Source organism: Lobosporangium transversale (genome assembly GCF_002105155.1).
Source record: "Lobosporangium transversale strain NRRL 3116 chromosome Unknown BCR41scaffold_14, whole genome shotgun sequence".
In the NCBI taxonomy this organism is placed as follows: Eukaryota; Fungi; Mortierellomycota; class Mortierellomycetes; order Mortierellales; family Mortierellaceae; genus Lobosporangium; species Lobosporangium transversale.
The window spans coordinates 1-115,950 of NW_019028992.1; the positions used below are offsets into that span (position 1 = coordinate 1).

General features: G+C 41.8%; 32 protein-coding genes across 32 annotated transcripts; 14 read left to right on the forward strand and 18 right to left on the reverse strand.

Annotated features, from left to right (window-relative positions):
• Positions 1–11,812: 11,812 nt before the first annotated feature.
• BCR41DRAFT_369833 (hypothetical protein) lies at positions 11,813–13,262 on the forward strand (the record flags this gene model as incomplete). Its single annotated transcript, XM_022026488.1, has 4 exons — positions 11,813–12,137; positions 12,248–12,268; positions 12,643–12,754; positions 12,839–13,262. The coding sequence occupies 4 exons, from the start codon at positions 11,813–11,815 to the stop codon at positions 13,260–13,262; spliced, it is 882 nt and encodes a 293-aa protein (XP_021882228.1).
• Positions 13,263–13,622: 360 nt separating this feature from the next.
• On the forward strand, positions 13,623–14,451 carry BCR41DRAFT_351423 (hypothetical protein). Its single transcript, XM_022023800.1, has 2 exons — positions 13,623–13,745; positions 13,793–14,451. The coding sequence occupies exons 1-2, from the start codon at positions 13,644–13,646 to the stop codon at positions 14,402–14,404; spliced, it is 714 nt and encodes a 237-aa protein (XP_021882229.1). The 5' UTR covers positions 13,623–13,643; the 3' UTR covers positions 14,405–14,451.
• Positions 14,452–19,226: 4,775 nt separating this feature from the next.
• BCR41DRAFT_37364 (hypothetical protein) lies at positions 19,227–19,515 on the forward strand. Its single transcript, XM_022026801.1, has one exon. The coding sequence runs from the start codon at positions 19,283–19,285 to the stop codon at positions 19,466–19,468; it is 186 nt and encodes a 61-aa protein (XP_021882230.1). The 5' UTR covers positions 19,227–19,282; the 3' UTR covers positions 19,469–19,515.
• Positions 19,516–31,181: 11,666 nt separating this feature from the next.
• Positions 31,182–31,889, reverse strand: BCR41DRAFT_351452 (hypothetical protein). The gene is made up of 2 exons (XM_022023801.1): positions 31,638–31,889; positions 31,182–31,540 (listed from the first exon to the last, which is right to left on the reverse strand). Exons 1-2 carry the CDS (start codon positions 31,843–31,845, stop codon positions 31,263–31,265), a joined length of 486 nt encoding a protein of 161 aa, XP_021882231.1. The 5' UTR covers positions 31,846–31,889; the 3' UTR covers positions 31,182–31,262.
• On the reverse strand, positions 31,824–33,909 carry BCR41DRAFT_37476 (hypothetical protein). The gene is made up of 7 exons (XM_022026898.1): positions 33,365–33,909; positions 33,112–33,192; positions 32,923–32,967; positions 32,790–32,849; positions 32,456–32,660; positions 31,970–32,341; positions 31,824–31,875 (listed from the first exon to the last, which is right to left on the reverse strand). Coding segments are annotated over exons 1-7 (897 nt in total). The 5' UTR covers positions 33,498–33,909; the 3' UTR covers positions 31,824–31,874.
• A 2,102-nt stretch (positions 33,910–36,011) lies between these two features.
• BCR41DRAFT_351460 (hypothetical protein) lies at positions 36,012–36,389 on the forward strand. The gene is made up of 2 exons (XM_022023802.1): positions 36,012–36,138; positions 36,229–36,389. The coding sequence occupies exons 1-2, from the start codon at positions 36,020–36,022 to the stop codon at positions 36,338–36,340; spliced, it is 231 nt and encodes a 76-aa protein (XP_021882233.1). The 5' UTR covers positions 36,012–36,019; the 3' UTR covers positions 36,341–36,389.
• Positions 36,390–37,018: 629 nt separating this feature from the next.
• Positions 37,019–38,241, forward strand: BCR41DRAFT_395206 (hypothetical protein; the record flags this gene model as incomplete). The annotated part of the gene is made up of 4 exons (XM_022028708.1): positions 37,019–37,247; positions 37,449–37,535; positions 37,699–37,826; positions 38,149–38,241. The coding sequence occupies 4 exons, from the start codon at positions 37,019–37,021 to the stop codon at positions 38,239–38,241; spliced, it is 537 nt and encodes a 178-aa protein (XP_021882234.1).
• Positions 38,242–39,538: 1,297 nt separating this feature from the next.
• BCR41DRAFT_385719 (hypothetical protein) lies at positions 39,539–41,909 on the forward strand. The gene is made up of 3 exons (XM_022027705.1): positions 39,539–39,784; positions 40,000–40,147; positions 40,262–41,909. Exons 1-3 carry the CDS (start codon positions 39,690–39,692, stop codon positions 41,774–41,776), a joined length of 1,758 nt encoding a protein of 585 aa, XP_021882235.1. The 5' UTR covers positions 39,539–39,689; the 3' UTR covers positions 41,777–41,909.
• Positions 41,910–42,114: 205 nt separating this feature from the next.
• Positions 42,115–43,631, forward strand: BCR41DRAFT_385720 (hypothetical protein; the record flags this gene model as incomplete). The annotated part of the gene is made up of 1 exon (XM_022027706.1): positions 42,115–43,631. Exon 1 carries the CDS (start codon positions 42,222–42,224, stop codon positions 43,629–43,631), a length of 1,410 nt encoding a protein of 469 aa, XP_021882236.1. The 5' UTR covers positions 42,115–42,221.
• An 82-nt stretch (positions 43,632–43,713) lies between these two features.
• On the reverse strand, positions 43,714–44,488 carry BCR41DRAFT_351468 (SGNH hydrolase-type esterase domain-containing protein). Its single transcript, XM_022023803.1, has one exon. It carries the CDS (start codon positions 44,413–44,415, stop codon positions 43,774–43,776), a length of 642 nt encoding a protein of 213 aa, XP_021882237.1. The 5' UTR covers positions 44,416–44,488; the 3' UTR covers positions 43,714–43,773.
• A 668-nt stretch (positions 44,489–45,156) lies between these two features.
• On the forward strand, positions 45,157–48,054 carry BCR41DRAFT_377446 (acyltransferase ChoActase/COT/CPT; the record flags this gene model as incomplete). Its single annotated transcript, XM_022027106.1, has 3 exons — positions 45,157–45,542; positions 46,113–47,505; positions 47,977–48,054. The coding sequence occupies 3 exons, from the start codon at positions 45,157–45,159 to the stop codon at positions 48,052–48,054; spliced, it is 1,857 nt and encodes a 618-aa protein (XP_021882238.1).
• A 322-nt stretch (positions 48,055–48,376) lies between these two features.
• BCR41DRAFT_385723 (alpha/beta hydrolase fold protein) lies at positions 48,377–49,595 on the reverse strand (the record flags this gene model as incomplete). The annotated part of the gene is made up of 3 exons (XM_022027707.1): positions 48,377–48,821; positions 48,915–49,185; positions 49,344–49,595. 3 exons carry the CDS (start codon positions 49,593–49,595, stop codon positions 48,397–48,399), a joined length of 948 nt encoding a protein of 315 aa, XP_021882239.1. The 3' UTR covers positions 48,377–48,396.
• A 2,747-nt stretch (positions 49,596–52,342) lies between these two features.
• BCR41DRAFT_351471 (Mo25-like protein) lies at positions 52,343–55,029 on the reverse strand. Its single transcript, XM_022023804.1, has 6 exons — positions 54,717–55,029; positions 54,360–54,420; positions 53,997–54,219; positions 53,062–53,230; positions 52,830–52,955; positions 52,343–52,714 (listed from the first exon to the last, which is right to left on the reverse strand). Exons 1-6 carry the CDS (start codon positions 54,810–54,812, stop codon positions 52,403–52,405), a joined length of 987 nt encoding a protein of 328 aa, XP_021882240.1. The 5' UTR covers positions 54,813–55,029; the 3' UTR covers positions 52,343–52,402.
• A 1,027-nt stretch (positions 55,030–56,056) lies between these two features.
• BCR41DRAFT_351475 (vesicle transport protein) lies at positions 56,057–57,358 on the reverse strand. The gene is made up of 5 exons (XM_022023805.1): positions 57,338–57,358; positions 57,072–57,163; positions 56,617–56,795; positions 56,431–56,512; positions 56,057–56,136 (listed from the first exon to the last, which is right to left on the reverse strand). The coding sequence occupies exons 2-5, from the start codon at positions 57,123–57,125 to the stop codon at positions 56,098–56,100; spliced, it is 354 nt and encodes a 117-aa protein (XP_021882241.1). The 5' UTR covers positions 57,126–57,163; positions 57,338–57,358; the 3' UTR covers positions 56,057–56,097.
• Positions 57,359–57,706: 348 nt separating this feature from the next.
• On the reverse strand, positions 57,707–58,889 carry BCR41DRAFT_351478 (histone-fold-containing protein). Its single transcript, XM_022023806.1, has 3 exons — positions 58,531–58,889; positions 58,323–58,405; positions 57,707–58,221 (listed from the first exon to the last, which is right to left on the reverse strand). Exons 1-3 carry the CDS (start codon positions 58,861–58,863, stop codon positions 57,870–57,872), a joined length of 768 nt encoding a protein of 255 aa, XP_021882242.1. The 5' UTR covers positions 58,864–58,889; the 3' UTR covers positions 57,707–57,869.
• Positions 58,890–59,200: 311 nt separating this feature from the next.
• Positions 59,201–60,873, reverse strand: BCR41DRAFT_304100 (hypothetical protein; the record flags this gene model as incomplete). The annotated part of the gene is made up of 5 exons (XM_022020747.1): positions 59,201–59,590; positions 59,743–59,968; positions 60,072–60,283; positions 60,460–60,588; positions 60,703–60,873. The coding sequence occupies 5 exons, from the start codon at positions 60,871–60,873 to the stop codon at positions 59,201–59,203; spliced, it is 1,128 nt and encodes a 375-aa protein (XP_021882243.1).
• A 931-nt stretch (positions 60,874–61,804) lies between these two features.
• BCR41DRAFT_395217 (hypothetical protein) lies at positions 61,805–64,270 on the reverse strand (the record flags this gene model as incomplete). Its single annotated transcript, XM_022028709.1, has 1 exon — positions 61,805–64,270. The coding sequence occupies one exon, from the start codon at positions 64,268–64,270 to the stop codon at positions 61,805–61,807; it is 2,466 nt and encodes an 821-aa protein (XP_021882244.1).
• Positions 64,271–65,587: 1,317 nt separating this feature from the next.
• Positions 65,588–69,189, reverse strand: BCR41DRAFT_395218 (hypothetical protein; the record flags this gene model as incomplete). Its single annotated transcript, XM_022028710.1, has 9 exons — positions 65,588–65,665; positions 65,763–66,196; positions 66,294–66,572; positions 66,675–66,879; positions 67,000–67,393; positions 67,508–67,675; positions 68,450–68,556; positions 68,654–69,084; positions 69,174–69,189. The coding sequence occupies 9 exons, from the start codon at positions 69,187–69,189 to the stop codon at positions 65,588–65,590; spliced, it is 2,112 nt and encodes a 703-aa protein (XP_021882245.1).
• Positions 69,190–69,715: 526 nt separating this feature from the next.
• On the forward strand, positions 69,716–71,065 carry BCR41DRAFT_351491 (hypothetical protein; the record flags this gene model as incomplete). Its single annotated transcript, XM_022023807.1, has 6 exons — positions 69,716–69,789; positions 69,867–69,908; positions 70,011–70,024; positions 70,138–70,278; positions 70,417–70,507; positions 70,668–71,065. Coding segments are annotated over 6 exons (533 nt in total), but the record flags the coding sequence as incomplete, so codon positions are not given.
• A 190-nt stretch (positions 71,066–71,255) lies between these two features.
• On the reverse strand, positions 71,256–71,917 carry BCR41DRAFT_395220 (Snapin/Pallidin-domain-containing protein; the record flags this gene model as incomplete). The annotated part of the gene is made up of 2 exons (XM_022028711.1): positions 71,256–71,419; positions 71,491–71,917. 2 exons carry the CDS (start codon positions 71,915–71,917, stop codon positions 71,256–71,258), a joined length of 591 nt encoding a protein of 196 aa, XP_021882247.1.
• A 178-nt stretch (positions 71,918–72,095) lies between these two features.
• BCR41DRAFT_421285 (hypothetical protein) lies at positions 72,096–76,146 on the forward strand (the record flags this gene model as incomplete). The annotated part of the gene is made up of 4 exons (XM_022030005.1): positions 72,096–72,117; positions 72,215–72,310; positions 72,429–73,925; positions 74,045–76,146. The coding sequence occupies 4 exons, from the start codon at positions 72,096–72,098 to the stop codon at positions 76,144–76,146; spliced, it is 3,717 nt and encodes a 1,238-aa protein (XP_021882248.1).
• A 150-nt stretch (positions 76,147–76,296) lies between these two features.
• BCR41DRAFT_351501 (phosphatidylserine decarboxylase-domain-containing protein) lies at positions 76,297–80,082 on the forward strand. Its single transcript, XM_022023808.1, has 6 exons — positions 76,297–76,467; positions 76,622–76,891; positions 77,261–77,318; positions 77,408–78,840; positions 78,989–79,509; positions 79,644–80,082. Exons 1-6 carry the CDS (start codon positions 76,357–76,359, stop codon positions 80,035–80,037), a joined length of 2,787 nt encoding a protein of 928 aa, XP_021882249.1. The 5' UTR covers positions 76,297–76,356; the 3' UTR covers positions 80,038–80,082.
• Positions 80,072–82,190, reverse strand: BCR41DRAFT_421287 (Reticulon-domain-containing protein). The gene is made up of 4 exons (XM_022030006.1): positions 81,861–82,190; positions 80,917–81,154; positions 80,645–80,792; positions 80,072–80,553 (listed from the first exon to the last, which is right to left on the reverse strand). Exons 1-4 carry the CDS (start codon positions 82,045–82,047, stop codon positions 80,272–80,274), a joined length of 855 nt encoding a protein of 284 aa, XP_021882250.1. The 5' UTR covers positions 82,048–82,190; the 3' UTR covers positions 80,072–80,271.
• A 2,912-nt stretch (positions 82,191–85,102) lies between these two features.
• Positions 85,103–87,545, forward strand: BCR41DRAFT_321281 (Metallo-dependent phosphatase-like protein). Its single transcript, XM_022021432.1, has 2 exons — positions 85,103–85,692; positions 85,846–87,545. The coding sequence occupies exons 1-2, from the start codon at positions 85,142–85,144 to the stop codon at positions 87,266–87,268; spliced, it is 1,974 nt and encodes a 657-aa protein (XP_021882251.1). The 5' UTR covers positions 85,103–85,141; the 3' UTR covers positions 87,269–87,545.
• Positions 87,546–87,911: 366 nt separating this feature from the next.
• On the reverse strand, positions 87,912–89,400 carry BCR41DRAFT_351509 (hypothetical protein). Its single transcript, XM_022023809.1, has 3 exons — positions 88,976–89,400; positions 88,421–88,625; positions 87,912–88,324 (listed from the first exon to the last, which is right to left on the reverse strand). Exons 1-3 carry the CDS (start codon positions 89,261–89,263, stop codon positions 87,990–87,992), a joined length of 828 nt encoding a protein of 275 aa, XP_021882252.1. The 5' UTR covers positions 89,264–89,400; the 3' UTR covers positions 87,912–87,989.
• Positions 89,401–90,022: 622 nt separating this feature from the next.
• On the reverse strand, positions 90,023–91,610 carry BCR41DRAFT_304042 (major facilitator superfamily domain-containing protein; the record flags this gene model as incomplete). Its single annotated transcript, XM_022020744.1, has 2 exons — positions 90,023–91,349; positions 91,447–91,610. 2 exons carry the CDS (start codon positions 91,608–91,610, stop codon positions 90,023–90,025), a joined length of 1,491 nt encoding a protein of 496 aa, XP_021882253.1.
• A 1,742-nt stretch (positions 91,611–93,352) lies between these two features.
• BCR41DRAFT_38293 (hypothetical protein) lies at positions 93,353–93,936 on the forward strand. The gene has a single exon (XM_022027396.1). The coding sequence runs from the start codon at positions 93,522–93,524 to the stop codon at positions 93,834–93,836; it is 315 nt and encodes a 104-aa protein (XP_021882254.1). The 5' UTR covers positions 93,353–93,521; the 3' UTR covers positions 93,837–93,936.
• Positions 93,937–95,203: 1,267 nt separating this feature from the next.
• BCR41DRAFT_351514 (hypothetical protein) lies at positions 95,204–98,080 on the forward strand. The gene has a single exon (XM_022023810.1). The coding sequence runs from the start codon at positions 95,495–95,497 to the stop codon at positions 97,958–97,960; it is 2,466 nt and encodes an 821-aa protein (XP_021882255.1). The 5' UTR covers positions 95,204–95,494; the 3' UTR covers positions 97,961–98,080.
• Positions 98,081–99,328: 1,248 nt separating this feature from the next.
• BCR41DRAFT_351515 (hypothetical protein) lies at positions 99,329–101,364 on the reverse strand. The gene is made up of 4 exons (XM_022023811.1): positions 100,638–101,364; positions 100,477–100,516; positions 100,245–100,314; positions 99,329–100,163 (listed from the first exon to the last, which is right to left on the reverse strand). Exons 1-4 carry the CDS (start codon positions 101,351–101,353, stop codon positions 99,355–99,357), a joined length of 1,635 nt encoding a protein of 544 aa, XP_021882256.1. The 5' UTR covers positions 101,354–101,364; the 3' UTR covers positions 99,329–99,354.
• A 7,283-nt stretch (positions 101,365–108,647) lies between these two features.
• On the reverse strand, positions 108,648–109,700 carry BCR41DRAFT_385739 (hypothetical protein; the record flags this gene model as incomplete). Its single annotated transcript, XM_022027708.1, has 1 exon — positions 108,648–109,700. One exon carries the CDS (start codon positions 109,698–109,700, stop codon positions 108,669–108,671), a length of 1,032 nt encoding a protein of 343 aa, XP_021882257.1. The 3' UTR covers positions 108,648–108,668.
• A 2,049-nt stretch (positions 109,701–111,749) lies between these two features.
• BCR41DRAFT_369856 (chromatin remodelling complex Rsc7/Swp82 subunit-domain-containing protein) lies at positions 111,750–113,591 on the reverse strand (the record flags this gene model as incomplete). The annotated part of the gene is made up of 2 exons (XM_022026489.1): positions 111,750–113,053; positions 113,153–113,591. The coding sequence occupies 2 exons, from the start codon at positions 113,589–113,591 to the stop codon at positions 111,750–111,752; spliced, it is 1,743 nt and encodes a 580-aa protein (XP_021882258.1).
• A 472-nt stretch (positions 113,592–114,063) lies between these two features.
• Positions 114,064–115,468, reverse strand: BCR41DRAFT_369857 (gamma-actin; the record flags this gene model as incomplete). Its single annotated transcript, XM_022026490.1, has 3 exons — positions 114,064–115,092; positions 115,267–115,362; positions 115,466–115,468. The coding sequence occupies 3 exons, from the start codon at positions 115,466–115,468 to the stop codon at positions 114,064–114,066; spliced, it is 1,128 nt and encodes a 375-aa protein (XP_021882259.1).
• Between the last annotated feature and the right edge of the window lie 482 nt (positions 115,469–115,950).

Below are 115,950 nucleotides of genomic sequence, written 5' to 3' on the forward strand. Positions count from 1 at the left end.
CAAGAAATAACCATTCAAACGGGACACGTGCAAGCTTTCGTTGATGCCATAAGAATTGGAAAGTGTAATGTTAATACTCTCCTTGTGATAGTCGTCATTGTGTCTCTTTAGATGTATTCTTTTTTCGAAGACCTTTGGGCAAATTGAACAGTTCCAGGAACGTGAGTGGGTTTCGCGTTGATCCATGTTTCATGTAGCGGTTACTCTTTCGAACTAAAACAAAGGAAGAATGGGTTAGTGGAAGCAAAGCAGCGGCAAATAAAAAAAAAATAGGGCGCCATAGTGAAAATTAAACAGCACAAAAAAAAAAAAAATAGGGCGGATAGTGAAAATTGAACAGCACAAAAAAAAAAAAATAAGGCGGATAGTGGAAATTAAACAGCACAAAAAAAAAAAATAAGGCGGATAGTGGAATCAGCACAAAAAAAAAAAATAGGGCGGATAGTGGAAATTAAACAGCACAAAAAAAAAAAATAGGGCGGATAGTGGAAATTGAACAGCACAAAAAAAAAAAATAAGGCGGATAGTGGAATCAGCACAAAAAAAAAATAGGGCGGATAGTGGAAATTAAACAGCACAAAAAAAAAAATAGGGCGGATAGTGAAATTTAAACAGCACAAAGAAGAGCTGCTAATGTCAAGGTGCTCGAGGGGAATCTAAGGGTACTAAAAAGGTGTCTTTATTCAAGCGAATTGTGCTGCTGAACTAGATGGAAAAGTGGGCCTATTTATTGCAGCTAATTTCCTGCTGCAAGGAATGCTCCAGAAAATTAGAGGAAATACTGTTGCACAAATTTGTGATGTAATTTCGCTTGCAAGGAACTTTTTTTGCAACTTCGAAAAAGGGGTGTTAAAATAATACTGTGTCTGGTGGGAAAAGTGTTTTTTTGGTGATTATGAAACTGTTCAGGTCAAACAAGTTGCTGGAGAGCAAAGGGAAAAACAGAAGTTGAACGAGAGGACGTCCAATGATGTAAGGGAAAAAGCGGTGGAGCAATAAAGAAAAGCGTTGAAAAAAAGAAAAAAGAAGGGTGTACCAGAAGAATAAAACGATGCTGTCAAGACTGACAATGAAAACAATGAAGAGACAAAGACGTAATATTTTGGAAAGAGGGAAAGAAAGATGCGGAGAAGGAAAAGAAGAAAGAGGGTGGAAGGCATTGAGAACAAAGAAAAACAAAACATCGTGTGAAACAAAAAATAAAAAAAAAAAAAAAAAAAAAAAAAAAAAAGAAAAGAAAATGCCCCTGAAAATGGTCTGAGCTGCAGTGAAGTTAATCGAGTGCAAAAAATGAAGAAAAGAGCGGGTTCGAGATTAAAATAAATAACAGCAAAGGACAGGGCAAAAAATACAGCAATGGACGGGGCAAAAATTTGAAGAGGATGTGGCAAGGAGCTTTGCAACATGGAATTCACATGCAAAAAAATAAAAAAGAAATCGAAATAAATGAAAGGGTGAAGTTGAACAGAAATGGAAAAAGTAACAAACGGTGGGTAATTTGTTCAAATTAAAAAAATTTTGGTGCTTATCCCCATCCCGTCCACGGCAACGCACAGTGTCAACTCTTTTACATACCCAGGGAGATTCAAAGCTTCTCTCGGTGTTAATTAGGCAAGAAGGACAAGAAAACTTACAGAAAATGAGCCGCAGCAGCACTGGAAAGCAGGGAGGGAAAATAAGATGAAAGAGTAAGAAGAGAATAAGCTGATGAAAGAAGGCGACGAATGAGAATATGAATGTGAATGTGAGTGCGAATGTGAATGTAAATGCGAATGTGAATGTCAATGGTCAATGTCAATGTGAATGTGTGTGGAAGAGCAGAGGAAGACAAAGGCAGAAAATGAAAAATGATGGAGGACAAGGAAGAATAAAATATCGTGAGAAAAAAAGAAAAAAAAGGCCCCTGAAAAATGGTCTCTGCGGGATGACGTAGAGGGCATGTTTCCTTATTTTAGTGTGACTATATGGGTACGTAAGCGTGGACTGACAGCGCCAGGCTCTGAATAGGTGCATGTAGGGGACGTAGGATGGTTGCACTTGGAAGAAGCTCTGCTACCATAAAAAAATATATTTTTCTTTCGACCGGTCAAGTTGAAGGACTATAAATCCTCAAATACTGGCTCCTAGGACCTGGTTCCTACATCAATCGATAGGGAATGCTCGGCTATATCAGCATACTAAATTTGAAAAATTTGGCAAAATCCCCATTGCACCCACCCTAAATGCAGATTCTGAACATTGCACTTACCACAGCACGTGGTGTAAATAGTAACAATCAAAGGTGATCTTAGGTGGAATCGAAGGTCAAAGGATACTTTATTTGGCTATAACGTAGTGGACTATTTATACTGATAATTGATAGGGTTGGGGCTTGGTGTCTTGGCACTTGGGCTTGGCGTCTTGGCGCCTGGGGTGCGTGTGATAGTTGAGCCCTCCTCAAAGGTTTGAGTCAGTATTGTATAACACGTTTGCATCCTTCCCGTCAAAAATGAAGGAGATCATAAATCGAAGAAGAAAAGAGAAAAAAAAATTGATGGAAATAAAGAAAACGAAGAGAAGAGAGGAGAAATAAATAAAATATTAAATAAAAAAAAAAATAAAAAAAAATTGATGTGGTGATGTCTGATTGGTTAAAATTACTGGTCATGCGGTTCATGCAGATCATGTGGATGAGGATGGGTGAATGAGTGGCGATGGAGTTGGTGAGTTCGTGTTGCATTCTTTCCTCATTCCTCTTTGCTTATTTCAAAAAAAAGGAAAAAAGTCTCCATGATGTCTTCACGCAAGGCTTCTCATCCAATGCCACCGCGTAAAGGTCGTGCTCCTTCTGGTGGCGTGTTTTCTGAAGTTGTATTGACACAGCGGTCGGCGGTACCAAGCTCCCAGGGTTCTTCAGATGACCCTGACGCCACACAGCCTTATTCTGTGCCTCAGGAGGAAGAGCTAGATACGAGGTTGGAATTGTCTCCACGTCTTTCACCTGTAATCTTGGGGTGGATGCTACCGAAGGAGGAGTATCCTGAGGTGGGCAATTCGCCAACTGTGAGGGAAGCCAGAGATCATGTGGAGTCGAGTACTTCAGCGGCGTCGGGAGTGGAGGGGGCTGGGGTCCGTTTGGCTTCTGTAAGTTCGACGAGTGACAATGCACAGTGGGAAGCTGTTGATGGAGAGGATGGTCCTGAGGAGCCGGAGAGGCGACGGAAGAGGAGTCGTCATGAGGGACCGAGGCTGTCGATGATAAGAGAGTGTTCTTCGCTGATAGCGTTTGAGTTTCGTGCATTGCAGACCCAGGATGTGAGTGTAGAAGAGCGAGCACGGGAACGTCGTCGATTGATGGAGGAAATGGCGGTTGTTACCATGCTGGAGTGGGCAGAGAAGGGAGGTAAAAGGAAGAGAGGAAGAGAGGAAAGGAGATAGTAAAAGAAGAAAGGAAGAGAGAAGAGAAAAAAAAAGAAGAAAAATAAAGAACAAGAAAAAAAAAGAAACAGAGAAAAATAATTTTGGTGTTACTGTTGCATTTTTTGAAATTCCTCCAGTGCTTCTTTTGCATTAACTAGTGAGGATCTCCGTTCCCATGTTGCTTCTTCGTCAGGATATCCCTTCCATTTCACGAGCCACTTGGGGGTTCTGCCAAATAGTTTGTAATCCAGAATCTTTTCCACTTCATATTCTTCTTCGCCATCGACTAAATCTGGTGGGAGTCTGGCAGGTGCTCGTTCGCCGAAATTCTCCGGGGATTCGTGATAATGTCGTAATAAATCTGTATTGAAGACAGGGTGTTGTTTCATGTTCGGAGGTAGCTCGAGCTTGTACGCGTTGTCGTTGATCTTCTCTATGATTTTGAATGGTCCAATGAATTTTGGTTCTAACTTTTTGGAGGGTCGGTTTGCGTGAGCTGCGACAGTGATATGCTCCGTACTCAGTAAGACACTATCGCCTACAGTGAACCTGGCGGGTGATCGTGCTTTATCTGCTTGGCGTTTTTGGATGTCCTGAGCTGTCGCTATTGCGTCTTGTGCTTGCGCCAACGCAGAGGCTTGAGTGGAAATGAAGGTAGAGATAGCCGGTACATCTGTTGTTGGTGGTTTCAAGAGGGATGATGGGACAATGGGATGATGACCGTGGTTTAGGAAAAAGGGGGAAAACCCTGTGGAGGGGTTGACGGAGTTGTTGTATGCAAATTCCATCATTGGTAAGAGCAAGTCCCAGTCATTCTGTTTGTACGAGACATAAGATCGTAGCATTTCCTCCAGGGTCCTGTTGGCTCGCTCCGTCTGTCCGTCTGTCTGAGGATGGAATGCTGTAGACATATGGAGTTTAGTTCCCATGAGCTTCATCAATGTGGTCCAGAAGTGTCCCGTGAATCTTGAGTCTCTGTCCGATACAATAGCTCGTGGCATGCCATGGAGTCGGAAGACATTATTGAAGAAGAGTCGCGCGATATCTGAAGCAGTGTCCGTTGTATGGCTAGGGCAGAAGTGGACTTGTTTGGATAACTTGTCTACGAATACAGTTATGGCATTGAACCCTCGGTTCGTCTTGGGTAAAGGGCCAATGAAGTCCATGGTGACAGTTTCCCATCGTTCAAGAGGTATATCGAGAGGTTTGAATAATCCGGCAGGATGATGAAGCAGTGGTTTATTTCGCTGGCACTGTTCGCATGATGCAATGTAAGTCTTGGTGTCTCGGGCCATTCGTGGCCAAAAGAAAGTCCTTCGCATGGTTTCATATGTTTTCTCGAAGCCGAGGTGGCCAGCAATGGGAGAATCATGTGCATCATGAAGTAGGAGAGCGCGAATGTTAGGATCATTCGGGATACATAAACGTGTCTGTCCAGCGATGTTAATCCACAATAGGTCATCAGCAACAAAATAACGATCAGAGGGACTTGCCTCGCGGCAGCTTTCGTAAAGTGATCCTAACTTAAGGTCATATGGGTAACACTTTATCAGGCGCTGCCGTAAGCCTGGGTCCAAACTTATTTCTATGGAGTTAATCTGCTCACTGGCGGGATCCTGCGCCTTGTGGTCAGGCCTCCTTGAGAGAGCGTCGGGGACGATGTTGTCTTTGCCTGGTTTGTACTTGAAGTTGAAGTCGTATTCTTGTAGGAGTTCCATCCATCTGGCCTGTCTCCGAGTCAGGTTTGGCTGGGTTGGAAAATGCTGCAATGTGGCATGGTCAGTATAGACAATAAAATGAGATCCATCCAAATAGTATCGCCATGTTCTTAAGGCGTGGACGACAGCTAGTAATTCTTGCTCATGGGTTGGGTAGTTTCGTTCTGCAGAGCTCAACTTTCGTGATGTAAAGGCAACAGGGCGCGATTCGCCCTTGTGATCTGTTTGGAACAAGACTGCACCAATGGCGAAACCTGATGCATCAGTTTCGACGGAAGTTGCTAGGGCAGGGTCAAAAATTCTGAGTACGGGTGCCATGGTGACTGCCTGCTTCAGTCTTTCAAAGGCCTCTTGGTGAGGCTTGCTCCAGTAGAATGTTGTAGTTGAGCCTAACAGATCAGTAAGGGGAAGCGCGATATCAGCATAGTGGTCGATGTATTGATGATAGAAGTTTGTTAATCCAAGGAACTGCATGACGTGGCGCTGTGTTGTGGGTGTTGGCCATTCTCTAACTGCCTTAACCAGTGCTCCGTTTGTTTTGAGTCCATCTTTGGATATAACATGGCCTAGGAACTCTGTCTCCTCTTGCATAAATGAACACTTGGAAAGCTTGCAAAAGAGGCCTGCCTTGCGTAGGAGCCTAAGAACGTTTCTGATGTCTTGTAGATGTTGCTCTTTGTTATCAGAATAAATCAGTATATCATCTAGGTAAACTACGGTGCATTTATCCAGCACGGGATCCAACACGTTGCGCATCATGGCTGAAAAGGCGGCAGGTGCGTTGGTGAGTCCGAAAGGGACGACGTTAAACTCATAGTGACCGTAGCGTGTTCGAAATGCCGTTTTATGTCGGTCGTCTGGATGAACGCGCATTTGATGATATCCGGATAGTAAGTCGAGCTTTGTAAAAAATCGTGCTGTCCTGAAACGATCTATTAGCTCGTCGATTCTTGGTAGTGGATGGCGATTCTTACGGGTTATTTTGTTTAATCCTCTGTAGTCTACACACATCCTCAGTCCGCCATCCTTCTTTTTAACGAATAAAACTGGTGCTCCGTAGGGTGATGTACTTGGAGAGATGAAGCCTTTGCGCAGTAGTTCTGTGAGTTGTGTTTTTAGTTCGTCTAATTCAGCAATTGATAAGCGAATGACTGGTCTTACAGGTGGATCGGTATTATTTTCAGTCTCGATTCGCATGCTATCGCCACGATCCTGAGGGAGTCCGTCCGGTAGTGTGTCAGGAAAGAGGTCTGGAAATTCTACTTGGACAATTTGTTGAATCGATTCGGGTAGTGTTGAGTCTAGGTTTGTTGGTGGTGAAGTGGTTCTTACTTGGGCCAAGAATGTTGTCGTTTCGGGTTCTAATGCTAATGCAGCAAAGTTTATGGCAGAAAGGCAATTTTGACGAGCGGAGGAGGAGGTATGCCCTCGACATTCCCATAGTATGTGTTTACCATCGTGTTCAAAGTGTAAATCGTTAGTGCGCCAGTTGATTTGGGGATTGACTGCGGTTAGCCAAGGTTTCCCTAGGATGAGATCATATTTTTTCGAGGGGTAGATGATACTTTGAATCTTTTCACCATAGGAACCACGTTCAAGGGTAACAGATGCGGTTCCTGGGGACATGACTGCTGTGCCATTCGGATGAATGATAGGGATAGGGTTCGCGTTGTCTATGATAATGTTATGTTTTCTGCAAAATTTTGAACTCAATACATTTCCTTCTGCTCCACCATCAATGAGGATTCGCGCAGGGTGTCCGTTGACGGCCCCAATGAAGGTTAGTAGTCGTCTCACATTGGTGTAGACAGCGGACAGGGATTGGAGGTGTGTGGCATGACGACGACGACGACGGGGTGGTTTACTAGCAAGGTGTTCGTGGGAAGTAGAGGGGGTAGGTGAATTTTCATTTGTGTCTTGGTTTGAAGATGATTTGATTTCAGTGACAGATGACGCGGGATGGGAATCGGGGGAGAGGTGATTTAGGGAATCCGGAGGAATGGAAGTGGTGTGGTGCAAGGTGCTTTTAGAGGGTAGTGATAAGAGAGAGGATAGAGAAAATATGGGAGAGGAGCGAGAAGGCATAATCATGGATTTAGGAGAACTAGAGTTTTTATTACTGTTGTTACTACTTAAATCCATATGACTACGCCCTCTAGAGCCCAGGACTCGAGGGTTGGTGGTGAGAGCGAGGCTGGCCTGGTCTACAGCTCGCTCTCCTCTTTTCCCGAGTCGTCGTAGTCGTCTTGTTGTTCCAGGTTGTTCAAGTTCCTAGTCACGCGGCAGTTCTTGGCCATGTGTCCCTTCTTTCTGCAGCGAAAGCAAGCGCCTGCGCGGCGCAGTTTTGTTCTGTCATTTTCGGTGAGCTTGGAGAGTGGTCTGTTGTTAGTCGAGGGGGGGCGATGGAAGTTCGCTAAGCCTGTGGAGTTTGTACTCTGTAGTAGGAAGTTATTGAACATCATCTGCATTGCGTCTAGGTCCATCGGGGTCGGTGTGGGTTGGCTTGTTTGGTTTGTCATGATGGGGGGTCTAGAGGAATGTAAAATGCTGTGGATCATCGTAGCCTGCTTGATGGCCTGGTTGAGAGTCTGAGGCTGGCGAAGGAGGACTTCCTTGCTTGTGTCTTCTACAAGGCCGTAGGTATAATGGAGGACAAGCCATGATTCCTCCAGTTTGGGTGTGAGGCGTTGGAGGCGGCGGAATTTGGCAGTGTATTCCGCTACTGAGGATTTACCTTGTTTTAATTGAACCAGTGCTTTCTGGGCTGAAGAAGCCGTGTCAGGGGGTGTGAAGTTTTCGATGAATTTACTTCGGAAAGTGTCCCATGGTGTATCAATTGTCATTTCCGAGTCTCGCCACCATGCCTTGGCGTCTCCTTTCAGGTTGACAACGGTATATCGGACCCAACGGGAGTGGTTAAGCTCCATGATCTCGAAGTACTCTTCTTGGTTCTCCAAGAAGTTGAGGACCGCGACAGCGTCGACATTTCCCTCGTATGGTTCTGGTTTGGTAGGTTTTATCACAGCAGCCACCGTGCGGACATGGTCATTAAAGGCGGCAGCGCTAGAAGCACTATCCTGTCGGGATTCGAGGAAGGTTTGCACAGCGTTCTGCACGGATAGGCTGGTACTGGCATCAAGGTTAAGAGCTTTCAAGGAAGTGGTGAGGTTGTCCATGGCAAAAAAAAAAAAAAAAAAAAATCAAATGCAGGGGTAAATTTTTAAATTTTATCTAGGAAAATATCAGAGGGATCTAGGGAAAATTATCAGAGGGAAATATAAGCGGTTTCTGGCGGGGTCGGTGGTTCGATGAACCTTTGCTACCATGTAAATAGTAACAATCAAAGGTGATCTTAGGTGGAATCGAAGGTCAAAGGATACTTTATTTGGCTATAACGTAGTGGACTATTTATACTGATAATTGATAGGGTTGGGGCTTGGTGTCTTGGCACTTGGGCTTGGCGTCTTGGCGCCTGGGGTGCGCGTGATAGTTGAGCCCTCCTCAAAGGTTTGAGTTCAGTATTGTATAACACGTTTGCATCATCAAAAGTCATTCAATGATTTTGAATTTTTAACATTCTCATTCCTTTTCTTCATTCTCATCTAGCATGTGGCTAGTATATTTGGGGTAGTGCATTTGTTCCCCACACCTCATGATTACTTTCATGTCTCATTCCTAATTATGACTTCATTGTGAAATAAAACCAATTTCAATTTGACCTGCCTATTGAATGACTTCTGCTGAATTTCAATGTTGATTGCAAAAAAAACTTTTTCACTTCTCTTTTTTCTACCAAGATTACCTTCAGCTATATCTTCATACACCTCTACTTACAATTAACATTCCACATCGTTTAGTATTTATTATGAGGACGCTTTCTAGGGAAAAGGTACAAAATGCTCAGGCCTTACTTCGACAAGGGAAGTCTACAAGCGAAGTGGCAAGGCAACTTGGTATCTCTATTTCATCGGCAATAAGGATCAGGAGGGACGTCAAGGACAATATTCCTAAACCCAGAATGGGCAGACCCTCATTGGTTTCCCCTGCTACCAAGAGGGTTATTGCACGCGAGTTTGATACGGGGAAACTTAGATCCATTCTGGCAGTTCAAGAATACATCAGATCGAGCCATGGAGTGCATGTCAGTGTAGAGACTGCCCGACGCTATGTAAAATCAGAGGGTTTGAAAAACTATGGCCGCCCATTCAAGCCTAGGCTGACAAAAATGCAGATTGCGAAAAGGAAGAATTTTGCCCTCAACCACCTTGACTGGACTGTTGATGACTGGAAGCGAGTGATGTTCTCGGACGAAAAGCTTTTTGGAAGGCTAGGGTCCTTAGGAGGAAGAACACAATATAGGCGACCCGGCCACAGGACTTTAGAAGATCAAGATGTTAGAGAGAGATCAAGGAGAGCACATAACAAACTTATGTGGTGGGGCTGTATCACTTATCATGGTGTAGGCGATGGTTGCAGGATCCCTGTCACAGTTGATTCCTCTTTATATGTTGATGTTCTACAAGATTATGTCCTCGGCTCATGGAAGTGGTATGGCCAGGACCCTGAAAAGTTAATTTTTCAGCAGGACAATGCAAGTGTTCATACGAGTAGGATGGTTAAAGAGTTCTTAATTAAGTCACACATTACCACTTTGGAGTGGCCTCCAGATTCTCCTGACCTCAACCCTATCGAGAATGTATGGGCCTACATGGATCATCGGCTCAAGGGATATGAGAAGGTACCAAAGGATCTGGATGAACTATGGGAAAGACTACAGGATATCTGGACATCTATTCCACCTGACTTCCTTGATGAGCTATATGAAAGTATGCCACGAAGGGTAGAGGAGCTACATCGCAAGAAAGGAGGTCGTACACATTACTGAAGAACAGAAAAAAAAAACAAATAAAGCAAAGCTCCCGATTTTCTTCAAATGGCATTCAATGAGATGCCAATAATTGGCATTCATCTAAATTTTCAATTAGCAACAGGAGCTCATTGACATTGTAGTAGGAGAGACGTTGTCGATGGCCAAACTCGCTACGTAAGTTTCATTAGCGACAAGCAAGATCAAATTGGAGAAAGGAATGAGAATGTCGAAATTCCTAATTCAGAATGACTTTTGATGACCACTGTAGTAATGAGTTATCTCTAACGCTTCTCTTAAAAAAAATAAAAATAAATAAAAATAAAAAACATTAGGCCGCTCAAGGATGGCTTATACCATGTGCCATGCCTTGGACACATCATTAATCTGGCAGTTCAGGCGATTTTGGGCCCAAGTGGTTTGAATGACTTGGCTCCTGAAAATGACAGTCTCTACGTGAACAACAATGAGTGTGAGGATGCGGTTGGGTTAACACTTGTAACGCTGAGTACATTACAGAAACTCAGAAAAGGCATTGTTAAGATCAGGTCAGTATTACTCTATAATCTTTGCACCATATAGACCCATATAGCGTATACGATGATTTAATTTACCACTCACGTGGGGCAGACGATATCTTATAGTATATAAGATGTCGTCTGTCCAGAAATAAAGACCCCTCTCTTTGTCCTATTGAACTTTGGTTCCATATACATAGTAAGCTATATCAATTAGGCTAAAACATTGCATTCTTGTAGCTGCGCAGACACATTTGTAGAAGCCAGACTGATTGCACGAGCCTCCTTATCTTGACTCAATCTCGATATATCCTCTACTTCTTCTACGTTATTTTCAGATGGCGCGAGAGCATTCCCATAGGTGCTGTCTTCACCGGATGGTTCAACTGGCCCCCACACTATTTCTGGCTCGGAATCTGACACATCCGAAGAATAGTCTCCACCATCATCACAGTCGTGCTCTTCAGGATCCGTATCAACGTCGCTAGCTTCATCATGATTGTAGAATTCGGAGCCTAGCTCAAGGTCTTCAGCTGCATCCTCACCGTTACTCGAAATTAAGGTATCAGTGGTGAGGACCTATAATTTGCATCAAGAAAAATAATTAATTATAAGCTAATCGAAATAGCTAGCATGTTCGTGATACTTATAAATACCATTGTGGACGGCTAATATTATCTATCTCAGAGAGGAGGAAGACAGAGAGTTAGAAATGAAGTAGGCTAATTTGAATTTACGCGTTTTTTTTTTTTTTTCTTTTTTTTAAAAAAAATAAAAAGGTTACCTGGGACAGGAGATGGACTACAGAAACACGAAAAGGGCCTGAATGGAGTCTGCAGGAGAGCGATCCTGACATAAATAAAATAGTAATGAGCGATGGAATAGGATTAGATGGCGATTGTGATTCGGAAGAAGCAACTGGCAGAAAAGGGTGGATTTAGCAAATAGCCTACTACGTCACCTCATTATAAATTCTAACAAAAAAATACCACTACGCAACTTGAGTATTTAAGGGAATTCGTATGATGGATGAGGAATAAAAACAAACGGAGTGGCTTAAGTTTGCCCCCATACGTGTGTACGTAATTTTATTTTTAGTGAGCACATCCTATTGCCACTCTTTTTTTTTTTTTCTCACGCATCCATCTTTTTTTTCTTTCATCCCTCTTCCTCTAAGCATTTCTCTTTCAATCTTCACATTAACGCCAACATTCTTGCTCAGTTCACTTTAATCAAACTAGCTCTCTGCTGGTTTACTGCCAATTACTTTTTTTTTTTTTTTTTTTTTTTCAGTGCGCAATTAAACCAAGATGACTCAAAAAATTATGCTCTTTTGCATTCTCGATGGCGACTCTTCCGCATTTAAAGTCCAATTGGATGCTGATGACTCAATTGCTGCTCTCAAAAAAGCAATCAAGAAGGAAAAAGAAAACGACTTCCGAGAGATTGTTGCCGACAAATTGAATCTCTGGCATGTCTCCATCGTAATCGGAGACGATGAGGACGAAAAAACCATTACACTTTCAGAACACCCAAATGCAAAAAAGCTTTGTGCAACAAGCAAGATCTCTGAGATTTTCGGCACTACACCAGAAAAGAAAACCATACACGTCGTTGTCCAGAGGCCGTCGGCAGGTAAGAAGCTGTTAAATTCTAATTGTGCCTGTTACTGCGGCATGCCATGTGGTGACGCTTGTTGTAATCATTGATTATGTCTAATGATCCTTCGCATTATTGCGGTATAGATCCGTCTACTTCCACTTCGAGTAAGACTCATTTGTTTAATTGGCTCTCTCTTTTTTTCATAAGGTTAATCATCGCACATGTGCTTGACGACTTCCTCTGATGCTTATTTTCTTTTTTTCTTGCAAATTTCTATCATTGCTTCCTTTACCAACAGACTCGGAAAAAAAGAGGAGGGCCGAAGACTTATGTAAGCTAATTCTCCCTTAAGGATTGGAACCGATTCCTTATTTTCTCTTCTGACAGGTCTTGCTGTTTTTTTTTCTAATTTTTTTCAGTACCGCGACTTTTGAAAAAAAAGAGGTGGACCGTCAATGAACCGATCAGATTCGACGAAGTTAATCAGGTCTACTATGTGGATCCTGCGGACCATGACAACAATGAGGAAATACTACAGGCGTTTTTGACCGCGAGATAGTGATGCTCATAGGCGCACGTGCCTCTGGAAAAACAACACGGTTGTATCGACTTATCACCCAATTAGCTGACTTTGGATATCGCTGCCTCCCGTAAGCCAACTTCTGTGAAAATGGATAAAGTGGATGCAATGTATGCGCTAATATACCAGTACTGACCCTCTATTTTTTATTTAGACTATCATTTGAGGGAGTTGCCGTTGGCAATAATGAGCCTGATTTCTGGAAAACTTTTGGAAATGCTCTTCGCCGCAACTATAAAGTCGATGATATTACAACCAAACGAGATTTTCTCGATGCTTTCGGTCGAACTAAATTCAAGGACGAGAAGATTGTCATCTTGGTTGACGAGTTTGATTTACTGTTTAACGCAAGCGACGAGATCCGCAACCAATGCTTACAGGCGTTTCGAGCAATCCGACAGAACAACCATTTATACGCCATTGACAGTATTGTCTTATGTGGAACCTTTAGTCTTCAGCACCTTAGCACAACAGGTCAACACATAGCCCCGTTCAATGTCAACATACTATCAGGAACCCGTATTTCACTCTTGATCAAACGCGGCAGCTCTTTAATGACTATGCGAATGATGAGATGATTAAAATAGATGATGAGATTATTCGAGACATACACTGGAAGTCAAATGGGTATGTTTTTTAAGCTTAGTTAACTCTCCACGAGATGATGTGCCATTCTAATACAATGAATTGTGCTCAATGTCAATAGTCATCCAGGAATGATTTGTCTTTGTGGACGTTCCATTCATGAGAATCTTCGCTCCAAAGTCAACGACTCGACGAATTGTCTCGATTACGATACATGGCTGGACTTCTCCACAGACAATCAGAGTGAGATGATGCTTTCACATCATACCTTCAGAAGGATGGTCGATTCACTTTTGAGTGAATCAGCTACAGATGCTGTTAATCTTCTCCGAACAGATTTTATTGGGTATCTCGGCGATATATCTATCACAGACATGGAAAAACAGAGATTGGCAGACTTCCTAACTGCAGAAGGGGTGCTGATAAGACTTGATGGCAGTAACTACCGTATGGCCTCAGCATTCATTGACTCGTTTGTGAGGAGATATATTATCCATCAAAATATCCCCACGCTCCTTCGGAGTCACCCCCAAAGGAAAGTCAAGGAGGATTATTGGATATTCTGGAGACTATGAAGATTGCTCTTCGATTTTTCGATAAAAACTTGATTATACAGTCGGAATATCGATCATACAAAAGATCGGGGAGAACAGTTAAGGTTATGGGTGGATACAATGCCAAAGTCCTCCGGGAGAGCGTCTATGACACGGAATTGATGAGGATTCTCACCAACTGGCTAAACAAAATAGAAGGATATGGGATCATTAGCCAGTGGCACCTCCATGAGCTTGAGGACCACAAATATAGTGATATTGTCATCAAGAAAGCAGGAGAGCCGACGGTTGTTATCGAGCTTTTGGCTACAGGAAGTCAATCTTCTATTAAGGACTGTATCAGCAAGACGCCAACTTATAAACGCTTACTCTCAGCAGAAGAAGCTTGGGTTGTTCATTTTACTCGGGAGGACGACTATCTTGAGCACCCATACTGGCAAACCGACGCGGAACTGGACCAAGGGGTGAATTTGGTGCATTTCTGGCACGATAGGAGTTTTGATACAGTGAAGATGAGTGCTCACTGGAAGGACAAGAGTGGCAATAGTCAAAGAATTGACAATGAGCTGTTGACTGTCTAACAGCAATTCTATTTTTTTTACCAACATTGTACGGGCGTCCCATTTTGTTGACATAGGCTTTATAATTTTGCAGATCTGTTTGAATAGCTGTTACTTTGTATATTGGGGACTTTGAGCACTTAGTACATTACATTTAAATGTAGCTTGAAATGGTCAGCTTTATTACAGCCTTTTGTGATAAATGTGTAATGAAAATAAATGCACTTTCAAAGTTAATTAGATATTTATAGTGCGTGCCAAAACTGATGCAATAAATTGCATTTTTCAACATTCATTCCTCATTCTCCTTCTTCTTCTTTATGATCCTCCCTGCCACCACCGTTTCTCATTCTCATTTGTCTCACCTCCATGGAGTCTCATCGTCATCGCCATCAGTGGCCTAATTAGCATTTAATTGCAATTTGCTTTCAGCATCTCATTGCATCTATTATGGCAATTAACAACTTCTTGTTTTTATTTATACCTGTTACTTCTCCTTTCCCCTAACGATGTTCCCTCCTTTAGCCTTATATAACTCCCTCATCCTCTTCGGCATACCGCAGTATAGTTTGTGTAAGAATTCAGGAGGGATATGTGTCCATACGTCTTGGACTCTCTCCCAGAGATCCTCCATATTCTTTGCCTTGTCTGGATAATGATCCAACTGCACCTTCATGTATGCCCATATGTTTTCTATTGGGTTGCTATCAGGAGAGTTTGCTGGCCTGTTCATGAGAGGTATCATAGACTTTTGGATATACAGTGGCCATCAAAGGTCATTCAATGAATCAGTGCTCCTAATCGGTACATTCGATTCAATACACCTTCGAACCGAAATCGAATTGACCAAGGTAAGGTTCATATCGAATCGAAACCGAATGAATATATATTGTCGAAACCGAATCGAATGTATCGAATATCCGATGCATTCGGTAAACCGAAACATTCGGTGCCTCTATTGTACCGATTCAATCCATTTGATATACCGAATCATTCGGTACATTGATAAACCGATTAAAATCTTTATAAATTTTTTCTCACGGCACTCTTAATCAAAATGTGGATTTAAATCGTGGATTAAGAAAAATATTACCATGAAGATAAGGTTAAAACACATGTTTATAGAAAATAAAGCCTAACAACGAGTGCGAGATATCTGGTGCGTTATACTTAAATACTCAACTGCGGCATCAGGACAACAAATGTGTTTGCATTCGCTTCAGTTCGCCTCATTTCCTTTCCTTTTCCTTTTTTTTTTTTTTTTTTTTCTCTCTTTTCCTTTTCATGCATTATCTCAATTAAGCCCAAAACATCTCTTAAAATGAGTAAACGAAGTCGTCGAATTATCGAGGAGGAAGAAGAAGAAGTATATATTGATTACATTTGCCATATTACTTTGTATTAATGTCAAGGGCTGACAGGACGATTGCAAGAGAAGGTAAGTGATTTAGGAACAAGAATGAACTTAGGAGATTCAAGAATAGTTTTATGGCAGACTGAGGTTTACTATGTTACAAATCTATCATATTTATACTTGTTTGACTGAAGCGGAGACGCGCTTCAAGAACTCTAAATAAAGCTTACTCAAATATTTCCTAAGGACTTTTACCATATGCGGAACTCCAAGTGTTGAGTTAACTTAATACACAGGATCCGAGGAAGATATCTGGTGCAATCTTATTTCAAGGTTCCTTGGCACTATAAGCCTTGGTTATTGGTTTATAGCTCTTCTAGAATCCTTGGAGCTATTCACGGAGCTAGAAAACTAGGAGACGCGACTTGGCTTGACAGGCAAACTATGCATGGAGGAATGAGTGAAGGAAATGAGCGGAACAAATTAATCAAGCACACGTGATCTTTTTCAGATTCGAATCAGACAAAAGTCATTCATCAATTCATGAGCTAGACATTGCTTGCTGTTCGTGACACCATCCTTTTTCTTCACAAAGAGGACTGGAGCACCGTATGGTGAGGTGCTCGGTGAGATTAATCCTTTTTGTAAAAGATCAGTTAGCTGCTTCTTCAGTTCATCAAGCTCAGCGATCGACAATCTGATGACAGGTCGGACAGGTGGGTCAGCATAAGGGTCAGTCTCTATACGCATGCTATCACCTCTGTCAGGGGGAAGGCCATCGGGAAGTGTTGTAGGAAAGACATCAGGGAATTCGACTTGAACGATTTGCTTGATAGAGTCCGGTAGTTCAGAACTACTGCTAGAGACAGGTACTGGAACTCGAACTTGGGCGAGGAATACAGAGGCATCAGGTTCCGAGGCAACGGTAAGGAAGTTAAGAGCAGATATGACGGAAGATCGCTGTCTAGGCTTCCTGTCGATGCCAGTGCCAGCCCACAAGACCGGGGTACCTTGGTATTCAAAATGCAGATCATTTGTTCGCCAATTGATGCGAGGGTTGATATCCGTCAGCCATGGTTTACCCAAAATTAGGTCGTATTTGGATAGAGGATAAACAATGGCGTTGATTTTATCCTGATACGCGTTGCGGGCGAGGGTGAACGTGGCTGTGTGCTGAGCAATTGTCTCGGTACCGTTGGGAAGAATGACAGGAATGGGTCTACCCTCAATTAGCGGAACATGTGTGTTCTCGCAGAAAGAGGAACTTATGACATTGCCTTCGGCCCCTCCATCTACAAGAATGCGCGCAGGTCGACCATTCACTGCTCCAATGAAAGTAAGGAGTCGGCGAGAGTTTATATGTTTGTCATAGGTAAGGCTGAAGGATTGAAGGCGAATTTCGTTACGACAATGGGAGTGGCGATTGGATGAACTAGGGGTAGATGAATGAGTGGAAGTGAGTGAAGTGGAAACAGTGAAAGGATCAGTGGAGCGGAAAATAGGGTCGGAGAGGGGATTGTTTTTTAGCAATGAGGAATGAGTAGGGGAATGGGGATCAGGATGAGGTGAATACTTAGAGAGTAGATGTAAGGAAGTAGATGCAGTGGGAGCAATAGAGTGATCAGAAAGGGGCATGGATGTTATATTTGTGCACAAAGGATTTTTATTTGTAGTCATCAACTGTAACTGACCATGCCCTCTATTATCCAGGGCTTGAAGGCTGGGGCTAGAGGGGGCGAGGCAGGCCTGGTTTACTGCTCGCCCTCCTCTTTTCCCGACTCAGAAAGTGTATGGTCATTGTTTTCTATATTAAAGACAGAGGTGCGTTGGCATTGTTCGGCTCTATGACCTCGGTTCCGGCATCTGAAACAACGCCCCTCACGAACGCAACGTTCTCGTTCAGCTGCTGTGAGCTTGGGTAGCGAGCTTGGCTTGGAGTGGTTTCTGTTTGGTCGTTGCTGATGGAGAGAGGTGTACAGGTTGGCAACCAACATTCTCATGTTATCGAGATCCATTGGTGTAGGGCCAGAATTATTCTCATGATGGGGTGATAAGGCGTTCGGGGTAGCGGATACAGGGGTGGCATCGATGGGATGTAGAATACTGTGGACAATGGTCGCCTGCTCAATGGCATCGTCCAACGTCTCTGGCTGTCTAAGTCTTACCTGCTTGCTTGTTTCGGGCTCAAGGCCTAGCATGTATTTTTGCAAAGCAGAGTCTTTGTCGAGATTTGTAGCCAGACGTAGGTGGCTTCTAAACTTGCTCGTATATTCTGCCACACTCATCCTTCCCTGACGAAGTTTATCCAACGCTCGGCGAGCTGCATTCGCAGAATCTGGAGGGGTGAACTGACGGAGGAATGCTTTACGGAAGTCAGCCCAAGGTGTATCGAGATTCAACCCGGAATCTCTCCACCATGCCTTGGCTTCGCCATTGAGACTGAGGACAGCGTATCGAACCCATTTGGATGGCGTGAGTGTGACAATAGTGTAATACTCCTCCAGGCTGTCGACAAAGTTTAAGGCTGCAACAGCGTTAATAGCTCCTTCGTAAGGCGTAGGCTTCTGTGGCTTTAGGACCGTGGCGAGGGTTCTGGCTAGGTCATTCTCAGCGGCTTCGTTGGCTTTGGCAGTAGAGAGGGCCTGATTAAAAGCAGTAGCTATGGCTTCGCGAATGTTCAGAGGAAGATCGATGGACGAAAGGGCGTTATTCAAGTGTTCCATGGCGAGGGGTGAAATTCAATGGTAATTGTAGTTCTCTGGGTGTGGTCGTGGTTTCCTTTGCTACCAATGCAAAAGTCAAGGTAGTGTTCTAGGGGGATCTAAGGGTGCAATAAAGGTATCTTTATTCAGGGGGAAATATGCTACAGAACTAGATAGAAAAGTAGACCTATTTATACTAATATCCTGTTGCAAGGAATGCTCTAGAAATATGGGCGAAATACTATGTTGCACAAAATTATTATAGTGATTTCGCTTGCATTGTGGACTAGAAGCTTTGCTCTACATCCAACTTTTTGGCTCTTCTTAAAGACGCGCCTCCTTGTTCCTGCCCAGGGTCTTGAGGGGAATCTTGAGAGGAGTCTTGAGGGGAGTCTTGTTGAGCGGTTTGAACGCGATTTTGGCCTCGCGAGTCATGGTTACGGTGGCATTCGTGGGTTTGAAAATAAAAGTATTTGCTTCTGCCATCTGCCTTATTATCTCGATGTACACGGCGCATCCAAACAAAATAATGATCGAGACTATCCTGTTCAAGCCAAGCGCTGAAGTCCTCCTCGTTCACGTAAAAAATACGGGGCAGGTAGTCATACGGTTCTGTACGGGAGTCGTTTACAATGTCTTTGATCGTTTCATCATCGAGAGTCGACTTAATCCATTGGTAATCATGCACCTCCGAGCACAAAATCTCAGTTGCTATTTCATTGGCGTTCGCAATGACACTCTCGTCTAGTTCTGGACTCTCTGAGCCACCCGGCATGAGTGAGCTTTCCCCGGTACCAAAATCCGCAGAAGGATGGATGCTAATGGCTTCAACAGGAGCTGCAGATGATTCAGGCTCTATTTCTGGGTCGGAATCCGAAGCCCCACTCGAATAGTCATTGTAGTCAACGTTCCACGAGTCCCGGTCAGAGTCTGATTCCTCGCTCCCATGCTCACAGTCAGAATCGAATTCTTCTAGATCATCAGCGCGATCTATTTCATCTACATCATCCAACAGACTATCCTCAATAACTTCTGAACTCTACACAGAAAGCAAGGTCAAGGAGAACCGAGAGGTGATTAATATATGTGCAAATATTTATTATTGATAAGGTAACATAGCCTCCGCACCATAATGCTTGTTCGATGAAATGATCTAAAATAATACACATGTTGATTTACATTCAGAGTTCATTCAACATTCGACGCGTAATGGCAACAGTTTGCGAGCTGAATATTATCAACGATTTTTACCTGGAGAGACAGAGGTGTATAAGAAGAATTGATATCAAGATCGCATTTCTGCAAACGCGTGAAAAAAAAAAAAAAAAAAAAAAAAAAAAAAATATGACGTATTAGAATCGCCTTTATTATCACCCTTAATGGTACCACATCTAAGGGAATTCGAGTTTTCGCAACCCCGCTTTTACATCAAAATTCACATCGGGGAGTGAAAAAAAACCTTAAAAAGCATCTCTATTTTTGAAATCCAGCCTTGTCATAAATTTGCTTTGTAAAATACAACAAGATTCGCTTTTCTCGTAGAGTCCTCGCCAATAAGTCATAAACTGGATATATTTTTCAGGCTTTTAAATTGAATAGAATACTTCCACTTTTAGACGCGGGAAAAATACGTACAAACTCAAAATTCGAGAGCGTTTTCGATTGATAAGAGGCTCGTCCTCAGACTCGCTATCCTCTATCACATTAAACATGCTTCCAGCATCTAGCGTAAGATCCACTATCTCAGGGCCTAGGGTAACAGCTTCAGCTCGCTCTTGATTTAGTACTCTAATGAGTTCTGCATCCCACTCACTATTGTCGACTTTGAAAGTGTCACTAAGGTCCACAATAGGCTCGTTTTCATCAAAAACCTCTTGATAAACCTCTTCGACTATTTCTTCCTGTGCATGACTCCTCTCGTTATAGTATCTCATGCCAATTTTCACAGACTTCTTCCATACAGAGTAAAAGACTTTACACGGAATCTGGGAAAACAAGCTTAGTAGCCTTTTTTTCAGCAAGATGGATGTCATTTTCACCATTGCTCTCGAGGCAATTATGTTTTTCACAACTGCCCAGATCTTCTCAATAGGTTGTAGCTCGCAATGGTAGGGTGGAGTCTTGAGGATTTCATGTCCACCATTCTCCTGGGCTATTTTACTGATAGAGAAATACGACTCATCAGGAAGAGCGTTAACCAATTCCATAAGCTCGTTTTTGTTCAGTGCTTTTCCATTTTCCCTTGTTGGAATAACAATCTCCTTGCCCGTGAGCCACTCTTTGATAGTTTTCACAGTGTCGCTCTTGGTTGGTTTCCTGTTTTTCTTGTGAAAGTGATATGAAGCGCCATCAAGATGGATTTTACAAGGGCCAAGTCCCATCTTATTGAGATTCTCACAAAGTCGCTTAAAGATACTATCGAACAAACTAGCGTTGAAGTTTCCATGATAATCGTGATCTGTTGCCACGACCCCTGCATTCCTGATCTCCTCAGGTACGTCATCCCACAGTTCAGCCTCCTGCTCTTGGCCTTTTTTTGATTGAGGCTTTGGTCCCTTTGATGGCCAAACATACACGCTATCATTAACGAATTTGCCTTCAACCTTTTTAGCAGCTTCATCATAATATACAATGAAGGCTGCAAATATAACCATGATTGGTTTCCTTCCTGCATCGTTAATGACACCACCGCCACTTTGCACCCAACGTCTTGCTGCAGCATGGTCAATGTGGCAGTAAGACTCGTCCAAGAAGACCTCTGGAGTCCTAGGCACCCAACTGCCGTCTACTAGTTTTAAATTCTTAAGACGGCGCTTCAGGTAAGTAGCTCGGAAGGCAATATTCTCCTTGGAGTCGTGCAAAAAGTTCTGTCGGATCCCTTTGCCCCAATACAGTCCCATTTTACGGAGGTCGCGAGTGATTGATCTTGCTGATCTGTCGATTTCAAAGTCTTCTTTCAGTTGGTTTGCAATTAAACCCGCAGAATTAGGAGTCCCGCTCTTGTTTGAGTCAACTATGATATTCAGCACCTTCGAGTTTAAATCCTTGTCCGCTTCTTTTTTAGGGCGTCCAGTTCTTCCTCGCCCTGTCATTTCGACGATGCCTGTTTGTGCATATTTAATTGCTGCCACACAGGTGTTTCTCCCTACACCCATCAGAATCGAAAGGTCCATTGCTCTGTTGTCTGTCTTCTTAAACCAGTCTTGGACTGCTGGTGGCGCATTCATTATAGCATTATATGTATGAGCTATTATCGCGTATTCGTCTTTAGTAACGGACGCTTTACTGCGTGTAAATGCCTTTTTTCTCTCTCCAGTTTGTTTGTCTGACAAGAATGGATTTAAATCGAGGGTATTGGGACGCTCACCGAATTGCTCTAATGAGGTAGAACTCCTTGGCTCGTTTCTGGGAGGAGTAATCCATTGATATTCGGTAGGAGACCTAATAGGGGAGAGATCGGCTTCAGTGGGCAGTTGTGGCGATCTTCGAGGCGGAGTGAAGGGTGTGCCTGAAATCATTTGGTCGATATTTCCTTCGCTATACCAACCACCAAGATCGTTGTATGAGAGTAGGTTATTGATATCAAAAGGGAAAGACATTTTACTATCTGAAGATTGCGAATAAAGTAGGTTGACAATGAGGATGAGATCGAGAATGAGATTGAGAATGATGTTGCCCATTTCTCGCAAATTCTAATATTTCTAATTAAAAACGAAGATTGAATTGGTTTGGTGGCCATGCATCTAATTCATTCCTTCTATTCAAAAAATATATGCATTTTTGTCTTCGTACGTAAATTTTTATTTTTCAAATTTTTAATTCAAATTGAGTATTGTAAAATATATCCAGTTTATGACTTTTTGGCGAGGACTCTATTTCTACGTCTAGCCAGAATTGCTTAAATTTAGCCAAAAAAAATATAAAAAATTGCCAATTTTATATTTTTATCATTTTTTACCATAAAAGACCCGACTTTTTAGACTATAGAGGTTATCAACATTAGAAATCTCTATTCTATTAGTCATCTATGCTCTAGCCTAGAGTCCTTTAAAACCGTAGTGACTACAGTGGCTTCCAAAATTGTCCACATGTTCCACGCCCATGTTTTCCATCTTGATTAGAATAATAGCGATGTTTGCTTGCACTTTTATCTTTATCAGAATAAACAAGTATGCCAATGATAAGTGTACTGGTCCAGTTTAAAATATCTCTAGTCTCATTCATCATGGTTTTTCATTGACAACAGTATTTAATGTCATTTGGACAATTATACACTATCATGCAAAACTGAAAGTATAATTCATTCCCATGTCCATTTCTTTTTCTCATTCCTAGAAACCGTATATGCATACACCACTCACACTTTGGTTTAATAAAGCTCCCGTCTTCTTCTACGTCATAGTTATGCGCTGTGGCATTAGCTTGTCTCATTTAGAAAGTTAATGACTTTTTCGTTCATGCACGTCTCTCTTTCAGTTTTGCATGTGCTCTCAAATGTTGCCCATGACAACATCTGGTCGTCATTAAATGCGAATAAAAGAAGGACTTTCTCTCTTTCCTTTATGAACACTTGCTTAACTCTCTCTTAACTACACCTTCACAGAATATGAGACCCACTCCACAAAGGAAAGTCAACGAAGCCAGGAGGTGAATGATGGCAGGCATGTCTACTAGAGAAGCTGCTGCTAGTGTCGGTATATCACAATGGACGGCCAACAAGATCTATGCAAAGAATAAAGAGTACATGCCAGTTAATAAAGGTGGTCGACCAAGGAAATAACCTATAGATATCACGCAGTATCTTAAGGTGAACATGAAACGAGGTACACTCAAGTCTGCAGTTGAGGCCACCGTCAGGGCCAACCAGCTCATACCAGCGGCTGTTTCTGAGACCACCGTTAGACGACGGCTCAGGAGTCGGGATTAACAGCAAAGAGGCGTGTACGTAGGCCAGCTCTGCGGCGAAGACATATTAAAGCCCGTTTGCATTTTCTCAACAAGTATAAGGAATGGACTCTGGAAGATTGGAAAAAGGTTATTTGGTCAGATGAATCGAAAACAAGCGGAATCTGCTCTGATGGCGTGCAGTGGATCTGGGACGCACTCCGAGACGCCTCACTCGCAGGTCGGTGTAAGGCACTGTCAAGTTTGGAGGTGGTAACGTTAAAGTGTGGTCATGCTTCTCATGGTACGGACCTGGATACATTGCAAAGATTGACAATAATATGGACGCACAACTTTACATCAAACTACGGCAGGAGGATCTACAGATGTCCCTTAATGACTGGGGGCTAAGTAAAAGTGATATCGTCTTTCAGCACGACAATGACTCGAAGCACACGGCGAGGATTGTTAGGAAGTATTTAGAGTCAGTACATCTGACAGAAGAGGAAGGTACACTTCTAGAGTGGCCAGCACAATCCCCTGACCTCAACCCTATTGAACACATGTGGGCAGAATTGGATAGGCGGCTCTCTAGATATCCGGAGCGAGCTAAGAGTTATGATGAACTATGGGAGCGAATATCGGTTGAATGGTACAGGATCCCAGTGGACTTCTGCCGCAAACTCATCATAGGTATTCATAAGAGACTCCAAGTTGTTAGTGACGCCCATGGTTGGAATACTATCTATTGATGTAAGGATATGGCTTACAAAAGAATAAAGATCTTCGGCCATCGAATGAGCACATGCAAAACTGAAAGAGAGACGTGCATGAACAAAAAAGTCATTAACTTTCTAAATGAGACAAGCTAATGCCACAGCGCATAACTATGACGTAGAAGAAGACGGGAGCTTTATTAAACCAAAGTGTGAGTGGTGTATGCATATACGGTTTCTAGGAATGAGAAAAAGAAATGGACATGGGAATGAATTATACTTTCAGTTTTGCATGATAGTGTATAATTGTCCAAATGACATTAAATACTGTTGTCAATGAAAAACCATGATGAATGAGACTAGAGATATTTTAAACTGGACCAGTACACTTATCATTGGCATACTTGTTTATTCTGATAAAGATAAAAGTGCAAGCAAACATCGCTATTATTCTAATCAAGATGGAAAACATGGGCGTGGAACATGTGGACAATTTTGGAAGCCACTGTAGTCACTACGGTTTTAAAGGACTCTAGGCTAGAGCATAGATGACTAATAGAATAGAGATTTCTAATGTTGATAACCTCTATAGTCTAAAAAGTCGGGTCTTTTATGGTAAAAAATGATAAAAATATAAAATTGGCAATTTTTTATATTTTTTTTGGCTAAATTTAAGCAATTCTGGCTAGACGTAGAAATAGAGTCCTCGCCAAAAAGTCATAAACTGGGTATATTTTACAATACTCAATTTGAATTAAAAATTTGAAAAATAAAAATTTACGTACGAAGACAAAAATGCATATATTTTTTGAATAGAAGGAATGAATTAGATGCATGGCCACCAAACCAATTCAATCTTCGTTTTTAATTAGAAATATTAGAATTTGCGAGAAATGGGCAACATCATTCTCAATCTCATTCTCGATCTCATCCTCATTGTCAACCTACTTTATTCGCAATCTTCAGATAGTAAAATGTCTTTCCCTTTTGATATCAATAACCTACTCTCATACAACGATCTTGGTGGTTGGTATAGCGAAGGAAATATCGACCAAATGATTTCAGGCACACCCTTCACTCCGCCTCGAAGATCGCCACAACTGCCCACTGAAGCCGATCTCTCCCCTATTAGGTCTCCTACCGAATATCAATGGATTACTCCTCCCAGAAACGAGCCAAGGAGTTCTACCTCATTAGAGCAATTCGGTGAGCGTCCCAATACCCTCGATTTAAATCCATTCTTGTCAGACAAACAAACTGGAGAGAGAAAAAAGGCATTTACACGCAGTAAAGCGTCCGTTACTAAAGACGAATACGCGATAATAGCTCATACATATAATGCTATAATGAATGCGCCACCAGCAGTCCAAGACTGGTTTAAGAAGACAGACAACAGAGCAATGGACCTTTCGATTCTGATGGGTGTAGGGAGAAACACCTGTGTGGCAGCAATTAAATATGCACAAACAGGCATCGTCGAAATGACAGGGCGAGGAAGAACTGGACGCCCTAAAAAAGAAGCGGACAAGGATTTAAACTCGAAGGTGCTGAATATCATAGTTGACTCAAACAAGAGCGGGACTCCTAATTCTGCGGGTTTAATTGCAAACCAACTGAAAGAAGACTTTGAAATCGACAGATCAGCAAGATCAATCACTCGCGACCTCCGTAAAATGGGACTGTATTGGGGCAAAGGGATCCGACAGAACTTTTTGCACGACTCCAAGGAGAATATTGCCTTCCGAGCTACTTACCTGAAGCGCCGTCTTAAGAATTTAAAACTAGTAGACGGCAGTTGGGTGCCTAGGACTCCAGAGGTCTTCTTGGACGAGTCTTACTGCCACATTGACCATGCTGCAGCAAGACGTTGGGTGCAAAGTGGCGGTGGTGTCATTAACGATGCAGGAAGGAAACCAATCATGGTTATATTTGCAGCCTTCATTGTATATTATGATGAAGCTGCTAAAAAGGTTGAAGGCAAATTCGTTAATGATAGCGTGTATGTTTGGCCATCAAAGGGACCAAAGCCTCAATCAAAAAAAGGCCAAGAGCAGGAGGCTGAACTGTGGGATGACGTACCTGAGGAGATCAGGAATGCAGGGGTCGTGGCAACAGATCACGATTATCATGGAAACTTCAACGCTAGTTTGTTCGATAGTATCTTTAAGCGACTTTGTGAGAATCTCAATAAGATGGGACTTGGCCCTTGTAAAATCCATCTTGATGGCGCTTCATATCACTTTCACAAGAAAAACAGGAAACCAACCAAGAGCGACACTGTGAAAACTATCAAAGAGTGGCTCACGGGCAAGGAGATTGTTATTCCAACAAGGGAAAATGGAAAAGCACTGAACAAAAACGAGCTTATGGAATTGGTTAACGCTCTTCCTGATGAGTCGTATTTCTCTATCAGTAAAATAGCCCAGGAGAATGGTGGACATGAAATCCTCAAGACTCCACCCTACCATTGCGAGCTACAACCTATTGAGAAGATCTGGGCAGTTGTGAAAAACATAATTGCCTCGAGAGCAATGGTGAAAATGACATCCATCTTGCTGAAAAAAAGGCTACTAAGCTTGTTTTCCCAGATTCCGTGTAAAGTCTTTTACTCTGTATGGAAGAAGTCTGTGAAAATTGGCATGAGATACTATAACGAGAGGAGTCATGCACAGGAAGAAATAGTCGAAGAGGTTTATCAAGAGGTTTTTGATGAAAACGAGCCTATTGTGGACCTTAGTGACACTTTCAAAGTCGACAATAGTGAGTGGGATGCAGAACTCATTAGAGTACTAAATCAAGAGCGAGCTGAAGCTGTTACCCTAGGCCCTGAGATAGTGGATCTTACGCTAGATGCTGGAAGCATGTTTAATGTGATAGAGGATAGCGAGTCTGAGGACGAGCCTCTTATCAATCGAAAACGCTCTCGAATTTTGAGTTTGTACGTATTTTTCCCGCGTCTAAAAGTGGAAGTATTCTATTCAATTTAAAAGCCTGAAAAATATATCCAGTTTATGACTTATTGGCGAGGACTCTAAAAGCGGGGTTGCGAAAACTCTCTATTAGCGAGTTTTCGCAACTGCGTTTTTACATCAAAATTTACATCGGGAAGTGAAAAAAAAACCTTAAAACACAACTCTATTTTTTAAAAATTAGCTTGTCGTAAATTTGTAATGTAAACCACATCAAGATCCGTATTTCCTGTACTTTTACATCAAGCCCATAATTGCTTAATTTATATAGAAGCGCATGGGAAGCGATGGCACAGGATCATAAAAAATATTTAAGAGAAAAAGCTGCGGCGACTGGTATTATTGGAGAAGAGGACGAGCGCCGTCATTTAATCAACCTGGCATATGAGCTGGAGCAGGAAGCTCACCAACAAAGAACAAACAATCTAGAGAATCGTAAGCGTGTTCATGAAGCATATCTGCAGAACAACAGAGATGGTGAGGCTTTGCGAGAAGCTGCTATGTCGCGAGCCGTACGAAAACGTTCTTCAGATTCTTCCGAAACCTCATCTTCGACGGACATAAGTCGACACCGGAAAATGAGACGCACAAGGGATAATAGTGAGCTGAGCAAGCTATGGTGCGTGCCAAAACTGATGCAATAATTTGCATTTTTTAACATTCATTCCTCATTCTCCTTTTCCTTTCTAATGATCTTCCCTACCATCACCGCTTCTCATTCTCATTTGTCTCACCTTCGTAGACTGTCATCGCTGTTCTCATCAATGACGCAATTAGCGAATAATCGCCATTTGTATAGTCATGTCTCATTGCATCAGTTTTGGTAAAAAGTACATGTCAGGTTTGTCCATCCCTTACTTCTTTCTTATTCTTTATTCTTTCTTTATAGCACCATCACCACTGATACACCAAGCGACACTCTACATATCTGCCATATCTTTATCATAACATGAAATCATTATCCAAATCAACTATCCAAAATGCAACTGCTCTACTTCATCAGGGAAAGTCTTCCAGAGAAGTGTCAAAGAGTTTAGGGATATCTGTTACCTCAGCTCAAAGGATTAGGAAAAGAGGCAAAGAAAGTATTCCAGTGCTGAGAGGGGGCCGACCCTGCAAAGTTACTAAGAAAACGAAACAGCTTTTATCAAGATTTTTTGACATGGGTGTATTGGAGACCCTAAAAGATGGCCAACAACTTGTTCAATTGAGGGAAGGAGTGCAGGTTAGTAAATCGAGCATCAGGAGGTTCCTTATGCAGGATGATATGGGGGCATATGTAAAACAGAAGCAGCCTGATCTGACGAAGAAGCAAATCTATGCTCGATATAATTTTGCAAAGGATCACTTGGACTGGACTCTAGAAGACTGGAAGAACGTCATGTTCTCAGATGAGACCATCTTTAGCAGAGTTGGGTCCTGCGGAAGAAAGTACTACTACAAGCATCGATGGGATAAAACTCTACGAGCACATCATATCAAAAAGACAAGGCAAGGCGGTGGAGGCAAAATGATGTTCTGGGGTTGTATAACTTACTACGGACCAGGCGATGGCTGCTGGCTCCAAGAGAAGGTGGATTCGGTAACATACGTCGACGTTCTCAAGGATTATGTCTTTAAGTCCAGGGATTACTACTTGATGGATAAGGACAAATTTATATTTCAGCAGGACAATGCTAGGATTCATACCGGAAGAATAGCAATGACCTATATCCAAAAGTCTAAGATACCTCTCATGGAATGGCCAGCAAACTCTCCTGACATCAACCCAATAGAAAACATACATGAAGGTGCAGTTGGATCATTATCCAGACAAGGCAAAGAATATGGAGGATCTCTGGGAGAGAGTCCAAGACGTATGGACACATATCCCTCCTGAATTCTTACACAAACTATACTGCGGTATGCCGAAGAGGATGAGGGAGTTATATAAGGCTAAAGGAGGGAACATCGTTAGGGGAAAGGAGAAGTAACAGGTATAAATAAAAACAAGAAGTTGTTAATTGCCATAATAGATGCAATGAGATGCTGAAAGCAAATTGCAATTAAATGCTAATTAGGCCACTGATGGCGATGACGATGAGACTCCATGGAGGTGAGACAAATGAGAATGAGAAACGGTGGTGGCAGGGAAGATCATAAAGTGGAAGAAGGAGAATGAGGAATGAATGTTGAAAAATGCAATTTATTGCATCAGTTTTGGCACGCACTATAGTTATTGAAACAAAAGAATATTTGGAGTATTCAAAAGCCGCTGAAGCAGAACATCGTGCCGACATCAAAGAGATATTGAGGGCTGTGCAGAGTAGTTGTGCAGCACTCCATGAACTATTAGCAAAGAAATAAAAAAAAAATTTATTCGTGATAAGGAACCTCATCGTATAGATCAGGCCGAATATATTCATCAATTGCAGGGGGATCTACTTCAAAATGGGATGATGTGTTTGATCCATAGTAGCATGTATGGATATTTGTGAAGATCACTGCACATTGATAGTATCGGGCAACAGGGGAAAGCAACACTTTGAGGTTTTTTTTGAAATCAATAAAGGCGAATAATCCCGCAACTTTACCAAATCCCCATTCGACAGCTATTCGATGTTTGGACATGGAGCTATTGAAAGCCTGTTGCAGTGGAGTTAATGGAACAGGAGCTGTTCTATATGGTATCAGTACGTGTTGTGTAAGCATATAAGCTGGGTCTCCATAAATAGCGAGAGGTTCCCTGTCTTCTGTCCAAGCATGTTCCTCTAAAACCTCCTGTAAACCAGATGTCCGCATTATGGTCAGATCATGAGTCCTTCCATCAAAAGGGCCTCGCAAGTCAACGATTATTCCGTCGGGAGTCAGGACGGATTGATACTTGAAACCATGGCTGTGATAGTGGCCATTGTAAATTGAACGCTGGCCAAAACTTGGGCGAGCAGAGGCGCGTAATGTACCATCAACGAAAGCAAAACAACAATCTAATGGAGCGCCAGCACTAAATATTTTACTTGCAAACCCGGAAAGCACAGCGGGGGTGAGTCGGATAGGGTCGAAGGTAAGGAGTCTTGCCCATCGGATGGTTACAAACCGAACAACAAGATTAAATATTCTACTAAGGGCCGGAATAGAGCGACCGAAGACTTGCATTGCGGTGTAGAGTCGACAAGGATATGCAAGTCGATACAGCAAGATAGCTAACCCTTCAAAAGCATCAACAATGTCGCGTTGAATAGTTTGAAAGTACTCAGGAAACCGAAGGTGAGTAATTATTTCTCGCATTTGTCCTTTGGAAAATCTGAATATCATACGAAAATCTGCATCAGAAAGAGCATCCAAATCGATACGATTATTATGGAGCCGAGGTACCTGAAAGTCGACAATGCCCTCGTAATTGTCATTCTCGTCTTCGTCAAGGAACTGCTGGAGGTTGGCGAGGTTTGAAAGAATGGTTGCAAAGTGGACGTTTGACATGTTGGCGATTTTTTTATTTTACAGGGCGAAGTATTTATTTAAAAATCAGTCACAGTGTTAGAAATACATGGAAAAATCGTTCTGTGTATTATTAATGGCGAAAATGAAAATGGCCATTTTTTCGAAAACACATCAAGCCCATTTAAGTTCATTCTCAGCTGATGTAAATCCTTGATGTAAATTTGGTTGCGAAAACTCGCTATTAAGTCCATTGTTCCATTGATTTGTTCGAAAAAACAACGTCTCTCTTTATTTTTTCTTTCCAAGTGAAACTTAAGGGGTGTATTAATATATAGATAAATCGAATTAATTTATTTTATTTTATATTGTACCACTCTCCACCACAGCCGCTCCATCTTACTGACCACTCCATCTTACTGGGTTGCTGAATTTTATTTAAGTGACCGGATCACTGGATTTGAGGTTAGTTTCCTTGGTCACTGAAACATTTTTGTAGCGGTTTCTTTTATTGATAGCCATTTTTTTTTTTTATTTTTTGAGAGGTGAGCTCTATGCCATGCGATTCTTTTATTTTTTTTTATTTATTTTTTTTTTTTAGATCCTTTGGTCGACTCCAGACTCCAGTAAAAGAATTGTGTTAGTAAATACATGGACTTTTAATTAACTAATAAACTGTGATACTTGGTCTATGCCATACCTTTTTTATTTTTTATTTATTTATTTTTTTTTTTTTTTTTTTTTTTTTTGGAAAAAGTTGCAGATGTAATGACAGTGTTCATCCATTGAACGTAGACAGGGTATCGGAGCCATCTTGAGAGGCTTGAGAAAGTACTTTTATTGGCCGTCCAGAATCCTTTGAAGCTTTGGCTTGTTAAAGGATGGTCGTAGCCATGAGAGTGGTACTTTGGGATCCGGGCTTGCATGAATCTTCACTTGACGAAGTTGTTCAACAGTCTGTTGAACTTTTACTCTGACATGCTCAAAGATCTCCATTAAATGAACAAGTGGAAAAGTGTTCATTGCCTCTGTTGGAATATAACTGGTTGCAAATTTACGCATGACATAAGTAGCCTCTGCATGAATCTTGAGTGTATAAAAATCTGCAACTGGCTCTAATAAAACAATGTATTAAAAATATATAAACTTAAATGTTTAATGTAATAAGTTAATTAAATACATGTGTATACGACACGCCATGATATGACATACCATGTATATGTATTCCAATGACGCAAACATCACTCTTTGGCTGGAGTTTCAAAATGGCATCAAGTGCCAACTTCATTTCTTGGCCAAGTTTGCTAAGGTCGTCCCAAATCTGATTGTACCCTCGATTCTTGGCTAATTTTCCTTCAAGTAACAGGACTGAAACTTCCTGACTTCCGATCTGTGTTGTAACAGAAAAGTCAGGGACCATTAGGTTTGATTTCGAGTCTCTAGTTTCATTCTGGATTGGTGTCCTAAATTTTAAATTAATTACAACGTTAAATGAATAGAACCATATCAAAAAGAAGCTGAATGGTAAGTTGGTATAGTTTTACCAGACACTCATCGTATGCTTTAAATTTCCCAAATATATGTCCAAGAAGGGTCCCAATTGGCATTTGAGATACGTGTCTTCGTTCCTACCCTTTGTGGTCCAGAGTTGTCTCCCATCGACCATCTTCATCAGTATAGTCTTAAGTACTGAATTTTGAGGTGCAGAGTCCGCCAGTAATTGCTCAAGTTCCTCATATGTACTGTTTGCCAGTCGATGGGTCCATTGATGCGCCTCAAATAGAGCTTCACCTGAGAGGGACTGAATAGGATCCTTGAGGGCTTTACAGATGATATCCCAAGTTTGATCTTCAACTTCTCCTTGTAATCCTCCCACCTGATACTCAGCTTCTATTAAAAAGATGAAGTTGATGGCCCTGTTCAAAAAAAAAAAAAAAAAAAAAAAAACACACATGGAAGTAAGGATTAATATTGGTTATTTATTCAGTTTAGCCTGGGAGAATTCAACACAAAATGCATGTAAGACTTACAACTTCTCATATGAGCCCGTGAGTCCACCGTTGTTTTCAACGATGCGATCTCTACACGCCATCAGTTCACCACCGACATCAACTCCATCACACATCCAAAGCTCACTAACATTCGACTCGAGTCTTCCAGGTCCGTCTAAAAAGTCCCAACTGTACAATACAGATGTTGAGACGACCGACTCTCCATTTTCTGAAAATGAAAGATCTGCAGAATCGCTTGAGGAAACATGCGATCCAAATGATACTTAAAAAAAAATAAGTGCTTTTCGTTATTCAAGTGCTTCATGTATGTCAGTATCCATTATACTCAAAGTTATATTATCAATGCACTCACCTCTTCTAGACTCTTTGCAAACATGTTTCATTATAGGGGTTTCAACTGAATTCTCGTTATCTAGGAACACAACCAAAGAAATGTCAGAGGATATTTGTACTAAATGAGCATTATAACAGTCATTTTCGATTACCTCTCGTTCGTTTTGAACTCTGTTGTTGTTTCTCCTTGTTCATATCTAAAGGGAGCAACAAATGATAGTGAAATTAGAAAGTATTTATTGCAACAACAACAACAACAACGACAACGACAACAACAACAACAACAACAATAATAATAATAATAATAATAACAATAATAATAATAATAACAGTAATAATACCTGAATTAGTGACATCGTAGGGTGTGGATGATACAGCGGATGTCGTAAAGGATGGCGCAGTTGACACAGATGAGCATGAATCTAATCAAGAGAAAAGAGAGTTATCAATATCCACTGTCTTGAGTAGGGCAGAAACATGTGTGTGTGTGTGTGTGTGTGTGTGTGTGTTGGAGGGAGATAATGCTATCATTCAGCGTTGAAGTCATTGGGTAATCAACATTTGCAGGATCAGTTAAGATCTGCTGAACGATACCTGTGGTATTAAAGATTTCCAAAGTGTCTCTGGTAACGGCCTGGACAGATGCTAATGATTGAGCTCGGCCTTCATCTTTCACAGCAGATGCATGTGATATCTTCACAATTTGACCATTAATTAGTAATGTCATCTATAATGTCCAACATTATTAATAGTAAAGGGCTATAAATACCTGCTTTTCCCGTTCCTTGGTATCATTCCAGTACTGCGCTATATTCTGCTTCTGGGATCTAAACCTCGATAGTAAAACGTCCCCTTTACTAGTGTCCTGCTGCATAGTCAGTGCAATCAATCTGCGATATTCCTGGCCAGCAAAATCCTTCTGTTTGTAGGAGAATTTATGAAATTGAAAGAAGCTGATTGGCGAAATATTGTCGATATCTTGCTTCTCCAAGTATTCTTGATATAGTTGATTAGGGGGGATGGATTGCGAGCTCATCCTATATAACGTGTAAGTCAATAAAATTTGTCCATCAAGAAAGGTCAGTACCCATCTTCTGTTGTTGATGCTACTTCCGATGAATAATACATATATAAGTTGCTGATTTGCTATTAAAAATATAAAGGCACCTCTACTGCCACAGATGGTTGAAGTCAAAACGATATGCACTATTTGCTCATGCACCTACTCTCTAGACCCATGGTCAACTGGGATTCAAAAGTAGATGGTAATGACAGGCACCAGGAGCATCGAGAGCTCAAGATGGCGTCACGGCGAAATAGAGCACACCCCACAACGAGCTCGCCGTGTGGTTGTTTCAACGGCCACACACCAATAAGTGCTGACCAACGTGCACTACTAAATGTGTCTCGTCACAATGCATCTGTGCTCAATGAATGCTGAAGTCAGAACGATATGCACTATTTGCTCATGCACCTACTCTCTAGACCCATGGTCAACTGAGGTTCAAAAGTAGATGGTAATGACAGGCACCAAGAGCATCGAGAGCTCAAGATGGCGTCACGGCGAAATAGAGCACACCCCACAACGAGCTCGCCGTGTGGTTGTTTCAACGGCCACACACCAATAAGTGCTGACCAACGTGCACTACTAAATGTGTCTCGTCACAGCACTTTACACAACATCAAACTAAAATTATCGACAGAGAGGTATAAAGGTGACGGGAAGGGAGGGAGTAAAAAAAACAAAAATGAAAAGAGAGTAGTTCGGATTGGAAATAAGATGGCGATCAAATGAACAATGAGTCAAAGTAAAAAAAATATGAGAAAGATTATGATGAAATAATGAATGAAGGTGTGGCAAAGGAAGTGATGATAAAAACTAGAGGCTCATACCGATCTCTCTTTTAGAGAGGTCTTTGTCAACTATAAGCCTACTACTTAATAAACCTTTTGTAATTGGTAACGGACTAACCAAAAGTGGTTCGGTATGAGTCTCTGATTAAAACAATGTAGGCGGAGCCTAAATGAACTCCCGTGTATCTGCTGGAGTTAGGGAAATGGGCTACTGATGGTATGAAATAAAGCACATTACATTACCTTCGCACGCAGACGTGATAATGCAGACACCAAATTAATGCAGAGATTACCAGGGACGAAATGATAAAGACTTATGAATGTCGATTGATAATAGTGTCAATGAAAGATTGGCACAGATGTGAGGCCTTCACGTTCTAACGGGAGAGAGAGAGAGAGAGAGAGAGAGAGAGAGAGAGAGAGAGAGAGAGAGAGAGAGAGAGAGAGAGAGAGAGAGAGAGAGAGAGAGAGAGAGAGAGAGAGAGAGAGAGAGAGAGAGAGAGGAGAGAGAGAGAGAGAGAGAGAATAGATGCGCAGAGAGGGAAGGGGAAAAAAGAATACGAAGTGTGAATGGAGGTGTAAATAAACAAGTCATCATGCACTACTTAATCATTCAATTAAATAAATTGAACAAAATTACCTTGGATTAAACGCGTAATCGATCCGTAGCAGAGAGAGTGGGAAAACGTAGAGGGGTAAATGAGAGGAAGCGATTGAAAGAAGGAGCGATATTGATTGCACGAGTGAAGAGAGTGGAAGAACGATGACGATTGAACTGGTGAATCAAGATCAAGAGTGGAAGATGATAAAAAAAAAATATTAAGTGCCGTGCGTGCAAATAAGAGACAGCAATGAGTGATGTGTGAGGAAAACAAGAGAAAGAATGATATTATATACAAGTGATTATGATTGATTAAGTGTTGAGCGGTAATTCAGTTACTGTGAGGGGGTAGATTGAGTAGATGGGCAGATGGATGGAAAAGGTGGGAGCGAAAGAAAACCCATACAGATATAAAAAGTGTCCAGTATGGCAGTTTAAAGATTATTTTCTGTGCGCAGCACTTTCTGTCCACACCACACTGACTGCCACTATTTTTGCACAATCATATTGCATACACTCACTCCCCATCTCTCTCTTTCATCAGTTGTATTGTGATAATAAATCAGACTTGGTCTTGACAATAATGCAGTCGGCTTTCTTCTCCTCCACGTTCGCACCAAGCCAATTATGCCTTTTGTTGCTATTGGAAGCTTCTTACTTTGTTTGACATATTCGTTGACATGTACTGAAAAGAGAGAAAGTGAGAAAGTGAGAAAGATGAGAAGGAAAGTAATGATTAAAAATCAACGTACAAAGATGACGAAGACTATTTTGCACAGTAGAAATAACAAGACATGCTTTACTTTACTTTCTGTCATCCTCCTTTCATTGTATTCCTCTACTTTTTCTCACCAGCATATTCTGAGCTTCGTTTCTTTTTATCAAGGCATTTCTTTTTTTATAATTACGCAAGGTAATCAATGTATCATTGAATTGATTAATTGAATTGGATAAAGACGCGACATTCATAATCAGCCATGACTCATCACCATTAATCATTTAGCATTCTTAATCATTGCATATATATATCTCTCTCTCACTTGTCTTCTTACAAGCTTTTTGACTTTTTAATTTCTTTTATCCCAGTCATTTGTTCAAAACGCTCAGAGGATTGATACGTATTTCAAGATATTAACCATTAGTTATACCAATAACGGTTCGATTTATTGAAGGTAATGAACTCCTTCCACTTCAACCGATGCAAAAACGTCCTATTAATGCGACCACTCCTTTAGGTCCAGTATGAGTACGGGTTAACACTCTTCATACCGATCGGGGAGATGGCTGCGACAGGATAGGCTGTTCAGTGGGGCCGTTCGACCTAACCCGATGGGTGGTAGTTCCTCTCTGCTAGCAGGTCATAGGCATCCTTGGTGGAGGAAATCAGAGCGCATTGTCAAATAAAGCGGCTTGGCCCCCTTAGGTCTAGCATGGCTATGGGTTCACCTCCATGCCGACCGGGGGGGGGTAGTCGTGACAATGTTGTTTGGCGTGGCCACCTGACCTTACCCGAGTTGGTGGCTGGGACCTCTGTGCTGAAGTTACCTCTGCTCTTTCTTTCACCACAAGGCTAGGTGATATGATATGTGATACAGTTAAGAGAACATTGTTAGACTAACAGCCTTGTGTTGTTGTCATTTGCTCTATACTCTTGTTTAGCTATATGGATACATTCATTGCATGGGCTAAAGAGATAAGGAAGACCATTGAGGGTCGAAGAGTCGAGCATGTCAGTTTCCCGTCATTCGTTAAAATCTTTGGGTTTACAGACCAGAGTGGCTCAAATGGCTTGAATGGTCCGAACCATTCGAAAACGAGTCGAATTCGAACTTACCTTATCCGAATCGAATTCGATATCAGTGAAATTCGATTCGAATAGTTCGAATAGGAGCACTGGTGAAGCGACAGCGAAGAAGACTGCAACACTTGCACAAGAAGCATCTCTCTACGAGTCGGCGACGAGTTTCGGAGTTTTGAAAATGAAAAATACCTTAATGGCTGCTACTATGCCGATAGACAATGGTATAGATCTATCCTATTTCTAGTATTATTATTATTATTATTATTATTATTATTATTATTATTATTATTATTATTATTATTATTATTATTATTATTATTATTATTATTATTACTATTATTGTCTTGTTTTCACTTATGATATCTATTTATTTTCTCCCTATCTAACACTGTTTAAGAATTTTTTCCTTGTCCACTTTTTAGATGATAAGCGCAAGAATTTCCATGAGGAAGAGGAGCCAAGAGGAAGAAAGAAGACGCGAGGGCTGGACCCACGACATTCGTTGACTGGTAAGCCATTTATAATACGCGTTAGACTTTGGGCTATCGCGTGGCTGATAGACTGCCTGGCATATCAGCAAGTACGATGTAGTATGTTGGAGTTAACTATTTTTATTTGTTACTCCTGCAAAATCGTCATCATCACAACTTTTACGATCTCCTGTCATTCCAGGGGAAGACCATGTTTCTCCTAGTGTTCGCACGCTCAATGGTATCAACGAACAGCGAAAAAGGCAACAAAAGGACCAAGTCAGTGGTATATCGTTTTCATTGCTTCCGAAGTCCACAATGACACCAAAGGTAGAGCATTGTATCAAAAGCTTGTCCTTTATTGCGCCTGTTCATCTAACTGACCTCTTTAACAACTCCATCTTTATTTGTTCTCGCACTTGCTGCTTTTGGTTTCATGATTGTGACATACAGCTAGCTTTTGATCACACAGCTTCCTCTTGATCACACAGCCTCCTCTTGATCACACAGCTACCTTTTGACCATGGACAAAGCTATATGAGAGATAGAATTAGAATAAGCATGACATATGAGGATCGATACAATATAAACACGATATTGAAGGCAATATGTCTGAGAATCCTAAAGATGAATGTTCCTAATTCTTCATTAGATCGAGGATAAGATGGACATGGACATGGACATGATCGTCTGGTGGTTGCTCGTTTACGAGGGGCTGGTGCTAAACAATATCAAATTAAATTAACCGTTATACAAATAGATAAAAGAACTCCCTCCCCCCCCCCCCCCCCAAGTTGCTATAACATAAATCTTAGTTCAAATCGGTTACCATTTCTCCCCCAAGCACAGAAGGTATTGAGCTTGAATAATCCCGCTCTGGCAAATGCTTGTCGCCGAGCTTTATTACCCATTTCTGCCATTCTTCAACAATGTCTTTATTTCTTGTGCGAGAGAAATCTGTGCGATGGTATTCAGTGTAACCTTTTGGAGACAGATCCTCAGGATTAAGAGATAACCTTCGTTGGCTCGGACAACTGATTGATTTTTCTCTTTGACATTCTAGTATTAAAAAATCCATGTAGTGGTTAACAATCCAAATGACTACAAGTATTAAGCTCCCCAATCGCAGATGCGGGGAGAGACATTGAGCTATGACTTCAACAACTGTCTCTTTATCCCCGGTACAGAAAGGGATTGAGCACTCGGTACTGATCACCATAACAGCAGAAAGATAGCAATTGGTACCGATCAACAATGTTTCTAGTGCCCGGTAAGGCTGGGAGCAGCTGCAGAGGCTCATCGGGTCAAAGCGGGGGCTAGAATACACTTCCCTCAATCATGACTGGGCAAAAAATGATAGTATTAGCTTACCTCCATTGCCTGTCTGTTCAACGAGTGTAGTAGGAAACGGTGCACGATGGGACAAGAGATGATTGCCCCCCTATAAAGAATGTCGACAGATAGCATAGGCGGTGATGTGTATATGAGAAAAAGAGAGAGAGAGTCGCTGATTAATAAAATGTTTGGCCTGAGAATAGATATGATACCAAGGAGTGAGGGAAAAAGTGCAAGGAAAAGCACCCTAAACCATGAAGCATTGGACAGACTGGTAACTGGTAAAAGTGATGAGATTTGTGGGGCAGTAAAAAAGAAGGTAAGAGAGAAAAATGCGCGCGGTATAAAAGTTCACATTGTAAATTACGGGTGATGGACTATCGTGTAGAAGGAAGAGGCCAATACTAATATGAAGGACAAAGCATCTTATACCTTTGACAGTATGGCTCTTCACTTCCCCAGTGGATTGACTCGATCCCAATTTAAGCGCGAAGAGACTGGCTGTTGAGCTATTGATCACCTGAGCAGACTGCAGATCGCCGATGTATGCTTGTGCTAAAACAGACAATACTTTGAACAAGATCACCTTCGGTCAAAGGCAAAGGGTTGGGAATGATGTGTACAAAGTGACTAAATTTGTGTAAAAGGAGGGTGACTGGGTGTTGAGTCAAACATTCTCTCTACTTCGTGCACACATCCAGTGTTCACTCTGAGATGGATCGATAAAAATATATAAAATTGGAGGCTTTGTTGTTTTATCCAACTTTTTGATATTTTTTAAAACAAATCTGTCTTGTCTTGTCAGCTCCTCTTTTCTTTTCTTTTCTTTTCACTTCTGTGTCTCTCTCACTTTCTGAAATGTCAACCCCCGTCGATTCTACCACTGCTGCTGCTCCTGCTGATGATGTTAAACTTTACAAGGATGAGGTTACTGGCGAGATGATCTCCAAGACGTACGTTCTTTCCTGATCATTGAATCCAAAAAAAAAAAAAAAAAAAAAAAATACTATAATCATAACCATAATCATGGAGCAGCCACAGTCACTGCGTTGACAATTCCTCTCTCAATTATAATCGCATTCTTTTTTATTCTGGCGCCTCTTTTAACGCTTAATGCTTTTTTTTTTTTTTTTTTTTTTTTTTTTTTTTTCTCTCTTGACCTCTATAGAGAATTAAAGAAGCGTATCAAGAGCAGAGAGAAGGAGGCTAAAAAGGCAGAGAAGGCCGCCAATGCCCCTGCCCCTGCAACCTTAGAAAAGGCCGATGCCAAGAAGACTCTTTCAGCTGCTGAAGAAGAAGAGAACCTCAACCCTAACGTAAGCCAAGTGGATCATTTGCCTATGTCATGAAAAGACTGGACTATAACGACTACAACCTGATCTTTTTGAATATCTTTCTTACATCCATATGTGAACTGTTTTGTCCCACAGCAATACTTTGAGATCCGTTCCAAGAGAGTCGGCGCTCTTCGTGCCAATAAGGAGACCTATCCCTATCCTCACAAGTTCCACGTCTCGACTTCATTGCCTGCATTCATTGAGAAGTATAACGGACTCAAGGCTGGAGAGGTTGTAGATGAAGTCATCACCGTGGCTGGACGTCTTCACAACATGCGCACCATGGGCAAGCTTCGCTTCTATGATCTTCATGGAGATGGTGTCAAGATTCAGATCACTGCTCAGGCCCAGGACTCTGAGCGTGACTTTAATGAGGTCCATGACAACCTTCGACGTGGCGATATCGTCGGTGTTCGTGGTGTTGCTGGTCGTACCAAGCCTAAGAAGGGAGGCGATGGTGAATTATCCATCTTCCCCCGCGACATTGTCTTGCTTTCACCCTGTCTCCGAATGTTGCCCACTACCCATTTCGGATTCAAGGACCAGGAGTCACGTTACAGACAGCGCTATCTCGACTTGATCATGAACAACCACGTCCGCGACATTTTCAAGACTCGCGCCAAGATCATCAACTATCTTCGCAAGTTTTTAGACGATCAGGATTTCTTGGAGGTCGAGACCCCAATGATGAATATGATTGCTGGAGGCGCTACCGCTAAACCATTTGTGACCCATCATAATGACCTCAACATGGATTTACATATGCGTATTGCTCCCGAATTGTATTTGAAAATGTTGGTCGTTGGAGGTTTGGACCGTGTTTATGAGATTGGTCGCCAATTCAGGAACGAATCTATGGATTTGACTCACAACCCCGAGTTCACCACTGCAGAGTTCTATATGGCTTACGCTGATATGTTTGACGTGATGGAGATGACTGAGGTTCTTCTAGCTGGCATGGTCAAGTGCATTACTGGAGGCACCAAGATCACTTATCACCCACAAGGCAAGGATGGCCCAGCTTTGGAGATTGACTTTACACCCCCCTTCCGCCGTATCAACATGATTGAGTATTTGGAGGAGAAGCTCAAGGTCAAGTTCCCCCCTGCTGATACTTTGCATACAACAGAAGCGACAAAGTTTTTAGACGATCTCTGCATCAAGCACGAGGTCGAGTGTGGTGCTCCTCGTACCAGTGCCCGTCTTTTGGACAAGCTCGTCGGAGACTTTATTGAGGTCGAATGTATCAATCCAACGTTCATCATGGGTCATCCCCAAATGATGTCACCTCTTGCCAAGGGCCATCGCTCCGTCCCTGGTCTCTGCGAGCGTTTTGAGTGCTTTGTCGCTACCAAAGAGATTTGCAATGCCTACACCGAGTTGAACGACCCCTTTGACCAGCGCGAGCGTTTCGAACAACAAGCCAAGGATAAGGCTGCTGGAGACGATGAAGCCCAGCTGATTGATGAGAATTTCTGTCAATCACTAGAGTTTGGACTTCCTCCCACAGGAGGCTGGGGAATGGGTATTGATCGTCTGACCATGTTCTTGACAGATTCGCACCGTATCCAAGAGGTCTTAGCCTTCCCTCACATGCGCCCTGTTTAAATCACTTTTCTTTATCCTTTCTTTATCTTTTTCACTCGTCAATAAACATTCAGGTACATGAATAGTTTGCCTTGCAATTTCCATCCAATCTTTTACTTTTAGAATAAATAATGTGTTTGGTGTTGTCTCAGCGGGTGTGCTGTGCGTTTGATAAAGCAGAGAGGTGTGGACATGTCTTTTTCCTTATTTGCTATTTGCTATTTGTTAAACATTTACTGTTCCCTTTTTGCTTGGCCAGGAACAATCCACCGACCAGCCAGTCATGTCCAGCCTCGCCTTCCATTGAGCGCAACAACATTCAAACACTTTTTTTTTTTTTTTTTTTTTTTTTGCAGACCCTCATCTTGCTCTCATCTTTTTCCTCTGTTTATGATTCCTCTCTTTTTCTGTCTTCTCTTACTCATTCTTTTGTATCAGACGTCTGCATCACTCAACCATCTGCATCATGGCTCTTGAAGATAATCTAGATTTGGAACGCTCCATCGACTGCATCGCGTCGTCGAAATTACATCCGTATCAATATTCTCATCCTTATGGCCTCGTGAGTGGTAGCATTAGCCATAACAACTCAGCAGTGGATCTTCATCAGGACAAGGACAAAGAACACGAAAAGGACCAGGATCAGACACGTCCTATTGGAATTCATTCACTCAAGCCCTCACTTTTACGATATATTTTCTCATTCCTAGCGATTCAACACTACGACTATCTTAATCACCGCACACACACTGTCTATAGTCATCTGGGACCTGTTACTCTGGTCTGTAAGACTTGGAACAGTATTGCCTCACCTCTTCTATGGCAGGAACGAACCTTTCATGGGTGGAAGGCTGGTGAAGAACTCAATGTCTTTTTACAACTCACTGAGAACGCCGATTTTTCTTCCACACACGAATATGGAGAGTTTGTCAAACGGATTGAGATTATTGACTCACACGACGTAGTTGATAAGCAGAATGGTCAATTTGTCATCAACTGGATCACACCCGACGTTATCCTCGCACTATCAGAACACTGCTGCAAACGTCTTCGAGACTTGACTCTTGTCTTTGCTACAGGACGCCAGGTTTCGACAGAGAATGAGGAAGGACTCATCCCATGGGGTGCGATCGCCGAGTCTTGTCGCCGACTCTTTGTGCTTTCACTTGCCAACTATATTTGTCCTGTGCTACCTGTGGGCCCGGGCCACCCTTTTCATATGTTTGCTACACATACTAACCCCTTGACAGAATTGGTACTCAAGAGATGCAAGAGTATCCCTTCAGAGACTTTTCAACAGCTCGCTCGCACTTGTAGCAAGGCCCTGACCAAGTTGGTATTGCTCGATTCGGATGAGTTTCTGGGCACTTCAGAGATGATCGAATTTGCACGACACTGTCCAGACCTGCGCCATCTGAATGTGTCCTGGATTGAAACCGTCGAACCAAAGATCAATGATGAATTCATGCTTGAGCTCACTTCCAACTGTCCACGACTCGAATATGTCTCACTATTGGACGCAAACCAAATCTCGGACGCGTCCTTTTCAACGCTTCCCAAGCTCCGGTATTTACGGAACCTCATCCTTCCTCGAGCAGGCACAACTGCAAGTGGGATGGCCTACCGTCAAGAGTCGCTCGTTGCTTTGGCCAAGAGTTGCAAGCGATTGGAACAGTTACATCTGGTAGCGCCTGGAGCGACGACCAGTCGATTCTTTGAAGGACTGTTGTACTGTCCAAATCTTCAAGTTCTAGTGATTGTCGAGTTGTGCAAAGGTCTGCTGATCGACCAGCGCTTCAAAACATTGGGTCTTGCCAAGTACGTAGACCCTGAGTCATTAGAATCATACAAACTTGTCTGGCATAAGAAGACTTGAGAGTTGAAAAAAAAAAAAAAAAAAAAAAAAAGTAGAGTATGGACAAGACAAAAGAAAAAACAAACACATTGAACGCCTATTAATCGTATTGTAGAGTCTATGTACTTTAAGATAATATAAACAACGACTCGTATATATTTATTTATTTCTGTAGAACTTTAACAAGTTCATTAAAGATGCATTGAGCCATGTGTTCGTAGCCTTCTGGAGTGTAGTGCAAGCCATCGCTCCAGAATCTTGCCTGCTCATCCTCTGACAGATGCAAATAATTGAAGCCTAAAGTTGAGTCATTGAGATCGAGAACTTTTAATTTTTCGCAAGAATTGTTTAAGATGCGGTTATTCAAAGCGGCCTTGCAGCTTCTGTAATGTAGGTGATGTACATCGTAGGCGCTAATGGGAACGGTGAGCTGTAGAATACTCTTGAGATGGGGCTGTGCTAACAGTAGTCTGAACATTGGTTCAAAGTCGATATGAGCCACTGCGTCTTCAGGAGTAGACTCTGCGGAGACGTCAGCCAGGTCATTAGTTCCACCCAAGAGAATGACGTGCTGATAATTGTCCTTTTTTAATAAAGTTGCGAGACGTTCTTGGATGCACTTCACAGTGTCTCCATTGACTCCAGCATTGATAAATTCAATATCGTTCCTTCCTTGAGCTTTGAAAAGAGTTGTGAGATAGTCAGAATATGGCGTATATGTACTGGATGTATACCAGTTGGCAAAACCTGCCGTCAATGAGTCTCCAAGGCAAAGAACCTTGATGTTTTGAGCCTCAGGCTGCATGATGTTGTTTGTCTGTAAATTGTGAATTGTGAATTGTGAATTGTGAATTGGATTTGTGATGAAAATGTTATTGATTACACAGGCCATACAACGCAACAACTCATGTGGCGTGTAAACATGCACAAACTCCAGGGTTGGTGGCGCTTCCAAGTAGCACAGGACACTGTGTCCGAATAAGGCAATGCGAGTATCCAAAGAGCGTGTATTTCATTGAGTTCAATAAGGATCTGTTGTTTCGGATGCAAGACTATGAGATCACCACTGACATATTTAAAAGAGGGTCCTGATGCACCTCTGGTCAACAGCCCCTCTCTCTCTCTTTCTCTTCTTCCAATTCTTTTACTCTCCACTCTCCACTCTCCACTCTCCACTCTCCACTCTCCACTCTCCACTCTCCACTCTCCACTCTCCACTCTCCACTCTCCACTCTTCACTCTCCACTCTCCACGCCTAACCTTTTACTGTTTACTCTTTACTCTCCTCATTGTCATTATCCAAGCCCATTGTTTTTTTTACCATCTCATTAGTGAATTGTCACTCTTTGCATGCTGCGCTTCCTTACCTCCTTATTTTAACTCTAATACCAACGCCGGACTATTCTCAATACTCTTTTACTGAATGTCTCCTCATATTAAACCACAAGAAACCATGTTAGCCACCACTCCTGCCTCCGATGCAACCCTTGCTGAATCAAAGGCTCTGTCGTCAGGAAAAATCTTTCCCACCGAGAATGTCGGTATCATGGATAAGGGTCAAGATGAGCTACCCTCATTACCCATTCCGCCTTTAGATCAGACTTTAAACAGATACATGGAATCGATTAGGCCCTTGACTACGGACGAAGAATATGATCGTATGGCTAAAGCTGTCAAAGAATTCCGCGAGTCCGACCAGGGCCCAAGCTTAGATCAACGTCTTCGCGAGCGTGCACTGGAATGTGAGAAGCGTGGGACGAGCTGGCTGGCGCAATGGTGGGATGACTGGGCCTATTTTTCCCATCGTGACTCGTCCACGTTTTTTGTGAATTATTACTTTGGTTTCCAGGACGATCCACGCATGCCAACGCAGACTGCTCGTGCAGCCTTGTTAGTGAGTTTGGCCCTCGAATTCAGACAATTGATTGCGACGTAAGTTCTCAGTCCGGTCACATTCATTTTTTTATTTCGTTATCTCTCTCCGATCTCCACAATGTTTGACTCTGTGATTGTGTACAAGATGTAAAACAGAAAACAAGGTTTTGGCAAATGCAGTGCGATGTGAGATAAAAAAAAATATAATAGTTGTGATGAATTGGGCTCTTGGTCTCCTCCACTTTAATATTTATCATTGACTGAAGGAAAAAAAAACAAAAAAACAAAAAAAAAAACTCAGATCCCCGGAGGGTGCGGGGAGGAGGGGAGCCAGAGACTTTATATTAAGCGCAGGACATGGCCGGATATAGGTTGATTCATACAATTTATAGTAATCTTTACTTTGCTATGACAACTTTTTAATGCAATGATGCCATTGACAAGTACTATAAAAGCCGTTCTGAAAAAACCTTTAATCCTATCACGTTTGAATACTTTCCATATTGGGATAACCGGGAATAAGGAGGCCTTTTTCTTTTCTTTTCTTTTCTTTTCTTTTATAAAAATAAGAAAGATATACTAACATTCGCTCTATTCGTCATCTTTTATTTTTTCCTTCTCATGTAGACGAACATTGACTCCAGATATGGCCAGAAATGCGCCCTTCTGCATGAACATGTATCAATATCTGTTTAATTATTCCCGCATTGCTGGCTCCCCTGCCGATACTGCCGTAGGCTTTCCATTCGAAAATAATAACCATATCTGCGTGGTACGCAATGGCAAGTTTTACATTTTTGAAACCCTACATATCCCATCCAAGCCCTCGTCTGTTCTGAGCCCACGCGAGATCATGATCCAATTGGAACGAATCAAAAAAATGGCGGATGATGACAAGTCTTCGGTTCCTGCTATCGGAATTTTATCCACCGGACAACGTGATCAAGTTGCCAAGGACCGGGTGACGCTCTTTGAAGCTCACACATCCAATAAGGCTCACATGGCCAAGATTGAGACATCCATGTTTGTTCTCTGCCTCGACTCTAGTTCTCCATCCAGCTCGGAGGAATTCTCCCGTGCCTGTTGGCATGGAGATGGCGCCAGTCGCTGGTTCGACAAGTGCTTCCAATTGATCGTCTTTGCCAACGGTCGTGCTGGTATGAACGGAGAGCATTCCAAGATGGATGCGACGCCTACCTCTCGTCTTTGCCGCTATTTGATCGACGAGGCTCAAGCTCGTGCACTGCCTGATTTCCGAAACCTGAATGCAGAGGATCTGTATGAGTGCGCCTCCATTCTTGACAAACCTAAACCCCTCAACTTTGTTAACAGTCCTGCTTTAGAAAAGGCCATCTCCAATGCTTTCGCTTACTTTCACGCCACAGTGAACGCTCATGAGATGATCCCCACAGAGTTTAAGGGGTATGGTAAGGGTCTGATCAAGTCATTCAAAATGTCGCCCGATGCTTATGTTCAAATGGCATTGCAGCTTGCCTACTACCGCAAACATGGGGAATATGTCGCAACGTACGAATCTGCAGCTACTCGTAAATACCGTCATGGCCGTACAGAAACTGTCCGATCTTGCTCGAATGAAAGCAAAGCTTTTTGTGAGGCCATGGACAATCCGGACGCTAGCCTCAAAGTACGTGCCACTGCTTGTCGCGCCGCCGTTGCTAGGCATGCTCAGTATACTGCATGGGCAGTAGATGGACAAGCAGTCGATCGCCATTTATTGGGATTGCGACTGATCCGCAAACCTGATGAAGAAATGCCCGCTCTCTTTGCAGACCCCGTCTTTGCGCGCACATGTCGCTGGCGACTTTCCACGTCGCAAATCTCGGATGACTGCTTCATCGCATATGGATGGGGTGAGGTTGTGCCCGATGGATATGGATGTGCCTACATGGTCAAGGAAGCAGAACTATATTTTTGCATTACAAGCTTGAAGTTGGGATCCAAGGACTTTGGCCAGCACATTGTGGATGCACTAGAGGACATGCGCTTCACATTTGAGGAAGTACGCAAGATCGAAAAGGCAGAGGCTGCACAGGCTGCTATAGTGGCTGCTGCTGCGGAAGCACTTTCCCTTGCGGAGCGAACAAGCGAGTTGGCCATGGCAAGCAATGGCATGAATGCATCTTCCCCCACCGGTACACGCTTCCGTGATGATCGCATAGCAAGAAGCCCATCCCCCGCACGGCCCTCAGTCCCGGCGCCGAGAACAAGCCTGTTCTTCCAGAAACATGACCCTGTTCTTCGGACAGCATTAGCAAGAAATGCGATGGCCATGGCTCAAGAAAAATACTGGTCAGGTATCGATGAAATCGCATTCGATTCTCTTGCAGGATCACCACAACTCCAAAACAAGACTCTTCCACCATCATCCGACCAATCAACATCGGATCAATCAAAGACAGACGCCCCCGGCCGTCCCCGTAGTGACTCTGGATCTCAGGTCAGGACATTCATGGCCATTCTTATGGGAGAGGATGGTATTCTCAGCCGCCTGCGCTCTCGAGCTGCCTCGAGGTTGGCCAACAAGGCTTCCCCTCCCTCCAATCCTTAAAAGATATCCGAATACCGTATGATTTAGTGCTATAGAAATCAATTAGAAGAAATATTGCACAACACAAACATTTATATTTTAGGTTGTCAACATGCTCGTTTTATTAAAATAATAAATGGTATGAATATATGGATATTATGAAGTTAAAACAAGCAAGATGAAAGTAAGAAAAAAATACAGTTGGAGGAGAGGTGAGGTGAGGAGAGAGGACTAAATTCTTAATTGTTGTAAGGGGAGGAAAAAAAGGATGAATGAGTGCCTTTAACTGATTTTTTTTAAAATCACAATGCTTGCTTCCCAACCATTGTTAGAGGGAGAGCATGGGAGAGTGTTATAATCGGTTTATTCGAAAGCCGACAAGCAGTTAACATTTTGATTCGCACGAGAATCGAAAAAGGCGTTCACGGAATGGAATACGATGGGATCGAGCATTTGAGCGACATGTTCTGAAAAGTCGACGGAACAAAGATCCTGAAGAACAACGTTTTGGACCAGAGGATTCTTGTCTCTGAGGATACCGTTGGTATAGGGGGTCACCACCTGATCATACTTGGAAACAATGAACTTGTATTGCACACCCGGCACTGTGTCACCACCCTCATTGAGGTCCTTGAGGAACTGTGAGCCTTGGAGGAACTGGAAACAGGATTTGCAGACAGGGTCGATGACAGCCTTGATTGGATCATACAGACCAAGCGATGTCAAGAAGGGGGCAATGCCAAGGAGTGTTGTTCCATAAGCGATTGTACCGAAGGCGGCATACTTTTCTATTTTTTTTTTTTTTAAAAAAAAAAAAAAAAAAAAAAAAGTCAGATGTCATTGTAGAGAAACTGGATAGCAAACTGAGGATAAACACTTACCAACTTTTGGACCGAGTCCGAGATGCTTCAGCGCATATCTAGGAGCCAAACTGCCCTGGCTATGACCCAAAAGGTTCACCTTGGAGGAATTGGTCGCAGCAATAACCTTGTCCACAAAAGCATTGATTTGCACCGCACTGTTCTCAATCTTGTCAAGGCCAGCAAGGATGGGGATACCCGGTAATTCTCCATAGGTCACGCTGAACACACAGTAACCACTGGCAACAAATCGAGGGGCCATGTACAACCAATTGTCCCATCCATTTCCGATCTATAGAACAATAAATAAAAGAAAAAAAAAATCATAGAAATTAGGGGACGTGCTCTGTATACATTTGAATAAATTGGGCTACTGGCTTTTTCCATGGTTCCTGGAATTTTTTTTTTTTTTTTTTAAAAAAAAAAAAAAAAAAAAAAAAGAAAACATACCAAACCATGGACCAAGACAATGGGACGTGGGTGCGCAGCTGAAGGCTTGCAAGACCAATCATTAAACCCGGCAGAGGAACGCTTCAAGATTTTCTCATGATGATCAATCTCTGCGGCTGTATAGACGCGCTTGCTGACAGGTATGTAAGGTTCGACGGCCTCAGGAACCGGAATGGGCGAGGCTTCGACCAGAGAGGGTATAATCGAGGCCAAAGCGATGGCAGCTACAGTTAAAGCGTTGAAAAACATCATTGCAATGTACTTGCGCGTGGCTTTTTTTTTTTTCTTCGGCAAGGATGGAGGCAAGGGTGAAAAACCTTGGAGGAATAAGGCGGGGGATGTGGAAGGAAGGTACAGCGACAAGGAGAAAAAAAAAAAAAAAAGACAAAAGTCAGGGCGGAAAGCCAACTTTATATAGGCGAATTGGGTTTTTCAGTTTTCTCGCTGAACAAAAAGAAAATAGAATGATTTTGAATAGCATCAGATACTCAATTTCTTTGACCGAATGCTCCCAAAGTCCTGGGTTGGTTTGCACATGAAGGACGTACCTGATACTGTACCTTGTTTATGTGTGTTCATGAATATTAGAACTGCACCTGACGTTGTGGTGCAAACAATTCAAGCAATAGAAGGCCATGGCGCGTTGTCTCGTTTTTTTTTTTATTTTTTTTTATTTTCGGGTATATTTCATCCATGTACTTAAAAAAAAATGCATTTGTTGCGATGCCAGGTCTACATTTTTGGATCGGTGAATTGCTCGTAATAATGTATATGTATAAGATGCTTCAAAGAAATCCTTTCTAATGATGAATGAGCATCTGTTTAGAAAAATAAAGTGTATAAAAACGAGCCGAAATTGAGCATGGGATGTTCGGAACTAGGGTTGTTACACTGCATATCAATTATATACGTAGAAACAAATAGGCATGTATGCATCCATGAGCCGGATCGCTCAAATATTTCTACAAGTTTAATATTCAAACTCGTCTGATTGATCTAATTGATAAAAGTTTAGACAGAGAAGACCTTAATGTAACAGCAAAGAGACAATGATGGAGTGTATATTTGAAGCAAATGGATACGACAAACAAACGCTCGAATTTTCCTGCACATGAAAGCGGGCCGTCAGTTGCTGTCCATGCACGTAAATCAAACAAAAAAAAAAAAAAAAAAAAAAAAAAACTAATTCGTGAGTCCATCTCCATGTCGGCGTCGGGTCTAAGGAGGAAGAAGGAGGTGGAGGGGATGTGATATTCTTTGTTGACGGTGTGGATTGTCATAAATTGACATATGCTGTTATCAATGTGGAGCAAAATATTGAAAAAACAACAGCAACAGCAACAACAACAACAACAACAACAACAACAACAACAACAAAAGCATGGGGACGAGAAGTGCCTTTATTTGTTGCATGAGCACACCCTGAAATTGGAGAATGAGGACCTGCATTTGTTTTGTTTTGTTTTGTTTTGTTTACTCTTGCAATTAGATAACATGTCTGTGGGAAGACATCATCGGACCAAGGGGGATGTTGTACAAGGTATGGAGAGAGAAAGTAAAAGAGGTACAAGCCGAACGTTTATTAGCCAAACCCACATCAATATTTACTTGGCACCCAAGGAGTAATGAATTAAACAAACGTTGGCTGGTTGCCCTTTTGCCGACAACACACACATTTTGGTTTCCCATTGGGGCTCTTCCAAACTGCGACCGTAGACATTGGCCAGCCAACACAAAACATTTGCTTTGAATGTCACATCTGTGAACAATAAAAAAAAAATAAAAAATAAAAAATAAAAAATAAAAATAAAAAAACTGTGCAATGTGGAGCGGCGGAGAGGAAGAAATTGTCCAGTCCAGGGTCTGCGCTATTCATGGTTTCAGTGGGATACCAAGATCTTCTCCGCCTGTTGAACTGGCTAGCTTAGCCTTTTGGATTAAATCGCTATAGCTTTGCCAGGATGAAATAAAAATAAACTTTTTTCTTTGCGTCTTTCTTTCTTTCTGGGAACATACTTGTCCCTGAGGAATGTTACTAAATAATAACTCTATAGACTCACACGTTTTTTTTTTTTTTTTTTTTTTTAAAAAAAAAATAAATAAATCTGGACTCTAAAGGTTAGTCCTGTTAAAGCTTTGACCTCTTCAAAGTCAGTCAAATTGAGGCGAGCCAATGGGATAGTAAAAAGGCATTGTTGCAACGTTTTGCCTTTGATTTTTGATTTCGGATCCAATCGGCTCGCTTTGACGCGTTGTTTACGTCCATGTGCTTTTCTTTCTTTTACTCTCCTACATCCAAGCAAAGCATTTCTCATTCCGCATCTATCCATGAATATTTATAAATGTACGTGTACATTAGTGTTAATGTATACCTGTATTAATATAAACATGGTGGACCACTGCCCTAAAGACACCAAAAGGAGTTGAAGCGTACTGCATTCCGCATGTCTAAGCTATTACTAATTTTATTAACAGACATTGGACCGTTATAATAGATAATGCATCCATCACCGGAAAAAAAAAAAAAAAAAAAAAAAAAAAAAATGGAGCATACACATTGTTACACATTGTTTAAAGCAGTGATGATAAAATGATAAATGGAACGTATCCTGAATCGAGCTCTTGTATGCACTGATCCGATGCGATGCTAGGCAAGAAGAGTAAACTAGTTGTTCTTGTTCAAAGATCGTTTTGTGGTTGCAATGGTCATCAATAATCATTATCATTTGTTCTGAAGACGAATGTTCTAATCATCTTAGCATGCTCCCCACGCTCCCACACATTATTCTCGTCTTATCGGATGTGTTGCATAAACTGGGCTTTGTCGAATCCGGTTCACATTGAACCACTACAATAACAAAGTCTTTTCTTATCGCGACATGTACTGTACATGTATGAATATTGTTATTTTATTTTATTTTATTTTATTTTTTTGCTTATACACTGTAAAATATTTCTGTATAATCATCCTCAAAACAACCACTTTTTTTTTTTTTTTTTTTTTTTTTGAATGAGCAACTCCTACGCTCCTGTTGAGACCAGATACCTTCATTGTTTGGTTATCGAAGATCTTGAATTTGCTTCAGTAAGAATGCCTTCTCATCATTGAATTGTTCGTCATCACTGCGGTCATTATGAAACGAGCTCAAAAATGCAATGAGTCTGTCTTGGTTTTTAGATAAAATATCCAGCACTGGTTTGTTCTTGTTGGGATTTGCAACAAAGACTTTGAACACATGAAAGGCTTCGAATTGAATATTACGACTTCTGTCTTTGAGCAAGTTCATCATTAGCTTCAGGTTGTCCGCACTGGCAATATATCGTGTCATGATTGTGAAGTTGGCTCTGTCCAGCAAGATCTCTCCCAACAACTGTTTGATACAAAAGAAAAATAAAAAATAAGGTTAAGGCTTAAACACAAGACGCAAGTGTAAGCATAATGGATGATAGCGGACAAGATAAGGATCTGTGGTTTTTATTAGGTACCTTTAATGACTGACGCTTCGTCACATAATTTGTCGATTGTAGAAGCAAAGTGTACTTTTCAAAAAACACATCGTAATTGCGTTCCAGAAACTCGGCTACAGGAGCTTTATGTCGCGTCAAGATTTCCTATTTGAAGATTTTATAAAAAATATAAACGAAAAAAGTAATCTTAGTTTTATAGACTCTGATTTTATATATATATATATTTTTGGGTAGGACGACGGTTATATACCTTAAAAGTTGCAAATGCATCACTTGCAATATCAAAGGTGTTCATTTCCACATAGTCAAAAAACTTGTAGACCTGCTGAGAGTTGAGGATGATCTTTGTTAGGACCTCATGCCTCAGACATTCTCGCAGTATCATGCCGCAGTTCAAAGCGATCTCCTGATTTTCATAACTGATCATGATGTTTCCCAAGAAGGAGAAGAAAAAAAAAAAAAAAAAAAAAAAAGGAAGTTAATTGAGTATCATGAGTGTACATCCATGCCAGTTTAAAATCTGGGCGTTGCAGTGCCCCAAGTTAGGGGTAAAGGACACTTGTTGTTTTTGTTGTGATCACTGGAGGTAAAAAAAAAAAAAAAAAAGGGGAAATGATTTTAATGACGCTTGTCAAAAAGATGCGGCTTTTTTTTTTTTTGTCATTGACACTGACTGCCCCTGTATTTGTTCATGTCCAAAAAAAACGCGTTTGTCCTGTCTTTCCTCACTGCATGCAATTTATTGCAATAATGCATTTGTCAATAATGAGGGGAGGCAAAGACTCAATCTCTCAGTTCGTATTCACGGACAAAATAAGAAATAAAAAGATCCAAAAGAATTATGCGATACTCTCGAATCAATAAAGACATGTCGTTGGACAAGTGTTGAAGATAATAATAATAATAAAGTCGGTAAAATAGAATATCGATACTCTTCTTTCATGTAATGTAGCTGCTGATCTGTCAACAACCTCATTGATTGACCCAACAGTGTCATCAGAAGTAATAAGCTTTTTCTTTTTTTTTTCTTTTTTTTTTTTTGGGCACCTGAATCGAGATTGGACCACGCAGTTGTCACTCCACCTGTTCCATCCAAGCCTACCCTAGTCAACCCAGCCATTTGTATGTGTATGTGTATGTGTATATCGACTTCTTCTAGTTTGATCAGATGAAAAGATTACCTACCCATGAATCAATGTAAAAAGGATATAGTCGCGTGTGCAAAGGTATTCAACCGTGGGTGATCTTGAGCCGATATGGCGACGGAGCAAATTGTTGAAGATCTGGGCAACATCTTTTTTGGCTTCAAACTCAAACTTGGCAATGTTATCGACCAAGAGCTGAAGAAGATTGTTCGAGTACACTTCCTGGGCTAATTGAGCTACAATCTCTGGTACTGGATCATTTTCTGTTTGTCATAGAAAGGTAACAAAAAAAAAAAAAAAAAGAGTCAATCCAATTTGTCAAAAGCAAAAGCACAAGATTGAGTCCTAAAGTAACAATACTTGTAATAAAAACTAATAAGGAGAGAAAGAGAAAGAGACTTACCACTGTCTCCATATAACATAGTCTTGATGGCTACCAGGATTTTAGAGATTTCTTCTGTGGCCTATGCAAGAACAGATTAAGATGGAGATACACAGTATTGGGTCAGCAGTGTTTTTTTTTTTTCTGAAAAAAAAAAAAAAAAAAAAGGTATCCTGGTTCCTTTTTTTACGAATTCCTGACTTGAAATTGGTAACTAATCCAGTGGCAGAGAAAACCAAGTCCTTGCGAGTTTATTAAATTTTGCCAGTGCCGTTCACTGTTCATTACTGCTTGTTGAATTGCCATGGCTGAATTGTTTTTACGGTTGAATGATTCTCTGAATTCGATTTTTTTTTTTTTTTTGTTCTCTTGTCCTACCCTTCTCTTATCAGGACCATCAAGCTTTTGAATGTATTCTTTGAGATTACGAGCCAGTTCATGAGGAGTCTTTGGTTTTGGCTTGAAGAAGTTCATGGCTGTGAAGGTGGAAATACTATAAAAGAAAGCAGAAAAGAAAAAAGAAAGGAAAAAGTGTGCTGGCGTGAAGAGCAAGTACAAATGATGAATGATATTGGTTGAGAGAGAGACAAAGAAAATATTTTTAAAAAATAAAAGGTAAGAAAGAAGCAAAAAGAAAAGAAAAGAGAAAAAGAGAGAGATAAAAGGATAGCTGTGGAGTTGTAAGGTAAAAAAAAAAAAAAAAAAAAAAATCCAGGAACATAGAAAGTTGAGGTGTCTTCTTTTTCTTTTTTTTCTTTCTTTCTTCTTCTTTTCGTCATCATATACCATCATATACAAATACCTTTATCTTCTTTTGACACATTGACACATTACACACCCCTCTTTTTATTCCAGAACCCTTGTCCTTATTCTTTTCTTTCTTTCGTTCTTTCACTCTTTTTTTTTTTATTTTTTATTTTTTTTTTTTTAAAAAAAAAACTCTCTCTCGTGGTACAGAACTCTGGTAGTGACGGTAGTTGTGATTGCAATGCTTTATTACCGTCGTTGCAAGGAAAGTTTTTTTTTGTGACACCATGGGAACTCTCCTCGTTACAACAGTCCAATTGCAATGTCACTGGCAAGTTTCATCCGTCAACATCAGATATGAATATTTCTATATACATATACCTATGCAATTGGTAAAGTAGAACTGTACGTCCTAACTGGGAGAATCATCGCATTCATCTACACTTGTCCATGTCCCACATGCGTCATTTTCATTCTGTATCGCAAACTATTCCAATGACTTCAAGTAGCCTTCTCTTCCCGACAAAAAAAAAAATCCCTCAAGGCTTACCAACAGAGTCCACGTAAGCTCCTGCGAGGAGTCTATCTTTCTTACACACCAATCTGCCTCTAGGCATCCACCCGAAAGGATCTCACCGACATTGACTTTGTTAAAATGATTTTCCTTTCTACTGATCTGTCCTCGAAATATAGAAGGGTACCAGATAAACAAGCGTAATGCATATATTTATATCATCGACAGACAACCAGCATTTTAAAGGCCACAAAAGCGTAATCTACATAAGCTACATACATGTATAATATTTTGGATTAGACAAACATTCAGGCATTTCCGATTTCTGATTTCTGAGCATAATATTTAGGTATTTGGGTATTTGGACATTAGAGTATTAGATGGCATATTTTTGTGATCATTTTCATCATTAAACAAAAATAAAAAAATAAAATAAAATAAAAACTTCTTATTATTCGTAGACTGTAAAAAAAAAAAATAAAAAAATAAAAAAAACCATTAGACAGGTAGCCTCTGACCACTTATGCGATCCACAATCTATTTGTTCATTATATCAACCATCAGTTTTAGAAAGGAAAAAAAAAAAAAACATTAGTTATCAAACGTTGGCTAAAATTTATTAGAGGCAGAAAAGCGGGAGTAAAAAAAAAAAAAATACATCAAAGGAATGACTGCCTTTAAGGGTCCTGTGGGAGATGCTGTGTGTGTCAGCCACAAGCCAATGCAATTTCGACAAAGATATAAAGGAATATTGAAAGGTCATGATGAGAAATAAAGAGAGAAAAAAAAAAAAAAAAAAAAAAAGATCAACACCGTCATAGTTACACATACCTTCGAGATACCTGGCGCGCTCAGTACATTTCCAATCACAGGTAATTTCCTCAAAAAGCTGATAATTACCGGGAAAAAGTCGCTACAGTAAGTAATTGTAAAAAAGTGTTCAGTCAATCTTTTTTTGTGAGTCTGCATGTAGTGTAGCCCGAATCAAGGCTTGGAGCCTTTACAACTTCTTCTTACCCAAATAAATTAATAAATCCAAAAAACTCGACAATGACCCCAATGGTGGGCCATTTGATAAAGACTAAAAAGATCCCGCTGAAGAAACAGACAGTACCACGGATCTTTTGAGGCCGTGCAAAAAAATACATCGTCTTTTGTGTTCCAATGACCAGTGTCAATCCTGCCAAGAATAAGATCTATGTTTGTAATGGTAAAGGTAATGAACAACTCAGTCATAAATTGTATTTTTGAGCGCTGCCGAACAAAAGTAGTTCCATTGTCTTCTAGTTTCTCCAAGCACAGTCATATTTTCCTCCTATTTGTCTGGCCTGTAACGTCTTTTTTTTTTTTTTTTTTTTTTTTTTTTTAAAAAAAAAAAAAATCATGGAGGACTCTGTTGACATTGTTTAGTCGTTTCATTCCATCCATCCAGTAGCTCTTTGCATCTTCCTTGCATATTGATTTATGCTTACATTTCCAATGGCAAGTAATCCTCCATCAAAGAACATCATGACACCCATCAGCATAAAGAATAATCCAAATGCAGTCAAGCCTACGCCGATTTCTAAGTCAAGCCAAGTCAGGTCGAGTTGAAAATAAAAGTTTGAACGGTGTAAGAGCTAAATTAAATTAGTTTTTTTTTTTTTTTTTTTTTTTTTATTTCTTGGAAGGAGGGATCTATAATCAGCAAGTTGCATTGGCTTATTGTAGCCAATATGATCTGCCCAATGCTACTTACTCTGAGTATCTGAGAGCCACATGGTATATTAAAAGATAATGATGCAAAAAAAAAAAAAAAAAAAAAAGCAATGAATGTAATGTGAAAGTAGATGAAGCAAGTAGGAAAGAAATTAAGATGAATGACGTGGAATAATTCATATAATTATACGTGGCAGGCTTCATAGAATGTTGTGGACGTAATTTAATAAAGTATTTTTTGACACAGAAAGGAGGTGCATAAAAAAAAATAAAAAAAACCCCTCTGATCTATTTGTCTACAAGCTACCATGCCTCGGATGACATTGATTGCAGAGTCCCTTCGTTCCCACTCTCTGGAGATGAATGTGAAGGCGGAGGTTGACCCTGATACTCGTACCGCTGCTGTTGGTGAGGATGTAGTTGAGAATGACCTCCTTGTGTCATTTGTGCTCGCATGTACTGCAGTTGAAGCTGTTGTTGTTGTTGCTGTTGACGGTATGGGTCCAACGCCTCGCTGGAGCCCTGGAGATACATTTTCATAGTCAAACTTTTCAGCATCCTCTCTACTTGTTTCATTTTTGGTGACACAGGACATTTGACACTTCAGATACACTTACCATGGTAAAGGATCCATTTTCAACAACTCCATATGGGTATCCATATCCTTCAAAGCCTGGATTCATACCACTACTACTGCCAGTAGGAGGGGCTGTAGGTCCAAGTGAAGGAAATGATTCTTGACTCCGCCGATGCTCTGCTGCTGCTGTTGCTGCCGCGGTAGCAGATGGCTTGTGTTCTTTTGCCATCTTGTATTCCTCGCGCGGGACAATGTCAATTAAGAAATCAAACATGTCGGTCTTGGTTATTGCGGCTGCAATGTCGCTACGCTGCAAGGTCCTCCGTTTATTCTCCTCTGCATGAATCCTGTAAAATAAATAAAGAAATAAATAGAAATAAATAAATAAACATTTGGAAAATCTTTCTTTTTTCCTGCACTACGTTTGTCATTGTGTGTTTCTGCTAACCATGCGCGAAGGGTCAACTCTGTAATAAAAATCTCACAACCCTTATCAAATATCATGGGTGCTTCTGCTGAAATCATCTTGGCCTAATAATAATAATAATAAAAATAAAATCAACATCCAACAGCATCAACATTATGTAGACAAATTTCTCATGTCTTGAATAAAAAAAAAAAGGTAAAGTTTTTTCTTTTTTCTTTTTTTTTTAAACCTTGACATCCTCGTCTGTCTTCATGACTTTTTTGATCCTTGCCAGGGGTAGGTGATGCAGCTTAAAATCATGAGGAACATTTTCGACCTCGTTCATTTGGTTTATCCAGAACGACTGCAATAAATGCTGGTGTTGAGGCTGCATTGGCTGTTGATGTGCCAATGATGGGTCATGATGATGCTGTAGTGGAAGTGGTTGTGCGTGACCCATGGATGGGATTCCCATATGATATGGCTGCTGCATTTGTGCCTGTTGCTGCTGTTGATAATACTGCTGTGCTGCTGCGGGATCAAACGAGGACGACCCACCAGAGGTCTGTCTTTGGTGCGACATCGATTTTTAAAAAAGAGAAAAAAAAAAAAAAAAAGTACAAGATCAATATTGTTTATCTAGCTAGTGAGTGCAGAAGAGTAAGGTTTAGAGAACCAGCATAAAAGTAAAATGGATCACAGAGAGAAAGCAAGAGCAAAAGCAAGCAGGAGAAAGGACAAGGAGATGAAATGAACGAAAGAAAAGAGGAGATTTCTTACTGAACGAACATTTGAATAATATATTTCAATAGTAAAAAAAAAAATTGGCGGGAAGCCAGAGAGAGGGGTGGGATTGTACCCGTGATTTGTCTCAAAAATCAATTTTTTTTTAAATATCTATTTGCATGATAATAACAAATCTAGTCAAAAGGTAATCGCCTTGCTCCGCTTGAAGAGAGTCCAGAAATAGTTCTATCACCCGATGCACCACTATTGCCCGCGGCCGCTGCTGCAGCAATCGCGCTTGGAATCTTCATTCCACAACAAGTTGGAAACTCCTGGCCGAACGCATGCACATGTGTATGACCCTCCACGCCAGCTTCTTCCTCGTCCTCTTCCAAGATCCGACTGTCACTCGTACCTTTGAATGGGAGCAACGACCCAAACATGAAATGCTGCATGATCGGAAGCTTGCCAAACACCTCTGCTTTGTACATCTTGATCATACCCGAGTTGACTTTATCCCAGGTCTTGACTGCACTGATGTCATCTAGCATAGGTGAATGCCACCTCAACGATGCAGACTTGACCTAAAATGCGAAAAAATCATAAATCACAAAAAAGGTAGACGTTATATATACGATGTAAGCAGTTGTATTATCGCTTACTTAGTATAGTAGACAAGCTGACATGTGAACCCAAAAAAAAATGGTTTTCAGTAATAATGGAGAGAGATACATACCGAGTTGATAAATTTGACGCAGGAAAGGTACATGTAGTCTTTGGAAAATTCGGACACAATGTCGTCGTCGTGAATTGACTTTGGTTTGATATATTTGTGGCCCCGTAGTTGTGCTGCCCCAAAAAGAAAAGGCAGAAAGTGGTAATCGTCCAGACCCCACACTCCGTGGGATCCCGCTGGCTCAAGCCAGTATGTGAACTGTAGATTCCTCATAACCTCAATATACCTTTTATGTGAAAGAGAGATGAGGTAAATGATAGGTATTCATTTCTAATATGCAACGCAAGAAAGAGCGATAAAAAAAAAAAAAAAAAAAAAAAAAAACTTACTTGAAAAACACTTTGATTACCACTGCCTTGTAGTCCTCTTGTTTGATTAGACCCAATTTGTGAAAACAATAGAGCCATGCTAAAAAGTTGGCTTCATGTCCTGTTCCATAGTCAATTCTCTTGCGATTGCCCCAGCACTCAACAAAGTACTTGGTCACTTCAGGTACTGCCTCCGTGGGCTGCACCAGTTTCTCCATCCATTCTGGCGCAGACTTGAAGAAACAAACGATGTCAACAACGGTGAAAAAAAAAAAAAAAAAAAAAAAAAAAGAAAAGAAAAGAAAAAGAAAAAGAAAAAGGAGATTAAGCATATTTATCCATTTTTTTTTAATAAAAAAAAAAAAAAAAAAAAAAAAGCCATCATCGACAACAGTTTATCACCACCCACCAAACCAACTTGATCGTAAAACTTTCGGAAAGCAGGGTTGCCAAACCGACTCTCATGTCCAGACTCGGGTGGATATTCTTCTGCAACATCATTTACCAAATCCAGTGTTTCCAGCATCCCTTTAACCACCTAAAACGCGTCATAAAAAAAATTAAATACTCGATAGACTATGAGGTGAAATAGCCTTTGCTGTCAAAGAGACATCTGCTTGTTTACTCTTCATATAAAGAGGTATGGTCGTACCTCGCTTTCATAGCATTCGGCAGTGCTCACAACCCCTATTATGCTTTCATTCAAGGCTTCCAAGAATTCAAACAGACTAGCGTAGCTGGCGGACACATGGAAAAGTTCGAGATCATCTTTAGTCAAAATCTCTTTCCGTGGCACTGCAAAAGCGTCATGGTTCTCATTCATCCTCCCAGATTGCTCAGGCTTCTGGCTCGGATTTGTGCTTATATGACTGGTAGAACCAGTCTGGGTGGCTGTAGTACTATCATCAACTATAGTGTTTGTTAAACCAAAGGGGGGCTGTTCCATTTCCTGGTCTTGATTCTGGTCTTGTTCCTGGTCTTGGTCCTGGTCCTGGTCCTGATATTGATCTTGATCTTCGCCTGCGTTCGAGGATGTGGACGAATATGTACTTCCCATCTTAAGTGATGCATGAGAAAGGGTTGGTGATGGCGGCTCTGCTATGATGGATGATGGTGGAGAAGGCACTACTGAAGGGACATCTAAGCCCCTAGCATAGTGTCCACTAATGCTGTAAGGCTTTGAAGAAAGATACGATGGATTCGAAGCTGTGGTCGATCCCAGTGTCAGGTTTTGAATGGTAGGAATATCAGGGGCAGGTACTTCAACAAGTGTTGGTGTAAGTTGGTGAAGCTCTTCAAGGTCTGTATCGTGGCTCGCAGGAGCAGAAGCGGAGGTCGGCGTACGTGCACCAGAGTCCTGAGTCTGATCTTTAGGGTTATGGTCAGTGGTATCTTTGCTGATTGCAATTGTCGATGTCCATTCCATAACCTGAGGTGCCTTGTCACTAAAGTCGATCGAATGTCTACCTGAGGACGGGATGCTAGGGTTGGTGGCGGGCGTTAAGAAGCTAGTCGCAGTAATTCCATGCGCATCATCTTCGGCGATAGTTGTGTGCTTGTCAGTATTAGATGATTCAGTCATGACAATAAAATAACGAAGTGAGAGATGAATGAAGCATCAGATGAATGGAACAGGATTTTAGTTTGAGGGAGAAAAGCAAAAAAATGTGTCACGAGCAGCAATTTCTTCATTTGGGGGTTTTTTTTTTTTTTTTTTATTTCATGCAAAGATGTACATCACAAATATTATTAGCCTAGCCATGGTTTATGCTTGGAGCTTGAACTGTCGTTCTTACGCCAACTGTATCCGGCATTGATGTTCCTTGTACCGTCATTTGAGACTCTTTTGCTTCCGTAGTGTTTTGATATAATGCGTATCTCAGATTTGAGGGAGCAGTTGCGGATGCCATCGTCTGATGCACTGGAGGCGACCCAATATGCATTCCTCCCAGTGTCTTGTTCAGTAAATGTGTTGGCGAAGCCAATGGCGGAGGTATCGATGCCAAACCTGCAGCTCCAGAGATGGCAGACATCCCGATAGTCCCAGGCCGCAGTGTAAGACTTCCCTGGTTCGTCTGCCGATTCGCCCGTATGATTTCAATCTCCGTCTGAAGTCTTTTGATCAAGTCTGCTTTCTTTCCTCCACCATGTTTTCCACGCTGGCGTAACATCTCCTTAAGCTCTGCTACCGTAACATCATCAAAATCAACTCGCTCCATTGCTGCATCCAGCTGTCGCTGTTGTTCTTCCGTCCGCGCCTGGGACGATGAATGCCGAGGAGCAATCCTTCCAATTTGAATTGGGGGCGCTGAGGACCCTGGTGTCGTAATAATCGAAGGACTTGGTAAAGGCACTGACTCATTTCCAGGGGTAACATTGGGCGGAAGAACGAACTTCTTTGCCTTTGCATCTAGACCTAGATTGGGTGGAATTAGAGACGATAGGGTCGGAGCAGTGGACCCTGACGTTTGCCCCAAAGTCGATGACTCGGAGGCTGATCTTCGCCGCTGCATTCCCAAAGCTGCTGCCGCTGCACGTCGTTGTGCAAGAGTAAGAGAAGGTGTCGTCTCCATGTCCTTGACGCCAGCGACGGAATTGAATCCAGGAGTAATGGGGTCCTTGCTTCCTGCTTCTACAGTGACACTCACTGTAGGAATATTTGGAATGGATATTTCGGCTGATACTGCTTTTGCTGTGGGCTTCTTCTTCTTGACAGACGCCGCGCTAGATGATGCAAGATTGCCAGGTGTTTGGTTGGCAGCAATTAATGTCGCTGTCAGTCCTTGTGAGAGATTTGAAGTCTCCGATTTTAGATCAAGGGAGGCACGGTTATTTTTTGATCCATTTTGTCCAAAGAGTGCCTTAATCCCTCCTTGAGATACTCTCGAGGTAGCAGTGGATGGTCTTGGTCTAGATTTGATCTTTGATGGCCCACCTGGAGAGGAAGCAGGTCCTGGTGATACTTGCCTCGATGAAAAGTAGTCATCACCAGCATAGTTTCCTGGAGAGAGTGGTGACTGCGCGGGCGAGTGACCCGTGGGGAATTGGCTCATTCCATGTAGATGGTGTGGGAAGTGCTGTTGGAGAGGGGTAGAGTAACCGAGTGGAGCAGGGCTTTGAGGAAGTTGTGTCTGTCTTGCTATTTCCAGTTGCAGTCGAAGCTGCTCCTGCTGCTGAAGCTGGTATAATCTATGCTGTTGCTGCTGTAGCTGAAGCTGTAGCTGTTGCTGTTGCTGACGCTGTTGCTCCTGTAATATTTGAAGCTGTAATTGTTGGTTATATTGCGTTTGCTGCCCTTGTTGCGATAATTGTTGATGCGATTGTGGTTGCTGTTGTTGCGGTTGCTGCAGCTGTCGATGATTTTGTTCTTTTTCTTGCTGTTGCTGCTGCAGCAGTTGTTGTTGTGATGATTGTTGTTGTGGTGATTGTTGCTGCTGTGATTGCTGTTGCTGTTGCTGTTGCTGTTGCTGCGGTTGTTGCTGTTGTTGCGGAGGCTGCTGATGGTTTTGGTGCAAAAGCAACGACGAAGAACCCGGTATTTCATATGAGAGCACTGTATTATGTTCTTGTCCCAGGCCATTCTGAATCTGCTGTAGTTGCTCCATTGTAATAGGGGTTTCGGGCGCTTCCGCAATATGGTCCATACTGAAAAATGAACTCCAGTCGCCTCCGTTAGCATCATTGAGACCATTGTGGAGAGCCATGCCAGTCATGCTCCCCAAAAGAGCGGGATCTGCATAAAGCGATAGCGTCGAAGGATCAAACTCAAAAGCCGCTTGCCCCGGTACATTAGAAGCTTGTCCTTGATCATAGTTCAAGCCATCACCATGTTGTTGGTGTTGATGCTGCTGCTGCTGCTGCTGCTGCTGTTGTTGTTGTTGTTGATGGCGTTGTTGTTGATGTTGTTGTAGCTGAGCTTGTTGTTCTTGGTGCTGCTGTTTTTGCTGATGTTGAGCTTGCAGTAGGGTACTCTGCTGATGTTGTATTTGCTGCTGCAGGTGCTGTCGTTGAAGTAGACCCTGTTGCCCCTGCTGTAGTTGCTCGAGCTGCATCTGCTGGAGTTGCTGAAATTGCTGAAGCTGCTGTATATGTGGTCCTTGAACTTGGCTATCATGTGTTACGGTGTAGATAGACCGGTAATCAACAGGATAATGCTCGGCCGAGAAAGGCTGAGTAAGTAGGCTGTTATTTGACGAATTTTGTGACGCCTGATGGTACATCTTGTTGTGCAAGCGTTGCTTGTCAGTAAGGTATAAATAGTTAGTGGTGAAAAATAAAATAAAGAAAAGTAAAGGTGATAAAGGTCTCCTGTTGAAGCTGAAGAAAAAAAAAAGAGAGACGAGCTGCTTTTATGTGAAGGATAGGGGCTGAGGCGTGTGAATCTGTTCAGTTTCTGAGCCTCGGTTGAAGAGTAAGTGAACGTGGACTACAAACAGGCCGTAGTCACACTTCACTCACGGCACCCACAATACTAAAAAAAAATACAGCAAAGATTAGTGTCTATTAGTATTTTTACAGAATGTCATGACTGATAAGATGCATTCAGTCTCTTGGACAATAGAAAAAAGTATTTCTTTTCACTCTAAACACACATGCACACTCGCACTACGCCTGACTTCTATTGCGACTGTTTGTAAAATGCCGCCATTATAAACTATTGTGTCTATTGGGTGTATGAGAATAATTAAAGTAGCAACCTATTGAAGAGTAGCTTACTTTCATCCGCAATTCGCTTCCCATCCTTTTAACATGAGTAACAAAAGATGGGACGACATGGTCACTCAAAAAGATCTGGCCCACCACATACACCTCACTGAGAACAATAACGCTTTGTTGTAAATAGATCGATTCCTTACCAGAAATAAATACAGAACTGTATTGTGTGTTCAGAAAGGGTGTCAGTCAGTATGCTTTTAGTTTGAGGCTGACAAAGGAAGTAATTGCTGATAAATGGAGAGGATTTTGAGAACAAAGGGAAGAGTATGCCTGCTTTTGTTAGTGTTGTTGGATAATGCTGGTGCTAAATTAGAACTGAAATGATTGTCTGTATAGTTATAGTCGTTGTTGTTGCTTATATAAATACTGTTATTTACAAATTATAGTCTTTCTCTTTGGTGGCGACAGTTTAAAAAAAAGTGATACTGAGCTGAGTTGTGCTGTGCTGTGCTGTGTTGCGTTGTGCTATATTGTATGCTATCGTGAAGTGACAGAAAGAGCAAGCCGGATTTATTTGTATAAAAGAATAGAAGAGAAAAGAATGAGACAAAATGCTAGGCGAAGGAATGGAGCCCAAATTCTCAAATTAAAGTAAGAGTGATGAAGGGATCCAACGAGAAAAAGGGCAATGTAGAAGAGGTGGGCGAGATGTCTGAAAAAACGCATAACGTGACCAAAGCATGACACTCTTTTGTGCTTTCAGGAACACAGGCACTTGTCACTTTTCAGAAGTGTAAAATCACAGATCAATTATTTTATTTTCTTATTTTTTTATTGGGTCATGATGCTGTCACCCTTTTTATTTTTTTTTTTATCCACAGCTAATACGTCCCGCCCGCATGAGATCCATAGTCCCATGGAGTACCACCCTGAGCTGGCACCGCTCCGTACGGATACCCCTATTAAGTAATTAAGTAATTAAGCAATTAAATATTAAAAAAATTAGATTCCGCAATAAGTGCCCTGGGTTATAAAACAATACAGCAAGTACCATACCGGTGTTGGATAGCCATATGCTCCTGTCTGAGCATTCCATTGTGGCTGTTGGCCATAGGCTGCAGCTGCTACTGCAGCTACTGTTGGATCCTGAGGTACTGATACAATAGTCGTAACTGCACCATTGATGACACCAGGATTAAGTGCATCCGAGCTTGATGAACCCATTGTAACGTCCTCCTGCTTGGCCTGTTTCCTAGCTCTCTCCACTTCATCTGCCTGCTCAGCAGCAGCAGCACGCTTCTTAGACTCAACCACAAATACTGAAGGTGTTTTGACATCTGCCTCCAATTGGTTGTACCTTGCTGCCGATGATCCAAATTCCATAACGAAGTCGAGATAACTTTGCCCGAAATCGTTCTTAATAGACTCGGGTAAACCAGAGTACCGAGCTTGTTCAAAAACTGCTGACACACGTTTCTCGTAGTCATCGCCTACATGTATTTAAAAAAACTTAGTCTCGGTTATGAGTTGACCCTCAAAAAGATTTTATAAAAAATAAAAAATAAAAATAAAAAAAAAAAAAATTACCAGGCTGATCCATCTCAAACTTTAGATAGGTCGAAAAATAAAATCGACTGTCAAATTTTCCTTCGCCAGTCTTAAAAATGGCCCGTGCAGCGCCCACATCTTTTTTGACCTGCCATAGAAATTTAGCGTACAATGTCACTATGGCCATCTGAGTAACCTCGTCCACATTTTCTAGCCCCAATTGAGATGCATAGACCACCTCGGCTGCTGCAAGGTCCTGAGGTGATATTCTTCTTTCAAAATTAGCAAAACGAACGATGGTTTCGATGTGTCCAGGCACTGGTCATAGTTAGAACGTAAATGAAGACGAACCAAAGTCAATCAATGAGCGCTTTCATGTAAAAAATCGGGCAATAGCGGAACATAGAAAAATATACTCACGATTTTCTAGGATAGTTTGATATTGTCGACGCGCTGCTACTGTATCACCTCGTTCCTCCTCAACAAGCGCCAATGTGAGGCGGACTGATGGATTAGAAGGAGGGACCATCAGTGCCGCTCTTGAATAAATGGTTTGAAGGGCCTCCAAGTCATTTTGAGACCGTGCCCAGGTGCCATAGCGCAGCCAGAATTCCTCGTATAATGCCTATTAGTAATGAACCCAATAAGGCCGATCATCTGTTAGAAACAAATAAACGATGTCGTGATGACTATTAAAAGAGACAACGAGAGAAACTGAATGAATGGATAAGCAAATGATACTTACACAGGTGACAAGGCAGCGCTCATAAAGAATACGGATACGCTCTACATTGCCCTCAGCTTCCTCGAAATCTAGATAGCGACGCCAGTTTGCCAACTGCGGCATATCCATCGGTTTAACATGGAAGTAAGGACGTTTAATCTCTGCCTCAAATGGCCATCTCTTGTTCGTCTCTTCGGCTGTGTTAGCATGCACTTTCGCGCTTTCTTCCATAATCAGTTGACGTATTTCCGTCTCAAGCTGCTCCTGTGACTTCTCTTCTACTGTCGCTGTTGCTTCATGATTTTGGTCCCCTTCTGCATTAACTTTGGAATTTGTTAGCTGAGCTTTATATCTATTGTATAACTCTTCCGAAATCAACTCTTTCAGCGGTCGCGATGATAAAAGCTGGACATATCTAATCATGCCAGGAAATGAACGAATCAAGCAAAATGAACAAGCAATAAAACATTAGCCAGCCATATAACGAATATTGAGTTCAGTTCATCATGGCGTGAGTGTAATTTCTTACTGCTGATAAAATCGAGCGTATTGGTGCATAGGAATCCTGATGATACGCTCCATTAGTGCAGGCAATTTGGTATATTCCTGCCTCTCCTCATAAAAAGCTATGTACTTGTCCCAGAACACATGAGGCATAAAGTCCATCCCAACGGCTTCCGCTCCACGTTCAAATAATCTATCAAAAGCATATTGTTGACGACAGGAGCAGTAGTATTAGTACCAATATTCCAAGGAATACAATACGAACAAAAATACAACCTCAGATGAAATAGTATAAAGGAGAAAATAAATAAATAAAAAATTATAAAATAATGAAATAATGAAATAGTGCAATATTGAAAAAATCACATTTTGATCAAAGCAATGCTCATCAGCAGGATCGACAGTGGTTCGTGGTCTTGGCGACCTCGCAGCCGTGCGCCTAACTCCAACATTCGCATATTTGCGTCGGGCGGAGCAAAATATTTGACAAGAAAATGTCATACTCTCACAAGTATCGCCAAAGCAAATACTGGTCAGCGCCACAGTCATGGTGTGGTACTGCTGTTTCATCAGAAAACATTTTTGGGTGACCATGCAGAAATACCAAATGCACACAAAAATTTACAGCAGAACGAAATATTTGCTTGCCCTAGCGTCCTGATATTTAAACCATCGGCTATTGAAATAGAGCTTCCTAATGTCCGTGTTCGTTTTCATATCCATGGAAATAGCCAAACTCTAGAAGCAATCGGGTATTTCGTTCCTCAAGACGCGCAGTAGAGACGTCCTGGGGTTGTTTAAAACTTTCTTGTTATGTTATGCCACAACCAAGAAGAGTCCAGAATGGTTACAGAGATGGTGATTTACAAGTCGACTGGGAGAGGAGCGTATTTGGTAACACGCGAGGGTAGTGAGAAATACAGAAGCAACAAAAAAGGGAATATGCTTTACACAATCGTGCACTCACCGTTCAATAGCATCCGTATCATCTGGCTTTTGCTCCATAACAAACGAGCAATATTGAACCCAAAGGTCGACAGAATTGGAGATGCTTGTAATACCCCGTTCAAAAATCTATATAAAAACCATTAAGTTAGCACCATCGGTTTTTAAGGCCTGTGAAAGAAAAAAGAATTAATGGCTGAGACAATACCAGCATCTTTTTTTATACCTCAATGGCGCCTTCAACTCCACGTGATAAAAACTCAAGGTCTGAATATTTTTTCCAATAGCCAAAGCAAAGCGGAAATTGACTCAAAAAAGCATCGTAAATCGTTCTGATATTTTTGATGTTGGCTGGAGGTGCCTCTGGGCCAAATCCACCGTCTTGTCGATCTGCAAGGCGCATGAGCTCTTCCCAAGTATCAAACTCAGAGGGTGTGGCTTTGACTATAGCCCAACAGCGATCCCATGCCTCGATCATAGTGGGATCTGTTGTCGTAGGCATAGGAGCTCCACTAGGTGTAGTAGTTGGCGGTTCAGCTACGGAAGCTGGCTCCTCTGCGACGTCTCCTTGTTCCTGCTGCTGCTGCTCTGATTGCTGTTCTGATCGCTGCTCGGATTGCTGCTGCTCAAGTTGCTGCTCGACATTGCTTGTTTTGACTATGATGACATGTAGTCATACAATACAAAGTTAATGAACACATCAGCACTGTCGCTCTGCATTTGTAGACATTAATTTATGCACCAACCTTCAGCGCTCTCCATGTTTGAATGCTTGATTATATATTATCAGATCCCTTAATGTTACTCGATAGGTCCTTGATAGGCGATGACCGTAAAACAGAGGAACAAGAAAGGAATTCGGCAAAGATAGGTCGAATTCAAGATTCGCTTTTACTTGGGATGGATCCTTCAAGAATCTTTTCTGGCTGCTGACCGAAATTTATACGTCACAAGGTGGCTGAGTTGAAGATCCTCATTTTGGCAAGGAGTATCCAACTTGGAATAAAATGATACCATTTTTTTTTTCATAAATTAGACCAGTGAAGTGGATAAAGAGGTATGAGTGAGACTTTCAACTTTCATGAAGAGGGGCTATGAATGCCGTGGTGGGAATGATGAAAAGTCAAAGAGCATATCGGAAACCAACCTTGTGAACAAAGAGAAATGAATAGGCGTCTGCATTGACCACAAGATAAAAGCTATAAAAGCACAAAGAATAATTTAATTTACAGAACATGCCCTCTTTTTCATTCCATTTCATTTCTCCTTGTTAATCATCAACAATAAGCCATGTCATTCACTTGTGGATGCAATTCTACCGAGCAACCAAAGGAACCTCAGTTCAAGAAGTCAAAGTATTTTGTAAGTATAAAAAAAAAATAAGAAATTTATATTACTATAGTCCTAGCGCATTTACACCAGTAGATATACTACAATAGGAAGATATTGCTGCTAGTTTTGCCATCAACACCAAATACCAGGTAATGACAAGTCAATTGTTCCGTATGTTATGGTGTTATTGTGGCCGAGTTGGCTCGATCCACTTACAATCCTCAACAATTTCTTTTTCTTCGCTGATATAGACCCTTTCTGCTCAGTACGACCTCTTTTTACGAGAAGCATATCCTTCAATGAGTCCATATCATGCCTCACCTAATCATAGTTTGCTAACCAAAAAAAAGCTATTTGTCTTTCACTTTTGCTTATCAGTTATTCTTGGCTGGTCGAAGCACGCCGGGACATCCCTAAAAATGCCGTCATTGAAGCCGAGCTACATAATCCTGCAGATTTTGCGAATCCGATAAAAGTCAATGCAATTGAACTTCAAGCTCAGGATGGTGAATCGCCATGGTACTTTTTAATTTTAATTTTTAATTTTTAATTTTTATTATTTATTATTTATTTTTGAGCACAAAAAAGAAAGCTTTGGTGCCAATTGTTAACCAGTTCGGGACCACCTTATCAATGACTATGAAATATTGACATCAGGCCGAGCCGTCGGTTTTATGTGCTTTCCCCACGACTCGAGACCCTTAATTGTGGGCTGCACCCAGTAAAGTTGACTGTTTACAAGGATGAGGTATGGAGAAATATGTTTCGGATCTTGGGCTCGTGAAGTTGCAGTACATTCACAAAGATCAAAAGAATTTTGTACTACCATACAATCTCCACAAAATCAAACAAGACCACATGTTCAGTCTCGACAAAACTATCCCAACACTAACGTGTTCTTTTTTTAGTCTAAAAAGTCTGTTCTAGGGACCCACGAAAACGCCATTCTCTCAAGGATTAACACTCAATACTGCATGAAGGATGAATTCTTGACGAAGATGAAGGAAGTTGCCAAAACTGCAGAGTCGAAATCATTCAAGGCGGATGGTTCTTCCATTCAGAGTTCTACGGGATCATAGCTTGTACTTTCCCCTTCGTTTCTCAGCTATGATAATGATTTCAGAGATATTGGCAAACAAATTACAAGGATCTAAGCATTACTGTTTGTTCTTTTGTTTAGTCATCCATAGCGGAGAACGAGATGATATTGTCCAAATTTCAAATTCAACAGCAGGGTCGTCAAGTATTAATGTTGAGATGCACTCTGTCTCAATCTCAGCTTCAGTCAGTGGACGATAAGGAGATACCTACCCTTCTTCAAGTGGCTCACTAACAAATAACATTTAAACATACAACCATAATAAGAAAAAATTAGGCATATGATGCTGATGCATAGCAACTGGGGCTCGATACATTCGGTGTAGTTGTATACGAACCGATGTGGGTGGAGCAAAGACTGCAAATCTGAAAATAAAATCATCACATTTGCTGTCTATTTAATGTCGTTTCTCAATTTGAAGATGCATCCTATCGACACGGTCCTGTACAGATTTCAATGTCGAATTGGCGGTCATGATCTGGCGCCTTGCCTTCACAAGTTTTTGAACTGCTGGCTCTACTTCAGGCGGTGCTGCAGAGGATGCCATAAATAGCTGGAGCTCTATGGATACAAAATGTGAAAATTAATATATTATAAAGCATTAAAACACAAAAAAAAAAAGGAAGACTTACCCGCCATAAGGCGTTCGACTTCTTTCTCGAGTTCGGTCTGACTCTTGCGAACAGCAACGATGTTAAAATCCATTTCTTGCACGATTGGTCCTAGTAAAGACATGATTCCATCGCTTAGTTTGTCTGATGCATCTTTTGTGCCTTGTTGTTGTTGCTGTAGATCTTCCCCATAAGCTGTGGTTCTTTCATTGAACATGTCTTCTGATGACCCAGCAAATGCTTCTTTTTGCGCATCTCCATCTTTTAGCTCTTTATCCTGTGTTGACGTTGTCCCAGTTGATGCTTGGGCATTGCTTCTATTCAAAAGATGGTCATCAGCAATGGCGTCTGCGACTGCCTCTGAAATGGCGCCGCCTGTGTAGGCAGGATCCGGTGTGACAACAACTGGTTGTGGGTATGCGCTGTAGTCTTTTTGGAAGAATGACATTCTGGTGCAAGTGATTGAGACAACAGTGTGCGAAAAAAGCTTCCTCAACAAGTACATTATATTTCACGTGACCTGTTTGTGTTTGTGAATTGATCAGTGTCTCAAGTCACTCCTTCGATATTTAAGAAGCATGGTCTCCATGGGAGAAGACTTCAATAAACGCGCCCTGTGAGCCACCATGGCCTTTGACGATATTCAAGGTAGTCTATCCAGGCACAATGAGCCCTTAGAAATATGCTTTTTTTTTAGACTTATGTATATGTGTTTAATAATATTCTTTTTAAAAAACAAAAAAAGGGTATCAGCAAGGCACTTTTGAGCAGCCAACGGACGGATTTTCGTCTTTACGAACGTTGAGCAACAGTGATTTTGACTTAGAGAGCCTATTCCCAGGTGTGTTGTATGATGACGCTCCCTGCCTTTTGGTTAGGCATATCTCCAGCCCTAATTCGGTATATGATGATAACTTTTCTTTTAAACCTACGTTGACACGCTCTGTCCTGCTCATTAGGCCTGGGTATGACTCTAGATCCCTTAAGTGAGGGCTCTGACCAGTTTATAGCCAAAGTTATCCTCGAAAATGATGGAAAAGCCATACAACCGCCTCCATCAGTCAAAAATCCATTATCATCCTCGCACTCGACATCCCAGGCAGAAGCAACACAAGGAGATCTGGTCGAGCAGTGGTTGAATTACTCTATAACGTTCTCAAAGTTACAGGGTATACCACCCACATTTACATGGAATGGCCGAGACTACCTTGCCTGTATTATCTCTCCAACAGTGATCCCTTTGATATCAACTAATGCTCTCCGCCACATTCATAAGATTTGTGGCGAACTCCCAATCCAACTCCTTCCAAATGAGCATGCTGTGGCGCTACCGTCATATGTTGCCATGTTTCCTGTTAATTGCCGGTACTCAGTTGTCCTTGTCATGGTCTCTGGGCCGATGAGACTGGTTTCTTCTAAAGCATATAGTGGTGATAGGGAGCCTCATTTTAGAAGTTCGACTGTCTACTGCAGCAATGACGCATTATTATACGACCCAAAGTTATTTGCCGAATATACTAGATCAGCTACATCGACCCCCAGTAGTGTCATATTACACGTCAAAAACACACAGCAGCTTATTCAGATGGGATTGACAGCCGACAAGACATCACATGGGTATCAACAAAGTCAGATGAGATGTATGAAAAAACGGCTCATGGATACAAATCGGGATATCCAGGAGCTCTCATTTAATATCGAGCTGCTCCAAGAACGCGAACGCATTTTGCAAATGCTAAATCGAGAGCAAGCTTCGTATAGAATGCTTTATCGTTGCATAAGCAAAAAGACTGTTGCAGATTTTGAAAACACGAGCCCAACGTGCGATGGTATCGAACTCTCGATAAAGAAGCACAGATTACTAATGGCTAAAAAAGAGGCACTTGAGCTCCATCAGTCTTTGGAGAGCATGAAAGAACGTTGTAACTCATGGCTATATTCAACTATGTCAGCTCCTGGGCTCGAACAGGGCGGACGAGGGGCTACTGCAACGGATATGGCAATTTCTCCAGCCAGTCAACCAGCTCCACCACCTGGTGTGCGTCCTTTCAGCTTTCAAGCCCTTTGCGACGTTCGGTCATATATTCGATGCATCGGGACATCGCATAGTGAGCCCAGTTCAAGCCCAACAGACCTATATAATGGTGATGCTTCAGACAACGTCCCACTACTTCTAGACTATAAATGTAGTCAAACAAGCACGCTTTTAGAACAGTTTAAGCCTATAATCCTTTTAAAGCGCTACAAGTGCTGGGTCCAGAGGCAAGAGGAGCAAAAACTACATCGTCTATATGATTCCTCTCGAATGGATCTTGAAGATTTGCTGCTCCTTGAAGCCGAAAGTGATTTTGTATGTACGCGTCAACTGGATATGGATACATCCTCGTATCTGTGTTCCAAACATGGGCTATCACAACTGAGGGTAACAGATAGGGAAACTACGCCTCTAAACCAAGGTAGGGCACGTCCAAGCCATAGTGATCTCGTTTATCTCTCTTCCTACTCTTTTTAGAGCAGAACCTAGTAGAATAGTCAAAATCAGTAACCTTTTACTACTTGCTCCGTATCCTAAAAGCTCACGGCAGTGCAGAATCAAGCAGTAACACGTGCATGGCTAATCCTGTTGAATACTCTTTTAAAGATAAAAACCAGCAAGAATTTACATTGCCAGACCCAATCACCGATCCGGAGGCTTTTAGGCAAGTAGAAGAACCTGCTATGCACTTACCGAACATTTTGGCCTGGGCTACGTCTAATGCAGGTGCGTTCTTTCTCCAAGATAACAACCCAATTCCATTTGACTTGCAACAAATTGATCTTGATTTTGTCATCGAGGAAAGCTTATCAGTTGAGAAGGATCCTGCGGAAACCGCTTTGCGATGCGGCCTTCTGAGGGATGTCTGGTCACAACTCGACAGGTCTCAACAAAAATCGTTAATGCTACGCCTCGTCAGGATATTAAGTACTATTTGGGATAATTTTGAGTGCCTTGGAGAAGGACAAGGAAGAAGCAGAGTCAGTAACTATGTCTACGATACTCTCTGTCCAGTAACATCCAGTTCTTTGACCCAGCTGACGCACATTCCTGAACGGGCTTCGACAGATACACCATTAAAGAAGTCAGTTACCATCGATATGGAGGATGAGGAAGAGCAAAGCCGACGAAATACTCCGATCCCTGCTTACCCATTCACTCAGATGACGGCAGAGAGACGTCTTTGTAAAATGGAAAAAGCCTTTTCTAATCGACTGTTTATAGATGCATTCAAAGAGGCAACACAAAAAAATGTCCATTCGGCTCTTCTTCCGGGGAACATTCGCTCTGCTATGCAGGATTCGGGACTGACCTATGATCAGGGTAGTTGTAGTTCGGGGATCCAGACTTCCATCATCTGTCAAAAAGATCAAGGCGAGCATGAGGGCTTATCACAATCACAATTCCTCCATCTGGATAACCAAATCTCACCACAGTATATGACAACCACACGTGCGCAGGTCCAGGAAAGTGTTAAAGTACAAAGAGGCGCGTCGTCCCGTTCTTTGAAGCCATTGCCAGACGTGGAGACCTTATACCGTGACGCCCGAGAACATTCCTGGATCCGTCGCTTTGATTTTTCACTGGATGATCTTATTATTCAATTCGAAATGCCATCTCTAGGAGACGAATGTGGAGAGCCTTCACAGCGAAACTATACAGCACCCAAAGTTATAGGTGTGTCGCGATGGAAAACATTCTGTCCCATTCCAGTCAGATCTGCGCCTAGCTTCGGCGGCAATACCACTGATAGTGGGTTCGCTACTTCAGTAGAAGCAGGAGTGGAGTCTGTCCCGCGGAGCTCTAATGTATACCAGGTTATGGCGCGATCCTCAAATTATCCACTGATGCACCTACTGAGTCTACCGGATACCTTTTGCCCAGAGAAATTTGGGGGTCGAGATAAAAGGCATGGAGAAGCGGATTCTAGTGAAGGAAGCAACGATCACAACTATAGCCTGGCATACGCCTTTACGCGTCTCTTAGCTCATAGCAATCCTCAGGCGAGCGAATTTCTGACACTACCACTGCACGACAAAGAATTGGTGATGTATCATCGCTGGATGGCGGCATGGCATGAGCACTCTGCTCAAATACTATCAAAAGCTATTCGAACTCGGTTTGAAGCGATGAGGGCTCTAAAAAAATTTAAAGCACAAAGTGCTGGGGCTTTTGCAATCGACCATGAATTCGGTTGGAGGTTTCGTCCAAGTCAACTTCGAAGCGGTGGGTTGATGGATGTACAAAGTTGCCCAAAGTGCCAGGATGAAATACAAGAACGTGAGATGGCTTTGGAAGATCAGGAATGGTTTGAAGAAACAGTCCACTTTATGGAAATGGTATCCGAAGCACAAGAGGGTGAAAAGAATGACAGATGCAAAGGCTGTGCACTTACAGATAATGACAATGAGTTCACTACGCCACTTGGGCTGAACCAACAGGAAATTCATTTGATACATTTGCTGCATAAACAAGCAGATGATAAACTTGTGAGCTGCCGTTTATCCTCCAGAGGAGGGAACATGGAACGCTGCAAAATCCATAGCGAAGTGCAGTCTTTCGTGTTGTCAGAGGAAGAACGGGCACTGGTGCGGAAGGAACTTTTTGAAAAGCCGGTCAAGTTGGCCACAGCCACACAGTGAATATTACATAATTTCATAGGAACAAAATAAATGATATCGGGACATTGTAAAAATGCGTGAAAGAAACTCGCGCTACATTTTCCATCATTTATTTTATTTTCTTTTTCATATTCATTACTATTCTTTCATCCAAAAAAAAAAAAAAAAAAAAAAAAAGAATAATAATAATAATAATACCAACAATAATAAACACACATTCATTTATGCAGAATGCTGTCTTCAACACATCAACCACAGCCAGGCATGTCTGACCAAGGGGAAATAACCGCAACGATGCGCATCACTATTTTCAAGGCGGAGAATCTGCCTCCCAAAGACCTTGTATGATTTAAGGACTATATCGACTATCTCTGGTTGTCCAACTTTAGTCGTTATTTATTCTTCAAACCACATTCATTCATTCTTTATTCTTTTTTTTTTGTTATCTATATTTAATTCATCTTATCTGCAACATGTGTTAACTTATAAAACATAGAATGGTTTATCTGACCCATATGTGAAGGTTTCGATTGGCGGACACACTTATACAACGAATGTCGTCAAGAAGAACTTGAATCCAATTTGGAATGTATCATACGATTTTGACCTTGAGTCCCAGTCCGTACCTAACCATATCACTCTGATGTTCTGGGATAAGGATCGGATTGGCAAGGACGACTTTATGGGCATTGTTAATATCCCTTTCGATAAGTCGTCGATCTGGAGTGACGGTGTCCCCAAACACTATGATGATCCCGAAAATACAGTAAGTTTCTCTTGAATTTATTCACTCTGTCATCTAGGGAAACTAAGGCCCAGTGAATGACATTGAAACAAAGGCTTTGCTCTGTGTGATCCTGTTATTGAGTCTTATATGGCAAGTAGCTAAAGCAGTAACAACGACAACGGCAAAGGCGACAACGGAGAGTGGAAGCAGGAGTAGGTTCATTAATGGTGGCAGAGCTATATAAAAAAAATTATAAAAAAAAAAAAAAAAAAAAAAGTCGTCATTATTATATCGAGCTTGGGTTTCGTCCCATGTCATTTATCAGAGAACTCGCCACTTACTGAAATGTATTTGTTCGAAAGCTAAAATAACACCTTTTTTTGCAATGATATGCGTCATATAAATTAGCCCAAATGGTTCCCGCTCGGTTCTCTTCCAGGAAAGTCGTCCAAAGTTAGTGGAGAAGGTTTGTGTGAATGAATGGACATCTCGCTTGCAGGTTTATTCCAGTTTATGTACGGGGGGATTAATCATTTCCTTTTTTTTACGCGATAGTGCAAGTTCAATTCGGATTCATTGACTCAGTACTCGCTCCTTCTAATGAATACTCGCGCGAACGCTGCTCAGAAGTTTGGAGAATTTTGTCAGAAAGCCGTAACATCCTGGGTCTTGGTCAACGAACAATTCGTAGCCCCACGGATAACACGGTCATATCCATGGCCGATATCCCTATGGCTGGCCCCGAAGTAGATCCCTCTCTTGGCCATAGCGACTCTAATCCAGAATCTAGTTCATCTCCCGCAGGGCCCCCAACCAACAGCTTGAACGGTATTGTCTTCTTAGAAGTTGTCTCGGCAGCAAATCTGCCGAAATTACACAACATGACCAGGACGGGCTTCGATATGGATCCTTTTGTTGTTATCTCATTTGGAAAATATATTTTCCGGACACGAGTTATTCGTCACAACCTCAATCCTGTCTGGAAGGCTAAACTCATGTTCAGAGTCCATCATGGAGAGGAAATGTTCCAGATCAAGTGCTCCATTCATGACTGGGATAAGCTCAGTGGCAACGACCACGTAGGCTCCGCGTTGCTAAATGTTAAGGACCTTATTCAGGCTGCGAATACCAGCGACGACATCCATGGCCATGTTAACGGTGAGTCTGCTTCGGATGGCACAAACGAACCCACAGATCCTGATATGAAGGATTTTGTTCTCAAAATTGATCTCTACAGTGGTCTTAAGGTCACATCAGAGGATCCTCAGCTTCGAATTCGCGCCAAGTTTGTGCCTTACATAACGCTACGGAGAAGATTCTGGTATAGTCTTGTCAAGTCCTATAATACTAATAATCAGAGTGGGCTATACAATAAAGTCTTGATTCAGACAATGCTTGAGGGCCTTGGATCAACATTGTCAAGCAAGACTATTGATGGATTCTTTGCACCGTTCAAAAAGGATCCCGAGGGCCCTGGTCTTACTTTCGATGAGCTCTTTGAGCGGCTGGAGGCACAAGTCCGTGTAGATGATGGAGTGCCGAAAGAGGTTGCCGAAACAGTTACAAAGAAGTTGTTCAATTTCTCACGATTCCCAAAGCCATCGAAAGGCAGTGACAAAAATACTCAAGAAGGAGAAAAGGAGGAAGATGCTGAGCTTTATGTGCACCTTACACGCAATCAGCCACCAAGCGGATCAAATCCTGAGGCTCTGGACATTGAGGAGCCCACGGAGGAGGATTTTGAACCTCAGACGTCAGAAGAAGAATATTTGGTCAGGATATCCACTTGTCCGATCTGTCATGATTCGAGCCTGTGCCACAAAACGGAGACAGATGTTATTACACATATTGCTGTCTGCTCTGGTAACGATGGCTTCAACCTGGATAAGCTCATTCTTGGGAATTTTGTTACAGAGGCGAATGCACAACGCAAGTGGATTACCAAGGTAGTCAAGAGTTTGGGATATGGCCGCTATGGCTCTAACAAGGTACGAGGCTATTTTCATCAATTCACTCCAATTTCTACACTGCTCTTTTCGCCTTTAATAATAATAAAAAATAAAAATAAAAAAAAACTTTTGTTTCTATTCGTTATTGACGGTTTGGCGATTTATTATTAAATTTCTTTTTCATTAGAGCAATGCCAATATTATTGTTCAGGATCGAGCTACGGGAATGATGCTCGAGGAAAAGATGCCGACGTTTGTCCGTTTGGGTATCCGTTTGCTATACAAGAGTCCAGCTAATAAAATCCATGTCAATAAGATTTTGGCCGACATGTCAAGGAGGCAGGGCCTTAAATTCGATGATCCTCGATCCAAGCGCGATATTGAACCATTCATTCGTTTCCACAATCTTGAAGTGCACATGAAAGAAGTTTTAGAGCCTATTGAGAACTTTAGGAACTTTAATGAGTTCTTTTATCGCAAACTTAAATCTGATGCTCGCGCATTGAGCTTCCCTGGTGACGAACGAGTGGCCGTCAGCGTAGCAGACTGCCGTATGACCTGTTTTCAGACCATCTCAGATGCGACTCGTTTCTGGATCAAAGGCAGGGAGTTCACTATCAAAAAGATGCTCGGCGATGAGGAGCTTGCCAAGAAGTTTGATGGCGGCAGCCTTGCCATTTTCCGCTTGGCGCCACAGGACTACCACAGGTATAAAAAAAGAAGGGGTTGCATAATTTTTTTAAAATGATCTTTTCTTCTGCAGAGGCATTAACATTTAGTTCTTGGTTGTGCCATTAACACTTTTTTTTTTTTTTTTTTTTTAAAAAAAAAAAAAAAAAAAGATACCATATCCCTGTTAAGGGAATTCTCTCGGAGCCCAAGGAGATCGCAGGCACGTATTATACTGTGAATCCGATGGCAATCCGCAGCCAACTAGATGTCTATGGTGAGAACAGACGTGTGATATCGACATTAGAGTCCAAAGAATTTGGCACGGTAGCCTATGTGGCCATTGGTGCCATGATGGTTGGATCAATTGTATTGACAACGCGAGGAGGACAAGCGGTTGAACGCATGGATGAACATGGATACTTTGCTTTTGGTGGGTCTACTATTGTAGTGTTGTTTGAACCAAACAGTATCCAATTTGATGAGGATTTGCTTCAATCATCAAAGAACCAGATCGAGATGCTAGTGAGGGTGGGAATGCGCATTGGTATTTCCAACAAGAACTGACATTTATAACACTTTGAACAAGATAATAAATCAAACTACCTAACCTAGTATCTATTTTGTTGATTTAATGTTTTAATGTCTTTGCAAGATGGGGGGACAAGTGAATTGTGAAGCAGGTGGAGGTACATTCAAACTATGTAAAAAAAAAAAATAATAATAATAATGACAAAAAAAAAGAAGCTATGGACAAAGTACATGTAAAAGTAAGGCGAGATTGTGCAGTTGATTGTCTGCTTATTCAAGCTTTTTGTCAGACTTCTTCACAAGACCCTTCTCTTTGGCAAACTGTTCAGCCTTGGAGTAAACGCTGTTGAATTGCTCTTGTGCAACCTGACGACCCTTGCCAACATGAGCCTGGACGAGATTGCTAGTCTTGGCAACCTGAGTGTCGATCAAGGTCTGATTATCGAGATAGATGCGTGGTGCGGCAAAGAGTGAGACCAAAATCAAGGAAAGAAGGGTGGTGGTCGAGAACCAGGTGCGAAGTGTCCAGATAGCGTAGAAGATACCGATAAACTATATAGTAATAAACATTTAAAATTTTATTTTGAGTCAGTCGTCCGGACATTTAACATCTTGGGTACAATTGCTTCAATGATTGCTTTACCTTGAGACTGCGCTTATTGTCCTCAACCAAGACGACCTTGGCAAGCTCAGTGAAGATGACATTAAGACCGTCTGTCACATAGTCGACTCGACGATGCAAACGATCGGCATCCACGTGCAAATACTCTGTTGAACGAGAGTAGTACTTCCTGTAATAAAGTAATTATTAAAGTAAGAACTATGTCAGATGTCCATTGCCTTTGTTTTTGCGTTCTCTTTTGACATATAGCTCCCTCAAGAGATATGCTTTGTGATTTTTCGTTAATAACTTACTCTAATGGACGAGGAACGTTGGGTTTGTTGGTGAGGCGGTTGAAAACGAGCAAACCATTGACATAGATGAACGAGCCAGCAATGCCAAAGACAAAGAGCGCACAAGCAAGGTTCAATAGTGAGATCCAGCGGCAAGAGAGGACGAGAGCAAGAGATGAAGCAAGAGCACCGCCTGAGACTGTAGGATTCTCCCAGAGGACAAGGCTCTTGAGACGAGGTGTCATGTATGCATAAGGGTCTGAAACGTATGAATAGCAAGTGAGGAGGGAGAAAAAAAAAAAAAAAAAAAAAAAAAAGATTAGTTTTGACACGCGATATTGAGCAAAGTGCCTGCATATACAGCACAGCGATGTAACTGTCAACGAACAGTTGAATTGGGGGTACAGGGATCACTGTGGACTGGGTCCTACAAGGGAAAAAGTTTGGTTTGTTTGTCCCCCCACGCCCAGTTATCAAACCATAAACCATTTCCTTTTCAATTGGATTTTTTGTATGTGTATTATTTGTTCCGTTTTGCTTATTGCCCACGATTAGACATGTGCGCCTCCTATTTTTTGTGTTGGTCGGAGCGTACAACTGATAAGCACAATTGCATGTGGTATTTTTTTTATTGTTTGGTAATCAAACCTCTTATTGACAAAAATGATGGGCCCTGCTATTTTGCTTTAATGGTTTCCCGTTCAACGAAAAAAAGTATAAAATGGAGAATCAGGTCTTGAACCAACAAGAACAAAGACCAAAGACTCAAGAGGTTACCCAGTCTAATTTTCCTTTCCAAACAGTAAACGTATTTTTTCTATTCAAGAGTCACACGGCAGTGCAATTATTTTTATTTTTTTTTTTGATACAACTTCTTTTTCCTGTTTTTGTCCTTGTTATCCTCTGGAAAAAGAAAGAAAGAAATACAGACTTCATTGAAATGAACAATATTGCATTTCACATACCAGAAAGCAGAGCCTTCTCTGCAGAATCGGAAGAGCTGCGCTCACGGCGAGCCAAAGTAGCTTCTGCGGACGCGAGAGGCACAGCAGAAGCATTCTCAGTGACGATACTTTGGGTAGTTTGGGTAGTATCGGGATGAGAGTGGTCTACTGGAAGGTAATTGAGACCAGAGTCATGTGGTTGTGCCATGGTGAAATAAAAAGAGCTGAGATGGATAAAATAAAAAGAGTTGAGATGCTATTGATGGAGTTGTTTGTTAGTGCTGCTTTTTCTAAAGGTGTAATTGAAGAAAAGAGAAGAGAAAAGGGAAAAAAAGAGAGAATGAAAAAGATTTATAAAAAAAAAGCGGAATATTTTTTATCTGTCGTGTGTGCATCATCTTTTCACAAACGTTACTACCAAACAATGTTACATCTTATGCATAAAATTATTGTGGTTTGTTTTTCCAACCATCATTCTTCATAATTACTTCCGTCACTACTTACTTACGTCTTGCTCGCTTATTTGGTCGAATATCTTTCCTTCTAAACAATCAGAGCTTATCTGTTGTCTTTCAATATGAACAAATTTAATAACCACGTATTGCAACATCCGTCATTAATCATGATGACATGAGTGTGTGCTAAGTATATGTACAATTTTATTTATTTCACAATGATGTTGACTGATGATTATTTAAAAATATCGGACTAACGATCATGGGAGAAAAATGATCTTGGATTAATGTCGATGTATTCAAGCTGTCATTGGTTGAAAAATAAAAATACGAATGTCTTTAGCAAACTCCAATCTCCTCACCACCGCCACCAACTCTAATAACTTGGACAAAATGGCTAGTGAAAGCAATTGACGTTTTGCTTTAGTATCGTTATCCAGCGGGCCGCATCACATTCTGGCGCGAGATCTTACATGAAAGAAATAACAAGTCTTGCTTTGATCAGTAAATGCAATCATTTTTCTCTGGGACTATCCCCTCAATCGTAAGGCTATAAAGGCCGTGGTTGACCAGTGTAAAGGTTTTAGCAGCCACAACTCCATATACTTTTTGAATAGCTCTGAATGTATTACAGCCAATTAGATGATTAGATGCTGCTCAAGCCATAAGCCACAGAATCAATTCAATCATTGTTTTAAGAATACAAATATATTGGGATAGTGGGTCCTTGATTTTGTGAGGATGGCTATCCAATGTAGTATTCTGTGCTCTTTCGATCCGGCATAATATTTTTTTTTTTTGAAAAAAAGAGAATATATTGACATGAAATATGGTTTAAGGCAATCTTTGCCCTTATTACGGTCGAAGGGATAACAACCAGGGCTTGGCCTCACAGTAAGAAAAGATCATGTCTTAGTTTAAACAGCACCCGCCTCTGAAGCTATGGAATCATACCCAATATGTCGCCTTGGTAAACTAATATTAAGGTAACACAACGATGAAAACAAGTTTTATTCTAATGATCTTCAGTTCAGGGTTCATGTAGCCAACCTTTGATTTTGGAAGGAAGCAAAAATCTACGCTATGGAATCTATCCGTCCATAAGTGCTCCTTTACGAATGTATTGTCAAGATGAAAATGATTCCAAATTCCTTGTGCTCCCTTGAGACCGCATAGTCTTCTACGATGTGATGTTTGTTCAGCTGTGGTCATGTAAAATTAAGTGAAGTCAAAAACCATTCTATTCAACATGCTACGTCATGGTAGGTAATTATCAGTGGTATGGTCTGATTTGAAAGCACTGTCAAATGTTTGCACAACGTTCAGCGTACTACACCAACATTTCTCCTCCTAATCTTACCGAGCTTACAGATACCGGTATCCGTAATTAAGCTTCGTTGAGGGATATAATAGGAGCGTGAGTTGAGATGGTCAATAAGTAACTACGCTACGGACGCACCTTTCCCTAATGACTCCCAATATCTGCCTACTTCCCTATCATTAGTAGAGGCAACAGTTGGAATCTGATGGTTGGCGAAATAGTAAACATCTGCAGAGACGAGTGCGAAAGATACGCCACCCGTATGGGTTTATATATCTGTGACTGTGAAGTAAACATTCCAATGACGGCATTGATGACGAAATTGGTTCTTAAAATTCAATCGAATGAGCATGCTCATAACAAAATCGAAAGAACGACTCGTACCAGTAAATAGCCTGTTGCTACCCTCGAGCCATTACTACAATGGAGCAAATGACTTGATCCTAGTAGCACCGCATCTAGCGGAAGGGCAGCGGTGACTACCCCACTTGCACTATATAAAAAGATCGCTCGGAGACCAGGGTGGCTAAAAGACCGCATTCATTGGCTTCTTGGTATTTGCGCGTTGCTTCTGAAAGTATTGCCAGCGGCATCGGTAGACTTGAGACAAATGGGCCATTCTTACTCAAGTAACAGCCCACGAACAAAACTGCGAATGTTGTTATGACATTTTGGCGGGGGTAAAGCGTGTTTTCTTCGTACTAAAAACATTTTTCTGTAGTGGAAAATCCACTCACGTCAACAACGATGTAACTCAAAGATTAAGTCATGGAAATGAACACTTGCTTCCCCGACGAAGACTGAGTGGAATAATGGATGAAGAAAAGACAGCCCGATCCTTGATGACAATTTACCAGGACAAAAACTGATCATGGCCTTGCTTTTCCAGCACTTAATGTTTAGATGATCCTATTTTCCTTCCGAGTTACTTCTTCAAGCTTCGGCTGCTAATAATAGCTCCACGTGTTTGAAGCCCTCAAGGCAGTAATGCTTACCTGATTATCCCGAAAGGAGGGTCGCCAACAGCTCCAACATCCGGACGACTTTGTTTTTAATGTTACACATGGTGTTTTCTACAAATGGGTTTCGATTTTAAGCTTGGAAGAGGCTGAGCAATGGTTGGAATGCACGTGTGGGACATGGTTCGTGCAGAACATGCTTGCGATTGAGAGGTTTTTTCTCCACATGTGCCACATAGTCTATGTTCTTTTACTTTTTTTTTTTTTTTTTTTAAAAAAAAAAAAGTCGTGTTGCTTGTCCTGTGCGTCCATCTGTCCACCTCTTGTAGTGCATGTCCTTGTCCACGTTTTTTATCCGAATTGCATTCGTCAATTACATTCAATGACATACATGAATATTTGAATAGTGTTACTTGGTTTTAAACTATGAGTAGATCATGAGTATCTCAAATAAAACTTTACTCTCTCTCGTTTTTCTTTCTTTCTTTCCTTCACTTTCACACTACCCTGATAATCTATTCTCTTAGGAAAAAAAAAAAAAAAAAAAAACTGATTCGATTCCTCACCATGGAAGCTGAATCCCAAGAAACATCTTTCTCTACTTCTTTCTCTACCCCTGTCACAGCCACATTTTACAATTCCTCTTCTTCAAAACGCCTCTATCATTCAAGATCTTCTACCTTTTACCGTTCCGCAAGGCTCCTGGTGATATGCTGTATAATCACCTCATTGTGGCATCAGCAGTGGTCTTTAAAAACATTCGTCCTTGGCCGTCCTACTTCTCGCAACTCCCCTCCATTTTCTTCTCGTTATGATCCGGATCAATCACATCTCAAAGGTCAATTTCTCCATATCACCGATATTCATCCAGATGAGTTTTACATCAATGGGGGAACCATTGCATCCTCTTGCCATAGGAATGCAACGGATGATGAGAACAACGATGGTTCACATATTTTTCGTCCCGGTCGTACGGAAGGTGGTGTCGGTGGTCTCTTTGGTTCTCCTTACTCGATCTGCGACAGTCCTTTTTCCTTGACCAATGCTACATTTGAATGGATTGACAAAAACCTGCTTGATGAGATTGATTTTGTAGTCTGGACCGGTGACAATGCACGGTAAGTTATTTTTGACTTGTCTTAGGAACACAGTGCCAAGTTTCTATTTACCACTGCAGATACCAGACTTCAGTAGACAATAGAAATCAAAAAAAAAAAAAAAAAAAAAAAAAAAAAACTAACTCATTGTTTCATTTATAAAACTACAATTAGACATGACTCTGATAACGAGCGTCCCCGCACACAGAAGCAGATTGAAGACATGAATAGAGAGATCGCCAATCGATTTCTCGAAGTGTTTGCGCCCGATAAAGACGACCCATTTCAACAACGGATCCCAATTGTACCATCAATAGGCAATAACGACGTATACCCCCATAACATTATGGAAGCAGGCCCTAACCGCATCCTGCAGCATTTTTCAGAGATTTGGGCCGAATTTATCCCTGAAAGCCAATATCATACGTTCCAACATGGTGGATACTACACGGCTGAAGTTGTCCCTGGCAAGATTGCAGTGGTTGCGCTGAATACATTATACTTTTTCAACCAGAACGCAGCTGTGGATGGATGTGACTCTGATGACGAACCAGGCACGGATCAAATGGACTGGCTGGAGGTTGAGCTGGAATCAATGAGGAAAAGAGGAATGACTGCATATCTTACAGGGCATGTGCCACCTGCTCGCAAGTCGTATTCGGACTCTTGCTTTATTCGTTACACTGATATTGCACTGAGATTTCAAGATGTGATTGTAGGACATCTCTATGGTCATGCCAATATTGACCATTTTTTCATTCTTTCACAAGCCACTCTTAAAGGAAGTGAGTTTGAGCTCCCATCTGAGGAGGAGATTCCACACACTGAAGAGCCCGAAAATAGCAATACCGCAACTGTTGGATTCATGGGAAAGAACAAGAGTGTATGTGGAGATAAATCCTTCGAGTACGAGTATGACCAATTTCACTACATGGGACTAAGCTCATACCTTCTGGAGCTGTGGGAGCAATACGAGGATATCCCAAAAAAGAAAGTCAAACTAAGCGACTATGCAATCGTTCTCGTCTCACCATCCGTAGTCCCAACCTACAACCCGAGCCTGCGTGTCTACAGCTATCAGCTAGCTACCGAAAAAAGCCAAGATGAGCTGCTGACTGTCTCGCCTAGCGAGGAATTGGACGGGTCTCAAGCTGAATCATTCGAGGACGAAGCAGGGGATTTAGACAATGAAGTAGAGCAAGAAGAGGAAGAAGAAAGTTTGTGGAGCGGATTTGTTGCTCAACGGTATGGTCACAATGTGGACAACAATTACAATAACGGCAAAAAGAAAAAGAAGAAGCCTAAAAAGCCCAAGAAGCCTAAAAGGCCACCAAACCCTCCAGCAGTCCCTCCTTCGGCGTTTGGGTTCCCTCTTCATTACACACAATACTGGGTAAACCTGACTCTGGCGAATTTAGAAAAGAAACAGCCTGAGTATGTTGTTGAGTATCGGAGTAAAGAAGATTGGGGGCTTCAGGATTTAAGTGTCCCTGGGTGGTTGGCTCTAGCGAGGAAGGTCGTAACAGACGATCGTGTGAAAGAGCAATATCTTGCCAGGATGGTTGTCCTAACTGGTACAGAAAACGATCATTTTTAAGAAAGGGAATACGGAGCAAATGGTACTGTCAGCTTTGTTTATAACTAATAACTGATGTGATTATTAGTGGAGTTCAAAAGAAAGAGGAGTGGGAAAAATATCCTTTGTATGCAGCATGCTGCAGTCAGCGATGCTACTTTTTTTTCTCCATGCTACAATGCGATGCGACATGAGTATTTATTAAATCATTATTGTTCTGAAGACTACGAAAAGAATAAACAAACAAACTAAACAAACAAATAAATAAAGAACAAAAAAAAAACAGAGGCGTTTTACTGAGAAAAGGATACATTTCAACAAGACATAATGTACAGAGAGAGGGGTATCTAATGTGCAACACGCCTCGGATGGGATGAAGTGAAAGGGCCCCTTAGGAAGAAAGAATAACGGCCAAGCAATAAGGATGTTATGCAGAAGACGACTCAGGAAGCAAAAAGGCCTGATCCGACCTTCTTTTTGGGCTATGTGCTTCTGTTCCACTTTCCTATTGGTTTTTTTTTTTTTTTTTGTGGTTTGTTGCCGTTACTATGTCAGAATAGATGGCACGATTGGCTGTAACTTCTCCTTGGCTTTCCCGCGGAGGCCTAGATCCTCGCTGGTAGACTGTTCAAATGTTTGACAGAGATCAAGCACTGTTGCTGTGCCAATATTAAGAATATGGATGTTCTCCAGGATGTCCAAATAGTTTTCAGGAGTAAAACTCCTAAGCCATCGCGGACCGTCATCTGTGTAGAGCTACCAATGCCAATGCATATACAAAGGTTCGCACACATACAACAGAAAAATGTGTGAGAAAGCAGTGACTGTGCGAGATAGGAATAAAGGATGTCATCCAAATGTTCGTTTCGAAATATGAAAGCGTTACCCAGTACAAGAGCTCATCGAAACGACTACTCTCTGGATTCCTAAATTCAATCTTCAACTCAGGAAGAGAATCATTCATGTCAGAGTCGAAAGAGCTTTCATTCTGAATACCTTCAGAACGGCTGTAAGATTGATCCTGGTGGTTTTGATGGTTTTCGTCCAAGCTCTTGCCAAATCGGGATGCGTCTGGGTCTGTGAATGTGGTGCAAAAAAAAAAAAAAAAAAAAAAAGTTTAGGGGTTTATAGATGGACCCTAAAAAAAATGACATGAAAAGAGGGATGCATTACCTTCCTCCATTGATTCATCGTCATCTACTGTACAGACCTCATCACCTTGTATCGACATATTGTCGATCTCGCTGGTATCATCGTCATCATCGCCATTACCACCATCATCACCACCATTATCGTCATCGTCGCTATCGCTCTTGGATCCCCAAGCATCATCAAAAATCATCTGGTCAAATATTTTGCGAAATGTCAGACACCGTGCCTAGTGATATCATGACAGTCGCAACCGATGATTGAAAACAATTGGACAGAGTTTTAGTAAGACTCTAAATGTCTAGTAAATACGCTTCATATATTTGTACATTTGGTTGATACGCATTCAAATGTGAGCCTTTGCCCATGTGTTGTACACCCCATTACAGGAAGAGGGGAAAAGTGTCGTTTAAAGGATTCATTCAATGGTATAAATATTGCACAAATGCAAACAAACAATGAATATTTTTGTTTGCGTGTTTTATAAAAGATGTGACCATAGATCTGGCGGAAATCGCTGAAGACCAGACAAAAAAAGGCAAATAAACTAAAAAAAATAAAAAAAAAAAGAAAACGTACCGACAACAATTGAACATGCACATAAAAGCGCAGACTGCCTGCTACAAGAATACAGTTAGCATCTGATTTTCTGTTAAATAACGTCGGCCCCAAGGGTATTAAGCTCCGTGCAATAGCATCAGCGACGTAGATGGTAGGTGGACAATCTGAGGAAGCATCCACTGATAAATGATCTTGCATGGGAACGTTGGATGAAACGTCCTCATGCCCTTGTTGACAGTGTTGTTGCTGTGCTGTATTAATATTGTTTTGAAATTTTGGATCTGGTTGAGAAGTGAAAATAGTCATTTGGGAGCAAGAAAATAATGTCGACTTGGTTTGCAGTAAGGAGTGAACCCAAGGAGGATGAAGGCGATGTGAAATATTTGTAGTAAGGCTTTGTAGTGATTTGGGGAAGAAGGGTCCTTCATCGCTCAAGGGTACAGATATAAAAAAAAAAAAAAGAAAAAGGAAAAAGAAAAAAAAAAAAAAAGGAAAAAGAAAAAAAAAAGCGAGAGTAAGGCGTATTTATTCCAATCTGGAAGAGGAAGAGAAACCTGTCTGTTTATGCTGGACTCTTCACAAATGTCATGCATGTCTCCCATCTTTTTTTTTTTTTTTTTCTTGTTTGTTTTGATTATTTGGGCATGTTTCTCTTAAGGCCATGATTTATTTAAGCGATCATGACCTGACTCTCCTGTAGCAAAAAAAAAGATATGCATGAATGCTGATGAGACTACACACCTCCACGTTCAGAGTTTTCAAAGTTTCTAACTTCTATTGCGGCAGGGGTTGTGCGTATGTGGTCAAAGGCATATATCTTATTGTTTCCTTTGTTTCTTTGAAAATGATTAGGCTAGTTTTGAGTGGTTTTTCAAAAAAGCACTCGCCTCTTCGTCACCTCCCAGAAACAGAGCCTGTGCATTTTTTTGTTATTCTTGGTGTAGTTGCACATGTGTAATTTTGTATTTATTTGAATGCTTTACTTTGTAAGTTATAATGGGACAATGGATAATTGGTATCTATTTCAATGAGGATGCGATTTGATCTCCTTCGTTATATTATTCTCTACTCCATGAGCACTGGCTCGAGCTGCTTGCGCAGTTTATGGTGCTTAATAAGCAAGCTGAAGACAAAGGCAAGGCCCATAAAAGGAATACAGACAAGGAATGCCTGTCTTAATGCCAGCATGTAGGCATGTAAGATCTGGGCTTCCAGATCTGAACCAAATGTTGGTGCCAAGTAAGAATCCACCATAACCTTTTCAACTTCAGGAAACTTGTCGATCAATGGGTCGAGGTTGGATTTGACGCCGTTATTGAAGACCGTACCCGCGATAGCGACGCCAAATACAGAACCAACAGTTCGGAAGAATGTCGCAGTAGCAGTTGCCACAGCCATGTCTTTAGTCTCAACTGATGATTGAATAGCAAGCATAACTGTCTGCATCGAAAAACCAATGCCAAGTCCGACCAGGAACAAGTATCCAATCAACTCGCCACGAGAAGTATCCTCATGGAAAAGTGTTAATAGACCTGTGCCAGTAGTGGAGAGTATAAGACCAATCCAGATGAAAGGACGGTATTGACCCCACTTTGAGACCATGATACCCGAGGAGATAGAGGCTAGCAAGAGACCGACGATCATAGGCAACATCTCCAGACCAGATGCAGTAGCAGATTCTTGTCGTACGATCTGGAAATACAAGGGCATGAAGAACATGACACCAAAGAGACCCATACCAATGAAAAAGCTAGTCAAGAATACAGCGACATTCGTACGGCTCTTGAACATATGGAATGGAATAATGGGCTCCTGCGCTACTTTCCACTCAATCAAGCAGAAGACGAAAAGAACAGCTGCGCCTGCGCAGAAGAGGCCAATCACAAGAGGAGAGTCCCAGTCATATTCACTTCCACCCCAGTTCAGTGGCAGTAAGACCAATACCAGGCCGATTACCAGGGAGAGAGATCCAAAGACATCGACACGCTTGAGCTTCTCTTTGAGTGAACCTTTAGAATGAGGCAAGTGGAGCAACTTGGCGACCGCGATGACTGTGATAGCACCGATCGGGAGGTTAATGAAGAAGGCCCAGCGCCAAGACGCTTTGTCGGTAAAGACGCCCCCAAGAAGAGGACCAATGACGGATGAGAATCCAAAGACAGCTCCAATAATACCCTGGTATTTACCACGATCTCTTAGTGAGACAATGTCAGTAATAATAATCATGACCATGGACATGATGCCTCCAGCACCAATACCAGCGATTCCGCGAGCAACAATCATCATCAGCATGCTCTGGGCAGCGCCACAGAGGGCAGAACCAATCAGGAAGATCAAGATGGCGAAGAGGAAAGTAGTCTTCCTGCCAAAAATATCAGAGCCTTTGCCATACCTATTTTGTTAAATGCAGAAAACAGAAAGTTAATCTCATTATATATAGCCAGGTAATACATAATGTATGGATATTTGACTTTAGGACCATGACTTACAATGGCTGAAATGTAGTTGAAGTCAGGAGATAACTGGTTCCGATCCAGGGAATTTGTTTGAGGCCGTTAAATTCGTTGGCGATTTTTGTAGTACAAACCGAGACGATCGTCTGGTCAAGCGATGAGAGGAAGATACCCAGCATCAATCCTACAAACACGATCATTAGCTCCTTGAAAGGTAATGAGACTACACCTTGGTCAGTAGATACTACAGGTGAAATAGCATCGCCGCCATTATCCTGAACTGAGTCTTTTAAGGATGGATCGATCGGTGATGAAGTGGCGTCTTTTGAATTCTTGTCGTCATGAACCACAACTTCCTGCATTTCGTACAGACTCTGATGATTGATGTATTCTTGCTTGCCGTTTGAAATAGGAAGGGATGTATGCGATGAGGTTTTTTGGAAGGGAGATGTTGACGACTCGATATTAGACTGATTCTTTTCAGAATCGATGACTATAGTGCCATTGTCCGAACGTGAGTGAATAGATGAACCCATCAAAATACAGCACTGTGTATTGCCTTTGTATGTGTATGCTCTGTATTAACGCTGACAAAAAAGAAAACAGGAAAAAGAAAGAACTTGGAAGAATGTATGGATGAATAGGAACAAAGGACAACAGTTTTGAGAAAAAAGCAGGAAGGGGTACTGACGGTTGGTAGAAGATGAGAACGGTAACGATGGAGATGTCTGACAGTAATGAATATGTATATTTATAATGAATCCATGAAGCAAAATGATGAGGAAAGAGAAAGGATAAGAAGGAAAAAAAGAGAGATCCATTTATCCATTTCGTTCCATTAAAACCCTTTCTTACACGGCAATACCTTTACGCAGATCGTTTGTTTGCAAACAAATAAGCATGACAGCTTGATTTTGGGTATGGTGGAAAAAGATGGTCATTTTTGGAAGTAATTTTTAATGTAACCTGACTCTAAACTCTTATTGTTCTTTAGGTTTATCTAAACTGGTTTGTCCTGTCGCAGCCGTGCAGCAATTCATTTCATTTTAGGTTTCACCTTCCTTATTCGAGAACAGGATATTAATAATATCCCTGTTTCCACGGTACTTCGGCATCCATATCCGCAATCGCTTTTTGTTTTGATCCGTAGCTCTACAACGATAAAATCCAACTGATCATAGTCTGGTATCCTTTTTTTCTTTATTCGGAGAAATAGTGATGGCGTTGACGCCTCTAACAATATTTCATTGTATTAAGCTTTTGTTTAGTTTATCATTAATAGTGTTTAGCTTCATTGATTGGTATAGTATTATGATATACAGGTTAATTGAGTTAATTCATAATTTCTACTCTGAAGCCACAAAATGGTTTTCGCTAAAAAAAACCCATCCAGACATCTTGACATCAATCTTGCTGAAGTTGTCAATATCTAACAGATGAGTTGAAGAGTGGGTAGGTATTCAATACATGGAAGTGTAGCATATAATCTGACGGCCCATAATCAGCACCACATCTGACCCTTCAATATTGCAATAGCGACTCTCAGCTTATTTTTTTATGCCTCTTATATGATACGCTCCTCTAAGATTATAAGGCAGGGCTAATATGGCTCTCAATATAGAGATCCTCAGATAGGCCCCAAACATCAAGAACGAGCAATACCCAATATCAGACTTTTGTTGTTTATTACAACTGACAAAATGATTGACAGGCTACATTCGCTCAAGTAACTTTTTAGTTCAAATAAATAGGAAAAAAAGCAAATATCAATCATTCAAATGTTGACGAAATTATAAAAATAAAAGGCTGTGTCCATATCTAGAATGAATGAAGCGAGAATATATGACTGGTGAAAGAAAAGCTTGATTTGGACGCGCCCTTTTTCCCTTGAATAGGGCGCTGCTGACTAGATCCTCATCCCTTCTATCCATGGGGCCTCTCCTGCCTTCGCCCTTCAAAATTTGTTCCTATCATGGAACAATAGAAAAGCCTACGACTACAAATTCTATGCTGTCCATGGCCACCTTTTCCCTATCAGCACTTCATGTTTATTTGGCACCTTTTCTTTCCCCTGAAAGTAATAAGCCGCATTAATTGCACCATGACTCCTTATGCGCCCTATTCCTATGTACACGTTGCTCCTCTGTTCGCTTGGCTGTTCGTTAAGGTCTGCCGCCGTAGTTGGCGCGAAGTTTCCATCATTCATTATTCCAATTAAGCATTTCTATCCTTGTTTGTTATTATCACCTTGCCTCCTTTTTTGCTCAGATAGAAGGAGTCTCTTCCTTGTAAATTCAACATCAAACATCAACCCCCTTTGCTCTTCTCCGTGTTGTGGAGAGCAAGGTAAAAAAAATACCACTATTCTTTTTACTTGCCCAGATCTTTTTTTTTTTTTTTTTTTTTCCCGCATGCTTGGGCGGTGAACTTTCCGTATACAGTGTATGCTTTATTTGATTGACTGATCTCCTCATTTACCATTCCGCTCGTGATCCAATCCTTTATGAATGGCTCCTTTCTTCTGAATGTTCGTCTGTCTTTTTAAAAATAACGCCTTGAACCAAAAAGGGTTTCTTTCAAATGCTCGAATGCTCAGGCCTTGTCTTAGTCTCTCGGTCTTGTCGTTCTTAACATGATATCCTCAGCTTAGACTGCAGCCTTTCTCCTATCGCGCTAAAATAAGGGCGCCACCTCATCTCTCTCCCACTCTCGCGTCTGCTTCCAATCCCAGTACCCAAAGACCGCCCCGTCAACATCGGTGCTGGCACTGCAACGATCACCACCGTCTCCACTGCCGTTCTAATGCCACTGCTTCGTCCACTTGGCTCTCTGACACCAATGCTGACGTCCATCTTTTATTTCGCAGACAAAAGTACGGCACGACTCCATCTTCGAGCCGGATGTTGATCTTGTTCATCAAGCGACTAATAAAATCTTCCACCGTTCCATCTTTCTTTCTCTTCTCCGTTTCTATCTCTGTTTTTTCGTCTTCTTATCATCCTCGTTCCTTCTTTTATTTATTCATTCCAGGCATCATCTTCTTCCTAATCTCTGTCGCACTTTTTTTTACCTACGCTTGTACCATCACCTCTTCTCGCCAACATTACTTGCAGTGATCGTCCTTGACTAAATCACAACAATAATCTAAGTGTCAGCAACTAAAACAACAACTGAGGGTTCGTAAATACAATATAACGCGCCTCATGGATCAAAGACAGTATGTCCAAGAAACCACTACTGCGTTCTCGCGTTTGATGATAGATGACAAAAGAACCAACAATAATAATATCGATATAACCAGTAACCACAGAAAGTCTGTTCAGTCTCTCCTGTCGAACATCATCAACTTTTCTACTGTCAATGCACACCAGCAATTATCGTCAAAAACCATAACGTCTTCCTCTCCTTCTATTCTCGATGCCACAGAGACAGTCAAGAGGCAACAGCAAAGCCCTTCCCTACTTTCACAACCCACCATGTCTATTCCCCCCATCCCAACAGCTACCATGGGAGTCGAGCCGGTACCCTCTTGTAATTCCTTAGACACAGCTCAAGGTTCTGGGTCAACTGTAACCATTGTATCACAGACAAGTCTCTCTCCGCTGGTCGAGCGAGACCTTTTGAGTAGCAGCAGTAGCAATGTTACCTTGGTTCCTGACATGGCTATTGCAAAGACAAAACTAAGACCCCTCTCATCGATGGAGTGCGCAGAATGTAAGATTTTATGAAGATTTGGAGTCCAGAAATAAGCTAATGAAGTTTGAATCATTTATAATTGTTACTTTCCGCGGACCATTTCTCTCCCATTCGTCTCTTCCCCGACTAATTGTTTTCTATTCCATTTGACGCAACGTTAGCATGGCTTCCAACAGTTACTCTGACTACAAGCATTCCACAAACACTCTCCATAAATGGAAATCAAAATAACAATGTTTACAATAGAGTCGCAAGCATCTCGACAAACAGGCAGTCCATTCACCCATTGGAGCTGGAACCAAGCTTCGACGCTACGACTAGCACAATAACAGAGCAAAATCATAAATCCAGGCTATTAACAAACCCATTGCCACTGTTTACGGAGTCAATGCAGCAAGCCCAATCGCAATCGGTAATAACCAAGAAGACATCAATTGCAGCGAAGCTTCGGAAAGTATTTATTAGTAGACAACAACAGAGTCTCTTTGTCACAAAGGGTCTAGAGACTCGAGAAGGTATTGTATCGCTGTCATCATCTCTCAAAGATGAAGCGAACGGGAGCTCCGGAAATAGTGGCACGCTCACGTCTACACAATTTGCTACAGGCAAGCATCGCGGATCCACCTCTTCTAACAGCTCTGCTGATACTGCACTTGGCAATAGAAGTGGTAATCTGCCGTTCCGACGCTGCTCGGGCCAAACTGCAACACCATTAACATCCCCAGAGAATTCACCTCCCAATTCTCCAACGATCAAGGTGAGCCCTAGTTTAATGATCGTAGCGGCGGCAGTTCATGACCAGGCTGAATCTCCATCATCCATCTTTAACCCTTCATTCCTAACGCTGGAGGCCGAGGGTTCGAGTGATGCAGCTAGCGCAAGCATTTCTGCTCTAGGTCATTCTGACCTTCATGATAAAAGTACATTGCGGTCTCTATCCTCCAAATCTATCAAAAGGCGTCTCTCCTTTGCCTCCATCTCTTCCTTCTTTGGATCACGCAATAACAACACTCCACAAGAATCTCGTGCGAAGCAGCATCGATCCTTTTCTGTTCCGCATGTAGAAAACCCTCTGACCGTTGGGCGTCAGATCGCCGGCTTCCAGCGGCGACACTCCCTGAACGACTTGCATGACCACTCGAATGGAAAACTACCCTTGTCTGTGCATCACCATGTTGTGTCGCCATTATCTTCTGAGGAGGCACAAAATACAAGCGTAATTACATCTGCTACTAACCGAGGGCCTTCCAAGAAACTGTCCTTCAACAACATGTTCAGCAAACAAAAAAAGAAGAGCATAAGGCCTTCAAAGCTCGCGCCATCTGCATCTGCCAAGCCATTGAAGTCAGCACTTGTGCACCGATCTCCAGGCACTGCGAATGATCAGTCCAAGGCTCATCTCGTCCACAGCAATGCCTACCGACGATCGTCTTCTGTGCGATCCCAAAGCAGTTCCTATTGCCAACAATACCGCCACTATCCTCATTACAATCAGCACCATCATCAGTGCCCATCTCAGCATGCGCTCAGTACTACAGACTCACTAACTCATCTTGCAGAAGCAAACCATTCCTTAGCCTCACTCAGTAGGAGAAGCTCTATTCAGGAGGACGATGGCCATGATATATATCAACAATCATACAATTATTTACCATGTTCACCCACTGTAGCATGTAATTCCTGCACATCCCGATTGTCCTTGGAGGGACCCAATGATGGTATTCTCGGGACTATGGCGACTAATATTATGAATGTTGTTACTGCCAACGCATTATCTACTCCAACTCCAAGGATTCTTCCTACTATAACCATCGAGACAGGCTTAAATAACGATATAGCTTATGAAGCACAATATTGCTCGCTGCCTCAGCACCTCTCCCCGATTCTGTCTCGATCATCCTCTTGTCGCTCCTTCTCATCATCCTCAGAGAGCGTTGGTGAGGCCCATCAATCCTCGTCATCTTCATCATCCTCGTCATCCATATCTGGTAGTGGATCATGCTCTTCCTCCAGTTGCTCCATCCACTTTGAGATCAACCACACACTTGCTCCCACACACAAATCGGGGCAGCTACGGGTTAATGGAAGCAGCTGTAGACGTCCATCAGATAACCAGACGTTTAATCCACTACTCCCAGCCTTTGCAGCACGTGTTTCAGTGGACCATATTGCCCTTGATAGCCACCAAAGCAATTCTATCACTACAGAAGCGCCGTCCATTGCCTATGAATCCCCCTCAACCATATCCAACTCATCGACTGAGGATTCTTCTGCGTCTTCAACCTGCACCAATGTGACGCTTCTTCCTCTAGCCAACTCTATTGGATATCAAAAGCGAGATCTAGTACCTTTACAACACCTGGGTGGTTATCATGATTTGCAGTGTCAACAAGAAGCTACTGTATGTCTACTTTATGACCAAAATGAGTATGAAGATGAACGTGCATACGAACACGGACACGAACATGAACATGAACAACAATACCATCATTATGCCATAGACCATGATGAGTATGAGCAAAGACGCCATCTTATTGAATATCAACGTCAGCAGCATCAATATCATCATCTTCACCATCTAGACCTTCACCATCAGGAGCAGCATTGTTATGTAGATTGGGCCTCCATCTACCCACCACGTCCTCCACGTCAACTACAGTTTTCGACCGAAGGTCCGACTGTGTTCCCAACATGGACACCAGAGCAATATGACCGAACCAGTGATACTAGTACCACAGCTTCCCGTCTGACGCCTGCAACCGCTCAAAGGATTAAACTAGAGTTGAACCAATTCAAGCGTCATGAGATGGAAGTCCATCAAGATAGTCAAATATACACCCACTATTTCCTCTAAAAAAGAAAGAAAAATATATATGCGCTGATCAAACATGTAAGACAAACCGACGCGTCCAGAGAAATTAAACAGAGCATGATCGCATAAAGAGACAGTAAAGACAAAATAAGTAATCATAATAGTAATAATACATAATAATAATAATAATAATAATAATAATAATAATAATAATAATAATAATAATAATAATAATAATAATAATAGTAGTAGTAGTAGTAGTAGTAGTAATAGTAATTATAATAATAAAATAATAATACATAAAAGAAAATAAAACAAAAGTTATTATATATCAATATTTAGCCTCATGTATGGAGTGTGGAGCATCAGAATTCAAAAGAGAACGGAATTGTTCATGGCAGGTGAAGAGGCAGTGCTGCTAAAGCCACTTCTATGCCACGGCGGTAGCATCTTCCCGAAACATGACATCCACTAATAGGCACATAGTGCTGTTGAAATATGCCAGGATCATAGTAAGTAACGAGAATGAAAGAAAGGTGTCTTTATTATGATCCAGGGATCTTCGTTCAATAAAAGGGGTAAAGATCTTAGCTGTAGTAAAAACGTAAAAACCCATATAAATGACTGGTAATCGCAACAGCTGTCATACGCGGGTGTAGCATTGCCGTACGCGATCAGTGTGCAGATAATCATTCAACAGACTATAAAACTGCAGAGCCTTGGCTCTATTGCTACCGTAATCGGTTTTGATGACGGAAGTGGCACACCATAACACCATATCTACAGAAACATGGTCATAGTGACCGCACTCATCTGACTCTTTTCGTGATTGTTATGATGGTGGCAGTTGAGATTATGCAGAAGCCTTGGTGCATTCTTTAGCCTATAATTAGGCTCATCTTCTCTAAGACGTAAGGAAAATGCTATTCTCATGTAGGTCTAGGGGGCGAAGGAAGTCGTGGCTGCAGGATTCTTTCGTTATTATCAAGGGTGTTTGACGTCTTCACGCTCCTGAGCAGCTCGTTTAGGAGATAAGCAAGAAGAACGTCAATGGTGTCGTCAAAGTAAATTGTACCAATACATGGAATAAAGCTTATAACTCTTATAATTAATGGACCTATCACTTTATTTTTAACTGACCTTTTGTTATTTTGGAGTGTCTAAAAAGGGCAACATCTCCTTTGCTTCTTCCTTTCACATTTCAACGTTTCGAGCGATAATTTCTTCCTTACCTCATAGCAGTGGCTCCCATGAATGATGTCTCTTTTATTCAGTCAGACAATTCACACACTAGACATTATGATTTATTGTGACGAATTTCCAGCATTCGAAATCGTTTCATTCAAATACAGCGGTCTTTATTTTTTAGGGTTCTTATAAAAAAAAAAATAAAAAAAAAAAAATTTACAACTCCATCATTCCTTTCTCCATTTCATTCAAAGCTTAGCCATGATAGGCTCCTGCAAAAGCACCCGAAGTTCCCTCCGGAGGATCTTGCCTGCTGCAGACTTGGGGATTACCTCAATAAAGCGGACACCGCCACGCAGCTTCTTATGTGCTGCGACGTTCGAGGCCACATAGTCTTGGATATCCTTTTCTGTTAAGGCTTGGCCTTCACCAGGTGCTTTCACTACAAATGCAAGAGGCACTTCTGTTGCTTGCTCCTTGTTCTCGATACCAACAACTGCTGCATCTATAATCAGCGGATGATCCAACAATAAAGCTTCCAGCTCTGCAGGCGCCACCTGGAACCCTTTATACTTGATAAGCTCCTTCAGACGGTCTACAATGAAAAAGTTCCCATCCATATCCACAGTAGCAATATCTCCAGTGTGTAGCCATCCCTCAGAGTCGATTGTGTCCTTGGTCGCTTTGATATTGTTGCGATAGCCCTTCATGACGTTTGGTCCACGTACCCAAATTTCTCCGCGCTCTCCTACCCCGACATCTTTTCCCGTCTCAGGATCTACCAACCGAATCTCTTGATTAGGTAATATGCGCCCAATGGAACCATGGACTATCTTGTGATAAAATCCTATATGCGAGACGGGGGATAACTCCGACATTCCATACCCTTGGCGAAACTGGATTTTGGGGAACTTCTTTAAGAGAGCCATGCTCAATTCACGCGAGCAAGGAGCAGCACCAGACGTGATAAAACGGAGGCTTGAGAGATCATACTGATCGACAATAGGTGCTTTCACCAGCATAAGAATCTGAGGTGGCACCAAGCTGAGAGACACGACTGAAATATCAAATTTAATAGGTTTGTAAAATATCAAAGCCAGTCATCAAAACAAATTGAGAAAAAAGAAGAAAAACCTACTTTTGTACTCTTGAATGACTTTCAGAAAGTCAACTGGATTAAACTTTTGAAGGACAACGGTCTTGATACCCTGTTTTGAAGAGGAATACCGACAAAGATATGATGTAGACGCAGGAGAAAAGCATGAATAATGTGGGCTGAATCCATATGTTCTCTACTTATTAAGTTGATCGATCCGATATCATTTTGGCCTCACCATCATGTACATAATTGACTATACTGCTATACTTACATTATAGACGCCATATATGAGATGAAGTTGGTTACCGTAACTGATATAACAAATTTTATCAGTAATATGTTGTAAACAGTAACAACGCCAATGACTATTTCTCTCTCTCTCTTTTTTTTTTTTTTTTTTTTTTTTTCAAAGCTAATACGCGATTCACTTACACGTGGTACATTGGCAACACCGCTAATGCGACGTTTTCGTGCATGTTGTTACTGTCCATTGCTGTGATTTGCATGACATTTGAAATCAAATTATAGTGCGTCAATTCCACGCCCTTGCTCTTGCCAGTAGTGCCACTAGAGTAACAAATCAGTGCGGTGGTTTCAATAGCAGCCTGGCCGTTCAGATCCTCCACAGGGGCCAACAGGTCCTCAGCTATGTTTTCTGGAGGGAAGGTAGCACTATAAGGTTTGAAGCCATCGACTTCTTTGTTGCCGTACAAAAAGACCTTACTGAGGGGAAGGCCAACCTTCTTGGCTCCCTCAATAGCCACAGGAAGTAGTTCAGGGTGTGTGACAATGACCGACGCATCTGAGTCCTTGAGCTGGAAAGCCAGCTCATCTGCAGTGTAGGCTGAATTGACAGTGGTGGCGATACCTCCAAGAAGGATTGGGCCAAACATAGTGATGGAGTAGTCGACTTGGTTGAATGAAAAGAGTGCCACGACATCGCCACGCTTGAAGCCAAGAGACTGGAGACCAGTGGCCCAACGGCGGGTATCACGCTTCCACTCGCCGAAAGTGATGACTCTCTTTGTCAGAGCATCTGTAAAGATTGGATATGAGTCCTTCACGCTGTTTGGATTCGAGACAACCAAGGAATAAGCATTGGTCTGAGGGATAATCCGGTCTGGAATAGAAGATTTATAGATATTCATGGCTGGTATATATATTAAATTAGTTTTGGATATCAACAAGAAAAGGGAGGATGTCCAATGTTTAAGTGAAAGTGGAGAAAGAAGAAAAATGGGGCAATATCAAATCTCAGTGCCTGAAGTGCTTTTCAGTACATACAAAAGTGCTGTCACAAAAATATTGTCCAATCAGAAGCGAAATCGATAATTTTTTGTGTCACAATAGCCAATAACCAAACGGAGTCTTCGACGGTTCTCATGCAAATTTGTTGATAGTTGCTGACGAACATTTTTCTTACAAGGAATATGGGTGATCATTGACCTATGCTATAAAGATAAGGTACTTATTGTATGACCATTGAGTCAATGCAAAGGCAAGACTTGCTCCATCCGTTTCTTTTTCAGAGTCAGAGACCACGGACTCTGCTGAAAATAAGGTTGTGACAATAAGATTATGGTTCTCCTTTTGTCTCTTTCCACTCGCATCTTTCATTTGATTAACACACACATGTATATATATATACTTGCTACACATGCGCACCACTCTGTATTATTAGATCATTTCTCTTCTTGGAGCAATCGCTTCCATGGGCTCGATGCTAGCCAAAGCATTGAGACAGGTCGATGCATTGAAAAGCAGTGATGACGGTAGAAACCCCCTGATAATATCAGTAGCCGTGATAGTAAGTATGGCATGAATAGAGACCTAGCTAAATTGAAGACAAAGCCCTTGTAATGGATGGCGACATTGATCTCTTTATGATTTGTATGAGATATCTCTCGAACCGTAAGATTTGTTCGGCAAAAGCCAAATTATTTGGGACTACTAACCCATGTAGAAAAGAAAGTCCGTAGTTATCAATAACATTCTAATGGCCTTGGTCCTAAATTTTTTGTATCCATTATAGCTAATTAGTCTTCCTGTAACAGCGGGAGGACATTAATGTTGGGTCCTCACCTCCAAATTAATGGTTGAAGGGATAGTCTGACATTAAAGCATGCTCCCTACCTCAAATAGACGATAATCCGGTAGCCATCCTGATTAAAGGCCCATGGGCTTCGGTTAGAAAAGTTCACGGTTGACTGCGCTTTGACGAAGTCTGAGACGATAAAGACAGTATTCCCACATGTTTCGATCTATCAATCTATCATTGCTATTGTCATATCGTCCAACTTTGAGAGAAACGCTTCAAAGGACTGCCCAAAGCGGGAATTTTTCAACATATCAGGCTTTCTCTCACACACGGATGTTAATAGCTTTTATTTACAGACACTGGCCAAAAATTGATGACACGATACCCCACTGGAATATGCATAGAACCATAATAAGCAACAGGACAAAAGAAGACATCTTTTGTTATTATCCATGAGTGTTCGTTGAGTATAGTATAGAAATAACTGACTCTAGTAAACCTATATAAAAATGGCTACTTAATGCAGCACTTACCTTAAGAAGGTACGAAAGGCGGATCCAAGGAGAATTTGGGATGGGTCATGGGAGGGATTCATTTTCAAACCCTCTAAAACTAAAGCCTCCATGAATTACATAGGAAAAGTAGCTGAAGAAAGATGCGCGCTGGGCAGTTTACCAGAGAGAGGCGAGAAGAATCCATGAACGCTGTCCTTCTGAGGAGATATCAGTTCACAAGTCTCTAACACATCTATTTCTATAAGCCGATATGGAGTTACCAACGTATGGACACTAATAACCTCATCGAGAGTTGGCATAGATCCTCCAAGGCATATCATCTCGGCGGCTGGCATTTTACAAAATTGTGAATAAGAGGATACAATCTGATCCCTATGGGTTATCAAACCGCAGAGCTATCATGATTGATTTTGTGCAGATTCTATAGACGACAGAAAGGTTAGGACTTGGTAGAAGAGGGTAATTGCGCCCCATGTCCGTTGTCGTGTTGCCAGTGTCGTTGGTTGCGGCTTCCTGTGCTTCATTATCGCACACTAGGGCCCAAAGCACATCTGGATCGTGCGCGACATTGCCTGAGAGCTCATTCTTTTGACGCCTACCAAAAATTGGGACATGACCAAAGCAGTTCCTGATACTCATACTTTTGACCTCGTCCCATGATCCAGCAATGATTCTCCATGCATCATAGTTAGAGACGGCATTCACCCACCTACCATCTACATTGAAAGGGTCCAAACGCATGCTCAGAGTCTGATTCCTTACGTTGCTCTGATAGTATCGCTTAAAAACAGATATGATTCCTGCATCAAGCGGCTGCGTGACAGAAGTCGAGTTTTTTGGTAAAAAGATAACTCCGATGTTGGGGAAGCGCCGCCTGTCCTCATCCAGGAGCTTATGGCAGCCTGCATTATCAACAAGTAGCGCAACTTTTCGCTCATTATTTTGGGCAGCAATTGATTCTTGAAACCTCTCTAGCCAACTTAAAAACACGATTCTTGTCATGTAGTCAGGGCGATGGCGAGGCTTCTTTTGGCTTCTCGTATGAGTACTGCTCAGACTTTCGTCATGATCCTCAAAATCGCTGCCATGGCCCTGAGCAGCCTCGTTCCATGGATGAATCTCTATAAGTTCCTGAAGAATGCTATCATTATGGAAGCCTCGTGGAAGATATTTGCCTAGAAATACTCTGGTTATTACATACACTGTTTGAAATGCTTACACGCTTGAAAAATGAAAGGGGAAAAATATGAAAAATACTCTCAAACACTTACTGAGGACAAACGGCTTTCTTTTATCTGTCCCGGTAGCATTGGTACAAAGGAGTATAGAAACCCTTGTAGACGGAATCTTTATCCCTGCCAGCTTTTCAAAGTCCAAAGTCCATGAAGATAATGTCTGGAGAAACAAGCCAGTCTCATCGGCATTATAGATATCTTCAATGCGATACGCCTCCAAAGCAATCTTTATCTTTTCAACCTCCTCCGCAATAGCTTCCAGGTCAACTCCGCCCGCTTCTCCCATCATCTTATGGTATGTAATACCCCAATGGGCCTTGAATGAGTCGAACCACCCTGATGAAAATGAGGGCTTTGCAAATTCCAAAGGACCCAACTTTGTCACAAGCATATCATAAACATGGCCCGCCATTATCCTCATCAACGGTTGATTGACAGGCAGTCGGCGCTCGGACAAGAACTACTTCCACTGGATAAAAGGGCTGGCGCACAACTTTGAACTTATTGCCCCAATTGGCCCGCGGTTCGAGCTTGACTTTCTTTTCCCAATCGAGTAAGCGATTAATGGTATGTCGGCGAAGGTGATGCTCCTCTTCAAACGGTCCTTGCTTTGGGAAGGAATGCTTTCCGCCAAACAGCTGATGGTTGGCTACATGACTCTTCCACATTTGAAGGATATATTCCTTCACGTCAAAGCTATGTATTTCGTACTTTGAAGTGGATGGTTTGGGCATTAAAACCACAGGCTTATTGATGCGTCCCGCAGGCCCATGTTTAGAGCCGACAGATTGAAACCGTTGGGGGCTTTGTATAGGCTGTTGTCGGAACTGTTGTGGGGGCTGTGCCGCGGACAGCAGCGGATACTGTGGTGGTGGTGGTAGAAGGGGTGTTTGAAGCCGCTGTGTAAGTTGGGGCGCAGGAGATAGTTGATTCAGTGGCGTTGGGCGCTGCTGTTGAAGTTGTGGTGCGGGCGGCTGTAGATTGAGCGGTGGAGGGAGTTGATATGGAGTTTGCGGTGGAGGGAGGAGTGGATACTGTGCTAGTGGAAGCGGTGCAGGAAACTGTTCTGAAGATTGTGATGAAGGCAGCACGGAACTAAGCCATGGGGGATGTTGCTCTGACGAGTTTTGTTTTGATGAGCCTTGCATTGAGGAGTCTTTCTTTTGTGCATCAAGAATCTGCTGCCTATACTTCCATAAGTCCAAAGGAGCCTCTTGAGAACTCGTGGAAAGCTGTTGAGACTTTCTATGACTAGGCGAAGCTAGCAGATCGCTATGCATATTCGTCTCGTTGTAGTTCACAAATATCAAGCGCTGTTGAATGGGTGTTTGAGACTTCATTGTAAATAAATGCAAATGGTAAGAAGTAGGGAGATTATGAGTGGATGGGTGAAGCAGGAATAGTTTTGTTGTAGATTGAGGATTTTTATGCCAGTATTTATTCAAGGACTTTTGCCATGTTTAAGCGCTAAATGCTGAGTTGACTCTCTGCAAACTTTGATCAAGGTTAATTAGAGATGATTGTTATGATTATTATTGGCTCATGAGTTCCAAGGCCGATATTTTCGAGTCTTGAAGCCAAAGAGATTGTTGCCAGACAGAACTTTTTATTAAAGTCTCGCCTGACCGTCACACCATGTTCTAACCTAATGAATAAAAATGAAAGTGCCCCTGAGGTGCTTGCCTCGATACGCAACACACATCGCTTTCAGAGGCCAGGTGGCTCCATGGGGCTACTTAGAGTCACAATCATCCACAATCATCAATGATATTATTATAAATCTATCTGCGGATGGAGAGCGTGACAAAAATCGGAATTTCACGAACCTTTTTCAGCAAGTGGTGTTTGAAAGCTGTATCATTGGGCTTTATTGTGCATCTTTAGACCGGTGTCAATATTGCCAAAAGTTCCGACTTCTGAAAGGAATGTAAAAAAACAACCCGGGCAACCATTTGCCAGTGCTTCAGCCTTATTCGCGACGACGTATGAAATACGAAGGGCGAGTATATTTCAGATCTTGGGGTTCTTGGGGTGAAGACCCAGGAGGCGAAGCCTGACGCCCACGAACCGCCTCTGCCACGCGCTGTACAAGTGGCTACGAGTAACAAGAAAACATTGAGCTGATTAATAATAGATCTAATTTATAATGCAATGTGGATCAAAGCTCGAACATGACAAGGGTACCTGCACGTCTTCCAGAATCCCAAGCCCACCACACATCCGTGAGAAAGTTGATCTATCGGTGGGCAAATGCATCCGACCAACTTCCTTCGGGATGTATAGTGCCTCGGACCTCAACTCCATCATGTAAAATCTCAATGCTGTACCTAAAACGCATTGGCTTTATAGTGTTAAAAAACATATATATGTGCATACGTAAAATACAGATATCTGAAACCTACTTTGGACAAGCACACCAACAACCACTGGGTTATTGATGTTACCCCAGACCATCTTGTTTAAAGACAGCTTCATCATGGAGAGCAGCTTGAGATAATCAAACGATAGGAGTTTCCCAGCCTTGATCCCAGGTTTTTTCACTTTCACGAGGAGAACTGGAAAGTCATCTACCCGTGCGATGATGTCGGGTCGGAATTCTTCCAGACTGGCATCCAGGGATGGCATCTCCTCGAGGCGAGAATCTCTAGCAGATGTAAGACATAAATCGAGCGTTAAACGATTTTAGGGGAAACTTTGCCGGTTGGCAGATACTTATAAATGAATTCGTGATTACATGGCAATTGTTGCTCCCAATCCATGCAGGAGCGTCTCAATTACAGGAGTAACGAAGAAATGCTGGTATGTCGCTTCATTGAGCGATTGGCCTTTCTTGGTCCCCCATATTCGATCGGTACAGGTCATATTCTGGATTACCTTGAACGTGAGCGAATTTCTGACAGTATTTGGTGCCTTGGAAAGCTTATCCTGGAAATGCTGATAATCCTGGGTACCCGCAGTTCGGGTACATCCTTTAAGGAAACTGCAATGTTCCTCGGGTATCCTGGTTACTTTCCTGGTCCCAAATATCTCTCCAAGAACCTGGTCACTAACCAGCGATTTAAGAATTGATTTCGAAAAGATAAAGTTGAGAGTTCTAGAGATATTACGGCAAGGGAGTTTTTAATATAAGTATCAACTCCGCATTCCACGCTCTACGAACACAGTTGCGAACACAGTGACATACAATAACTCATCAGCTTTTTTCAAAGTCGCTTCTTTCTTCACAAATATTTCCCGCGCCTCCATTGCCTTCAACGAAACATCTACGTTATTAATAATCAAGTGTTCTTGGGAAAGGCGGCAAGATGTTGTTCCTCGGCCGACGAGATTCGTAACAATAGAGAGTCCCTATTAGTTGCATGTTAGTTGCATATTAGTTGGCAGTTCAATGTTTTTGGAATGCTATTTCAGCACTTGGCAATCTAATTGAAAGGGAGAGTACACACTTTTGAAGAGTTGCTCTTTTTCTTATTGGCAGTAATTTTATTGGCAGTAGTGAATTTAGGCATGTTGAAGAAAATGTTGATTGAGAGTGTTGGATAATTGGATAATGGGTGATTCAGCTCTTTTTATAAATAGTGCAGCGTTTATCTTTTGGAACGGTAAAGCACGGAGCTCTCGGGACAGCATAATGTAATGCAATGTACACAAAGTGCCATCCATGAGGAGTACTTTTAGACTTGGTTTTTCACATTCCCAGCCCCCCGGAAAAAGTAATAAAGTGACGAGCTGTAGATTTATTAAATGTTATATATCGAATAAGTATGAGGGAGTGAGTGGTGAGTGAACAACAAAGGCCAAACATTCTTGTCCATGTGCGGCTGCGGATGCTCCGGATCCTCCTTCTTTTGTCTTGTATGTTATAATATTGATAATAGTAATAATATGATTATTAATATTATTAAAAAAAAAAAAAAAAAAAAAAGTTAGAATCGAGTACTGGCAAAATGTTATATCAGCTGTAGACTGAAAAAATGTTGAGGTGGTTACTATTATGGCAATTGACAGCGAGAATGACAGAGGCGACAGTGAAAAGGATCAAGACTTGCTCCATCTCGAAGCAGACAGAAAACCAACTGCAGAGACAGCGCTGGTCACTAACAATCATCACCATGGCGAAGATGGTGGGATTTTGCCACCGCGAAGATGGCTGTTAAACTCTCCCTGCCCTAAGGGTAGAGAGGGACCAATGCAGCTGCAGCTGTGTCTGTTGCTCGAGAGAGTAGCCGACATCGTCGTGTTTGATGATTGACAAAAGAAAAAAAAAAAAATACCACAAGATCTTTTCAAGCTTACGCCATCACCTTCCCTCAGTTGCAATCCCTTCCTTTAGCTCACTTGCCAGTCACTTATCTGCCCTCCTGCCATGTTTGACATAGAGAGGTCAGCTTACAATAGTATTTTTGAATTGAGAGGCTCTTAGCCAACCAATGGCCTAGAAATATATCAAATTCGAAATTTGTACAAAAATGTACAATTATCGAGATTCCACTGTATAATACAATCCAGGGGAAAGCAACTTGTATTTTACTATGGACTTACAAATCCTACGGTAGTAGACAGCGAGAATAATAAAGAAAGTGAAGTAATTAATGTAAAGCCTAAAGAAAGCGGTAGTCCTTAGTATACTACAGATTGTTTGTAAATCCAATATGTAGGGAATGTAGAAAGGATCCTATGTAGACTTCCAGATTTCACCCATCCGACTCTTGAGCCATTCCACTGACTCACGCAAGCCTTCGCCTTCCCCATCCGATCTTGTGCTCTTGACACACCATGGCCTTAACACAGGTCTACTTTCTGCCCCAGCTTCTATGTTTGACCTGCCGGATGTCGTCATTGTTCTTGCTGTTGTACCTTCATTACTCACATCGTTGAGATCTGCAACCTGCAACACAATCCTATCCCTCTCATCTTCCCATTCTTCACATCCCAAAATATCTGCAATTTCGTCCACTCGGAAGCACGTTTCATCATTCAAGCCTGCCTTATTTGCGAATACAACAATCGGAATATCCTTGCGCTTGAAATGAGGATCCATAACCAGTGAAGCCAAGAACTGTCGAGCGTTTAGCAAATGATCTATACCTCGAGGATCATTTTTGCGTGTCGCATCCACTATATAAATGATTCCATGGGCATGCGGGAACCAGAAAGCTTGCGCCAACATCCTTGGCACAGGCCATGTTGTGTCGAGCGAAAATGCATGTACTGAGAGACTAGCATTGCTGTTGCTTGATGGGTCCACAGATGGAGAATCGTCATCCATATCTGCTTCTTTTGTTGCGGACGATAGAGGTTCTTGACATAGTGCGTTTCCCTCAGCTACAGGTGTCGCTCGTAATGACGAAAGTGACTCTGATACAGTTTTGAGATGAGGTTGCAGTTGGAGCAGTTCTGCTTCGCCTTCGGGTCTGGACCGTTGCACAGTTACCGAATACCTTTTTTCCTTTTCTTCTTCTTCTCTTCCACATGCTTGATCAATCTCCTCTAGTCCATTACTTTCGCTATGACCACCAATTCTAACTTCAGCGTCTTCATCTCTATTTTCATCAGACTGTCTGAGCGAGTTGGATTGTCGATTTGCTTCAGTCGAAGTCTTTGGCGAACATGTAAAGGACCCATCTGATCTAAAGTACGCAACGAAGAATCCTGAGATCTCTTGGTAATGCCTGACCTTATTCGTGCTTGGCAGCACGCTCGACATCTTATAGAGTGTACTCGCCAACGGAGCAGAATCTGATCCAAGCACCAAAATATTATAGTGAGGTGGTCCATCCGGCTGTGCGGTAACACTTACACCATTGTTTTTGAGAACATTTGTACTTGGTGAAATGAGTTGCGATAGGCTATATATGCTATTGCGGAATGATTGTGCAAAAGATCCACGCTTTTGGGCCCTGGATGTAACATTTTTTATATTCATGTTCGAAGACGATGCTGTTGCTGTGAAGACGCTTGAGTCCAAAGCTGCAGACGCAGGGGGAGCAGTCGTCGGCGATTTAGGCGGTGCATATCGAGAATGTGACGAAGATGAAGGCAATGGAAGCAAACTCTTCGTATCCATCACGATACTTTGCCTCTTGTTGCCGAAGAGCCTAAAAGAGGCTATCGTTGTCGTCATCGTTGGTGAAGAGGACGATGGAAGAAAATCAGGAAGGTTAGATGATAGAGACAACTCTGGGGAAGTTGCTCCGTCCATTGGGGGCTGTAATGTGCTTGAGGCTGCAGTGGTTGTTGTAGTCGGTACAGGGGCGGGAGAGAAGTAATCCCAGACATTCTGACCCGGAGCTAGACGATTTGCAATAATATGAGTAAACATAAGGACATCGCTGGTGGATTGCCGAGGCATCAATGGCGGTTTTGAATCCATAAAGGTATGAGAAGGGTTGTTGGGATTAACGGACAACTGCACGGTTGTCATAACTCGGTTCTTTAAAAATTAATAAAGGGTGGGCGGAAATCGTTGTCGATTGAGAAGTAAAAAAAATAAAAGGAATAAAAAATAGAATATAATAAATAAAGAGTAAATGGATGTGCTACTGTGGACAAGAGGATAAACAGATAGAAGGCCCACCTGGCTACGTCTTTTCCTTCGTTCCTTTCTTTTCTTTAGTATTATTGTTCTCGCAGGAATTGGAATTGGGAGGAATGAAGAAAAGAAGGAAGGAACAGGATGGGCGAAATTATTCCAAGAAAAACAGGCGAAAACAAAGGGAGTCATAGGGCTATGGTCCACGTTTTTCGTTTTTCGTTTTTTTATACCCTTGCTTATCCGTTCAGGGACTAGAATACACTACCTTCTCTTGCCTGTTATTCTATCTGACTAAAAGAGCAAGACTCGAATGCAGAGAGCATGAGCAGATATTGATGCTGTACCTTCAATTCATACAACAACATGGTCGCTCTTTGTTATTTTTAATTTTAGTCCAATGCTCTCTTGTCAATCCCATCATTCAACTTCATATATTTATAATGCCCAACTTTATTCTCTGGTGCTATATGGTCCATGCTCACCACCTTGCTTGATAATGCGTACAAGCAAGTGCTCCACCACAACAGGTGCAAATGATCGGGTTGAGGTGTATAGATTAAAAGAATGATATATATTTTTATGATATCTATTGCTCTCACCCTAATTCCCATCCATATCAGTAAACTCATACCAAGCAGAATATGGAACGGATTTTTCTAATCATGATTACTATCGTGATCATAGCTCTCATTTATATCTCTCTTTCTCCCTCATACATGCTTTTTAAATACTTATCAAGGCTTATGCTAGATACCCTTTTCCTTATTTAATGAAAAAGCTTTCCCTTCAACAAGACTAAACAGACTGCTCTATCACCCTTGTTATCTCTGTAGGCGCACACCATGGTCATCTTAGTGGAATTATTAGGAAATAAGTATCACGCATCATGTTCGCACTGGCCAAATGTAAATTATTCTGTCTTCTATTTTATTTTGCATTGTCATGAAGACTTATTAAATGGGATTCGGGCATTCATAAAAAAGAAATAGGCGTTTGTAAAAACTGATATGACTGATATGACTAAAAGTACATGTATATAATGGCAAGCAAAGTAAGGAAAAAAGGAGTGACATAACATCCAGATGATAAAAAAAACAAAAAAAAAAAAAAAAAAAAAAAAAAAAACGGAGAGTTCTTAATAGAAAGATAAAACAAAGCTCTTTGATCCCATCTTCATTGACTAGAATTATGTTGTATTAGTGCTGCTTATGGCTACATTGGTTAGTACTGAATAGGAACTTGATGTTGTGATGTAATCAGCTGGCTTCGTTGGTGTTGCCTCTGCTTTTGCTGTGGTTGCTGCAATTGGGAATCAACCTGCTGATAGCCAAGTTGACGGGTCGATATTGAAGTAGGCTGTGTTGGCTGATCTCGATGCTGAGCAAGGGGATGCTCTTTCAGCAGTATCCCTGTCACAGCCGATTTCTCCTCTATTGACTGACCTGTCCAGAGATGATGTATATAATGAGCGTGCGATGCCATACTTTGAGGCAGAGTGATTCTGTATGGCTGTTGGAAACGTGATTGATGGATAGGATACGATGCCTGATACTGACCGCTCAAGATTGATATGGGATATTTCGTCAAATCTTCGTTTCCATAGTCCTCAAAAATCCCTGTTGTATTCTCTGCATCTTCTAACGCCTGGCGGATGTCTTCTGGGATGACTGCCCAGATACTAGGATCATGGATCATGGGCGGTGGTGGTACTCCTGCTCTAATATTAACTTTCACAGACGTGTCAACAAGCGGTCCAATAGAATGAGGTGCAGAGAGTATAGCCCTCGTCGCTGTTGCCACTCCTGTATGTGCTGCTGATGACTGTTCATCCGGTCCTATGAATGCAGTAGAGGGCTGTCGCAATTGATCACTAATTTCTGCGGCTGTCCATGAGACCACTTGAACCTCACACTTGTTGGGTTGAAGTAATGTTGGGATCTGCTCAACATTAGTGTGAGGGTCCAAGAATTTAGGATTATCCTTTCGAAGATCTTTGAGACGCGTATTAAGCGCACGAACCGCCAATGCGCTCTCATACTGCCAATTAAGGTCCGTTATCACACGTGCTGAGTCATCACGCATGAGCTTGCGTTTCGATCCCCATGATTGCCCAGCTATCACTTCACTAGAGGACTGATGACTACCGCTTGCTAGATCTTCCCCCGCACGAGATGCACCATCGCCTTCGAATTCATCCACAGCTTCATTTTCTCCTGCTCTAGATTCGTAATAATCATCCACACGACTCCTGCCGCCCTTGATGATTCTGGCACCAAACGATTTGAAAATTGAACGCGCTGTGACGACCGCAATGAGCTTTGATTTGAAATTGGCCATGAGCATCCCGTTTTCAATCATCCACTGCCTCTCCTCTACAGTTGTGTTGACACGTACAAGCTGAGGATTTCGTAGGAAGAACAGATAGCTATCTCTGAACCCAAGAACACGTGCTGGATCCATGGATAACATATAGATCCTGTCTCCTCTATCTGGTAATTTGAAGCTCCTGCATCTGTATTGTCGGCCTAGGAAAGGATAGACGCCATATTTAGGATATTTAGAAAATAACGATAATGATAATAATTATCGTTACTATTACAAAGTTTGAGCTTAAAAAAGATTACCTCCAAGGAGCTCGCCATTTTTTGTAATCTTGGTTTCGCCCGCTTCATCAATCTCTCCCTCAATCTCCTCCAAGTCTGCTGGGGGCTCATCAGTATTTTCCTCACCACCGCTGTCATTTGCGCCACTTTCTTCATCGTTGTCATCTTTCTTGCTCTCATCGTCGTCACTTCCTTCATCTCCACCATTCTGTTCCTGGGACTCCTCGCCCACTGAGTGTCCTCCTGTACGGTCACTGGCCTTTCTAGAACGAGACTTCGTAGGGACTGGACTGCTTTCATGGCCTTCCGAATCTGAGTCCTGTTTCTTAACAGAGGATGCCCTGGAGGAACGTGCTTCGCGTTTGACTGATCCTTCACGCTTTACAGACGGCGTGGACGACGAGCTAGAGCCACGTGTAACAGAGCGACGACTTGCTGTTCCAGGCAAGGATGGTGCCATGATTACCTGTACAAACTAATCAGATTTTTCTTTAAGGTATTGCTGAAAAATATTATATGCCTTGCTTTGAACTAAAATTGTTTGAACGAATTGTCCTTGTTGAGATTCGTGGAGCCTAATGGTAAGAAATAATGAAGAGCAGGCATTTGAATGCAAATGCATCTAGTTACCTGATGCTTCAGGTAATAAGTAAACACAGAAGAGAGAATGGAGCTGGTAAAAAGAGTAGTAAAAGATGGAGTAACGGGGATGAGTGTGAGTGTGTTGGAGAAGATCGATGCAGGATGTTATGCAGGATGTTTCCTTTTTTTTAGGTGATGCACGTGAGACATCTCAAATTGAAAAAAATATGTATGGTTGAATGGTATGTTTATATTGGTTTGTATTGGTAACAATTAATAGCATTTTCTGCTGGGTTAAAACTTTACAACTACTTCGGTTTCTTATCCTCCTTTGCCTACACACTAAACACTTAGAAGCACTTGCGGTGAACAATCGAAGGACCAGACTCGTCGTATTCCATCTTGGAGATCCACATCTGCTGGAAGGTCGAGAGCGAGGCAAGAATAGAACCACCGATCCAGACAGAATACTTGCGCTCTGGAGGAGCAACAATCTTGACCTTCATGGAGCTGGGCGCAAGGGCAGTGATCTCCTTCTGCATACGATCAGCAATGCCAGGATACATAGTGGTACCACCGGACATGACAATATTTCCGTACAAGTCACGACGAATATCAACATCTCCCTTCATGATAGAGTTGAAAGTAGTCTCGTGGATACCGACACCTTCAAGACCAAGGAGCGAGGGCTGGAAGAGGGCTTCAGGAGCACGGAAACGTTCGTTACCAATGGTGATGACCTGGCCATCAGGAAGCTCATATGACTTCTCGAGAGCCGACGATGAAGCAGCGGTCTGCATCTCCTGTTCAAAGTCCAAAGCAACATAACAGAGCTTCTCTTTGATGTCACGAACGATTTCACGCTCAGCAGAAGTGGAGAAAGAGTAACCACGCTCCATGAGAATCTTCATGAGGTAGTCAGTCAAGTCACGACCAGCAAGATCAAGACGGAGAATGGCATGGGGAAGAGCATAACCTTCATAAATAGGGACGGTGTGGGTAACACCATCGCCAGAGTCGAGCACGATACCGGTGGTACGACCGGAAGCGTACAAGGACAAGACGGCCTGGATAGAGACGTAAAAAGCAGGGGCATTGAAGGTCTCGAACATGATTTGGGTCATCTTCTCGCGATTAGACTTGGGGTTAAGAGGAGCCTCGGTCAAAAGAACAGGGTGTTCCTCAGGAGCGACACGGAGTTCGTTGTAGAAGGTGTGATGCCAGATCTTCTCCATATCGTCCCAGTTAGTGACAATACCGTGTTCAATGGGGTACTTCAATGTGAGGATACCACGCTTGGACTGAGCCTCGTCACCAACATAGGAATCCTTCTGACCCATGCCGACCATGACGCCCTGATGACGGGGACGACCGACAATCTATGAAGAGGGAAAAAAAAAAAAAATTAACAATCATTTCAAGGCAAAGAAACAGTTGGTACAGTAAGAAATTTTGAATGTGTGACGCTTGGAGGGATATCTTGTCTTGCGGGGAAACAAAAGCACGCGCCACACAATCACATCCAGCATCTCCATATATTCATAGCATCTTACAGAGGGGAAGACTGCGCGGGGAGCATCATCACCAGCGAAGCCGGCCTTGCACATGCCGGAACCGTTATCAATAACCAAGGCAGCAACTTCGTCTTCCTAAAAAGTCAAAAAAGTAAAACGAGACATTTTTAGCTCCTGCGCTTGTAGTAAATGTAAGCCTTTCTCTTGTAAATTCATATAATAAAATTAAGATGCTTACCATTCTGGATGACACGGAGGATTGATGATTGGTATAAAAAAAAAAAGAAAAAAAAAAGAAAACGCAAGTTAGTGATACTGCATAGATTTACATCTTGATAAACAGACCAAGAAAAGGCCTATTCTTGTTCTAGCGCTGATACGCATTCTGTTTTCTGCTCTGTTCATAGCAGAACATGGTATGGAATGACACATGGTAGATAGACAAAAGAGAATTGAACGGCGTAGGCTGGATTGGGTTGGATTGAGTCGAAGTGGGTTGTGAACAGGATAGTTCTCAGCCAAGGTGGTGGCAAACCATGGGATCAAGTGCACAGGTGGACAATCCAGACAAAAGAATAACAGGATAAAATGTATATAAGCTTACTTTAATGTGATTAGATGGGGTAGTGGTAAATTAGAATTAAGTAAAGAAGTAAAGGCTAGAGAAAGAGATGAGAGTGAGTTGTGGAGAGATGAGAAATGAGAAAGAAAGAAAAAAAAAAA

Coding starts and splice junctions, on each gene's coding strand:
- BCR41DRAFT_351460 (XM_022023802.1), top strand. CDS start 36,020: ATGCTTTACTTTACTTTCTGTCATCCTCCTTTCATTGTATTCCTCTAC. Junction 36,139..36,228: donor TTTTTTTATAATTACGCAAG/GTAATCAATGTA, acceptor TTAATCATTTAG/CATTCTTAATCATTGCATAT.
- BCR41DRAFT_351475 (XM_022023805.1), bottom strand. CDS start 57,125: ATGCTGATGGGTGTCATGATGTTCTTTGATGGAGGATTACTTGCCATT. Junction 56,513..56,616: donor GGATTTATTAATTTATTTGG/GTAAGAAGAAGT, acceptor TACTTACTGTAG/CGACTTTTTCCCGGTAATTA. Junction 56,137..56,430: donor GCGCGCCAGGTATCTCGAAG/GTATGTGTAACT, acceptor ATGAACAAATAG/ATTGTGGATCGCATAAGTGG.
- BCR41DRAFT_351501 (XM_022023808.1), top strand. CDS start 76,357: ATGCTGTCTTCAACACATCAACCACAGCCAGGCATGTCTGACCAAGGG. Junction 76,892..77,260: donor ATGATGATCCCGAAAATACA/GTAAGTTTCTCT, acceptor CATATAAATTAG/CCCAAATGGTTCCCGCTCGG. Junction 79,510..79,643: donor GCGCCACAGGACTACCACAG/GTATAAAAAAAG, acceptor AAAAAAAAAAAG/ATACCATATCCCTGTTAAGG.
- BCR41DRAFT_351423 (XM_022023800.1), top strand. CDS start 13,644: ATGGAAAAACAGAGATTGGCAGACTTCCTAACTGCAGAAGGGGTGCTG. Junction 13,746..13,792: donor CAGCATTCATTGACTCGTTT/GTGAGGAGATAT, acceptor GCTCCTTCGGAG/TCACCCCCAAAGGAAAGTCA.
- BCR41DRAFT_351509 (XM_022023809.1), bottom strand. CDS start 89,263: ATGACTATTTTCACTTCTCAACCAGATCCAAAATTTCAAAACAATATT. Junction 88,626..88,975: donor TGCATGTTCAATTGTTGTCG/GTACGTTTTCTT, acceptor TGATATCACTAG/GCACGGTGTCTGACATTTCG. Junction 88,325..88,420: donor CGATGAATCAATGGAGGAAG/GTAATGCATCCC, acceptor CCACATTCACAG/ACCCAGACGCATCCCGATTT.
- BCR41DRAFT_37476 (XM_022026898.1), bottom strand. CDS start 33,497: ATGACATTACTAATTAATGGTCAAATTGTGAAGATATCACATGCATCT. Junction 33,193..33,364: donor GGAAATCTTTAATACCACAG/GTATCGTTCAGC, acceptor TCTCTTGATTAG/ATTCATGCTCATCTGTGTCA. Junction 32,850..32,922: donor GAGTTCAAAACGAACGAGAG/GTAATCGAAAAT, acceptor TTGTGTTCCTAG/ATAACGAGAATTCAGTTGAA.
- BCR41DRAFT_351478 (XM_022023806.1), bottom strand. CDS start 58,863: ATGTCGCACCAAAGACAGACCTCTGGTGGGTCGTCCTCGTTTGATCCC. Junction 58,406..58,530: donor AGACAGACGAGGATGTCAAG/GTTTAAAAAAAA, acceptor TATTATTATTAG/GCCAAGATGATTTCAGCAGA. Junction 58,222..58,322: donor GAGTTGACCCTTCGCGCATG/GTTAGCAGAAAC, acceptor TTTATTTTACAG/GATTCATGCAGAGGAGAATA.
- BCR41DRAFT_421287 (XM_022030006.1), bottom strand. CDS start 82,047: ATGGCACAACCACATGACTCTGGTCTCAATTACCTTCCAGTAGACCAC. Junction 81,155..81,860: donor AGAGAAGGCTCTGCTTTCTG/GTATGTGAAATG, acceptor CATACGTTTCAG/ACCCTTATGCATACATGACA. Junction 80,554..80,644: donor ACAATAAGCGCAGTCTCAAG/GTAAAGCAATCA, acceptor ATTACTATATAG/TTTATCGGTATCTTCTACGC.
- BCR41DRAFT_385719 (XM_022027705.1), top strand. CDS start 39,690: ATGTCAACCCCCGTCGATTCTACCACTGCTGCTGCTCCTGCTGATGAT. Junction 39,785..39,999: donor GGCGAGATGATCTCCAAGAC/GTACGTTCTTTC, acceptor TGACCTCTATAG/AGAATTAAAGAAGCGTATCA. Junction 40,148..40,261: donor AAGAGAACCTCAACCCTAAC/GTAAGCCAAGTG, acceptor TTTGTCCCACAG/CAATACTTTGAGATCCGTTC.
- BCR41DRAFT_351468 (XM_022023803.1), bottom strand. CDS start 44,415: ATGCAGCCTGAGGCTCAAAACATCAAGGTTCTTTGCCTTGGAGACTCA.
- BCR41DRAFT_351452 (XM_022023801.1), bottom strand. CDS start 31,845: ATGGTCCCTGACTTTTCTGTTACAACACAGATCGGAAGTCAGGAAGTT. Junction 31,541..31,637: donor CATTGGAATACATATACATG/GTATGTCATATC, acceptor TTGTTTTATTAG/AGCCAGTTGCAGATTTTTAT.
- BCR41DRAFT_351514 (XM_022023810.1), top strand. CDS start 95,495: ATGCAGCAAGCCCAATCGCAATCGGTAATAACCAAGAAGACATCAATT.
- BCR41DRAFT_38293 (XM_022027396.1), top strand. CDS start 93,522: ATGCGCCCTATTCCTATGTACACGTTGCTCCTCTGTTCGCTTGGCTGT.
- BCR41DRAFT_37364 (XM_022026801.1), top strand. CDS start 19,283: ATGATTCAGGCTCTATTTCTGGGTCGGAATCCGAAGCCCCACTCGAAT.
- BCR41DRAFT_351515 (XM_022023811.1), bottom strand. CDS start 101,353: ATGAATATCTATAAATCTTCTATTCCAGACCGGATTATCCCTCAGACC. Junction 100,315..100,476: donor TCATATATGGCGTCTATAAT/GTAAGTATAGCA, acceptor TCTTCAAAACAG/GGTATCAAGACCGTTGTCCT. Junction 100,164..100,244: donor AGTCATTCAAGAGTACAAAA/GTAGGTTTTTCT, acceptor TTGATATTTCAG/TCGTGTCTCTCAGCTTGGTG.
- BCR41DRAFT_321281 (XM_022021432.1), top strand. CDS start 85,142: ATGGAAGCTGAATCCCAAGAAACATCTTTCTCTACTTCTTTCTCTACC. Junction 85,693..85,845: donor TGGACCGGTGACAATGCACG/GTAAGTTATTTT, acceptor AACTACAATTAG/ACATGACTCTGATAACGAGC.
- BCR41DRAFT_351471 (XM_022023804.1), bottom strand. CDS start 54,812: ATGAACTTCTTCAAGCCAAAACCAAAGACTCCTCATGAACTGGCTCGT. Junction 54,220..54,359: donor TATGTTATATGGAGACAGTG/GTAAGTCTCTTT, acceptor TATGACAAACAG/AAAATGATCCAGTACCAGAG. Junction 52,956..53,061: donor ATGCATTTGCAACTTTTAAG/GTATATAACCGT, acceptor ATCTTCAAATAG/GAAATCTTGACGCGACATAA.